The 139,277-nt window shown below is 35.8% G+C and overlaps 15 protein-coding genes across 28 annotated transcripts in view; 7 read left to right on the forward strand and 8 right to left on the reverse strand.

Moving 5' to 3' along the window:
• Positions 1 to 4,618: 4,618 nt before the first annotated feature.
• Positions 4,619 to 6,510, reverse strand: LOC113764139 (iron-sulfur assembly protein IscA-like 1, mitochondrial). The gene is made up of 3 exons (XM_027308204.1): positions 6,351 to 6,510; positions 5,284 to 5,401; positions 4,619 to 4,991 (listed from the first exon to the last, which is right to left on the reverse strand). The coding sequence occupies exons 1-3, from the start codon at positions 6,508 to 6,510 to the stop codon at positions 4,952 to 4,954; spliced, it is 318 nt and encodes a 105-aa protein (XP_027164005.1). The 3' UTR covers positions 4,619 to 4,951.
• A 7,454-nt stretch (positions 6,511 to 13,964) lies between these two features.
• LOC113761710 (poly(rC)-binding protein 4-like) lies at positions 13,965 to 20,034 on the forward strand. Its single transcript, XM_027304812.1, has 10 exons — positions 13,965 to 14,394; positions 15,909 to 16,010; positions 16,627 to 16,848; positions 17,286 to 17,344; positions 17,425 to 17,516; positions 17,627 to 17,739; positions 18,103 to 18,165; positions 18,597 to 18,673; positions 18,817 to 18,915; positions 19,678 to 20,034. Exons 1-10 carry the CDS (start codon positions 14,002 to 14,004, stop codon positions 19,784 to 19,786), a joined length of 1,329 nt encoding a protein of 442 aa, XP_027160613.1. The 5' UTR covers positions 13,965 to 14,001; the 3' UTR covers positions 19,787 to 20,034.
• Positions 20,035 to 20,436: 402 nt separating this feature from the next.
• LOC113764137 (protein AATF) lies at positions 20,437 to 27,066 on the reverse strand. 3 transcript variants are annotated; one of them, XM_027308202.1, is made up of 14 exons: positions 26,924 to 27,066; positions 26,251 to 26,373; positions 25,901 to 26,124; positions 24,917 to 24,989; positions 24,668 to 24,742; positions 24,472 to 24,582; positions 24,275 to 24,317; positions 23,679 to 23,775; positions 22,847 to 22,949; positions 22,670 to 22,765; positions 22,520 to 22,552; positions 21,445 to 21,544; positions 20,961 to 21,045; positions 20,437 to 20,837 (listed from the first exon to the last, which is right to left on the reverse strand). In XM_027308202.1, exons 2-14 carry the CDS (start codon positions 26,359 to 26,361, stop codon positions 20,717 to 20,719), a joined length of 1,272 nt encoding a protein of 423 aa, XP_027164003.1. In that variant the 5' UTR covers positions 26,362 to 26,373; positions 26,924 to 27,066; the 3' UTR covers positions 20,437 to 20,716. The 3 variants fall into 3 exon arrangements, with proteins under 3 accessions (XP_027164003.1, XP_027164002.1, XP_027164004.1); XM_027308201.1 differs by lacking the exon at positions 26,924 to 27,066 and adding an exon at positions 26,687 to 26,720; XM_027308203.1 differs by lacking the exon at positions 26,924 to 27,066 and adding an exon at positions 26,505 to 26,637.
• A 16,411-nt stretch (positions 27,067 to 43,477) lies between these two features.
• LOC113759926 (homeobox-leucine zipper protein HAT4) lies at positions 43,478 to 47,043 on the forward strand. 2 transcript variants are annotated; one of them, XM_027302504.1, is made up of 4 exons: positions 43,478 to 43,992; positions 44,472 to 44,752; positions 44,870 to 44,949; positions 46,155 to 47,043. In XM_027302504.1, the coding sequence occupies exons 1-4, from the start codon at positions 43,785 to 43,787 to the stop codon at positions 46,537 to 46,539; spliced, it is 954 nt and encodes a 317-aa protein (XP_027158305.1). In that variant the 5' UTR covers positions 43,478 to 43,784; the 3' UTR covers positions 46,540 to 47,043. The 2 variants fall into 2 exon arrangements, with proteins under 2 accessions (XP_027158305.1, XP_027158306.1); XM_027302505.1 differs by having other exon boundaries at positions 46,173 to 47,043.
• A 1,672-nt stretch (positions 47,044 to 48,715) lies between these two features.
• Positions 48,716 to 52,613, reverse strand: LOC113764126 (actin-related protein 2/3 complex subunit 5A). The gene is made up of 4 exons (XM_027308190.1): positions 52,426 to 52,613; positions 52,256 to 52,328; positions 52,011 to 52,111; positions 48,716 to 49,027 (listed from the first exon to the last, which is right to left on the reverse strand). Exons 1-4 carry the CDS (start codon positions 52,515 to 52,517, stop codon positions 48,892 to 48,894), a joined length of 402 nt encoding a protein of 133 aa, XP_027163991.1. The 5' UTR covers positions 52,518 to 52,613; the 3' UTR covers positions 48,716 to 48,891.
• Positions 52,614 to 55,031: 2,418 nt separating this feature from the next.
• Positions 55,032 to 57,284, forward strand: LOC113763189. The gene has a single exon (XM_027306932.1). It carries the CDS (start codon positions 55,205 to 55,207, stop codon positions 56,939 to 56,941), a length of 1,737 nt encoding a protein of 578 aa, XP_027162733.1. The 5' UTR covers positions 55,032 to 55,204; the 3' UTR covers positions 56,942 to 57,284.
• Positions 57,285 to 60,707: 3,423 nt separating this feature from the next.
• LOC113760925 (putative dual specificity protein phosphatase DSP8) lies at positions 60,708 to 64,639 on the forward strand. The gene is made up of 6 exons (XM_027303677.1): positions 60,708 to 61,619; positions 62,676 to 62,798; positions 63,157 to 63,250; positions 63,563 to 63,645; positions 63,757 to 63,846; positions 63,949 to 64,639. The coding sequence occupies exons 1-6, from the start codon at positions 61,410 to 61,412 to the stop codon at positions 64,321 to 64,323; spliced, it is 975 nt and encodes a 324-aa protein (XP_027159478.1). The 5' UTR covers positions 60,708 to 61,409; the 3' UTR covers positions 64,324 to 64,639.
• A 1,798-nt stretch (positions 64,640 to 66,437) lies between these two features.
• Positions 66,438 to 72,399, forward strand: LOC113760786 (peptidyl-prolyl cis-trans isomerase FKBP20-2, chloroplastic). 4 transcript variants are annotated; one of them, XM_027303504.1, is made up of 8 exons: positions 66,438 to 66,597; positions 67,685 to 67,781; positions 67,878 to 68,092; positions 68,232 to 68,341; positions 69,451 to 69,559; positions 69,648 to 69,724; positions 71,229 to 71,294; positions 72,162 to 72,399. In XM_027303504.1, the coding sequence occupies exons 1-7, from the start codon at positions 66,552 to 66,554 to the stop codon at positions 71,277 to 71,279; spliced, it is 705 nt and encodes a 234-aa protein (XP_027159305.1). In that variant the 5' UTR covers positions 66,438 to 66,551; the 3' UTR covers positions 71,280 to 71,294; positions 72,162 to 72,399. The 4 variants fall into 4 exon arrangements, with proteins under 4 accessions (XP_027159305.1, XP_027159304.1, XP_027159307.1 ...); XM_027303503.1 differs by lacking the exons at positions 71,229 to 71,294; positions 72,162 to 72,399 and adding an exon at positions 71,295 to 72,068; XM_027303506.1 differs by lacking the exons at positions 71,229 to 71,294; positions 72,162 to 72,399 and adding an exon at positions 71,295 to 72,068 and having other exon boundaries at positions 67,878 to 67,993.
• On the reverse strand, positions 72,234 to 79,968 carry LOC113760783 (cationic amino acid transporter 9, chloroplastic). Of its 2 annotated transcripts, XM_027303502.1 has the most exons (9): positions 79,661 to 79,968; positions 78,209 to 78,615; positions 77,077 to 77,253; positions 76,735 to 76,959; positions 76,476 to 76,652; positions 75,900 to 76,136; positions 74,962 to 75,051; positions 74,775 to 74,864; positions 72,234 to 72,822 (listed from the first exon to the last, which is right to left on the reverse strand). In XM_027303502.1, the coding sequence occupies exons 1-9, from the start codon at positions 79,905 to 79,907 to the stop codon at positions 72,799 to 72,801; spliced, it is 1,674 nt and encodes a 557-aa protein (XP_027159303.1). In that variant the 5' UTR covers positions 79,908 to 79,968; the 3' UTR covers positions 72,234 to 72,798. The 2 variants fall into 2 exon arrangements, with proteins under 2 accessions (XP_027159303.1, XP_027159302.1); XM_027303501.1 differs by lacking the exon at positions 72,234 to 72,822 and having other exon boundaries at positions 74,303 to 74,864.
• Positions 79,969 to 87,367: 7,399 nt separating this feature from the next.
• LOC113761042 (protein ARABIDILLO 1-like) lies at positions 87,368 to 104,394 on the forward strand. Its single transcript, XM_027303850.1, has 12 exons — positions 87,368 to 89,772; positions 89,954 to 90,112; positions 90,189 to 90,269; positions 90,405 to 90,536; positions 91,234 to 91,361; positions 92,625 to 92,712; positions 93,261 to 93,355; positions 94,232 to 94,295; positions 99,785 to 99,960; positions 101,904 to 102,125; positions 103,709 to 103,793; positions 103,913 to 104,394. Exons 1-12 carry the CDS (start codon positions 88,432 to 88,434, stop codon positions 104,090 to 104,092), a joined length of 2,751 nt encoding a protein of 916 aa, XP_027159651.1. The 5' UTR covers positions 87,368 to 88,431; the 3' UTR covers positions 104,093 to 104,394.
• A 1,501-nt stretch (positions 104,395 to 105,895) lies between these two features.
• LOC113761045 (palmitoyl-protein thioesterase 1) lies at positions 105,896 to 114,147 on the reverse strand. 2 transcript variants are annotated; one of them, XM_027303855.1, is made up of 12 exons: positions 113,866 to 114,147; positions 112,878 to 112,962; positions 111,879 to 111,930; positions 111,762 to 111,782; positions 111,627 to 111,680; positions 110,615 to 110,665; positions 109,059 to 109,121; positions 108,201 to 108,266; positions 107,847 to 107,885; positions 107,513 to 107,629; positions 107,312 to 107,404; positions 105,896 to 106,523 (listed from the first exon to the last, which is right to left on the reverse strand). In XM_027303855.1, the coding sequence occupies exons 1-12, from the start codon at positions 113,963 to 113,965 to the stop codon at positions 106,242 to 106,244; spliced, it is 1,023 nt and encodes a 340-aa protein (XP_027159656.1). In that variant the 5' UTR covers positions 113,966 to 114,147; the 3' UTR covers positions 105,896 to 106,241. The 2 variants fall into 2 exon arrangements, with proteins under 2 accessions (XP_027159656.1, XP_027159657.1); XM_027303856.1 differs by having other exon boundaries at positions 112,878 to 112,970; positions 113,867 to 113,950.
• A 2,216-nt stretch (positions 114,148 to 116,363) lies between these two features.
• LOC113761044 lies at positions 116,364 to 122,030 on the forward strand. Of its 3 annotated transcripts, none has more exons than XM_027303852.1 (6): positions 116,364 to 116,604; positions 118,132 to 118,576; positions 119,238 to 119,548; positions 119,639 to 119,695; positions 120,330 to 120,772; positions 121,368 to 122,030. In XM_027303852.1, exons 2-6 carry the CDS (start codon positions 118,194 to 118,196, stop codon positions 121,641 to 121,643), a joined length of 1,470 nt encoding a protein of 489 aa, XP_027159653.1. In that variant the 5' UTR covers positions 116,364 to 116,604; positions 118,132 to 118,193; the 3' UTR covers positions 121,644 to 122,030. The 3 variants fall into 3 exon arrangements, with proteins under 3 accessions (XP_027159653.1, XP_027159655.1, XP_027159654.1); XM_027303854.1 differs by having other exon boundaries at positions 120,342 to 120,772; XM_027303853.1 differs by lacking the exon at positions 116,364 to 116,604 and adding an exon at positions 116,723 to 116,796.
• Positions 122,031 to 122,353: 323 nt separating this feature from the next.
• LOC113761047 lies at positions 122,354 to 124,409 on the reverse strand. Of its 4 annotated transcripts, none has more exons than XM_027303860.1 (4): positions 124,176 to 124,409; positions 123,517 to 123,631; positions 122,891 to 122,951; positions 122,354 to 122,745 (listed from the first exon to the last, which is right to left on the reverse strand). In XM_027303860.1, exons 2-4 carry the CDS (start codon positions 123,612 to 123,614, stop codon positions 122,458 to 122,460), a joined length of 447 nt encoding a protein of 148 aa, XP_027159661.1. In that variant the 5' UTR covers positions 123,615 to 123,631; positions 124,176 to 124,409; the 3' UTR covers positions 122,354 to 122,457. The 4 variants fall into 4 exon arrangements, with proteins under 4 accessions (XP_027159661.1, XP_027159660.1, XP_027159659.1 ...); XM_027303859.1 differs by having other exon boundaries at positions 124,122 to 124,409; XM_027303858.1 differs by lacking the exon at positions 124,176 to 124,409 and adding an exon at positions 123,787 to 123,817.
• A 13-nt stretch (positions 124,410 to 124,422) lies between these two features.
• LOC113761043 (pentatricopeptide repeat-containing protein At2g44880) lies at positions 124,423 to 126,283 on the reverse strand. The gene has a single exon (XM_027303851.1). The coding sequence runs from the start codon at positions 126,225 to 126,227 to the stop codon at positions 124,446 to 124,448; it is 1,782 nt and encodes a 593-aa protein (XP_027159652.1). The 5' UTR covers positions 126,228 to 126,283; the 3' UTR covers positions 124,423 to 124,445.
• A 10,881-nt stretch (positions 126,284 to 137,164) lies between these two features.
• Positions 137,165 to 139,277, reverse strand: part of LOC113763307 (plasma membrane ATPase 1-like) — a 7,689-nt gene continuing 5,576 nt past the window's right edge. The window contains exons 17-20 of the mRNA XM_027307075.1: positions 138,880 to 139,092; positions 137,769 to 137,951; positions 137,453 to 137,634; positions 137,165 to 137,261 (exon numbers count right to left, since the gene is read on the reverse strand). Coding sequence (XP_027162876.1) covers positions 137,165 to 137,261; positions 137,453 to 137,634; positions 137,769 to 137,951; positions 138,880 to 139,092 — 675 coding nt within the window. The remainder of the gene's footprint in view (positions 137,262 to 137,452; positions 137,635 to 137,768; positions 137,952 to 138,879; positions 139,093 to 139,277) is intronic.

Below are 139,277 nucleotides of genomic sequence, written 5' to 3' on the forward strand. Positions count from 1 at the left end.
ATATTTTTATACCAAAATTTTTACATTTATTAAAACTTTTATATAAAAGCTCCATAGATAATATTTAGATATGTTGATTACTTTTAGATCACATAAGCATCTTCATACTGATATAGCTCAAGTCACTTGTCAATTAAACAATTTGGAATGACTTTTCAAGTTGTTTATTTCTAAAGTATACGGTTTAAATCAATGTTCGCCACTAAATTCATTTTTTCCAAAGTTGTACTAATCATATAATACTTATATAAATTGCGATACAATCACATAAAATTATTCTACCAAAAATAATGATTGAGTAGCTATTTTGATTGGCAAAGAAAGTAAGGTGAAACTAGTATTGGATTAACATCTTAGAAATATACTTAACACAAACACCAATGACAATATTACTAAAATCAACTTGCTCGTCTGCAAATATTCTCCATAACAGATACTAATCACATAAGGTCCATGCATTATTTTGTCTCTTCAAATACTTCATTGAAGCAAATTGTGCAATAGTAACTAACACTTTTAGTTAACTTGCAATGATATTTTACATAATAAGATCATTTCAATTAAAATTTAATAATATACTAAAAAAGATACAAAAAAGACGTAGGTAAACCTTTTGAGCATTCTCTTTAACTTTGCAGCGATCAGCACTTATGGATTGTAACCATAAACCAAGTGTAAATTGCTGAAAAATAAATATCAAAATTAAAGATGAATGTTAGATGTGTATATTAGAAATAATACCCAATAATAGTAATAAAATGAGTGTATTAAACACATGTGTATCCATTACATTTACTAGCCTTTGAGCATTTCTTCTCCGTTTCTTTGGCTTTTTAGTTGGTATCCTTCCTGTTATAGCAAAAAGATCCTGTGCAATTTCTTCAGGAGTAAGTTGAAGCGAGAACTCAGGTAGCTTAATTTCTGACTCTTGCTCCTGCTCTGGTTCCTGCTCTTTACCTTTCTTTTTCTTCTGATTATCACGCCTCTTATTCGCACTTTTTTGCTTACTTTTTGCTACTTTTTTGAACTGTTTTTCTATGTTTTCTTCTACATATTTACCATGATTTGCAAAAGAAGGTCCCACAGTTTTTTCCAAATTCAAAGTTTGAGGTTTTTGTGGATGAAAACTCCAAAGGTTGGCATTTACTTTTGGATCTTTTCTTGGTACTCATTCTTATTTTTTGTCATCTTTCCCTACTTGATATATTTTTTTTTTGTACTACTTCCATAAGTCTTCAGTGGCTTTTCTTGTTTGTTGATTTGCTCCTTGCCTTTTATTTTATCTGATACCAATAAACTGTTCTTAAGACTTTCAATCATTTTCTCGAGACCAAACTGCTCTTCAAAATTCAAAATTCCCACTAGATGTTTCTTGCACAAAAGAACTAGATTGGGAAATATTAAGAGGATAAGAATGGGAAAAAGATGTTACTTTAGTTGTAGAAGTAGGTGGCAAGATCTTAGACCGCATAGGAGATGAGGTTCTTTGTCAAGAAAAGTTTGAGATGTCGATGTCCTAACAAAGTAGAGGCAAAATTGCTGATGGTACTGAAATTAGGATTAGCTAATGATGATCCACTGAGAGAACTAAATATGGGTTTTGATAAATTTCCATGTAACCAATCAAGAATATAGGATTTATGTAAAGTTGATTGATGTGGAGTAGCATCACAAGCTGATACAGAATGCTGTTTTGATAAGGATGAAGATGATGACCCTGATAAGTGGCGTCCACGAATGGCATTATTGGTAGTCTGATTCTTGCTTGTCCATTTGACATCAGACGAAAGATCAAAATTATGTATTGATCGTTTAGATCTAGATGATGATGAAGGTGATGGTGATGACATGTTGAAAACCTTGAACACAATTTAATAAAAGTTAAAAAGCTGAAAGAAAGGAATAACATATGAAATTAATACTTGTGTACATATCAGTGCATAAAGTGTTACCAAATTTATAAGTTGGAATTGTCTAAATCAAATGCTGAGTATATATAATTTAACATAACAAAGTAATTTAACAGACTGGTGATAAAACTATGTAGCATAAAGAAAACTTGACAAAATATATGCATTTTAAATTAATCTAATATGCTAAGTCACATGGATATGTACTAATATATGCATGTGTATATATTATATTTCAAGAAATATAGATGAAAAAAATTTACGTATTTTTCAATTATTAATTTATGAAATCATGATTTTTCTTCTCAATCACTTACAAAAGGTTATATAGATCAAATTAAAACACCTGAAAAAACATTATAAAAACACACAACACTAAATTAAATACTCAAACAAACATGCAAAAGATTTTTCTTTCATAATTTTTTAATTAACATATCAAATTGATTTAAACAAAGAATGATTCAGTGCATGTGATATTGACAAGCATATGAATATAATTTGAAAATTTGTATATTACCAGTGATGAGAATAAAGGCCCCTTTGGCAAGTGAGTTTTTTTTGTGTTTGTCTAAAACTTTACTGTAACTTACTGTAGAAGTTTTAAAAAAAAAAATTAATTGTGTTTTTTTTTATAAATATTTTGGAATGTATAGTTTAAAATTTTTGAAAAGTTTTTTGAGGCTACTGTAGCTAAAGTTTTTAAAAAACTTGTAGCAGACAAACTTGGCAAAAAACTTGTCTTCCAAACAAGGCCTTAGATTGTCACTTTACTGGATAGAAATACTAAGTTGTCCTTCTTTGATCCTTAAAAATGTTCCAAAATAACCTGTAGGACATATAAATTTCAAAGAAAAGTTTGAAATAAATTTCATAAATTATGAATAAATAAAGCTTTATTTATTCTTTTTCTTGTTTTTTATTTTAGTTTATTTCATATAAAGTGATTAAAAGATATTTTCCATCTTTTAATTTAACTGAAAAGAGAAAAATGCCATATAGTCATAAATAACAAAATTGAAGAGAGAGAGAGTGATGAAAAAAGAAAGAAATAAAAGGCATCATTAACAAAGGTATGAAAACTTGTATCAATGGAGACGCATAAACTTTTCTATGTCTATATAAAAGAGAGAGAGAGAGAGAGAGAGAGGGTGTCTGTCTGCATTGATAGAGTGTGTGCGCATGTGTGACAAACAAAAAGATGAAGAATATATAGTGAAAAACAAAGAAAATTAAACAAAAAATAACTTATAAAATGAAATATCATGAAAGCTTTCTCTATTATGGGTATTGCATGATTTTGTATGTGTATGAAAGAGATAAAAAAAAAAAAAAAAAGAGAGTGATTGTATGTATGTTTTTCATATTTACCTGGATATTTGAATATCTTCAAAGAACACTTGAAGCATAAAAGAGCACTTAAAAGAACAAAAACACTTGAAGCATAAAAGAACGCTTAAAAGAACAAGAACGCTTGAAGTATAAAAGAACATTTAAAAGAGCAAAAGCTGGAGAGTAATCAAATTGAAGGTTGTGAGTCTTTAAAACCCAAGAAGGAACAGATTATAAAGAGATGTGAGTAAAAAGAAGACAAAATAGGGTGGTTGGAGTTAAATGGTCATTTTACTCTAAAGTTCAATATGTGTCAAAAAGTCCGACTCACTTTGACGTGGTTATACTAAGAGGATACATTCTGGCGTGTTTATACCATGAGGATCCACCTCTAAAATCATGTGCTTTTTTAAACTACTATTTGATCTTTTGAGTTCCCTATACCACTTTTTCTTTTCACGTTACAAATTCATCCATCCATCCATGTTTGTACTTAAAAATAGTTTGGATTGTTTCTAGACTTGCTAAAATAACAAAAAAAAAGAGTCAATATGTATGTGTATTTGTGTATATATATGTCCGTATACAAGTAAAATACATGTGTTGGGTATATTCATAAAGGACATATTACTTGATAACTTCTCACAATTTTACATGATTTTTTAATTTATTGTACAAAATTTTAATGTGTTAAATTTAATTAGTTTTCTTTTTATGTCTACCTAAATTTTAGTATAGACAATATTTTTCATAAACAAATTCCAATGCAAGATTCCAATTTTGTTATAAAAATTTCTTAATAATGACATGATACATAAAACAGATATAAGAACTATGAGATCACGTCTAAAATGTAACATGACAAAATCAAACAAAACTTTATTGTATATAAATTCCATTCAGTAATATTAGTTTATCAACAATAGTTATAAAAATCTAGGGATAATTTCAGAAACCTCCCCTGAGGTTTCTGACAGTTTCACTCCCCTCCCCTGTGGTTTCTGAAATTCCACAAACCTCCCCTAAAACTAAATAGGCAAGGCCAAAATAGACCCAATTTAAAAATACAAACAATAAAAAATTAGTAGCTGGAGAGAGAAACAAGTGTATACCACAAATGCCCTCATTACCTTGGGTTAGAGAGCTAATCAATTGTGAAGAAAAAGGTGGGAATTTAAGAAGAATGAAACTTGAGGGGGTGTAAGTGAGGCCAATCAACAGACAAGCACACAACGTCAATAGTGAACAAAATGGAAGGCAACGGCTCTTTCTGCAGCCAGTTCTAACGTCTATATGCAACGGCCAATTCAGAAGGCTATTTATCAGAGTAAAATGCAGCAGCAAGAGATGCAACTGAAGTGCAACAAGTATTAATTTGTGAGATGCAACTGAAGTGCTTGGTGTTGGATGCAACTGAAGTGCTTGGTGTTAGATGAATTGCAACAGCAACAAACACACGCACAAATGGCCAGTTCAAGCAGCAGAGGTGAATTCCAGAATTTTGACGAACAGTTATTCAAGTCAGTGCTCTGTTTCTTTATAGGCATAGTTTCCTCTTCATGTATTGCTGCCAATAATTTTGCAATGCCTAATGGATTTTTGCATACATGCATTCAGGGAATCCATTCTGATTTTTACGTCCCTGAACTAACACCTCTTTTGGTGGCTTCTTCCCTGCTCATGGTCATGAACGATTCTCCACAGCCACACTACCCTTTAGAATTTGGATTGATAAATATGAACTCTGACCTGATCATACCAAACAAAGATGTTTGAGATTTTAGCAGGCAGCACAAAAAGGTTAACTGTTCCACTATATATGAGGAAATGAGAAATAACATCACCCCGCCATGGAACAAAGTTAACTTCGAGGCTAACCTCTAAATCATAGTCATTATCTGAAGTTGGAGTAGTTCAAAGGAAGATAACATCACATTTCAAGAAACAATGCTACAATGAAAAGTATAGAGCAAAATTTGTGTTATAACTGCAGAGATGCTTCTGAAATTGAGTTAAGCATTAATAGAAAAGAATTTCATACCTCAGTTTGTCGTCGACAAAGTCCATCTTGGTTCCTATGACATGCATGAGGGCCTTCGGATCAACCAATATCTTAACACCCTTGTCCTCAACCAACTCATCAAACTTCTCTTTTTCATCTATACATTTAAGAAATTTGCGCATCAGGCAAATAAGTATCAACCAAATTATGGAAACAAAACAAAGGGAATGCCCATTGTCTTCTGGTTACATTGAATCCTATAACATCATTTATTATCTCCAACAGTTATTGCAGTGCACCAACTCTCATCAGGTGGGATTCCCGCAACACAGGCAAATCAATGGAAGAACACAAAGTACATGGATAAACAAAAGTCCAGCAATGTCGTTGAACAATCCTTTCCTGTTCATTTTCTTTTTATTTCCAAATTTTGGACAGGGGAATGGCGGTAAAGAAAAATAGTGAAAGTGGTGGGAAATTAGAAAGCGTGAGAAACTAACTGTTGTATGATGAGGACAAAAGACCCTTAACCATCCAAGTTTCTACTCAGATTGTGATTCCAAGCACTCACCTTAAGTTCATCAAATGCACGGAACAATATAATATCTAGCCAAATAACCTAGGTTTGACTAGGATTAAAATTTTCAAGATACAGGCAATTCGAAAATGTCACCAGCCTGAGGAGTCAACAAAAGAATCATCTTCTGGATTTAATCGCCGTAAAATAAATTAACCAATAAAAATCTTTATATTCGAACCTTTCAGTTAACGTTTTCACTAAAAGGGCAAAGGATAGAACCAGGCCAAGTAGAGCCCACTAGCAGAAATCCCTCTTGTTGTAAGCTTCAAACAAGAAATACTGATAAAAAAAAGACCTTAACCTATCCATTCCAGTCTACTCGGCATAAAGGGAAAAAAGTTTTGTTCTAAATCTACGACAGATGAAGCCATAACAAATAACTCTACCAGAGATTTTGGGAGGAAATTTAACAAACTTATCTTAATTGAAGCAAAAATTACATGCGGCAATTGGGGAAAAAAATGTACAATCTAAAAAAGAATTGAAGAGGGGCGGGGAGAGGGGGATTGATTTTGAGAAATGGAACCTGCGTAATTAAGGGTGTAAGATAAGCCATTGCAACCGCGAGCTTTGACGCCAAGCTTGAGAAATGAGCGCTGCCATTGTTCCAACAGCTGCCGTATTCTGGAAGCGGCGGTTTCGGTTAAGGTGAGAAATTGCTTTCTCAGGGCCGAAGCCGGACCCATCTTCTCCACACCCCTCTCTTTAACGTCCAACAATTTGGACACGACACGATTGACAGTAGCAAGATCATGGCGCCTAAGTTTGGCGCCATTTCACTACAGACCGTTTTCTATATTGGTAGTTAGGACTCCCAATTATGGTTAATTACATTAATTGTGTTTATAACTAGCTTAACTAATAGTTTTCAGATAATCATGAAATATTAGCAAAATGGTAAGGGTATTTAAGTCATTTTGGCACCAATGATGTAAGAAATGGGACCTCACCATCTGACAGGGGAGGTTTGTGTAATTTCAGAAATCACAGGGGAGGGGAGTGAAACTGTCAGAAACCTCAGGGGAGGTTTCTGAAATTATCCCAAAAATCTATTACCAAAAGAATTTACAACTCATAAAAAAGTATATTACTTTGTTTTGAAATTTAAAAAGTTGAATAGAATCTTATGAAATATACGGTAAATACTATAAATTTTATGCGTAGAGTAGGAAACTGATATTTTAATTGCAACCAATAAACAAAATTGACCATCTAACAATGTTTGAAACCCCAATAAGTTCCTAGAATGGTTGAAAATTACCCGAAATATTGTTTAAAAATTTTAGGAACTTCTAAGGAAATTTATCATGCACACTTTATATGGAGTCTTGTTTTGAAATTTAAAAAATTGAATAGAATCTTATGAAATATATATATAAAATAACATAAACTTTATGCTTAGAATTGAAAAATAATATTTTAATTATGACCAATAAACAAAATTGGCCATCTAACAATGTTTAAAAAACTAATAAGATTCCTAGAATCGTTGAACATTACCAATAGATAAACTTGTAGAGAATTCCAAAGAATCTTATTATGCGCTATTTGGAGCTTTGTTTCAAGATATATTATGTACACTTCTTGTGTCTTGATAGATAAAAGGTGTCTGGGTATATAGTAAAAACTCTAGAATAAATTAATATTATTATTATTGCTTATCTTAAACTATGTATTTTTCTGGCCAATTATGAGCACTCGATGATAGTGACAGATATTACCTAAAAGAGTTCAAGATTCAAATAGGTAATATGTGAGTAAATATTAAGTTAGAAATGTTGTTTACACAACATTTTGTTGACTCGTTATCTTTATCTAGCTGTAATTAATTTTTTGCATCAAACAATTTACAAAATTTTGAATTCTAACCTTTTGACCCCTTAAGTACATTGTATTAATACTCAAATTTATTGTATTAGCGCTCAAGTTTGTCCAAGTCATAAATTTAAGCCAATGTAGATATTCAACAATATATTTAAAGATATTTACCTTTAGAAGAAACAAAGTTTAAATCAAACAATATGAATATTCTTTAATGCATTCCAGTTCATCTTAAATTCTTTCTATGAACAAATTAGTTTAAACATCTTATTCTTATAGAGGAGTGATAACATTTGGGTATCTATGTGCTTGATTCATTTGAGTTTGAACATAATCTCTAATGTAAAGGTTTGAAATGTTATTACTTTTAGAAATTGACTGTAAAGATTTAAATATATACTAAATTGGTTGTGAAAACATGAAACCTATATAGATAGTTTATCATCTATTAAAGGTACTTAATGACTAGTTAGAAATTTACAAAATGTGACTAAATGTATTTAATGACAAGCTAGAAATATAGTACAGGTAGGAAAATATGGTTAATTTTTCTCGCCTTACACTAAATGCAGTTCCAATTTTTCTTTTTTGTCAATCAGATAACATATCATGTAAATATCTATTAAAACCATTTTATGTTCAAAAAGCTATTCTATAGAAAAAATAAAAATAAAAATCATCACATAATAAGTTTAAGTTTGATTTAAAAAATTGCATTTCATTTATAAATGGTTATAAGTGTATTACTTTTAGTTGTAGTAATTCATAGTTATGTAAATAAAGTTAATTATCATAATCAAGAATAATACTAAATCCACACCCCTTCATCCTTGATTTTTACTTTATACAAACTTTAATACTAATACTAATGGGAAAAGTCGTAAATACTTATTTTATAAGTCATTAACGCATATTAGATGTGAATGTAGAATGATAAAGTATGGATTTAGTCCTTTTCTTGATAATCAAGCTATTAATTACAACAAAATATATGAAATATCAAGTTAATCAGGACCATTCAGTTCTAATATTTCCTTGATATTAAATTCAAAGTCCTATTTAGGCATACTACATGAATCATTATGGCTAGATTTAGACATATCAATTGCCACATTTTTTAAAAAACACCAATTCTTGTTATAATAAATAGGCAAAAAAAATAATAAGTTAGTTAAACTTTCTTTTAAGGTCATTTATGTTATGATGTTTTAAAATTCCAACTAAAAAAATCTTCTTTTACTTTATCTCAATGCCCAAGAAAGTAGAACATCAAATCTTCTAATAGAAGCATTTATTTGAATACATTTTTGAGAATATGAATAATTAAATTGAAGACTTATTAATTAAATATATTTTTTACAATAAAGAATCTGTGCAGTGGTAAGAGATTAAAATTCTTTGAAAACTAAAGTCATTAGACATAGGATATAGTCTTAATAAATAAGTCCTTAAAACTTCAAGGAAGTGAAAGAAAAAAAAATTCTAAAACAATCCTCCAAATTAAGTGTACAATGTAAAATTTCTCAAATTTATGGCGACCACTTCATTATAAGACCTCCTATTGGTTCTTTGCTTTATGCATAAAAAATGAGATATCTGAAGATTTACAATTTTATGATATATTGCGTAAATAATCTAAAATATATCTCTCTCATGGTTCAATTATTAATACACTAAAGGTGTGACAAACAAGTACCCATTTTCTTCTTTCTTTATGTTGGACAATATGAATCACTAAATGGAAGGAAAGAGTTCAAGTATAAGAAAGTATGACATATCTTAATTATATGTATAAAATGTATTAATAAAATTGAAACCACATAGCACATTATATAACAAATTATCTATGAACTATAATAATACTTGTACATAAAGCGAAAATATATGAGAGAATAAATTGCAAAAATACATTATAAAATATGAATATATTGCAAATATTTTGTCTTGATAAGGTATCATATATAGCGAAACAAAATGTTATACAAACTTCAATATTGTAGGAAGTGATTTGCATGAAAATGTGTTATCTATGTATAAATAAATTGTTAAACATAAGAATACTCATATACTCATTGACTTATACATGTGAGATGTCTAAGTTACTCACATAGTATTTTTTTTTTTTCCTTTTGAAAATGACTCCTTTTGAGTATGCCGTCACTTTTTTAGCATATCAATATCTTTTTTTTTTTTTTTTTGTCATCACTGTGGGTATTCGGGTCTACACCCGACTAATCCCACAGCGCTTCAGTAGAGCGGGCCCGACCGATGTTGAAGAAGATAACAACTGGGTTGCTGTCCGGGATCGAACCCAGGTGGAACTCACCTCAGGAGGCTACTTCCACCAGCAGACCAACCCAGCGCGGGCTAGCATATCAATATCACTACACTACTATCATTCTACCACTATTCATACAGTCTACTACCACCACCACCATCAAACCATCACTCTACCAATTTTTATTATTGCCACCACAATTATCAATAACACAAGATCGCAAACCATTTCTATTGCCACCACCATCACTCTATTGCATTCTTACTACTACCACCATTAAGTACACGAAGCATCAAAACATGACTAGCGATATCATCACCTCTACTTTCATGCCTTCTGCTATCATCAATGACTCAACACAACCCATCATGACTTTACAAAAGTGTGAATAATTCATATCAGGTGGTAAGAATAATAAGAGACGGTAAAGGGGTAGGAGGGCGAAGATCCAAGAAAACCAATAGAAAAGAAGAGAAGTGGGAGACAAAGAGAAAGAGATAGATATAGTTGAAACCCAAAAACGAAGTTATTAGTTGAGTATGCTGCAATTAAATGGAGAATTGAATGAGTAAATTTAGATATTTATTTGTTTCCCATTAGTTTCACATTATATAATTCACATAGAATAGCTTTATTTTGATCATAATATGTTTCCGAATGGTAAATTTATGAATAAGAGAGGTACAAGTTATCTAAGGTTTAAGATTTCAAGTCTATAAAATTTTTCTCATTTAACATATATTTTTTTAGTGCCTATGGAGGGCATAAGACATTAGCTATTTCTGTATTAATAGTAATAAGACATCATTAGTTTTATGTGATTACAAAGAATTTTCATTTTAAGGTTCTTCATTTAAATAGATAAATAGACACATTTAAAACTCTTGTTAGTAATACATGGCCATAAGAATACTAGTAGATCTGTAAAATTTTATCTTGTAAGTTATATTATTTAGGATTTACTTTTTTTTTGAAGAAATATTTAGGATTTACTTGTTAACAAGTTTGAGATCTTAGTATCATAAATGACGCCTTGAGTTCACAGGTTAGTCCAATCATTTAGTCTTGCATGTTTTAGAGGTGATCTCTATCGAACGTGGCACTTAGTCTTGAACAGACACTTAGGTCTTATTTGATAATCCAACTTAACACTTAAACTTAATGGATTCAGATTTTAACATGTTCAAACATGTTTGATAACTAAAAATTAAATATCTAAATTAATTAAGTGGCACCGAATTTATTCACTTATCATTGAATATGATATATACCCAAATATATTAGATTTAATACTTAACAATTCAATAATTTAATGGATTTAGATTTTAAATTTCAGATTTCAGATTTTAGTTTTTAGACTTCAGTTTTATCAAACTCACCATTAGTCTCGAAGATTTTAGAGATGATCTCTGTTTGAATGTGGTACTTAGTCCCACACAACACCCACGCAAAAAGTTGCACTCTCTTGCGTAATTGAAACCACACAATATTTACTGTAATACTAATTGTAATGCCCCAAGTTCATGGGTTGGTCCAAATAACTTTTGCATGGAATTATAAAATTCAAAATTATTACCCCAAGTTACTAAGTTGCCCATAGGCCTAGATTCTTATACAATTCCTTTCCTTGCCATATTTTTGACGTGGGACTGAGGCCCTCATATCATACACAAAGTATTCTTATTCTTTAACCTAATTATAATATCTTGATAAACAAGTTTGATATTGGATTAATTTACATATGGATGGCAAAAGCAAGAAACTTAAAAACATGCAGATTATATATATATATATATACATAATAATAAGAGGATAACCATTCAAACAAATTTAAGAAGGACCTTTTCAAACCAAATCTACTAAAGTTTAAAAAATCCAAATGAATTTCACCATTTTTTTGCGCAAGCAATATTTATGACAAATAATTTTTCCCATTAAACAAACAGTCCAAAATTTTCTTAAACAACAATCAACGTCCAATCAACAATCAACAATTAACATGTATCAAATGTGAGGCTAAATTTAGATCCTATATTATTCAAGAATTTGCAATGAACAATTTAACCACATGTAGCCATGGATATTAGATTTTGCAAGTACAGTTAAAAGATGTAAGAAGGTTTCTATGATTATTCACTAGTATCATGCATTCCACAATCAATTTTTTAGATTCATGCAATAACACCTGAGAAAATATTGCAATAGAAAACTCATATTTTTTTTAATGTATCAGGTAAACATCAAAAACTGAAGAAAGAGAAAAAGAAAACTAACATACTTGTCCTTCAAATACCTATACTAAAATATGGAGCACAAGCATCCGAACCAACATTTTTTAATATTAAAATCTCAGATCTATTATTGCCAGAAAGCTCAAGAGGACTCCAATTATACTTGTAACACATTGGAAATGATTCTTCGCTTATTGCTCATTAAAATTCTCTTAAATATAAATCAATTATTGACTTAAATGAACATACCTCTCTAAAACAACCACACCAAAATACAAAACAAAATCATCCACACCAAGAGTCTTGAGTATTAAGAGTTTTTTTTTAACCAATCAACTTACAGCATTAAGAGCCTCCATTAAGGCACAACATTGACATTGACATTGCTACAAACTCTTTTTACTACCCCCTTGTCTTACTCTCGCAACCCTCCATCCTGTTCTCTTCTTTCTCGATTACCATTTCCTCGCCCCACTTCTCCCTTCCTTCTTCCCTGACTACCACCTCTTCTCTTCATTTCCCTTCCCCCTGTTTCTCTCATCTTTTCCTTGATTTGTTGTTTCATTCCTCTCCCATTTTTTTCCACTGTTCCCCCTTCTCCGCAGCCAAACATGACCCCTTCCCTCCTCCTCATCCCCCTCTTCTCCGATCTGCCCTCTTCTTTCTTTCTCCTCTTTTTCTCGCCACTTCCTCCTTCCTTGTGGCTAGACATAGCACTCTAATCATGGGGAAGTGGGAGAGCAATAGCAAAATATAAGAAGAGGGAATGAAGGAAAGATCAAGTAAAAGGAAGAAGGCGGAAGTGGGAAGAAGTCATGGTAATTGGGGGAGGAAAGAGGATGAGAAATGGGGGAAGAAGGGTGACAGGGAAGCGATAGGAGGGACGGAAATAGTAGGAGTGGTGGTGGTGGAGCAAGCAAAATCTATGGGTCTAGATTTTGTTTTCCTATAAAAATTTTACTCAAATTGGGACTTGAACTTGGTGGTGATGAAAATTGTCTGAAGATGGCAGTGATGGGTGGCAGAGATGGCCACTTTCTGGCAACTGGAGAACAAATTTGACCCTACTAATTTTAATTATCAATGTGTTGATGTGAACCATTTCTTTGCCCATTTGAAATGCCATAACATTGAAAAATAAAAATTAAAAAAAAGCAAGAAAAGTATACTACCAAACCATCAAGAAAAAGAATGATACAGATAAAAGTAAGGAAGAAAATGGAGGAAAATGGAAAGAAAAGGAATTAAAAAACTAAGAAAAGTTTTTGGTTTGGTCAACAATTGAAAGGAAAGGAACAAGAAAAATTTTTTTGTGAATATTTCTTCTACACAATTTTCAATTATATTTTTATTTCATATATATTGTATCTTCTATAATAAATTTTTTTCCAAAAACTCCCAAAAAAAAAAAACAATCCAAACAGGAAGTCTTTATGCTTTGCCAGTCATTTAGCCAATTTTTGAGCAGTTTCTTGTCTAGTTTAGTCAAGAGAGAGGAGTTCTGTAAATATTTCCAATCGATAAGGGGTCCTTTGACAGGGTTTACTGGCTAAATTTAATGAAACTTGCATTTTATGAGAGAGTAATTTTCCTGTTACCATTTTGAAAATTTTTCCAATCATATCACTCTTACTCCTTTCACAATGAACTAGTCACAAACCCCGCACACGCCACAATTTTTAACCCAAACAGCATTTGAATAAAATTACATCTTTGTCCTTGCATTCTTTTCTTTCCTATCATAAACTCCCTCATATATATTTGACAAAGAATATATTATTAGTAATTTTGGATGCTTAATGATCCTAGATATATTTTCAGGTCTGTAGACTTCGCCCCTACCCAGAATGGCTCAATCTCAATACCCGAACGAAACCCTTGTAAACCCAAACACTCCGGCACAACTTTCGGCTGCTTCGGTTCCGGCGACCTCTTCTACCACGGCGTCGCCTCCAGGGGCAGCTGCAGCTGCAGCCTCGGCTATGCCATCAGTGATCGAAGATCCGCCTCGGTCGAACACGTTGAAGCGTCCTCGAGAAGATGACAGTGAGGCGGAAGCCGCCGGTACATCCGTTGATGCTCCGGCACTGAAACGGCGGGTCAAGGTCACTCAGGACGTCCTTTACCGTATAGTGGTGCCGTCGAGGCAGATTGGGAAGGTTATTGGTAGAGTTGGGCATCGAATTCAGAAGATTCGTGAAGATACCAAAGCAAATATTAAAATAGCGGACGCTATAGCTGTGAGTGCTTAAATTTTGTTGCTTATTCTCTCTTAATTCTCTTAATTTTGTTTTGTAATGCTGAAAAAAAATTTTAAAAAAAGAGCAATCTTTGTCGTTGTTGTTTTATTAGGGCAATTTAGTGACTTGAAGTTAAACGTAGTAGCAGAACAGAAATGTCTTGTTAGTTTAGGAGTTTGGAATTTGATAATTTTGGTTTTGAGTAGATGATCAATAAGAAAAATCCTTTTAACCATTGATGTCCATAATCGGGCAAAAACGTTGCAAATTGCTTCAGGACGTGGATGTGGGGTTAGAAAGCCTACGTTTTGCAGAGTAGATTTAGTTGTAAAAGGCTGGGCTTTTAGAACGCATATTTTCATCTAATTTTCCTTTTTGGTAACCGATATGGAAACCTGGCCAATAGCTTATAAAGCATTTATCAAACGGAGTTTCATTCGTAAATTTGGAGTAATGAAGTAAAATAAAGAAAGATAGTAGAGCAAAGGTCAAATTTTCAAGCATGGCTGTATTGACCTGAGAGGATAATAGCTAGCCATGTGGGATGACTTGTTTGTTAATTACTATGTGAAAGTCACCTAAAGTTAAGACGCTGTTGCGTAGTTAACCTTGAGTTCAGGGAAAAGATGTTGTAAGCTGAAAATCATTAGACAATCCAACCTTTGCGCGAGTGCGCACATACACATATAATATACATATCACATCTGAACTTGAGCCCATGTAACATAGCCAATTTAGTATTAGGTACTGGATCTTGGCAAACATGTAATGTTTAGTTGAATTAGTAGGAACATGATCAGGAACTTTTCATGTTGAGAGCACCTGGATTTTTTTGGGTAAGAAAGTTTGTAATAAAAAACCTAGGATATTGCTGGGGAGTATTGAAATGATTTTTTGATAGTTGTGCATGGCTTTGGAGGGGATGTTAGATGATCGTAGCAATGTTGGTGTGAAACGATGGCAGATGGTGTAGGTTGGGAAGGATTGTCAGTGTCAGTTGATGAATTTGGCTGCTGACATAGTTTGTGGGAAATGTAGAGTTGCAGTAGCTGATATGGTAGGGGCAGTGTTTGTTGGTTGTGTTTGCATGGTGGCGTGGGAATATAACAATGATGATGTTGGTTTGACTGTTATTTGAGTCCGCTATAGTTTGTATTTTTCCTTTTTTTCATTTCTATATATATGCAGAAAATTTTCTGTCTCCTAATTTGAAGATATCTTGAGTGTTGTTTAATTGCGTTCTTTTGGCTTAAGTATATGGCAATCATCCCTCTTGTTGAATAATGAATTTCTGAGGTATTTTAATTTTCTCAAGGATTTAGATACTTTTAGAATTGGAAACCCTCAGCAGAAAAAGTTGTTTGTTTTTGCAGTTAGAGTTGTTGTTGGCAGACAAAGAGAAGTGCTGTATTTGTCTCATCATTGCTAATTGATATATTACATCGCATTTATCTGTTTATTAGTTTTTTCCTTCTCAGAGAATGGAACTTACTTCTAAATTTTGATGTTTGCAGCGGCATGAAGAAAGAGTAATCATCATAAGTTCAAAAGACAGTGACAACATATTTTGTGATGCTGAGATGGCCCTTCATCATATTGTCAATTTGATCCTTAAGGTGATGGCACTTACTTTTTTTTTCAAATGATATCAAGTGTCCATTGTGAACATCTGTCTCCTGAGAAATCCATTACCTCAGATATGTTGTGAATTTCTAAAAAGTTACTGGTTGTCACCAGAGGATTTTCTTTTAATCGGTCTGAGAATCCTTTCTCTATGGTCTGTGTTTGCCTATAGCAATTCCATTCATACCTGCTGTATACAACTTAGGAGCAAAAGTTAGTTGACTCTCCTTAAAAAACTAATTCCAAGAACTTTTAGATATCAATAGATGTAGGACAACTCTGCAACGTGACTTCTCAAACATGTGCAAGAAGCAGTAGAAAAGATTAGGATGCTTGAGAACACTAGATAATCTCTTTAGAAATCTGAAATACTTAATTGTTCTACTGCATTTTTTTTGGGTGCCACAGAGTTTTGGCATGTATATGCTTAATTTTCCCACTTCTTTTCTTTGGGCCACAGATTTTGACCTCTTGTGAGCTTTGTCAGCTTCTACGTGCTTGATTATGGGAATATGTTCAATATATTCTTATTTTTTTGGTTCTTGGTGTGGCAACTTGTTGGGTAAGAGAAGTTCATTGATGTGGTAATTTTGATTCTGCATCTGGTAGGATGATGATGTTAATGTTGAGCCACAGAAAGTAGCAGCTGGGCATGTTGCTGCTAATACAATTAGGCTCTTAATTGCTGGTACGCAAGCTGGTGGTTTGATTGGACTGAATGGTCAAAATATTGAGAAACTAAGGAACTCCTCTGGAGCTTCTATTACGGTTCTTGCTCAAAGTCAGTTACCTTTATGTGCATCTGCTCATGAGTCTGATCGAGTGGTGCAGGTAAAAACCAAGTTACTGTGTTGATTTAGTTGAAACTTGAAGTGTCATAATGTGAAATTAATCTTGCTAGAGTGCAAATGACATATTGTCTTCTTCTTCTCTTTGACATCTTTTTTTTCAGTTCAAAATGATGGTCACTAGTCAGACGAAAATCTGTTTTTGAACATAATGAGGGAAATGTAATTTTAGTTTCTTGGTTTGTTTTGAGGAAATAGAACTAATGATTGTTTGCCCATGGTGGCTTGTGGCTTCATTTGACTGCCTATATGAGATGATGTTGAGATGTCTAATTTTACCTGATCTGCAAACCAAGGGATATTTCTGCAGAAATTGTACGAGTCAATACAAAAAGCCAGAGTTTTAGGGAAAATGATTGCGCGTCATTTGCTTGTTTTCTGTTGAATTTTGAATTTTGCTCCATTACATGTCAAATGTAGGTTTCTGGAGACATTGATACAGTCCTGAAGGCTGTTGTGGAGATTGGATGTCAACTGAGGTATATTACAGCTTTGGTTAATTCCGATCAATTTATCGTCTCACTTTCTTACTTCATACTTATATGTAAAAATTGTGCAGGGATAATCCACCTAAACAAGTAATTTCCATCAATCCATCCTATACTCCCGGCTTCAATCGCCAACCTCATCAATACGTTGATCCAGCTTCAGGTTGCCTAATCTTTTTTGTATTTATATAAAAACTGCTGCATTCTGCTGCTGTATGCAATGTTAATATTTTTCTCATAACGGCATGATCTTTAGGACAACCACTCTTGCAGCTGAATATGTAAATCTGGAGATTATGGTTCCTGAATCAATGGTTGGAGGCTTAATTGGACGGTGTGGTTCCAACATTTCAAGAATCAGAACTGAGTCAGGAGCAACTATTAAGGTATGTTGGCTCTCTCTGTCATCTCTTTTCTTGTATGCAAGAGATCAACTCTTGATTATTGCTTGAATCTGCTGTATTTGTATCTTGAGGGCTGTCATTTATTTGCACTAGTACCTGAGTTTCATTACACCTTACAAATTAGTGATGTTCAAGCTTCCTGCACGTGGATTAATTTATTTTTTCAAGTGTAGGACTCCCACCTCTGTGGATTTGGTGAATTTGAACTCTATCTCCTCTTCAGATGTGTTAATGAAATGTTATGCGTGTGATACTTGTGATAGAATAGTTGTATACTTTGGGCTTTCGGACCATGTTCAAGTGTGGATCTGAAATCTCCTTCTGCTGTACTTTTTGCTTTGGCAGGTTTATGGTGCAAAGGGTGAACAAACTCAAAGGCAAATTCATTTGGGTGGTAGTGCTCAACAGGTGAACATTGCTCGTCTGTGATATAAGTTTCTGGTTTTTACAGTACTAAGAAAAACAACACCCACCATCCATTCTATGCTCCCTCTCTCCCCCCAAAAACCAAAAAACAAAAAAAAAAAAAGCATCAATAAGGGCTATTTGTGCTTTTTTTGTGGACTGATGTATGAGAATCCATCTTGAAACCTTGTGAAGCAGTGAAATAAATTACCCATGAGAATACGGAAATTTAGTTTGTTAACCCTCTATCAAAATCTATAAGTTGTTAAGCTGTACTAATTGCTGATCCATGTAATCTGATTGAGAGTTGATACCAATTACAGGGGTAGTTCAATGATGTTTATTTTTCTCTCAAAATTTTGTTGTATTTGAAATAGCGAATTTACTTGGATTGATTTAGAAGTCTCTCACTATCTAATTTCTACTCCTCACAGGTTAGCCTAGCAAAGCAGAGAATTGATGAATATGTTTATTCCCAGTTGATGCTACAATCCGGTGTACAGCCATCAATGTAATTTTTATTTTTATTTCGTATAGTCTTCACTTTATCATTTATTTGGGGCCTTCTGGACCTGCAATTGAAATTGGAATCTCTCTTAGATTGACCGTACATCTAACAAGGATGTATGTTTTGTGTTGTCTTGTGTGATGCAGACCTGCTGTGTCCAACACATTGTTCCAAGCAAATAGTTATCTCCAAGCAAATACTTTATTGCAAGGTTATGGACACAATAGTGGACTTTATATAAGCAGGTTAATGTCCTAAAACTCTATGCTAGGACTTGCATGCGCATGCTTTTTGTTCCTTTATGTGTGTGATTTTTTTGTGTGGGCAAGTTTGTAGCTTAACAAGCATAAGCACTTGTGTTCACTTTGTATGGAACTGCAGGCAGGTACCTTGTATTGCAGTGAATATCTATGCTTGTAGACCTAACAATCTCTAATTGTCAAAATTTGTCGTGTCTTGGTGGCAATTGTTGTCACTGTAGGATCTAGGGAAGGCAGATGACTGTTGGTTCTATTGTCAATATTCAATATTACTATACACATGGGTAGAGTTTGAAAGAAAAATTTTGTTAACAATACCTTTTGGATTTATGATTTCTGTGAGGCTTATATGAGAGTTTTTCAGATATGATTTCGCCAATCTTTCCTAGCAAGCTAGTTTTCTGTACCTGTGCATGATGCTAGCTTTCGATTGCTTTGGGGCAAGCTTTTTTTGGCTTAATTATAAAAATTAAATTCATTGCCAATTGTCTCCTAAAATTTTTTTATGCTTATTTTCAGGACAACTATGTGTAATTCTTTTCCTGAATTAGAAAGGAACTAAGCATATCTTCTGATGATTCAATTTAGAACATTCATGAAAGCTTTCCATGTGTTGAGAAGTTAAAGCTAAATCTTCCTATCCTCAATTTCTGTTTTCATACAGAGATTCCAGATCTATATTGTCTTGAACTTACTACCTGTGCTTTTGGAAACTAGAAAATGCTCACTCGCTCTATGGTTTTGCAGTAATCCTGGAACGGCTATGATGCCATCTCACGCTCCAGTATATCCATCAACCACTGCAGACCAGGCGGCTGCTTACTATGGACAGTCATTCCAGGCACCGCCAATATAAGTTCAAAGTGGCGGCGGCGTTAAGTTAGGGACGAGATAACCAGTGTACAAACTTGTGGACTATTGTAGTGTGAACTTATTCGTTATACTGTAATTTTGTAATCTTGTGGTTTGTCTCAAAAGACACGCTTATTAGTGTTTTTTTTTTTTTATCTTTTTGATTATTTTCTGCCCAACCCAGAGTTGTCCTTTGGAGATAATAAAAGTTTCTAGTGAATTTTAAAGGTGCATTTTTGTAGTGCCTTCTCATATGCTGCATGTTAAATTTGTCTGGTATGAGTTAAGCAGTGTTTGTTTTCACCTCTGCCCTCTCAATTTGTATTGTCCCTTCTCTATTCCTTTTGATTACTTTTGATGGGATATGGAACCTGGTTGGTCGTGCGCATTCACTAGGTAACTGGGTCGGTGAAGTGGATAGAATTGATCTCTTTTGAGGGGAAAAGTGATGGGGTTGCTAGATTCATTAGGTGATAGGGAACCTGGTTGGCAAAAGCATTGAGATCATACGGATTTAGTTCATATGCTTATGTGACGCTTAATTTCTGGAAGTCACATTGCCTTTGAGGTCGATACCGGATAACAAAGCCCAACGGTAAAACTTATTCATTGGTTTAATAATATATATATCTATATATATTTTATAGATGCTACTGAAATCCAAATATCCTGATACTGGCATTCAGATCTTCAAAACAAGTAGTAGTTCATACAGAAATTTAATTGTTACATAATATCATTCTGAATTTTGGGCTAGTCCTCATCTCCTTGACACGTTGCAGCTTGCCAAGGGAGAAAGACCTATAACCCAGGCTAAATTTGATCTCAAGGAAGAATTTTTTTTGTAAAAGAAATTTATATAATGACTTCCATTGTACAGTCAATGATGTACCAGCAATCTACAGAATATAAAAACTATACCCTACAAATAAGCCTATATTGCAGGCCTCTGAGTTTTTAGCCCAAACAAGTTCTCAAACAATTTAGGGGCCATGGGGGGAATGTCCGCTGGTAGGGGAGCCATAAAATTGACAAGCTTTTCATGGACGTGATACCTGCACATAGATATCTGAAACTTTATCCAAATGAAAAACTACTACATTTGGCGCTCATCAAGGTGAAACAGAATAAATAATACATGCTGGCAACTCAACAAGCTAACCAGCTGGGTAACTTACCGAATCTTACGACTTTTTGAGGCGTGTCGATCAACAATTTTCCTTTTCTTAGCCTGTAGCCTTCTTACAGCATAAAATGCCGCCTCTGTTTCATGATAAAATACATTACCTCAGCTGGCATTTATATATTAGGTTACTAAACAAGAAGTTTCAAAAGGTAAAAGAAAAGCGTTCTCAAAACTTTTAGGGGCAATTTGTCTATGCTTGGCAAACCAGTACTAGACATAGGAGTCCAACAGGCAAGTGTTGGGCTATCTCGAAAATGTATCGATTTCTAGAGATTCACAACTTTGAATAACCAAATGTAATATTTTCTATTGGAGTAAAACATTTCCCACACAGATAACAGTAACTATCTTGACATGCCCTTCACAAAATGCAGAACAAGGATAACAAGCGTACAAAGACAATTATTGAAAAAAAAAAAATACACGATAAAAAGAATCCTTCTGTTTGCTGATATACGATATACTAGAAAGTTTACCTGATGAATTTGGGTCCACTGTCTCAAAGAACTCCTTCAACAGTTGCTGATAGAAGTCAGAGTCATCCAGCAATTCAGGGTCACCACCTGTGCTTATAACCTGATGAGAGTTAAAAGATTAGACCTAACAAAATGCAGTATCATACGTGCTTTGGATTACCCTATATAGCACTCTAGGCATCTGTGAGGGAACAGGAACATCAATTATTGCAGACTAGCAGAGTAAGGTGGAACTATGCAGCGCTCTACACCAGCAAAAAATAAATGAGCAATTGCTGTAACATTAGCTTTTGACATCGCATATCAAGCAATAAATTCTGCAACCCCATGATGCTTCCAAACATATGTTTGGGTCACATTCGTTAACGTCAAGGAATAATAGTCCAAACAATTTGAGATATCACGAAGAGAAGTGATAAAAGGTTTAAACGGTTTACAAAAGCAGGTAACTTGAATTTTAAGCACGTATCCAGCGGTTTTCAACAACCTGATTCCACTGAAAAACCATTTTGTATATACAGCAGAATGAACTTATACCAACAAATTTCTTCATTATTTGGGTAAATTACACATAAATCCCATGGTTTCACCATTGTCACATGACCCCCTAACATTTCAAAATATCCATTTCACCCCATATACTTCCATGTAAAGTGAAAACTTGACGGAAAATAGCATCTATAATGTCGTTAGTTGAAATACCAGTATTTCCCTTAAGTATTAAATCGAACAACGGTCGGACCACCTTGCACAAAACTATGGGACAATATATGGATAAATGCTAAAACCATAAGGGGGTAAAGTAGACATTCATGCAAACTATAAGGGGGTTAAGTGAATATTATGATTCAGTCATACATTTTTGGACTGCATTTGGTTCAATATCTGTAACCTGTGGTGCTTTCTGTCCATTTTCCACTTACATAAAACTACAAGGGGTTATATGGCTACTTTGGGGTAGCATTATGCAAAACCACGGGGTTACATGTAATTTATCTTCATTATTTTAATCAAACAAGTTGAAGCTTAATCCTAGAATAACCACAGAAACCAAGTCATCAGAGCCAGGTGATACCTCTGGCTGATTATGAACAGTAGAACCCAGAACCTGTAAGAGACGAGCAAAGAACTAGTTTATAATTCCAACATACTATATTGCAAAGCAGATAAAGAGGGAATTCCAGATTCAGAAGCTAATCATTGCAATTGGGAAACCAAATATTACATTTCCAAATTGAGCAACTGCCGATCTATCCTGTTGCATTCCCTTGATCATTTTACTTGGATCCCTCATATACAGAGCCACTTGTTCACTAATGTTCTGCAAAAATCAACATGATCACTCTAACTGGCTATGCTTTTAGCTGCATCACGGCACATTATACAAGAACTTGGACTAAACCTGGTTGAACGCGTGTAACCTCCCTTTGAAAGAGGCAGCTCCACTTGTCACCTGGGTCTTCCTCTGCCATTTATCTATCGATTTGTTCCTAAAAGAAGCCATCCTGCATTATCGAACACAAGTAAGATATCAATTGACACCAATGGTGCAACTTATGAGTAAAAATGCTCAAGTCTAAAACAATAGTACAATTATTTACACGGAGAAGAATATATGTGTGCAGAAAATACAAGCAACCATATGCACTTCATAGTTTGGAGAACGGAAATAATTGCCAATATTGCAGGAATTACATGGATCAACAAAATTACATTACATCAAATTGCGGAAAAGAAGAAGCATCTCCATCAACAGATCAATAATTCCATGCCATTTAAGTAAATTAAGTAATGTGTCAGATCCATCTTTCTCCTCAGACTTCAAAAGAAAGTAGAGTTGCATTTAATATCACCATGCGTATGCACAAAATGATGATAAATAGATCCCAATAAAAGGGGAAAATTTTTGCTACTCCCTAATAATCTACCCGGAAGTTAGCTTGTTTGAAAAAAAAAAAAAAAAAAAACTTCCAAAAGCAGCTATCAAATGATACAAGCTTCAATTTTTTGCAGTTATTAGGGCCTGAATTTCTTTTGCTTGATGAAGAATATAATCTGGACTTAAAGACTCCCATGCCATTATTGTACACTTGCAGGCTATAAACATTTTTTACAGGGGTAATCTTGTAGGTCTGGTTTACCTAAAGAACACATAGATTTCTCTCTCAAAGTGAATATGCTAATAATATGTGTATGAAACCAAGTGAGGAGGCCTTCTATATTAGTTAAAGTACCTCAGCTGCATCTCAGAGATCCGCAACCATTCTTCATCACCTTCCCCATTTGAGTTTCCTGAAGCTTCTAGATAATTAGAATTCTTAGCAGAGCCGGCTGTGGAGGAGAAAATTTTAGCCATCAAATATGCATATATCAGGATCCATTCAAGAAAATAAATTAGATCAAACAAATCAATAAACAGACTCAAACCAAAGTACACGCTGAATGGGCTTACTATGTTGTGCTTATAATGGAATACATGAACTTTTCTGAGCAAGGGGTGGAACCATGTACAATCAGAAGAAACTTCATTACCCAGATCCGAAAACTGGAACAGTAAGAGTTGCCAAAAACCATATATTTTATTAACCTTGGGCAACTGGACAACATACCTAGTGGGCAGGCAAAGAAAACTCACATTGTGCTTCAGAAATACAGTATTAGCATCTTACATACCAAAAAGGTGCTAAAAAGTACCAGATTAAACACCAAAAGTGACTAACTTATTCCCCATTACTGACTAAGGTCCGATATTGAACAGCCAAAGAAAAAAAAAGGAAAACCTCACATAGTCCCACATTGGCATAAATCACTGGAAAATAACTTATTGTACCTTCTGCAGACTGAGCAATAGTAGGATTCTTGTCTAGCAGTACCTGTTTAAAACACATGGACTATTTGGTCAGAACAAGGAATTGATAATTTCAAAGAAATCCAGTGCTGTTGCGTCTCATTAACATTGCTATACCAAAAAGCTTTGTCGGAGTTGCTACGTTCAGAAGTGAGAAAATTTTTTTACCATACTGTTACCTCCTGTAACTCGAGAATAGAGTCTAATGTTTTTTGCGATGAAGTGATTAGATCCGAATATGCTTCATTAACCCCAGTTTCCAAGCTACAAAAAGAGGACTTGATTGGCTCCTACATCATAGAGGAATTCTTCATTAGTGCATGTATTTCCACACATGAAGAGATACAAGGGCGTATAATTCAAGTTAAACTAAACCTGTGGAAGCCTGTTGGAATATGAAAATGCCTTTTGCAACAAAAATCTAAACTCCAGAGTCTTGTCCCAAAGAGCCTTCACAGAAAGAAGACATGTAAATTGCAGACAATTATAATAACTTAAAAATAAACACAATCTATGAAAGCTATATGAAAGTGAGGTTACAAGAAAATGACATTCACTTAAATCAAAGGGTGAAAAGATAAGATTGCTTGATGGCTATAACATACAAGCAAAACAACTTCATACCTTCTGATTTTTCACTGCACGACCTATTAGAAGATCCTCATCCTTATGGCGCTTTAGGTTCTTTAAAACATCTCTGTGCAATTAATAGAAAAAGAACTGAATACAGTTAAAAGGTAAATAGATTAACAGGAAGCTGTAAGCAATAAAAACTTTTATTAACATCCTTTTTTTAAATTGGCTAATTTTTTCACAAGTAAAATGGCTGACTTTCTTTAAGCATGTAACAAGATTGAAAAATATTGTGTTTGGATGGGAATTATTTGCCAAAAAATTATTTTCTTGCATCGCAAACACATTTTCCAACACACCTTTTTATTTTCCCAATGACCTTTTTATCTCACATACATCACATTGCAAAAAGTGCTACAGCAATTATTCCAAATACTAATATTTCAAATAATCTCCAATCCAAACACGCATTGTTTCTCTTCAAAAGTGCCATTTAGCAATGCTTAGAAGCACAATACACACATGATCAGCAGCATACACACACGGATAAATCCAGTATGGCAACATCTAGTCAGCAGTTAGCAGCTCAAAAATAAAAATGGCATGTCAAATACATTAAAAATTGTTAACGAATAAATCCGTACATTAGCTACGTAGCACTAACTGCTAGATGAATCTTCACAAGATGGAAAGACTTGCGTATATCATGAATGAGAACAAACCTGTATGCTTAGTTATTTCTAAAAGCCTTCCTTGCTTACCATTCCATTTAATCCCTAAATTCATAACTTCAAAAGTGTTCACGAGTTCAACAACTAACAAATCCTGGATTGACAATAAAACCACAAGTTCATTTAAGGTTTTAAATATTGACGTGCAGCTCAAAAATATACAAACTTAGCAAAACTGAGACCAATCCAATTCCAATATATCCACACAGACACATGGGGTGCATTTTCCACTCATAATTATGTAAACAATACACAGGCACGTAAGCATAAAAGATGCTTTGTTTGAAAATAAAGAGGATCTTACTGCTCCGCATGTTGAAGCTCCATATATTCTTTCTCTAGCTGTGCCATCTCCTCATCCTTTTGTTCATTGATTCCCTCTTTCCCCTCTTCTTCTTCTTCTTCATCATCATCATCATCATCCTCTTCATCTCCATCTCCATCTTCATCATCTTCATCATCTTCATCATGACTCTCTTCTTTTCCTTCCCAACCATTCTCATCGCTATCATAGTCATCACTATGGCCCTAAATATAACAGAGAGTCAATCATTCAACCATAAAAGAACAATAAAGCAAAATCTCATCCCCCTAAGAATCCACATAAGAAACTAACAAAAAGAAAAAAAAGGCAAGAAATCAAATGAAACTAACATCAGGTAACACATCATTCTTCATGGTGTCCCTGTCTTCATCAAATTCAGATCCACTATGACTCTCACTCTCTTCTTCTGTTGTTCGCCGTCTCTTCAAATGCTTCCCCATCTCCTTAAAATCCTAAATGCCCAAACACCAAACCACAAAAAAAAAACAACAAACATTAGTTTTGTGGATGCGACATGATTAAAAGCAGGTCAAGCAAAGGCGCGGAAAAAAAAAGTGATAAATTAATATGATTTTGTTCTCACTTCATAAAATTCACTACGAAGTACCTGCCCAATTTCTCTTTTGCATTTGATGCAAAGGTGACAAGGCCTAATCTAATTATTTAAAACAAGGGGGAAAAACACACACACTCTTCACCAGGAATAACGCCTGAATATAAAGGAAAATAAGTATTCAAAGACGAGTGCTTTGAATTAAAACGGACCATTTTTGGACAATCTCAAGAGAACCAAAACCTGATCGTGACTAGTAACCTTAATTTGACCTAGAAAGTAGATAGTCTGGACATTTTAGCAAAGCCCTTTTTATTTTTCTATATATTTTAAACCAAAATAATTGGAAACTGGCAGCTTAATCCCCTCCCCCCCACCCCACCCCAGCCTCCTTTGGTTAAAGAGGGGGTGCTGATCATAGGACAGCTTACTGAAGCTGCCGGGAATACCTGGGAACGAAGGGCGTTGATGAAGACTGGGAAGAAGTTAATCTGTTTAGAGCTCTGCGTAGCAGAAAAGAAGCTGGATAAGGCTGAGACAGGTGGCCGGCAGTGGACGGAGACTGTGGAGGTTTAGGGCTTAAGGAATTTTGGAAAAAAAAAAAAAAAAAAGGGCATAAAAGAATTTATGGAATAAATGAATCCATAAATAAAACAAACTCACAAACGGACGAGTGAAACTGCTTGTCCAACTTTAAGCCCATCTGATGACTTAGGCCCATAAATCCCATAGTCATGAAAGAATTAAATTAACGGGCAGCAAAGAAACGTGGGCCTACTGTGTCGGCTTTGAGGCCTCGTGAATTTAAGGCTTATTTTACCTTTGAAGACCTTGAGCAAATGAAAGTGGCACTTATACTTAGGGCCGGTTTGGAACCTGAGTTTTTTTGAAATTTGTCTAAAATTTTACTGTAGAGTACTGTAGAAGTTTTTGAACAAATTTTGCAGAAGGTTTTGTAAGATGAAAAACTTTTTTTTCCTTTTCTTTTTTTTCTTTCTTTCTTTTTTTTTTTCTTTCCTATCTTCTTCTTCCTTCCCCCTTCCCCTTCCCCGTCACCTCTGCCTCCCAGCAGCAACTCCACCAATGCCACCTCCCGCCACCCCTCTCCTCCCTTTCCCCTTCTCCTCCCCTCTGCCCTTCCCCCGCCACTGCCCTCTGCCTACCATCCCTTTCCTCCCCCCTCTGCCCACCACCCCCCTCTGCATCCCTTTCCTCCCCTCTCCCCCGCCACCCTCCTCTGCCCGCCATCCCCTCTGCCCCTTCCCCCTCCCCTGTTCCACCAGAGCACCTTCCCCGTTCAAAAATGGATCCGGCGCCGACGATAGTATCCCCGGATTTTGACCCATTTCAAAACTAGTTCCTTCAAGAATTTCCATCAAATCTTCAGCAAAATCAGAACCAACCCATTGCTGTCTCTCTCTTTCCTTTTCCGACGGGCTAGCTTTATCCACCGAAGCTAAACGGGCTGCCGGAGAAAGGTCGCCTGCGGCAGTTGGGGTGTTGCCTGGACGAGGAGAACGGCCGGTGAGACGTTGGACCAAGTTCATGCAGCCAGGCGCATCTCCGCAGGATGGTGGAGGAAACGGTGGTGGTGGTGGGTTGGGATGGGGGTGGAAGAACAAAAAAAGGGAAGGGAATTTTTGTGTGTGTGTTTTGGATATTGTGAAGTGTGTAGGTAAAAATTTTTGAGAAGTTTTTTGGGGTTCCTGTAGCAAAAATTGTTAAAAAACTAATAGGTAAAAAACTTGTCCAAAAACCTGGCTTCCAAACAGGGCCTTAATTAGGATCCACGACGGAATTAGAAACCTATTTAATTTAATTTAATTGTATAAACTCTCCAAATATTTTATGATAAAAAATCTTTCCTTCAATTATCTTACAAGGAATAAGGGTTTTTCCTCTGTGCTCAGGACATTCTTGCAGCCAATAATTGGTTATTGTTGCATTATTTGCACACACAGGTAGTAGCAAGCGCGTTCTGATTAAAGATTATTTGAAACATTTTCATATGTAGTATCACACTTTTTTGTGATGTCATATATGTACTGTATGTATAAAGATGGTGAAAAACTTGTTTTGCAAATGGTCTGCATGCAGTATTGCTTCGATAATTGTTCAATAACCATTTTTGGGCTCAAACCAAAAATTCTTCAACTCATTCCATTTCTCTGATTTGGTGCAAATGTAATTGCCGTTTAGTCCCTTCCAGCTCTTGGTCTTTGGGTTGGCTTTGGAATATAGCCCAAGTTTGGACGGGGGTTTAGTCGGAAACCCTCTTAGTGTGCACCAAATTTTAGCTAGAAGTTCTAAACTATTCGGCCTACCAACTCTTTACGTCGCATGTGTTAGTAGGGGTGCAAACAAATCACTTAATCTGAGTAGTTTGCGAAATCAAGCTCGAATCTAATATATGAAATTTGAAAGTTACGTATATGTGTGTGTATATATATATATTAGTATGAAATATCTATTTTGTTTCTTGTTTAAAATTATATAAATATAAATTTATATTTCTTAAACTCTGTTAGGGTTGATTACGTTCAATTGAACTTGAATTACATTCGTGTTGCACGAGTTCGAGTTCAAACTCAAGGCGAAACAAATTTGAGCTTGAATTTGAATTCGACTTTCAAATGCTCGATCTTGAGATCAAATCTAAATTTTTTAAGTCGAGTCGATCTCACTACTCGAATTCGATTCAACTCGATTCCATCTCCATGTGGCACTAATCTCAAGTCCAAAATGAAAACTCTAGTACCAGAAGGTGGCTCAAATTTTTTTTTTGAAGAATAAATAAAGAAATGGACAAAAATATTCTAGTACCAAAGATTCGAGAATTAATATTTCTATATACTAACAATGTATACATTTTCACTAATTTGAATTTGAATTTCAAATCCAAATTTTGCAGGCCTATCATACATCCAATCGCGATAGTGTGTAAATTGTCAATTTATATAATATTAACTCAAGTCTTTAACTCTTTAGTTGTGCTCAAGCTTAAGTCATATGGACAACACTACCAAAAGTTGAGGCAGCCGAATCATACGTGTATTTCCGAAATTGTAACTTTGTCAAGTGCGATATTGAAATCACATGATCATACAAGTGGGTCACATCTTTTAACAAAAATGCATGATTAGTTGAGCATTAACAACACAATTTTTAATAATACCCGTACGTGCAACAAAAATGAATGTGTTTATCCTATTATAAAGCTGTTTCCTAAGCAGCAATGCTTAATTTTAATCAAATCGAATGCATGATGATTGCACGTGCACCTCCTTTAGAATCTCCTCATTTGACGGCCTGCATTGCTGGAACTCCATCGATGTTCGTAGAGCTGCGTGGTGACTGCTACGGGGTTTCGCTACACCTCCAACCGAATGATTGGACTAAAAAAAAAATTAAAAAAAGAATAAAAGGAGCTGAAGATTGAAGAATGGATCTAAAAGCTTGACCCTGGGATGCGCACGTGTGACCGGAGGAACATGACACGTCTATCTTGCTGTTGCCGGGTCAGCACGTGCAATCCACCTTGCAATCTTGATATCAATGCACGCGTCACATGAACAGGGAATGTTGGAGGACGTTTCCTTTTTCTTTTTTTTTTCCTTTTGAAACATCATCCGACGTGTAACGTCAGCTCAACTCAATCCAGTTTAAACCGTTAATCCCACTTTACAATTGTAATGTACAAAAATAAGGTCATGTTTGTACTGTATTTTCTGAATTTTTTTATAGAAAAATTACTGTAACGATTTAATATATTTGAGGTAAAAAAAAGGGATTGAAAAATATATTTACAAAAAACGTAACAAATTTTCTTTTCCAAACAAGGAAGATTGAGTGGACTAAAGCGACGGATTGCTAATCTGTCATGCGAGTTATTCATACCGTGTGTTCGAATTCCTCTCTTTTTGTTTTTGTTGATGACTTTTAATTTTTTCAAATTTTGCAAATCTTTTTCTCTTATTTAAACATAAACTACTAAGAAAAAGAAAATATAAAAAAAATCCCTTTTATTCTTCACACCCAATATTACATCCGAGATCATTAGGTAGGAATTCAAAAATGAAGAGAGAAACAAAAAATATCACTACTGTGTAAACGAAGAGCTTGAGAGTAAGCATTACACAATCTCCAAAATAAATTTTTGACAAAAAAAAAAAACAGAGAATAGATCCTCCATTTTTCTAACAAGAATGTTGGAGGATCGTTTCCTTTTTTTTCTTTTAATTATTGTTTTCGATAACATGTAAAATCAACTCTGACCAATTTAGACCATTAATCGTACTTTGCAATTGTATCAAGTAATCAAGTGTGCAACATCTTCATGTAATCTAGACCGTCAATTGTAGTCTGCAGTTGTAAGCAGGAACCAAGTCGGTGAAGAAGAGTCTCTCCATTCAGCCGCATTCGTCAAGCAAATGGTTGGTGATTAGACTCTTTAGGATCTGATGTATTACTAAGCTTCTCAAATAGATGGTAACTAGACTTTACAAATCATAACATTTGCAATCCAACAAGAGCTATATGTTCGTCAGGAAGTTGAGTTGACAGAGTAGCTTTTCATGTAAAGATGGACTTGAAAAAAATCTTGCATTGGCAAATGGTCTTTTCTCGATTACTGTTCAAGAAATGATCCTCTCCATTATTGTTTCACATGCAATGCTTTCTTCGAACAGTTGATGGGCGGGTAAGGTGCTTCAATAGAAGCGACACTTAAAAGTTTATCGTCTCAAGAGTTGTATAAACAATAATGTACCCCTTTTACTTGTTTTACATAGATAATTACTATTCAGTTTGACTAACGGGTGTTCATAGAGCACAAATTAAGATATATTTTAAATATTATATTTTTAAAAATACAAGATTAATTAAAAAATAATTAAATATAAAAAAAGGATAAACAAAATTAAATAGAAAAAATATATAGATACAAGAGAAGATAATAATTATTAATATGTGTGTATATATATGATAGATTAGACTAATACTAAGTATGTTAATGAATATTTTAAGGACATTCGTTAGAAAAATTTATAATTATGTTAGGGTTAGTTTTTGTACGGAATGAACTTGGTTTAGAAAGCGACCATCTTTAATTTGTGACAGCAAAAGAAACAAAAATATTCCACCACATTGTGATTCTTGAAGATATGCAAAATATTCCTTTTTTTTTTTTTGTCGACACGATAGAATTCCTATAACCTAAACTAACCTATTCTAGAGGGGAAGGGGAGGGGACTCGATGTGAGTAGAAACTCCATCGAAACTGGTCAAAGAAGACCGTCACATATTGTGACAAATTTTGTGGGAGGTAAGGTTCGAACCCTTGACCGGGATGACCACTGGACGAAAGGCCTAATGGCATATGCAAAATATTCCATCCATCTGAATATTTGTGTAGGGTTCAGAATTCTGAGGATGAAAATTGAACCCAATCCAAAAAAGCCAAAATGGAACCAAACAAAATACTACTAGTTGGGAGATTGGGGCGATTATCACGTGACCTTCACATGGAGACGCTCTAGCAAAGCCATGATGTTTCTTTCTTTCTTTCGGTGTACGGGGAATTAATGGGTGATGTGACCCTTCGATTACATAACAACATCAATCAATCAATTATTATTTGTGGGTCGCTGCCACGTGCGCGATGATATTGTTGCACACGGCCATCATCATCCCAATCATTGGAATATCAATCCCCCCATCACTGATAACAAAATTCATCCTGAAAATTTGATGCTGATATTAATTTATAAGCACTCCTAAAGGTCTTTTTAATCTTTCTTTGAGGTCTTTCTCTGGTTGTTAGGGAGGTGATCTAAAAGAAATACACAGACATTTTCTACTACTCATATTTCATTGGAACGGCTTATTACTATAAGCTTTTAGAAGCGGGTTTGTTTGGATTGTAAGTTATTTGGGATTATTTGGGATATTTTTACTATAGCACTTTTTGTGATGTGATATATGTGAGATAAAAAGGAAATTGGGAAGATAAAAAGGTGTATTGAAAATTGTAATGATGATGTAAGCAAATAAAATTGGGTAAATAATGCTCAATCCAAACAAACCCTCGTAGATTGGATAGTGTTGTGGAAAGATCTTGGTGAAGAAAGAGAATTTCATGGTCTAGGAGTCTGTCATTAGAAACGCTAGAGTATTATTTTAAATAATTATTTGAAATAATTACTGTAATACTTTTTGTGATGTGATGTATGTGAGATAAAAAGATGACTGAAAATATAAAAAAGTGAATTGAAAAATATGTTTACGATGCAAACGAAAAATTTTTTTAGAAAAATTATCTATCCTAACATAGCCGGTACTAGTTACTATTGCATTGATTTTTGACGTAGTACTTTTTTTTTTGTCAGCAACGATACATTTGTATAACCTATTTTATCCTAATCTAGGGGGAGGGGGAGTCTAAGGAGGCTGTGATGGGGGGCTAGTAGGTATACAGACCCAACTAGCCCAATGAGGGATTTAAGCCCCTCCCTGGTGGCCACTGAGCCATTGGCCCAGTGGTTATTTTTTACGTAGTACTTGATTTTGCCATTTTAAGTTGGCGACCATATTTAATAGATCAACCTACTTAATAACTTTTATTACTTTTATTAGGTTTTGTCATTCATGACAAGTTTCAATTAAAATGTCTTTTATCTTTCCCATCACAAGAGTCAGTAGTCGAGGAAGACGTTAATGATATTCGATAGCTACCTTTGAAGAAGATCCACTGACCACTGTCACTAGCTAATTAGTAGTAAATTTGCATATCTACAAGATATAAAAGTACCAAGCGTGGGTAATGTTTCAATTGCAATTGATTGTGGACCGGTTATTGGTGTAATATTGGCCAATTCAAGGGCATTTTCGTTATGTTAATGGTTTATGAGTTGTACATTTGTTGGTGATTGCATGGTGTTACATTAGATCGGTTATTGGTGTAATATTGGCCAATTCAAGGAACTAATCATTCCTAATTAGAATTAGAAAATATATGATATAAAATCAAATAATATTATATATATATAAGTATAAAAAAGAATTCAAAATGTCATTTGAATTCAAAAATGAAAATTTTAACTAATTTAACTATACTAAAACTATTTACTATCGAATAGTAGATGATAATTAGAATTTAATCGACTGATAAAAAATCAAAATTCTATATCGCTACATTAATCATTGTGCTTTATAATATTCAATAATTTATTTAAAATTATATTTTATTCTTTTCTAGATCCATATCGATTATGAATAGATAAGAAGTAATAGTTACTAACTAAGATTCTAATAGTTTATGGAATTTCTATCCATATAAAATGGATATTATATGAGCCCAAAAAAATAGGATAACTCATAAAAGAAATTATAACATATCAAAGGAACAATAAAAAATAAAACAAAATAATCTTTACCAAATTATCAGCAAAAACATATCACTAAAAACTTCTGCCCATAGTAAAACTATTTACTATCTAATATTAGGTGATAATTCGAATTTAATCGAGTGATAAAAAAATCAAAATTCTATATTGCTATATTAATTGATGTGCTCTATAATATTCAATAATTTATTTGAAATTCTATTTTATTCTTTTCTAGATCCATATTGATTATGAATAGATAAGAAGTAATAGTTACTATCTAAGATTCTAATAGTTTATAGAATTCCTATCCATATAAAATGGATATTATATGAGGCCAAACAAATAGGATAACTCATAAAAGAAATTATAACATATCAAAGGAACAATAAAAAATAAAACAAAATAATCCTTACCAAATTATCAGCAAAAACATATCGTTGATAACCTATTAACGCCACGGCGAACAAGACTCTTCTCAACAAGAACAACCTGGACAACCCAACCGCGAAACCCATCATTCAATTGATTGATAGATACTAAATTCTGTTCCATAACAATAAACCACAAAGCAAAAAAAAAAAAAACCAAAACTAATTTCTCCAAACCAAACAGCCCACGCTTGCAAAAACAAAAACTAATTAATATCCATTTAGGCATAACAAGCCTAATACAATTAATTATCTCTCTTGTAAGTATATTTACTCCAAATTCAATGACAGATATATCATTATTATAGACAATTATTCGCACGCACATGCACATGAATTTCCATTTGGAAACCATTACGTGGGTTGCATTATAAATAGAACCCTAAAATTATACATGCCAAGCTTAAACCTGGGCATTGGCGTGGCACCCAAAAACTAGTATTTACAAGTACGTGGGAGATTTTGGGATCCCTTTTAAGGATTATAGTTTCAAGTTAAAATCATCGTTCGATAATCGATAGTGAAAAAAGTATTTTAAATTCTTAGATTGTATTAATTTTCATCATTTAAAATTTGAATAACGATCGTCCTTAAAAAGAAACTGAGCGAGTAGTTCCCTCAGGAGATCAGAGAAGTATTTCAAATAGGGTTTTTTTAACACACCTGACATACATCTAACCTACCATATATCTACACATACTAACATTATTATTCTCCATTGTATTTATATATTTTTTCATAATTATTATCATCTCTTATATTTATATAATTTTCCTATTTAATCTTATCTACTCTCTTTTATATTTATTTACTTTTTAATTAATCTTATTTTAAAAAATATAACACTTGATCTTAATATGGCACTCGTTAGACAACTGTTCCAAATATGAATGTAATGCTGAACAAAAAAAATGTTGAGAAAACCTTAGGTCTAATGGTTCAGATAGAAATTTCAAAATTTAGAGATCTTGTGTTCTAATTTTTTTCCCTTTATCGCTTCTTAAATCCCATTTTTCTCATTTTTAAATTTTTTTAAAAACATATCTTGGCATTATGTGAAGGGCAATTTGAATCATAAGAACAAGCATTTTGAATATTGTTACGGAACATGTCAAGGAGTAGCGAAAATCATGAAAACGCCAAGCATTTAAATAAAAAGGTATTTGCATGTACATTAGAAGGGAGATCCACTAATCCAAATAACCTTTTATGGTTGTAGAACTAGTAGGACTCAACACTTTCTATATGATACTAGAGTTTCATCTGGCAAGAGCGGTAGAATACAATAATGTGTGTAGATTTTCTTCAAAATGCATTGGAAAAATAAAGAGAAGAATAAAACGATTAAGTAAATGATGTAAATATGCTCCCGTCGTTGACAGGAAAGGATAGAAATAGGAAGGAAGTTTGATGATCGTCAAAAAAGAAAAAAAAAAAAAAGGAAAGGTAATAGGAAGGGGAGACTAATGATTGGAGAAGATTGGATGTAGGTGGAGAGGAGACAAGATGAGACAAAACAAGTCGGGAATGGGACCAAGCGTGTCCCGTCACGCCTATCGAAAATCTATTTTCAACATATTGAAACGGTGCCTCAGCCTGAGCCCGGGCTGTGGGCACGCACAGGGCAGTAAAGTCCACACTCACGTGAACGCTGCCTGGTTTTCCTCATCTTTACTCAACTCAAAACCCTACTTCCCACGTGAACCCCCAGCCCCATCCCCAGCCCCACCCCAATCCCCTCTTCTCCTCCATTCATTCCAGATTCCTCATTCCTCCCTCAACTCCCCATGCTTTTAAAAAAAAAACTGGATCTTCATCCTTCTCCTCCTCTTGCTTCGGCTTCCAATTCCATAAGAATGTGCAACCCTTCATCTACTCTGACAAAAAATGTCAAGCTCCAATCGTAATTGGCTTCATTAGGTACCAAAAAGACAAAAATAAAAAAAAAAGTGGCAAAATTTTACAAAATATTATCCACAGTCGACTTTAACAAATAATTACCTAGATGAATATATATGATCCGTCCTTTCGCTAATTAAGTCGTGTTGTTGCTAATTAATAACAAAAAAATATATGGTCCTGCTTTCTACTTTCCTTTGAATCTAAAATGTTAATGCTTGAGCTAAAGTTGGAGGCACTCCCACCATGCTAATTCTATAGCAACTGAAAATGAAAATCATTGCCAAATGCATGTCTCAGATTGCAAATTGAACACGCCTGCATGGTTATCGACTCTAAGTCTTAAGCCTACACGGATGCATGCGAAAGCCTCCATGGCATAGTCGTCAAATTTTTTTTTTTATCGTAATAATAACTGTTGTATAACCTATTCTAAATAGTTACTTAGATAACTAAGTTACTTTTGTGTTTGTTTCCTTCTTTGAAGAATCATCGTACAATTTCCCAGATTGAGGTGGTGCCTCGTGAGTGTCTTGAGTTGTGAGCTACTGAGCTACGTGCTAATGTTTGTTTCCTTTCTTAATTTCTTCCTTTTTTCTCCCACATTACTCCAATATATATAAACCCCCAAAACCCTACATCCCCAAAAAGGGGAAAAAAAAAAAAGAGGTGTGAAATAAATCATATGGCTGTCACCTGCAAGCTGGTATACTAGGTAGTACGGATTTGGATGGCAGAATGATTCAAGAATTCGTCTGAATAGTTGAATACAACTATATTTACAGGAACAAAGAAGAAAAATAAGCTTAAGATCTCTCGGGAAGACACGATGATCAATGGCGCCATACGTGGGAACATTCGATCGTTAACAGGTGTCTATGCCAATTTGCCGATTAGTATATCTGTGCTATTCAGTTATCATCCGAAGCTGATGATACATAATATAGTATAGTAATCTCTTGTCCCATGGGATGAGATATTTTTTTCCTTTATCAATATACCATCCCCTCAAGTTAGTACATTTTAAGAAGCTTAATTGATTAATTGCTAATTAATTTAGGACCTGAGCATGAAACCAAAGTCATTATGATACAACAAATCAACAGTACTAAAAGTTACAGTCGCACAGAGATTGGGTGCCATTTTGATTGTGAGTTTTCGTGGAAAAATATTTAAAATGTTCTTTTACATTTCTCAGATGCCTGTTTATTTCGAAACAAGACCTTAAAATTTGAGAATGTGACAATAAAACCAAAAAGAAAGCAAACCCATATTCTTATTCTTATATTATATAAGAATGAATTGTGGTCAAATAGGGTTTGAATTTTAACCGTATGAATATGATTTTTTGAGAATATGAAATGTTGTGTAATTTTTTTAAAACTTTTGGTATAAATAAGGGTAGCATGTGTTTAGTTATATTTACCGAAATGTCCTCATTTTGATACATTTAAAATTTTGATTTATGGAGACATCTAGATATTTCTGTAATATTGAATTATTTTGCAATCGTTTTTGCATCGAGTACAACTCATATAAACTTATGTGTTGGTGTAATTATTGAAATGGTGTTATAGACACGTTTAATTGAAGTATGGCTTTTATTGTGTAATTAACACAAAGACATATCAACACATTGTGCAATTAACACGTTACTATAACTAGACGTTAGAGGGTATTCCTTTGCTTGAAACAACTTATATCTCTTCTTGACGATTTTCAACTGACATCTTTAGGAGTTTTTTGAGAATTATAAAATTATAAAAGTATTGATAAAATAAAGTGTACAAGTATGTGATACAATTAAAGTATACTATTATTAATTTTGTCATAATTGATGACTATTTTTTTTCAAAATATATATTATTTATTTAATAAAAAATTCTCCTTAGTCATGGACACCAAACGTCCGGGCCATATGCGGCCAGTCTCCCGCTAGTATTAGTGTATGGTTTGACTTGCGAAAGATAAAAAGGGGAAGTAAAGGAGTAAATTACTTTAGAAAAAGGAAAAGGTGAAAGGAGGAAAAAGAAAGCAAGAGCTGCCAACATCAACGCGTGTACCGTAGAGCCCGACTTAGCGAGTGTGAATGGGATAAACTGGATCAAAATTATGGGAAATGATTCAAAGAAAGAGTATCCAATGATTGTACAGAGAAGTGTGTCGGGTCAACACTCGACAGAGTGACACGCACGAGGGGTAGGAGTTTGGGTCCGACGTGCTGCCACGTGGGCATGCATTTGCATGCTTGCGCACGTGAAGCTCTGCAGCTTTCCTGCTTGACCTTCTCTCTTCTTTGTCCCTCTCTTACATCCTTTTCACTCAGAACCAGCTCTGCCCCTTTGGTATAGCTGGTTTTGAGTCTTTTGACCTGTTTTTCACCAAAAAATAAAAAATATATATATATATTTGTTTTTTCACTTCAAATACGTTTTTCAACTATATTTTTAATTTATACATTTTCCAATTATGAATTTTATAGTGAAAGTTCTTAAAAACATCTCAAAAAAGGACCATCAAAATGCAGTTGTAAATTTTCTCAGCTATATGACAAATTTGAGCAATGCTACATACATATGGATGACAATTTTTAGAATAGTTTGTACAAAAATATTGCCTTCATTTGTTTGCATTACGTTTCAAACATTCTAAACTTTTATCATTTTCTCCGATCATCTTTTTATCTCGAATACTTTTCCCTATAAAATTGCTAGAACATCCAAAAACCATCACCTGAATGGAACCAAGATCTTCAGATGGGTTATTTTTTTTAAAAAACATTTAATACATTTTTCTAGCTATTTTCTTATCTTAATGCACTCTTTACAATCAAGTCATAAGTAGACCATTCTTCTGTTTTCTTTCTTTTGTAAATGCATCCAAGAAACGGTAATGTAAAATGATTTTGTCATACATTGTAGAAGTTTTTTAGGTAAAAAGGTGGTTGTAAAAAATTTTTTTTTTTTAGAAAATTCACAAACCAAATGGATCATGAACCTACATGCAACTTCTCGCTTTAACTGACGAGCCAAATAAATAGCTAATTGAGATTTTTATTAACGACCATGAATTATAGTCACATATATTGGCAGGCGGAGGGAGTTACGATTGACCACCAAACAACTTTCTTGAACGTAAGCTTGACAGATACATTATAGAAAAATAGAGATAAAGATATTTTATGATGCATTCAACATAGATTATTTATTTACATAATTCAACTATTATTTTAATTTTTTTTCAGTAGGGAAGTAGGACTTAAGAGGCGGAATCGAATAACGGGATTTGAAATTAGAACCTTTAATTCTGGGGGGTCTCAAAAGTGGTCCAAAATTTTGAGTTATTTTGAAAAAGGAAGTTTTGAGAATTGGAAGGATAATTTTAGATTATTTACCCTTGATCATCTTTAGTTTGATGGTCCTAAAGTCACTTTAAGCCACCGTTTCATTTTCGACGGTGACTTTAAAATTTCTATTTTGAGAAAAATAAATAATTTGGTCTAATTTGGAATGTACCAATAAACACTGGATTATATAGATGAAAAAAATCCTGTTAAACACCATTTAAATGTAAGGGCAACTTTCATCAGAGTCTAGCTGGAATTAAACTCAAATAGTTTGATATTTTTACCTATAAATTTTAATTTTACACTAATCGAACCAAAATTAAATTAAATTTAAAAGCTTATCAAAATATAAAATATTATTTAATTTAACTTGAATAGTTAACAAATTAAATTCGAAAAACTCTTACCCAATCAAAATCGATTTGATATAAAGTAGTATGATTTATCTTTTAAGCCTTGCTCGCTAGGTGTTCCTCCCGTCTTTTCCCCAAGGAGAAAAATTGGGCTATGTGACTTCTTGGGCAATGAATTACTTTCTTTTTTTTTTTTTTTTTTTTTTTTTTGGGCAATGAATTACAGAACGGCACTATTTTGTTCAACACAATTATGGGCTCTTCAATTCCTCGCTTTGATGTAGTTCATGGACATTAGTGCAGACCCTACGTGTCTCACGCGCATTTCACATCGCTGGGCCCACTTTTTGTGGTACTCCATAGAGCCCCTGTTTCTGTTTAGCTTATTATTTTCACAAGCTTTGGAGCGGCGCGTGGATTGAAGATCGTGCAGATTTGCCTGATGCCTCTCACGGGAGAATCAACTCAGCCAGCGGTCAACGATAGAAAAAGCTGCTTTGCAACGAGAAGTTACCTGTAGAGACTTGAGAGATTTCCCCAGAAAATGAGAAAAGTAAAAAGACAATTAAAAGGTTCAAAAAAGAAAAAGAAAAAAGAAAAAACGACAAAGAAGAGAAGTTTTCTAAGGCAACAAAGGACAAAGAAGAAGTTACATTTTACGTACTTTTATTACCTCAAAACAACAAAAAAAACTGTAAGATTCAAGTTTCCGACCACAATAAGTAAACAAAAGGAGCAATTGCCTTTTGAGTTGAATTAAGAATTAGGTTTTGAGGGTGCTCACCTCGGCAGTACCTTGTTGCCGAGGTGACCTCGTTTCGTCTCCTACACGAACACAGCCATTCCCCGATCCGGACCCTGAGCTCGGCTCGGTCCATGGTCTCCTACTTGGATGACCTCTGCACCCCTGGCTACCACCTCGGCTAGACGCTGATGATGTCAACACCCCTGACAACGCCCAGGACCAGTGCTTTATCTGAAAAGCACTGGGTGATCTTAATGACTACTGCGCATGACCCCCGTCATCCAGCCCAGGCGGCTACAGTGTCAGAGTCAGGCCTCCTGGCAGGGAACAGAGCCGTAATGTCAGGACGTGGGTCCCACTAGCATGAACCCTCCGTCCTGACCTCCACTCCCACTCTATAAATACCCCTCCTGTACATTTCGCAAGTAAGCATACTGTTCATTTGACAATACTACTGCTTTTCTCTCGTTCTCATACTAACTTGATCGTCGGAGTGATCCCAGGGGAGAAGTCCCGCCATTCACTTCGGACACGAGGATACACCTCACTTCATCTCAGAGGATCTGATTCTGGTCGGTTCAATTACCCACCAAAAATCACCTCTTCAGGTTTAAAATTTTTTCCTCTCTATTGTTGGAAAAAAAAAAAGAGGAAAAAATAAAAGTAAACGAAGGAATATATGATGTAATATATATTAAAAAAAATTAAAAAAACCAATAATGATGATTTGGTTACTTTATATTCACAATCACATGAGTATTTTTACCTGCAATAAGAACCTTCAAATGATCAGATTTTAGAGGGAGACAGGTACTAAAAATTGAAGTTATTTTCATTCTTTAGATGGATTATTTCAACACCAAGTAAATTTCAATATGGTAAATTCAGCAATAGATTAACCATTTGCATCACTATTTACATGATCTTATAATTATGCCTTATTTTCATGCTTTTTTAAAAAAAAATTTTAGTGTAAGTGGAATAGTTTGAAACCGAAACTCTCATTTACATCCCGTCTGTATCACCTAACCCATCTGTCCCCCCAATTTCATGCTTATTGACGATTAAATCAGTTTTTCTCATACATAAGCTTCCGCTGGCATTAGGGGAAAAAAAAAAAGAGCTCCCGTTGGGTCTGCAAAACCCAGACAAAAATGGACTATAGATCTTGAAGATGATAAAATTGAAATTTTGGAAAATGCTATGGTTTTTATCAATACTTAAAAAATATAGCCTTATAGATTGAGCGCCTATCCATAAAAAAAAAAAAGAAGATAAAGAAGACATGTCCAAAAATTCACGTTGCCATTACAATCAAAAGTTTCATTTGTGGACATAAGAACCATTTTGTTTTGGTTTTCTTTCTCACTCCCATGGATTTGCAGTTTGTGCTTTTATCATGCTAACTATTAAACTTTAATGGAGTTGAATTTCTAGGTTAATTTAATATCAGAAATAGTTTCTAACAACTTGAAAAAAATTAAATTAAACTTGAAATGACTAATAAAAGTTTCATAATTTGGGATTTCCCTTTTATCAATACTCGTTACAAAAACATTAACTATTTTAATCCCTAATTGTGGTCGGCTAATTGTAGTTCGTTTTATGATTTATTTATGATCACATCTACCAATATTAATCCCTTATCTTTATCAAAAGTGACATAAACTTTGAAGAAAACTAATGGATTAAGTCACACGTGTATGATCGAAACAACAAATAGATGATCCAATTTGGCGTCATTATGAAGATTTTAAATGTTGTGACAGTGGGTCTGTTTGGATAAAGTAGTATTATTTGAAATAATTATTGTATCACTTTTTATGCGCGATTGATAGGCTCGAGATCGGGCGGTTTCGATTTTCCAAGAGGCCAAGTATGGCCACGCAATAGATCGACAGATGTCATAGACTTTTTCCCTGTATTTTTCACTTATTATTAATAAAGTTTTATTTTTATTTTTTAAAAAATATAATATATATAAGATAAAAAGGTGATTGAAAATATAAAAAAAAATTTAAAAATATATTTACGATATAAGCGAAATATTATTTAAAAAAATAAGATATTCAAACAAATCTAGTATAAAAATATGTAACTAACAGAAGTACCCAAGGGTGTTTTTTTTGGGTTTGTTTTTATTTCGTATAAAACTAGTAAAATCTCTGAGTCACAACCGTCTGCATAATATGCATTAAAGATACGCTCATTGGTACTGCACACATGTTGCAATTGAGAAACAAAGAAGATTGAAACCAGTTTATAGTTTGTACGCTAAAAAGAAAATCCCATTCGGTCAACAAAAAGTAACCCCCAGAGTATCATGTTGAAATCTCATCTCATCAACACTTGCAACAGTATCGAGAGAGAGAGAGAAGAGAGAAGAGAGTTACAGCCGGCAGATATTAATTAACAGACAGACACCCATAATGCCAAAGTCGAATACAGAACAATTGTAAATTTTTTTCAGTTTTTGTTTTTTGTGAGAGACAGTAGTAGTAATTGTAGAAGTTACTACTAGTACGAAAAGGTTTTGACCAAGACCCCCAGCATGGTCATCCACCGTTACAGAAGAAGGAAAAGAAGTTGATCAAAGAAAAAGGGAAAGAAAGAAAGAAAGAAAGAAGGAAAGAGAGGAAGAAAGAAAGAAAGAAAGAGAGAGAGAAAGAAAAGAAGCCGTCCATTCCATGCAGAGGGGCAAATTGCCAAAGTGCAAAAACAACAAAAGCGAGAACAAAGCCAATCCCTTTGTCATCATTGAACCAATAGCCATCCTCTGACACAAGTCATCATTGAACATCTGCAGCTATATTACCATTACACACTCTCTCCCTCCCTCACTCTCCCGCCCCCCTCCTGTCACACATCTGCATCATCACACTAGCAAGTAGGTATAGGAGCACTAGTATTCATATGTAGCTTCTGACCTATTGTTTTGCCTCATCTGTAATTGCACTCTGTCCATTGGGAAAAAGAAAAAGCTGTAACCCTTCTGCTCTGATACAAAAGTAAGACCAGCCCATATCTCTTCTTTCTGTCCCCTCCTTTGTTCCTTTGGGAGTTCTCTAATTAAGACCCCCTCTAAAGCGTCAAAGTTCTTCTAAGGAGTTGACACTTGAAAGGCAGAAAAAGCAGAGAAAGTAGAAACAGAAAAATGGGTGAGAAAGATGATGGTTTGAGGTTGAGTTTGAGCTTGGGATGTGGAGATGATGAAAAGCGGGAGAAGATAAGTCAATCTCCTCAACCTTTCCCGTTGAAACTCATGAGGTCTACTTTGCCTTTCGTGCAACAACAGAACCAGCAGCAGCTGCTGCTGCTGCAAAAGTCCTCCTTTCTTGCTGATGCGTTTCCATCATCTTCTGGTAGGTTTCCTCTTTCCAAAATTGTATCTTTCCTTTTTCAGTTACTTGTGTAAGATTTTGGTCATGTCCGTTTATTTTTTCCTCTTGATCTTTGACCAAATCTGAGCATGTTTGATGTTTTATTGCAAAGTAACACGTTCATTCTTCTTTTTTTTTGTTGACAATTTCAAGAAATTGTTACCAGTTTACGCTAACACGGTAAAAGAACAAAAATTGAAATGTTTGTTTAATGAAATGGCTGTGTTATTCTAGCATATTTTAAACTGTGAAAGGCTCATAATGATTGTTCTGTTACATCATTTGGTAAATTCGTTAAAGCTTCCATTTTTGTTTGAGAGAGACTGAAAATGAAAACAAGGCAACTGTTAGCTCAAACTGATCTCTGTTTCCGTGCTGTAAAACTGTTTTTTCCTTTTCATTTTTTCCCTCCCATCTTCTTTGATAATAATGAGTTTCTGTTTCTTGATTTGTATTTATAGAAAGAAATGCTGCTGAGCCCAGATCATCTCTTCGAGGAATTGATGTAAATCGACCAGCAACAGTGATAGACTGTGATGAAGAAGTCATGGTGTCATCACCAAACAGTACGGTGTCAAGCGTGAGTGGGAAGAGAAGCGAGAGGGAAGAAAATGAGGCAGAAAGGGGTTCAAGTTCTCTGGAGGATGACGGTGGCGACGCGGCGAGAAAGAAGTTGAGGCTATCCAAGGAACAAGCAGCTCTTCTTGAAGAGACCTTTAAGGAGCACAACACTCTAAATCCGGTTAGTGGCAGTTTTGGTAAATTTTTGGTGATTTGGAGGTTTTTTTCTCGATAGGAGTTGTTGTGTTTTGTACTCATGCTGAGTTGGTGTTTTGTACTATGTTTACTTGTTGTGCAGAAGCAAAAATTGGCTTTAGCCAAACAGCTAAACCTGAGGCCTAGACAGGTGGAGGTCTGGTTTCAGAATAGAAGGGCAAGGTGAGTCAGTACTTGTGTGTCTCTGGTTTCAGTAACATTTAACCAGCGTGGTGATATATTTAGCACAAATATATCTGTATTGAACTTTCTTTGAAGAAGAACCAAATACTGACTTTACCGATAACAGGATGCTGAATCTTGAGCCATAGACAACCAGATTTATGTTTCAAAGCAGAAGGGAAGTCTATCCATATGGCATTATCCATGCTATTATAAGAACAATTTATAGTAATCTTAGGTGCTTTTTGAATGGCAACTTAGAATAGAGTACCACATATCATACCATTGGATATAGTATTCGCTGAAACAAAACAGCTCAGTCTAAAGCTAAAGATGTACATGACTTATTAGAAATACAAGAGCAAGCTGGGCTTTCCCCTGATGCAAGTCTACTCTTGGTATCATTTGGCAAAGACATTACTCGCTTGGAAATCCTTTTAGTGAAATCAACTTAGGGTACAACATATACATGTTTCGGAAAACTTCTGAGAGAATCCACTATCCATTGAATCAACTGTTTTCGTAGGAGGAGGCAAGGTGAAAATTTTAGCTAATTGTTGCTAAGTTGTTATTGATACTTTGGAAAGGGTATTATTTGCCAGCAAATGTTTGAGACACACATGCCTTGCTCAGTTTCTACAAGATGTTATAGCAACTCTTTAAAGATGGAGCTATGTGGCATTTGTTGATCTTTTAACAGATTTAATGAAGTGCAAAGGATTGTAATTTACTTGAGTTGGTCGTTTACTAGGATTTCCAAATAGTAATGGTTGGCGAGGACAGACTAGTAGCAAAGAAGTAAATTTCATGACCTTTTTTCTTTTAATCTCAATTTCAGATATAAAAATTACTCATTGGATCGATTTTGTGTAAAACCAGACTGGTCATTGCATTCTCAAACTTGAGTTGTATGGGGGTAACAGACTTGTTGCACTTCCATCAAAATGGCTTATTCAGCACTTAAATTCGTAAATTGCCAAAAAGCTTAGATATTCTGTTATCTATTATTTCTTTGTGTTGCGTTAGCCTAAAACTTATGGATGATGGATTAGGAAAGGAAGTAGACATTTAATTTTCATATCAAAGTAACAGGTAGTTGGTGGCCATTTTCAATGGAAGTCTAGAGTCTAAATGCTAGCCATAGATGTCACTGTGGTTCAGCATTGTTGATCTTTCTATGACCAACCTTTTTGAAGTATGAATAGAACGTTTTCATGCTGCAGGACAAAGTTGAAGCAAACAGAAGTTGACTGTGAGTACTTGAAACGTTGTTGTGAAAATCTGACAGAGGAAAACAGGAGATTGCAGAAGGAGGTGAACGAACTCAGAGCACTCAAGCTTTCTCCACAGTTCTATATGAACATGAATCCCCCGACCACCCTTACTATGTGCCCTCAGTGTGAGAGAGTGGCCGTCTCAGCATCTTCATCGTCCTCAGCTGCAGCATCAACATCACTAGCTGCGACAAGCACTGGCATCCCTCGTCAACAGAACCCACTGACCGCTGCAAAGCAACATTCAATGCCAAAGAATCCTTGGGCTGCAATCTTCCCCAATCAATCGCATGGTGTCCGCCAGCCCCGGTCATAAATTTCCTTAAAAAGTTCATCATGTTCGTGGAAAGATGGATAGCAGGATAGGTGTAGCAAGAAAATGGCAGGAGCAGCGGAAGAAGTTCAGCTTTTGCTTCGAGAAGATAGATTCGTAAAGGGTAACAGGTGGTCCATCTGTGGGGAGAGCTTTGTCCATAAAACGGAGAGTAGATCAGTTGGGATAAAAAGAAGAGAATCCGAGTATCTTCGTTTTTGTTTATCAAATGACAAATGATTAAATTTAGATCCAAGTGTGGTTAATGTCGGAAATGAAGGGAACATTGTTGTTCTAGTGTTTTATTAGTTTCCAATGTAAGATATTGTTAGTCATGATGACCTGCGTACTTCTCTTGTATAGATTAATTCCAGGGAAATATAGTTAGGCTGTGGTATAAACAATACACTAACGTCAATCAAAAGTCATCATCAAGGATTATGGTGGGCCATTATTTGTTTAGTAGATAGGAGATAAAGAAACGACTCGCTATCATTGTATTGTTTAGTGATAAATGATTGATATTAGTGTATCACCTAATATATCATATGATGTATTCAATTTCTTTTCGTCATTTCAACTTTCTTGAATCTTCTACTAGTCTACTTCCAAAAACAGAGCATATGTTTGTTTGTTGATAAATGATTGATACTAATTCACCATCTAACACACCACATGATGCATTCAGTTCCTTTTCGCGCTCCAGCAAGTCCAACAGATTATATTGTAAGCAAATATTCAGAGAGAGGCAAAAGTGGTAGAAAGTTGTAACCTTTGGAGACGTTTCAGTTGATATATTGGTAAAGGTCAATTCAGAAAAGGGCAAATGAATAGCGGGCCCAAATAGCATAGGAAACCATTTCCTTTAGCACAGTTTGACGTGCAAGCTAAAAGAAAGGATTGAAATTTAAGGACAAGAAGCACACGCACCTCGTAACTATTTCTTGAAGTGTAGCAATCACACTTTTTCTTTTTGCGAATAATCCATGGATGTAGAAAGATCGTTCTTCTATGCACTCACCAACTTGCCTTTGATAAATTAGCCACCAAGAAAGGATTTAAAATCCCTTTTAAGCTGTACTTTGACCTTTGAATGTTCAAATTCCCGTACCTCCAGTTAAAAAAATCCACAGAAAGTGTAACAGTATAAATTTCTTGTCTATATAAGTCGTGTACATCTTTAACCTGGGTTGGATGTGGGTTCTTTAATCTGGGTTTAAGGTCCATAGGAGTCTCGTCCTGTCACTAATTGGCTGGATGTGAATTTCTTGTGGGTTTCCCTTAGATTACTCTTAACTGGGTTCTTTAGCCGTTAACCTCCTGAGTGTTTCTAATCTAATTGGGTGTGTGTGTTTCTATCTCTTGACAGAAAAAAACCATTCGTTGGTGAGGGTGTGCTCGGGGGGGAGGGGCATCCCTCCCACATCGGTTGGATGTGGATTCTTTAACCTGAGTTTAAGGTCCATAGGAGCCTCGTCCTGTCATCAATTGGCTGGACGTAGGTTTTTTGTGGGTCCCCCTTAGATTACTCTTAACTGGGTCCTTTAGCCGTTAACTTCTTGAGTGTTTCTAATCTAATTGGATGTGTGTGTTTCAATCTCTTGACAGCAAAATCCACTCTTAAGAACTTCAAACTTTACACACACAGCGACAGCAACCAAGAATAAGTCCAACATGATAATAATAAAGATTAGCCCTTGCTAGGTTGTCTTGGTTGTCAGGTAGCTAGAAAGTATCGGAATAGTATGTCTAGCTTCATTCTCAGACAAGTACAGATTAGAGGCTCGGCCAAAAATCCTGCAGTTATCTCTTAGGGAGCGAATTTGCCCGGTACCATAATAACATACGCTAGTTATGCAGCTGTCGTCAATGTTTTCTTGGAGAACTTCTCATGCTTTTGACAGTGTCCTCCATATTATTTAATGTATGTGTCTTAGTAATGGCTGCTGGCGCATGGATAAAGAGTTAAAGAGGAGCGCGGATAAAGAGTCCATCCAACAGGAAACCAGCACTAAACAAATCTCAAACCACCACTCCAAGTTTCAGGCTTTCAGCTCTCCACGGTTGAGTCGGTTCAGCCCCTTAATCCGTGGTTGTAAATGTAGGGATCGACCCTCATGCAAGACCCGCTCCCCAAAACCCCGACTAATTAGGCAGCGAAGAAAGAAGCTTCACAGTCGAAAATGCAAGACCTTAAGCAGGAGCGTTTCTTTATCATGTTTTCTTTTGTTTGAGGCGGTACAAGATGGTGAAATCAATAACTCTCATCATTCATAAGTAACAGTGCTGGCTCTACTATACAAATGATTACCATTCAATCATCTAAATAATGAGCAAGAAGAGATTATCAGTTAATCAAACAGTATTTACAGTATCTGCAAGAGAACGCAGTATGCAACCCAAGCCAGCTTTTTCTGTCAACTTCTCATGAATCCTCAAACACTGGTCGCATGTTGGACGGTCACCAGTGGACAAGCCTCTGTAAAGATACCTGAAAATAATAGTGCAGTCAATGATTGTCAAAACGATAGCAAAAATTTACAAGTGCCACACCACTGGGGAGATGGACAAAGCACCAACTAGGCAAAAGGATTTCCCTGCTTACATTTGTTCTCTCTACCATCTTTAACTGGTAAGATGTTTCCAAAGGTTTCTTGATAGTATTTTGAGAACTGGTTAAGGATCCCTTTACATGTCCTGGTAGCTTAAGACATATTCCTAGTTCACAAAACCAAAAAGCCATAGTATTTTTCTTTTTTTTTAAAAAGCCACAGTATTCGTTACATGTGAACAACTTAATTCTAATTTGAAAGGAGACCACAGAAGAGACCCGACGTACAACCTGGAGTCCAACTGTAACCTAAAAGCTTATGCCTTGGGTTTCAAACTCAGGCACTAAGCAGTCCATTTGATTTTCTCAAACTACAGTGTAACAATTCCAACCAGCCAATAGACCTAACACGGGTAGACCCTCCTATTGAAAACAATCCCCCTCCCCTCTCAAGTTCAAGTTAGCAGTCAATGCAAGCCTACTTCTTCTTCATCTAACACAAATAGATCCCCAACCTCTTCATCAGACCAATACAAATGGACCCGTGGTCAATGGTCCTACGCCAAAGAGGACAAATGATCTAAACCAAGGAAAGATAACTGCTAACCCATAACCCAATATCATAAACACAGCTCTGGCATTAGCTTGTCAAGAACAGACTTCTGAAAATTTGCCAGATCTTCTTTATTTTATTTTTTCTAAAAGAATTTGACAAAGTCACTTGACAGCCCACGCAGAAATATGGAGAAGAATATAAAAGAAAGTGAGTGGTTAGGTCAATCAAAAGGTGAAGGAGGAAAAAAATCTTCGGTCCTAGGAAGAAAAATACAAAGCTTAAAAGAAATCTCCAAAAGCTGAGTCAACAGTAGGTCAGACAGCATTACCTACTAAGAAAGGAGAGTAGTAACAAAAATTACGAAAACCTGAGATATAAAAATAGCTGCGTTTGACCCAATTTGAGCTTACTCTATTTTTCATGTAGATTGAAGCCTTCTCTAAGGCCAATCTTATAGTTGAAACTCAGCTGAAACTTGTAGGTTATAGGAATTCAATTGCAGCTGAAATTTGACAACAGAAATCCAGGGTCGGAAGCTTGTAAAATTCATTCCAAATAAGTGGGCTAGGATGGCAAGCCACCTTCACCTCTTACACAACTCCTCAGCTAACAAATCTCCAACTTGGCTTGCATGCAACATACAAAACAATGATAGACTGTTCTACAAGCCTTTTGCCTAATCTTGAGCAACTTCTGCCAAAACCTCATAGGAGACATATAATACGATACTTGAATGAGCTTTCTCATCTATGTCAACAAGTTCCTTACCAATCATTTAAGTTGATAATTTCTCCATTGTCGACAAAGCCTTCCATCCAAATTCAGTCGGGATTGCTTCCATTTTGAACTATCATAGTCTCAATTTGGCACTTAGGTTAAACTACTGAATAGGACTTTGTTATTGTCATAGCGGTTGCTGGTACTTAACCTAGGTTTCATGGTTCTGATAGCAGTTGCCATTCCAGCAATCCCATCAGCAGCAACATTAGCCTCAGCAAATTCATTATTTTATAATCTTTCTTCTCTATACATTCTCTTCATTTCCAACTTAAAAGGAATTAGATTTAATACGCCCTCTTCTTGTGACATAATTGCAAAACCAATTCTTATATACAGATTTTGATTCAGGTTTTTATTTTTTATTTTCTCAACCTCTTTTTCCACTACCCCCTAAAAAATGAGCTGTTCAACTGATATTAACTCGTTTCACCAATACCATCCCTTTTCTAGCTAAAGGCTTGTGGAGAAGACACAGCAAGTATTCCATCTTTTTTTTTTCTTCAAAAATCAGATACAAGCCAAGGTGGAGAATTGTCAGGTGAAGAGCTGTGTTGGTCAGTGGCAGGTGGAGTTCCATTCTATACCATGACTCTTGCAGATCTTCCTCAAACTTTGCCGCAAATGATTTGATATTCTGAACGAATTTTAGTCAAGGTCAGCTATAAATAGCGCCTTATGAAGGCCTCAATCTACACAAAAAACATAGAAAGTTCAAACTGGTACAAGTTCACACTTCAATATTTTTGAGTTTTCTCATGTTTTGCTCTCTTTTTTTTTGGCTTTTGGAGAATTTTTCCAAGCTTTATGTTCTTCTTCATAGTAGTGATGTTTCATCCTTCACCCATGGACATAGGTCTCATTGACTGAATAACAAAAATCTTATTGCCTCACTCTCTTTTCCATACTTTTTTATTGTCCATTCAGTTTGTCAATTATCCGAACTTTGTTGCTAACAAAATTACTTGCACATAGAACATGAAGGTGAAGAGATTGGTAACCAAAACCAATCACCAACGGAAAAAAGATGTCCAACTAAACTCTGAATAGAGTAACCAGCTAACTGAAACTCTGCCTCATATAACAAGTGATAGATAATATTCCAAGGGTAATTTCGTCCAATGCTGAGAATCCACAATCGATATGCAACACTTAGTAATCATGTGGAGAACATATATAGTTTCCGACATCAGTAGCCAAAGAGGTCATCCTATTGAATATTAACATCTTGTTTTGAGGTTGAATTTGGTATTAACACCATTTGTAACAAGGTGTGAATCTTCTACAAGTTCAGCAAGCATTATTTATCAAGTCTTCTGGTACTTGAAATGGTATATTAACAAAGATACATATGAAATACTCTCCAAGCGCTAGACTTTCCAGATTCAGAAAACTTATCACGTCCATCATGAAAAATTGATCGTGAAGTTCCAATTACACTTCGAATCAGTTAAACATGATACCACGTCCTAAATCAACATCAAAGGTACACAAAGAAAAAACAGCAAGGTTGAATCTTTTGTATAAATTGCAGTAACAAGGAAGTTAGGGTCAGAGAGTTTTTCATAAAGGGAAAGAAAAGGTGATTACTTCATGAGAATATCATAATACTCGGGATCCAAGGCAAAGAACAAGCTTTCAACATCTTTGATTGCCATTATTGCCCTGTGCACCACTATCCAGTTCGCAGACTACAAATTCAACAAAGCTCATTCATGAAATACGACTCAATATCAGATCAAGAAAAATGAAAAAAAATCCGAAAAATACAGTCAAATAAAGAAAATTCCCAAGAGAATACAGCTGAAGATAGAACTGGAATCGTGATTACTGACCTTACACCTCTCATCTTTGGTCTTCGGAGGGGACCCTTCAAGAGCTGTCTTGAGTGCTTCCACTGGTTTATTCCTACCAATCAGAAAAATAAGAACAAAAAAAAATGTTGGTTTAGAAAGATCAAATTTTTAGTATTTGTGAGGATAAATGAAAAGGGGGGGATTGATACTGCTTGAGTAAGCTCTCGATTTTGCGGGACTTGTGCTCGATTCTGGCGATGATGGCTTCAGCATTATCCGCTTCCACATGCTCAGACGCCATGTTTTAAATCCCCTTGGATCTCTCTCAGTCAGACACAGACTGTGAGAAAGGAGAGAGTGAAATTCAAGGAAAGTGGGATCGGGCCTCGAAAGAGGATTGATATATTAGTTTTCACCGCATAAATTAATGGGAAAATCGTCCAAAACATCCATCATATTTTGTAAAATAACTTTTTTCGTCCCTTACTTTTAAAAGTATAATTTTATGTCCCTTACATATTCACATCAGTCAAATTTAGTCCCTAACTAGATTTTCGATCATTTTTTTGCTGGATTCCATCACGTGCAAGGCACGTGATCATTTTTGAGGGGTAAATTTGTCAAATTATATTTTGCATAATTTAATTTATTGTCCCTCACATTTCATAAAATAAATTTTTTCATCCCTTACATTTTATAAAATGATTTTTTTCATCCCTCATATTTCATAATATGAATTTCTCCATCTCTCACATTTCAAAAAATGAATAATTGTTAATATGGCTATAGCTTGTTATAGGTAGGACATTAACAATTGTTTATGTAATTGGGCTCGGCATATTGGCTATCTTCTCTTTTTGTATGATTGTGACTAATATTTACCAATAGAACCTTAATTTGCATATTCTTATTGTATTTTGATAGAAAATAACTTTATTGGCCAACTGGACAATGAATGCAAAATTTTTTACTAGCTAATATCAAATGAAATCAAATGATCGCATATAATATATGTTATTTATATTGTTAAGTGAAATCAAATAGACACATACATGTGTTTATGCTATTCGTATTATTAAGCGAAATCAAATAAACATATGCATGTGTTTAAAAAAAATGTATTCACACACATAATTAGTGAGGAATGACAAATTTATTTTTTGAAATGTGAGGGATGGAGAAAATCATATTGTGAAATATGAGGGATGAAAAAAGTCATTTTATAAAATGTGAGGGACGAAAAATTTTATTTTATGAAATGTGGGGGACTATAGATTAGATTATGTAAAATATAATTTGACAAATTTACCCATAAAAAATGATCACGTGCCTTGCTGGTGATGGAATCCGGCAAAAAAATGATCGGAAACCTAGTTTAGGGACTAAATTTGACCGATGTGAATATGTAAGGGACGTAAAATTATATTTTTAAAAGTGAGGGACGAAAAAAGTCATTTTACAAAATGTGAGGGACGTTTTGGACGAATTTCCCTAAATTAATTGTCAAGAAAAGTGATGGACGAAAATAATAATATTTTTATGGAATAAATTAAATTTTAAAAAAAGTGAGGAACAAAAGAATATTTTTATGAAATGTACGAGATGAAATTAATCATTTTTTCTTACAACAAAGGTTAACCTTTTGCTAAAAATGAATGCACACAACCAATCGTGCACTGCCCACATTTCGTGAGCTTGAATGGTGAACCTGAATATTAGTAGTATTAGTTTTTTTTTTAATCTCAAAACGAAACAATTCATTTTGTGAAATGTCAAAGACGAAAAAATTTATTTTGTGAAATATAAGAGATTATAGATTGGATTATGTAAATTTTAATTTGATAATTTTACTCTTAAAAAATGATCACGTGTACGTGATGGATTCCGACAAAAACTAGTCGAAAACTTAAGTACGAATCAAATTTAACCAATGTAAATTTGTATGGGACGTAAAAGTACACTTTTAAAAGTGAGGGATGAAAAAAGTCATTTGTAAAATATGAAAGACGTTTTGAACGATTTTTCCTTTTCTTTTTTCTTCTTTTTGTGACAAAATTAAAAAGGTTAGAATAGTATTAAACGGGTCGTGAACCCATAATTCATAATTGTATAAAGATGCTTCCCACTTATTGTCTCACATTCACGAGAAGAAGAATTGAATTGGATGGTAAGACGAGAGAGATTGTACATAAGATATCTTCAATTCAAAATCTTCCACTTATCTTAAAATAAAAAGAAACAAAAAAGCTAATATGCTGCACCGACCATATGCTGAAAAGTTTCTCAGCTGAGTCGGTCATAGAATTAGTGTGCTTCCAACATGATTCCAATTTGCATGCACCTGTTAAGCAATGCACTCCTCATTGAATGAAATAACACAACCTGTTATCTGAGTCAAAAACTTTATCAAACAACAATTTTATTGTGAAAATTCGATGCTTTTGCTACGCTAGTTTTTCCATTTTTCTGTCTATTGGTCACTAATATGTGCTGTGCTCTCCCAGTGATTTTGTAGTCTGGAGCAGTAGAAAGAAATTTCCATATAACAAGACAACAGCACCAATTAGTCAATTACTACTGTGGAAAGAATTGGTCCTTCCTCCTGCCAACAAACGAATGTACTAATATGCATGCAGTTTTTTCTTCAAAAATATGACAGTAGTGAATGGCGTACTACATCTTATCTTAGCCAATTAAATACCAGCTGCATCATGTGCCTTCGAAAGTCGTAACAGCATATTTATTTATGGCAAAAGAAGAAATTCAATCGGCGGAGACAAACGGTAAAGTAATGACCCACTTTTTGAATTCTGACTGCCCTCTGTTCATGACTCACAACCCTTTTCTACGTTTTCCCTCACTCATCAGAACTCACACAAGGCACACTCCCCTTTTAGTGCCTTACCTTTACCATTTCTTGATTACCCAAATGTTCCTTTCTTGTTCTTCACCTAACCGCACAGGTTCTTTCTTCCCCTGTCCTCAACAATGGCAGCTTCTCCAGCCTTATTCAGGAATCCCCATTGCCGAGTTCCGCATCAAAAACCTGCAAGTAAGTCTTACTCAGACTTGTTCTGTAAGTCCCTGATCGTTATTCTTGTTCTTCTTGTTATACCCTTGTTTCCTGCACAAGCTCCTGATTTTATTAGCCAATCTATATTGAGTAAGTTCTGGGAACTTTTTCACCTTCTGGTTATTGGGATTGCTGTTTCTTATGGCTTGTTCTGTAGAAAATGTACCAATATTGAGGTCGATAATCAGCCTAGAAATGATTATAGTCCTCATGCATATTTCCCCGGGGTAATGAATGTATCTTCATTTTTTGAGGATGGGTGTGAAGATATGTGCAACTCCGATGAGACAAAGAGTACCCAAAATTGGGATTTTATGTACTTGAAAAATGAATCAATGAGTAAAGCAAGGCCTTCAGTAGATGATGGTAAAAAGATTAGATCTTTGAAGTTTGGAAACGGCGTTAAGTACATTTATGAGCCTGATAAGGAAAACGTTGGCCATATTTGGAATTCTCAGTATTTTCAAGGGGAAAATTTGGTGGTTGTGGCTGATGGGAACTATGCTTCTGATGAACATAAACCCTTAGGTCTTCCTGTCAGGAGCCTTAGGTCAAGTATTGGTGATGCTGAGAAAACTGAGTTTGGCCCGAGTAATGCATCATCTACGAGTTTGAAGGATTCTTTCGGTGATTATACTAAGGGTAAGGTTCAGAAATTCAGAAGTCCGGTTACTATTAATTTGGAGGAGGAGTTTGATGAAGTCGCTGGACCTTCCACCATCCGCTGGCAGTCAAGATCTGATAGGATGGAAATGAGAGAAGAAGTTGGTAATGTTCAACCCCCATGCCATTGTAGGAATCACTCTGGTGGGAATTTTGAGATTGAGAATGTTAAGTCAAGGTCAGTCAGGCATCCGTTATCTTCAGGAACCAGTTCTGTTTCGCCCCAGCCGTCAAACTGGAAAACTGAAAATGTGGAGCCAAAAAAAGATCTCAAGGCTTTCTTGGACATGTTTTCACGGACAACTGTAGCATCTGTGGATGATGGTGCATCAGTTCCTACTAAGGCCAGGGGATTTAGCATTGGATCCTCCAGGGAGCTGGACATGCCGACTTCTAAAGGCTACTTTAATGATTCTAATATAAGTGCAATGCAAGATATGTTGGACAGAGGGAAGAAAGGTAGGGACTCTATGAAATCAGATGCTAAACCTTCAAACTTAGCTAAGGTTCTACAGAGGGGAAGATCCGTTAGAACAATCAGATCTAGTTTATCTGCTTCTGATGAACTGAAAACGAAGGAGAAGAATTCGAGTCAAATAGATGACAATGTTGCACCGAGGAGTGACCAACCTGAAGCACCCATCTTGGCAAAGAAAGTGAGAGGAGGAGAAACAAAAGATCCCCCAGTCCACACCCAAAAGCACAATTCCAGGAAGGTGCATCCTGTGCCAAAGGAGACATTCTCTGAGTTTCTGAGTGATGAAAAACAGGACACTGCTGATAGTGCTTTGCCACTTGAAAGTGACTTGCAGTTGGAGGGTGAGCCTGAAGATTGTGAAGAAAGTTCAGATGATAAGGAATCAGAAACAGACCTAGTAGATAACTCAGGAGCTGAAGGAAGTGAGGTTGATAGGAAAGCTGATGAATTTATAGCCAAGTTTAGGGAGCAAATGAGGCTTCAGAAGATTGCATCAGTCACAAAGGCATAGCTGTGGAGCCTAGTAGCAAAGGCTTTGCAACACAAGTGGAGGAATTAAGATTATGGATATTTGTAGGCTTCGTTCGTCAAATCATGAGTAGCTGCGGCAATTTAATGTGACCTGTGGTGCCCAGATTGGGTTCGCCTGGTGGTTTGCACCTTAATCACACTTTGGTGCACATCAGATGGCAGTTAAACAGATATACGGAAATTGGTAGTTAGTAGTCTGGGTAAGCTGTAGTCTTGCGCTGACACTGAATAGCAGGAAGCTGTCTTTTTTCAGCTCATTTTCCATCTACTTGTTATTACCCTGTAGTTAAAGCATAGTGGCAAACCTCATATTTGATCGATAACCATTGATTTCGTTTCTCGGACTATTTTTGTTGCCCACATGATGCCACTATATCACCAAATTTCCCAGCTTCTAAGGTGGTATGAAAAGTAAATGTTCTGGGCCAGTGTAAAAGATACACACAGAATCCAGTTTGATTGCATCTATATGAGAATTTGATAGCTAGCTCACCAAACTTATATGACTATCATTGCTGAGAAAGGTCAAATCGTGCTTTTCCATTTGGTTCCAAATTTTTGATCTCCTTGTAAATGCATAATGTTTTCTACGATCATATTTGGCCAAGTGATAAATTGGGTTTTGAGCTGACATTGCGTGTAAGAATTTAGTGTTGCGCCGTAGCAATCATAATATTGGATGAATGGCTACTGAAAATCTAATTTCAGTCACGGCTAATTTTCTTATGCATTATCATTTTATAAGTGCATTCTACCAAAGTATAGGCAAGCTTGTCTTGAGAAAAGCTGTGCAATTGGTTTATTCAAAGTATCTAATTCCTGGGTTCATGCAAGAAAAAGGTTTTGGCTTCTTTTGGGGTATATGCATTCTAACATGCTAAACCAATTACAAGGAGGCAAGCAGTGAGAGGATATTTGGCATCTCATGTTTGATATAAGCAAGAAAATTTCTTCCACCAAACAAAAACTAGCAGCAAAACATCCTCGACCTTGATCACCTGTCACCAACAATAAACTCATAATCTTGCAAATTCCTCGTTTGGGTTACTAGAACAGCTGTTAAAACATGAGCTGGCTGAATTGGAGGAGATTTCTGCATCATTTAGTGATCAAATGAAACATCCGACACTACAAGTTGTCTGTAAGAATCTCAAATACAAAGACGTTTTATGCATCATAATGCTTACAAGCATCTTGCATGGAGATGTTCATTGTTTCTGCCTATGCTGAATATGGCCGCATTTATTCGTTGCATTGTTTGGTTATGTTATTTGTCTTTTTTGCTTTTTTCAGAAGGGCGGTTGGGAGTGTCGTGTAGCACTGCATCCCTCTTACAATATGGTGTTCCTTTGTCATCCCGTCTCTTTTTATCCATTTTTCCGAAGTTCCCTGCAACAAATGAACACCTTCAACTACTTAGTTCATTTTCGTGTTTCCAATTCCGTGAAGCGTATGAAACGAGGTCTTTTCCATCTTAGTTTGGTAGAATTAGATTTGTCCTTGTATTGAGAAGAGAGTTGTCCTAATGAATTCTTATTGAGAAGAGACCTAAGTCCTTCCTTGGATTGTAGGTGGGGGTTCAAATCTCACCTGCAGCGAAAAAATTTTAAGAGTGGTGCCAAAGCATCTCTTTGGTCTAATAAGATCTGTGTACCTGCTAGTCCCTGACACAAGTCTATTTAAGTTCCCCCTTCCCTCTAATCTAGGATAGAATAGGTTATACGACAGTTATCGTCTTAAAAAAAAAAAATAATGAATTCTTTTATTTGCTTGTTCTTCTACCACTGGAGTTCGTTGACATTTGAGAGAAATGTGCTGGAAATGAGAAATTCAACAGGGGCTAAGTGAACCCTTTTCTGTTTTCATTTGATTGGTTCATTATGCATCGCAGGATAGTAGATGAGAAGTGTCTGTTAATTTCGTTGATTCAGCCCTTTGTCTGCTGTGTGTTTTGTCACCCCTTTTCTTAGATAGGAAGTTGAAAAGATACAACCACAATGGAACCAAAGTTTTGCAGAAGATGACTAAAAGACCGATCCAAATCAGATGCCATCTGCAGATTTACCATTATATAAAGCTTAAGCACGATTATGGTGTAAGAGTAATTGGTTTTGGGGGTGTTTTTTAAATATTTTATTGTAACAATGTAGGTGAAAAATTTTTACCGTAAATGAGGTTGCTTTTTAGATTATTTTTTTTTGTATTTTTAATATTTTTGAGATTATTTTTATTTGTGCATTTAGCATGATATTATATATGAAAAACTTGTTTTTTCAAAAATTAACCAATCCAAACGCGAAAAAAATTTACAGTCACTATCGGTGAGGTTGAGAGGGTATTCTAAGCCATAAATTCCAATCACTTTGCCTGCTCTTTTGATCCACATAACGTATTGATGGTCAAGAGTGTGAAATGTGTCAGGATCAGTCTGTCGTGATTAGCCACGCTTAAAGATCACTTGCATGTAGATAAGGCAGTTATTCTTGGCCCTTCTCATTTACCACTAAAATATTTACAGTTGGGTAAAATTTAATTCGTAATAATCCTCACAATAAATAATATGATATTTAATGGGATGCTACAATATTTAATTTAGACATACACATCGGGTGTTCCTTATATTACTTAGCCCAAAAAAAAAAAAAAAAAACTGAGAGCCAAATCAGCGAAAATTATCAGCAATGTTATTGGTCAATACTTCAAAAGAATTCTTTGAATGATTGTTTAGAATTTCATCAGCTAGTGCATCATCCACCCATCTAGAAGTTGTTCAATTCCATCGAATCCCCCTATTGATCTTTTTAGATTCAAACCCTTTTAGTGTAAAGGAGAAATAGGAATATGAAAAAAAAAACTTTTTTAATTCAACCATCTTATGTCTAAATAACCAATGTCTGCGTTTATGCTCCCTCCAAGGAAAAAGAAATCTCCTAAAAGTCTTACAAACTTCTAATAAATACTAAAAGAAAGCATCTCACATTCAATACCCTCTCTATCGCTGAAATTTTGACATTGTTCTCGGTTTGTTTGAATTCGCGTCAAAAACAAGTTTTTCAAATATAATATTATACAAATAAAAATAATTTAAAAAATATTTCATTCATATAATATATCAAATATATAAAAAAATTTCATAAATACTGCGACAGTAAAATTTTTCAAAAACATCCACAAAAACAGCTAATCCAAACGGATCTGATTAAGACAAGGGAGAATATAAATATATGACTTTTCTCTAAAACTTTACATGGCTTGAATCCAAATTAAACACCGGATCACTTAAAAATATGAACATAACGGAATGGATAGGATAACTTTAAAAATCAGAGCTTTTCATGCCTCAAATCGAATTAAATACCTTATCACAATGTAGAGGATAGGATAATTAATTATTGTTTAGGCCAAATTGATGATGTTGACAACTTTATACATATTTAACGGTTCTATTTAGCCATCAGGTGCTGATGTAGCAGCTACAATTAGATCGGCCTTCGGTCAGCCCCCACTACTGAAAATCCGATGGGACTCCGCCGGTATCAGGAGATACCAGGCCATTACCCGGTTTCAGATGCAGGGTGTTTTTTTTTTTTTTTTTTTTTACCCCAATATAATAATCTGGTGATTGCCTTATTGGGTTTTTTTAAAAAATAAATAAAATAAAATTTCTGGCTCGAAGCTCTCTGTAGCGTTGGTCTCGTTTTCTGAAGTTGGTTGAGAGATAAGGAAAGGTGGAGAGAGATTCCATTTCTTCTATTTACTTCTACCCCATTCTGGACTGACGCCAACCAATGGCTCCATACTCTTTTTCTCTCTCACACACTCACGCGCTTTTTGCAACCAAAATTACGTTACAATTACTTTACTTTACATGACAAACCCCAGGACGAACTAATCTTCCTTTCCAGCTGCCTTCTTCACGCTTTAGCTCAACCATTTGAATCGATCCTTTCTTTGCATTGGCTTTTCCTTGCTCTTTAGGCAATGCTATATACTTTTCAGCCCATTCCCTTCAATTTCAGGCTTTCTTGGCTAATTAAATTAACCTCTGCTTTCCTTGGTGGGTTCTTGATATTATTTTGTTGATCGAGGTTCATTACATTCTTGAATCGAATCTATTTTCCATTATTTTGAGGTGGAGTTGATGCAGAAATAAGAAGGTTTTTGGCGTTTCTTGAAGATTTTGTTGGGCTTTGATTTTGAGGTTTTGGAAGATTTTGGACGGCGGATATTTGATGGTTTTTGGTGTAAAGTTGGTAACTTTTCTTGTTTGAACTCAATCTTGATTTGAATTTTTCCTTTATGGATTTCTTTGGTTATTAGTTTAAGTTATTGATTCTTGAGAGGCCAGGCCTAAAAGGCTCTTGTTATCTTTCAATCTTGTGAGTAATTTGGGTGATTAATTATTTAAAGTGTAGAGTGTCTAGCTTGTTCTAATTGTACTTGGAAAGATGCATATTGAGGAACTGAAGGAGGGGGAATCTGATAGAGAGGAGGGACAAGGTTGTGGTAATTATAGAGAAGGTAGGATTGTTGTTTTGGATGCAAAAAGGGCTTTGGTTGGGGCAGGTGCTCGTGCTCTCTTTTATCCAACCTTGTTGTACAATGTTGTGAGAAATAAGATTGAATCCGAGTTCCACTGGTGGGACAAAGTTGATGAGGTACGCACATATTGGCAAAACACTCAATTATTTACATGTTTTAGTTGTTTCTAGTTTCAAAATCTGGTTTGCAAAAACTTGTTTAAAGGACTTAAGTTGATAATCAGGTATGCTTGTTAGTCTGTTTGTAATGGATGATGTATTCATACGCTTGCTAACAAATTAGGCCAAAGGTAGGATCAATTTTGTATGTGTCCTAATAACGATGTTGTTGGAATGATGCTAGTGTGATTAATTCTTTTAAGGCCTTGACTTTCAGAAGTATTATTTTGATTTTTGGATATGGTTGGCTTTATTTACAATTTGCATGTGGGCTGCAGTTTTCCAGGTTTTACTAAAACACAGTCAAATTCCGCAGCTTGACCTCTTCCTAGTACTCTTTTTTTCATTTAATAAAGGCTTTTATGGTTCATATTATATGTGATCTTTCTTTTTTCCTCTGTATAGACATAGCTCAGCATTACATCTTTCTGCTGGATACTTTGAAATTTTAATTAACTACAGTGATATTGATTTGACATGGACATAGACTTTCTTATTCTGTAAAATTCAGTGAGATGTTTCTGCCTTGGTAAGCACAACTGAAATTGCATTTGGATAGCTTTGAGTGAGCTTGTGCTGAACTTCAATTGTTCACCTCCTCAGAAACAGAAGAAGAATAAATAAATATAAATAACCACCTTGTAATTTGTGTGCACAGCTTGAGATTAATTTGGAGAAGTCATATTTCAAGGCTTCTCTCTTGAGACCATTATGCGAAAAAAACACGTGTAGAGCTCTTTTCCTGGATACTTGGACACAGGAAAAGTAGATAGGCAGTGATTTTGTGTTCCTGTCCTTGAATGATGGGTAGGTATGGATAGATTCTCAGAAGATTACTGTAGTTTGCTGACCTCAAATATGGTTGAAGTATCTCTTGGCCCAGAATGAGATGATGACAACATTCTTAGTTTCATAAGTTAGGTTCTTTAGAATGAAAAATATGTTAAATGTGAAATTGTTATCTTATTTGACATTGTCGTTATGACCGCAGTTCTCATTTCCTTGTATCATCAGTTTATTTTGTTAGGAGCTGTTCCATTTCCTGCTGATGTTCCTCGCTTGAAAGAACTAGGTGTCTGTGGAGTGGTTACCTTGAACGAACCATATGAAACATTGGTCCCAACATCGTTATATCATGTAAGCTTAAACTATTTCGCAGCTCTTGCATGAATTTCTTACCTTTTCCATTTTTCTGATTGTGAAAAAAAGGAAGGAAGAGATGGTCACCATAGTTTATAAGTAATCAAAGTTGTGGGTGTTACAAAGAATGCTCACGTGCCATACTAGGTCTCTATGCATAAATTTGGCCCTTTCTTCCTTTGTGCTGATAAATGACGACACAGTTTAGCTTGGTTATTCAACTTATGTATATAAGAGTTAATCTGCATTCAGTTTTGATTTACCACTTCCCACTACTCTAAACTGTGTTGGTTCAAGATCACTGCTTTAATTACCTTATCATCTATGATGATGAAAGACTTGCTTTTTGCTGTAGGACCATGATATTGACCACTTGGTAATTCCTACAAGAGATTATCTCTTTGCTCCAACAAATGATGACATTTGCCAAGCTGTGGACTTCATCCATGGTAAGTATGTTTTTACTGTTGTTTGAAGATTTTCTGAAGTTAACCATTCAGCCTCAAATTCTCGAATTTGATGTTGTTTAAGCAGTGGAAGATGTATGCTGCATCATTCTTTCCTGTTCTTCCTTTCAAAAACTTAGAATGAACGTTCTAGATTTTAACATTTAGGTGGAAGAAGCTGCTTAAAATAGTTGACATAAGTTGGTCTTTAGTTTTCAGTTTTTTCTTCTTCTGGCAGTTTTTGAACTTTCAATTGTCATATTAAATTTTAATCGCATATTCTGTTCCTCATTATCTCCCATCTCTGATGTGAAGGAAATGCATCTCGTGGGAAAACCACCTATGTTCACTGTAAGGCAGGGCGGGGCCGTAGCACAACCATTGTCCTTTGTTACATGGTAGGCACTAGATTTTCAGATCTCATAAATTATTTACTTACTTTTGATGAGATTTTCTTCCCTCCACCGTCCTTCCTTTACTTCTTGCTGATAATGATTCTCTCTCTACAGGTTAAACATAAGGACATGACACCTAAACTTGCATATGAACATGTGAGGTCCATTAGGCCAAGGGTGCTATTGGCCTCTTCTCAGCGGCAGGTATCACCAACTGATTATGCCATGGTGGTATTTGAGATACTTGCAAATGTCTTTTTCCTTTTAAACTTATAGTATTATGTTTGGTTTAATGTCAAACTGCAGGCTGTTGAGAATTTCTACATCCATCTGAAGAGAACTGAAAATGACATCTCAGTGGTTGATAGATCACCAATATCTATTTTAGGTTTCCCAGCAACACTTGACCCTTCAGCTTTTGATGATGGATCTGTTGTTTTAGTGACGAAATCCGACCTTGATGGATATGATGAAAGTCACGAGTCAGGTGTAGTGGGTAAGAGTATTATGGCTGAGTCAAACCTAGCATGTAGATTTCAGTTTGTTAGTCAGGCAGCTGTTGCCAGGCTTTCGTGTCTGTGGGTTCGTTCTCAAACAGGTGAGAAAGTGTCAAAGAAGCTGGGAAGCTCCATGACAAGCAGTCAGCTACAGAGTATTGGTGTTGACATCCATGTTTATTAAGAATGTCATGTGCCAGTCAGAGAAGTTGAAATTGTTTTTTGCCTCTATTTTCTGGCCTTAGGTGGCAAAAATAAAATGGTTAATAGTAACAGGTTTCCCATCGGCCTTTTTCTTTCTTGTAAGTTTCCGAGTCCGGAAAACTATGTAAAATCTGTTTCTATATGAGATGGTATTGGTTTGAAAATTTGAGGCTTTGCTTTGAACAGTATAGACATGAAATTTTGTATCTTAGGAGAGTGTACATGGAATTGTAGATTGGCTTCCAACTTGAAGTTAATTCTAGCCATCTGCTATGGATGGATTTGACATTGAGTAACCCAAGACGATGTATTAAAGACTCGGAGCTTTTTTTTTTTTTTTTTCAGTTGGGGGTGTCCGGGCCTACATCCGACTAGTCCCCCAACCCCGAGGAGAGTGGGCCCCACCGATCCTCAGGAAATTACGCAGGATTGCTGAGCTCGGGATCGAACCCAGGCCGTCTCACCCTAATGAGGGCTACATGATCACCCGAGCAACCTGTCGGGGGCATTAAAGACTCGGAGCTTGCTCTTCAGGTTTATGGGCTTTCCTGTTTGGAGGCAGGGCATTCCAGCAGCCTGCTGGCAATCACAACTGAGTCTGTTGGCAAGCTGATTCCGACCTGTCTGAGTTTCCAAATTTTGATATTTTTGCCTCTTTAAAACATTTTTGAAACTGTTGATATACACTTCCATTATGATGTATCTTCATCATCAGCCCCCGGTGGCATCGTATTCCCCAGATTGTGTTTTGTTATCGTTTGGTTTCCTTGGTTTGCATGTACAAGTAGATGACACCATTCCCACCAATCAGAAGCGTACGCTTCCTGGATTGTAAAGGGTCCGGAAAGTGAGCAATTTGTAGACATGGAAAGGGAATATTTTGCACCTCCAGCATATTCTAAGCGTATCTTCATACCGCTTTCCCATTTTTTCCTCTCCACTTTGCACATTTTTCTTGTAGAACTCATAGGTTAGGTAATGCAGTTTATATAGCCTAGCATATGATTCCACAACTTGGTTGGTTATACTACAGGGGAAGGGATTTTTGGATAGTTACACCTGCAGTTGTATGCAACAGTTATTATTGTCGATGGAATTTTTTCCAATTGCCCATGTCCAAATTGGCTCCATTACTTCTCAGTCTGATTCAAAAAGATTAGTCGTCAAAATAGGAAATCCAAAATAGGTTAGCGATAATTGTAACATTTTCTGTCTATCTTGTATCTACTGAAAATCTAGGAGGATAAACAAGAGCATTTGTTTCCACCCTGAATGGACACTTGTTGAGGTTGACCACCAAAATGTCTTTTTAGTTCTTAAATGCATAAGATGCGTATAAATGTTAATTTAGTATTTTTCTTTTTCATTTATTTTAAAGAGGATTAACAGTGATTCCACACATACCTTTTGATGAATCATCGAATTCATGATCCGTTGCTTACAGGCGAGGTATCTTATCAATTAAGTTGTGCTTCATTATCTAAATGTCAATTTAGTGGAATTTAGCTCTAACAACAATAGTGGTAGCGTGGACAAGTTTGCTTCAATGTTTACAGGGCGGAGTATCTTATCAATTAAGTTGCGCTTCATTATCTAAATGTCAATTTAGTGGAATTTAGCTCTAACAGCAATAGTGGTCGCTTGGACAAGTTTGCTTCAATTTATTAAGGATTAATCTTATATAAACCGTCAATGTATACACTATCACCATTCGATATATGACACATGTGCAAAATTTGAATTTAAAATTTAAAATTTGCTCATATGTCATACATTCAACCGTGATAGTGTATATACTGACAATATATATATATATATATATATATATTACTCATTTATTAATAAAAGAACAAGGAAATAGAGTCCATTTAATAAAAAGAAAATGTAATTTGCATTCTATTTTTTGTTATTTGTATTTATACTACTTATTTTACCATATAGTTTAATGAATGAAAACTATATGATTAAAATGTTAGTAAGAGAGTAATTAACAAAAATGGAAGTGCAATTATTTCTTCCTTGTAAAACAAAAATTTCTTGGCTTATGACCTACCGACCCGCTGATGATAAAATAAACTGCTTTTAGTATTTCTGAGCTCAAAGCAGTTATCTTCAACTGAACTCTCCGTCGTCCTGCGAAAACAAGAGGTCAAAGCAGTTATGCCGGGCAGAGTCTGAAGGCTTCAATTTCGTGACTTGAACAAAGCCATGCTGCTGCTCTGTTCTCCTCTTCGTGCAAAGCTCTCTTTTTCTGGCAAGTCTCTTTTTTCCCTCTCTCTTTCCCTTGTGTAACAAATTCACAGACAGACAGACAGAGACATATTGACATGTACTATGTGACCCGAAATTTAGATTATCAAATCTTTGAACTGTTCAAGAAATTGGAGTAGAGAAAACCCATAAATTATGCCTTAAGTCCTCATGAATATCTTGTTTGTTGCACATTTTAATGCTTCTATAGTATTTGCCACTCAGGACGGAAATTACACCTCAATTAAATACTCACAGCTGTTTTTGTAATTACAGCATTTATGCAGCTTTTGGGAAAATTGAGCTGAAATAGGAGTGCTTTTATACGAAATGTAGCCATCTTTTACTATATTCTTATGTACCTGTACAAGATTAATTGACTTAATTTTCATGAACGATAACCATCCTTGACTTAATTTATCCAGCTCAGAGGTTTGAGGGAAGGACCAGCGCAAGGCTTTTTAGTTTTTATTGTCATGTAGTTTAGTACCTCTTAAGAAGTTTTTCTTGTCTTGGATAATAAATGTCTGACACTGCTTGAGGTCTAAATGTCCTAAATTTTTTTCCTTTTCTCGTTTTTGGTACCTTAACTTCGGGAATATCAGCTATTGTGGTATCAATTTCCTGTAAAAATGGTGAAATGGAATAGGGGTAAAGGGTTCCCATAATCCTTTCATGAGTTGGTATCATAGTCTTCAAGCTCAATTTTATCTGGTCAAATTTTTTGGCATAGCTTTTCGGTTGAGTTTTTCTTGTTGCCTATATGTTTAACTCCGTGCCATCTGCTCCTAAAATGGTCTTGGAATTAATTTCTACATGTTTCACATAATCTATGCCGATTATATGCTAAGAATTTGTCTTGATAATGTCAAAGCAGACAACTTTAAGCAGTAATGCTGAAATTTGCCATTTATTGAATGTTTCCTATGAGGAGACTACCCATATATTGAAGATGACACTCATATGAACTTTATACTTTTAACTGAGAAATGTAACTGGCAGTAGATAATATTTTTCCCTGTTTTCATTTTTTATCACGGAGTCATCAGCTTTTCTTGTTATGACCAGTAAAAGTTTTTAATTTGTTTCAGAGACTACTCTTTTTACTTGCCAAGCTCGAGGAGTATTTTCCACCCAGAAAATGTTCAGAGTGCAGTGCCAGGTTGGTAGCTACCTGCAAGCTCATCGGTAGGTCTAGTAGTTCTCAGCATTAAGTTTGGAATTCTGATGAACTTCATGCATTAGTTGATTTTGTTGCTTATGATATTGTTTTCGCATGGGTAGAGAAGAGAACAGAAATGTCTTGTGTTCAGAGGAGAACTTGAGGAGGAGAAATCTTCTACTTGTTCTAGTTACTTCAAGCATACCTCTGGCTTTTCCATCTTATGGAAAGACAAAAGGTAAAAACCCATATGATGAAAAACGTTTGTTAGAGCAAAACAGGCGCATACAAAAAGAAAATAATGCACCTGAAGACTTCCCAAATTTTGTCAGAGAAGGTTTGTACTTTAATTCAGTTTTCCTTCTTGTTCTTCTTTTTTCTCCCATGGATGATGGGTTTCAAAAGTTGTATACTAGTTGTTTAGGTAGTTTCACAATGTTGCAAAGTAGTTAATTTTGTTGCTCAATCTGGTACAGGATTTACTGTAAAAGTTGTGGCATCAGAGAATTATGTAAAGCGTGACTCAGGTCTTGTAGTGTGGGATATTGCTGTTGGTAAAGGTGATTCTCCAAAGGCTGGTCAGCAGGTTTTCCTTTTGTTTTACTTTTACCTAAAAGAGCTGGTTTGATTTTGCATGAATATGAGCGGACTCTGAAAAAGAAACAGCTAGTGAACCAGCATTCTGCTTCAGTTTTATTTAGTTTTTCTACTTCCATGTTTGAAAGTATGAACTTCCCCACATGCTGATGGAGTTTGACAATTCTAGTAGAAAAAACTTGCTTTGACGTATTTGAAATTTCATGCTGAGTTTGACAATTCTAAGAGGGAAAAGAATGTGCCTTGACTTATTGAAACTCATGTTTGAAAATTGAACTCTTCACTAAGCTGATAGAGTTTGACAATCCTACAAAGAAAAGAACTAGTTTTGACTTATTTGAACTTCACTTAGGATGGAGAAACTTTTTATTTGTTCTCCTTTGGAAGACTTGAGCTTATTCTTGTGATGCTTGAGTTAATTGGTACGTTGCTTAAAGTTTTTATTACCACCAGTTATAGACGTCAGTCTGCCAATTTCTTTGTGAGCTTTTCCCTACTTGTCATTCTGATAACCTGTGCTGAATGTATTCTCAATGGGCATAAATTGTAACCTAGAACACAACCTCCTCCCCCCCCCCCTTCTTCAACACACCTTCTGTCAGTTTCCAACATGTTCTGAACGGGTATAAATTGTAACATAGAACACCCTCTCCCCCACTCCCCCAACACACCTCCTGTCAGTTTCCAACATGTGATTTCTTAGCATATGAACAAGTGATTATTTTGATCTGCAAGGGAATAAAAGGCAATCTCTACCTTAAAAGCTGGCATCCTTAATTTAGGGAAAGATTTGAAAAATGGTACACCTCAGAAGTTGAATAAAGTGTTCTATGCTATGATTTTTATGTTAGATGAGTGGAAATGTTGGGCACATTATTGGTGCTCTCTGTCTGTTTGTGTGTGTGTTTTTCAGCTTCGTTTTAATATGTAGTGAAAGGTGCACAAATTTGAATGTCAAAATGAAGTTGGAAAATATTAGGAAAACAAAAATAAGGAAATCGATATATCTATTAAGGCTACATTAACAATGTCTAATAACATCTATGTGAAAATCTGAAAGGTACTTAAACTGAGGTCCCCTCTCCCTGTTTGTGGCAGGTGACGTTTCACTATGTCGGTTATAATGAGTCAGGCCGTCGCATTGACAGTTCCTATGTACAGGGTACTCCGGCAAAAATCCGAATGGGTACTAATGCATTAGTTCCAGGTGAAAATGAAGATAATTATATTTTCTTTTTTCTTGTTTTCTGAAGTATGAATGAGCTAGGAGCTAAAATGGAGAAAACCTGACACAGGTTTTGAGGAAGGAATCCGGGACATGAAACCAGGTGGAAAAAGGAGAATTGTAATTCCCCCAGAACTAGGACCGCCAGTAAGTGTCAGTTATGCAGTTGACATTTTATTTTGTTGGTTGAATCCTTTTCCTCTTCCTTCTTTTTTTCAGTTCACAATGTTTTTTAGTTGTTCATTGTTCTTATGTGTAAAGGTGAACAGTTGGGATGTAGGATTTGGCTCCACCTTTTAATGCTGACGAAGTGTGAGATGCTTCCTTAGTTTCTTCACCTTTTAGTGTACTGTTTGGATGGTTTTTTTTTTTATTTTGGTGTTTGTCTAAAACTTTATTGTAGCTCACTTTAAAATTTTTACAAAAACCTTTTGTGTATTTAGAAGTATTTGGAGGGTAGTTATAAAATTCCGTCACCTTCCATGCACTGTTCACCGGGCCATGACAGCCACCAGCAACCACCCGCCACCCTCTCTTCTTTCTCTTCTTCTCCCCACCACCGCAACCACGTCCTCCTCCTCTTTCTTTCCGCTGCCACCCCCCTTTCTCTCCTCTCTTCCCTAGCCCCCCACTGACAAGAAAGTGGGGGAGCAAGGAGGGAGGGGGAATGGAGGAGGAAGAGAGGCGGTGGCTGCAAAAAGGGAGAGGAGGAGGTGGTGGTGGTGGAAGTGAGGGGGAGAGTAGTGGCGGGCAGCGGTGGTGGAGAGGTGGGTGGCAACAGTGGCAGCAGTGGTGGGCGGAGGTGAAATGGTAAGGGAGGGTGGTAGTGGAAGAAGGAAAGAGGTGTGTGTTTTTGGTATTTTGGGGTGTGTTTTTGGGGTTTTTGTTTATTAAACTTGGGGTGTTTTAATAAGTTAGCGACAGTTTTTAATAAAAAACAAGCAAAAAACCAGCCTACCAAACGCCATTAGCAATATCTGAGGAATTGCTTCACTTGGTAGTCTTTCCCTTGTTCCTCTAGCATCTGTATATGCTAGTAAAGGAACAATCTGAAAAAAAGAGTTCCAATGGGTGTAAAGTGTCCTTTAAGACTTTCATTAAAATGTGGACATTTCAGTTAATAAATCTCTTTAATGCCATTAGAAAGTTCATCAGTCCCAAGTAGAAACCTTTTTAGAGCCCTAGATAGCAAACACCATGTGGCTTCAGTTTGCATTCACATTATGTTGAACTGTTAATGATCTTGGAGGTTTTCGTTTGTTTGTAACTAGCTTAAATTGCTCTTACTTCCATAGCAATTCAAATGCCAAGTTCTGCAAGAAAATATTTGCTAAAAAACTTCTGCTTTGTCATGAATTTCTATGTGCGTGTTGAAAATTACTTGTCACCTTTACACAAGCTTTAGTGGCAAAATGAGTTAGGTTGACTTTCATCAATTTTAATTACAACGTAGTGGTGCTATGCATTGTACTCTGTTCTCATTGCTCACAGAATGTTCTGTGGATGCCTGTGCAGCCATTTGACACTAAACATATTTTTATTTTTTTAATTGGAAAATTTTTAGGTTAAATGGGTTCCTTAATTCTGAGTAATTAGCAGAAAAAGATTGTTTTGTTTTGATTCTCATTCTACTCATTCTTTTCTGTCTCAGAAATTCTGTTCCAACATTATTGTTTCTACCGATGATGATGTTATTACTTGATACTCGTTTACACAGGTAGGACCTTCCACCTTTTTCAGCTCAAAACAATTTGAGGTTTTTGATGTGGAACTGGTTAGCATTCAAGATTGCACAAGGAGGACAATTGGTTTTTACTCCGATTTTGTTTGTAATTGAATGATGAAGCTTTTCCTTCAAATGTCGGTGGTATGTTTCCTTTGGACATTGCACAACCGATAAGAAAAAGAGGTTCCTGACACCGTGGGTATAAAAGGTGGCATGTGGGCAAACATTAGACAGCACGATAGGGTGCTTAAGACCTGTTCGTATGCCATACCGGACCCATTTTTCAAGGTTTAGCTTTAGCTTGTCCCTAGCTACCCCTGTCAGCTTATAGTAGCCTATATTCCTTGTTTTACCATGTGTGTAGACATAACCAATTCATGCATCCACCTATATAATGGACACACCTGAACAAACACACACGTATACATCCGCATCCACCTCCATCCCGACGCTCACATTATGTGCTTTATGACCCAATAAGCATAGTGCAATTAACCTTGTTGCTTGATTAGCCACTGAACTACATTGAGCAGGTGCTTTCTCAGTCCTTTTTTTGATTTCTTTTGCTTCGTTCTTTTTGGGACTTGGAATTTGGAAATGTGAAAGTGAGGTTGCCAAGCTCCGGCTGCAGGCATTCAGCTACACACATTTCCTGGGAGCATGATGGACTTTGAAGTTGAATGATTTAGTTACCTGTATCATCCTCCATGCAATACTCTCCATATATTGAAATGGCCCCAGGACATGGCTGCTGCTTCTTCATCCTTTTTTAGAGTTTCTTTGTTCATGTCAGTATAATCATAGTGTTCTGTGTGGGTTTGTCCTTCTGGATGTTAACTGTGGCCTTGGCGTTCTCAGAGTATGGGTAACCAGCTTCAGTGCACTTTATAGAGATGTGCAATAACAATTTGAGCAAGGCAGCCACGCGGAGGGACAAGCAACCAAATTCAGCTATCCAAAACATGTGATTTTAACATATGCATTGCAGCAATAATTCCTTTTCAGACAGAGGGCATCTCAAATTATTCGGTGTGAATTCTATCACCATTGACAGTTTTTATAGTTTCAGAAACCCAGCAAGCATTCGCAGACTACATCCAACAAGGGAGTGGACAAGATTGACTGTAGATCATATCATAGTTATATTCGCAACACGTACAAGTATTTACAAAACCTGTTGAAAATGACATGGGACTTCACTTGTCCATCCATTACAGACAATGCAAATAACATTTGACTCCATTAGCTTAATTAGCATACTGGCAAGCGAAAGGGAAAGGATGATCAACAGAGGCAGTCAGGAGCATGAAATTTTCCAGAGTAGCTCGAGTACGGCATACACTGCACAGCCTTGGATCCTTGGGCATTGAAGGTAGGACTGCCAAAATGACAGATCTCTTTGGCTCCTCTGTTGGACCATAAAAGCATCCCTCCCTTTGAGCTAGTAGAGTACGTAGAAGTGTGGTCAGTGCTTTTAAAGGAGATCAAGAAGCCTTTAAACGAGTGAAACTCCCTGTACCTGCAAAAAGAAAAATTAAATATTAAGTGTACTTTAAGTGAATAAACATGATAAAGATCAAAGATTTAAACCAGTGATATATGGAATTAGCATATTTTTCATCCTAGAAATTTCTTAATATGAGAATGATTGCAGTATATCGAAACGTGGGCCGATAACTAACAAGAGCCGCTCATTTGAAAGTTATCCTATAATTTTTGGAGTGTATTAGCCTTATCAGCCCATCAAGGTTAAAGTTTATGAATGTCATTGTAGTTTTGGTATTGTGTTTCTTCTCGTCCCTCCCTTCACATTAAGCAAGCAACAGATATGTTTGTGCACAAAGGATGGCTCGTGGCCCAATAGAACTCTTTCGAGCTTCATAACTCCCATATGTTATATTACCAAGTAACCAAGTTCTCATACCTAATCTTTTCACATGATTTTCACGAATGAATAATGTTCCATTCTCATTTGTCCATAGAATAGGTAAGAGAGTAGCTCATAAATTTGCTGTTACACTTGTGCATGATGTTAGCTGGGAATTAGATCCCCCCCTGTGGCTTAAAGAATGTGCACAGGAAGATAGGAGAGCAATGGCTCTATTTTGTAACTGGTCTTGGACTGTCAAGCTTTAAATGGAATGAAATTGCAGATTGACCAAAAAAAAAAATGAAGAAGAAGATTTTCATGAATGAGGGTTAACCCAGCTTGTGAACGGATTCCTTGATGATGCCGCGTAAAGCTGCAACATGGTCTTACAGGAAGCTAGACAACTAAGAGCACAGTAAGAATATCATAGATAGTTGATGCAAACAAATCATACTATGAAGAAGGATTATTTAGGCGGGAAGACGCCAATGATATTTGAAGTTTTCAAGCTTCAAGCTTTAAGAGGAATGAGAATCATAATTTGACCCAGTATTTTTTTCTCACAAGATGCTATAAAAAGTGCATTAGTGCTATCAGCCTAACATGATTCACCATTTACAAGCAATGAATAAAGGCGAAGGGAAGGATGTTCCTAGAATCTTATTAGCAGAGCAGAAAATTCCGTCTGCTATGCATTCCGGCTTAAGCTAGAAAATCAAGAACACATTGTTTTCTCACAGTGAATAAGAAGATGGAAAACTACCACGCAAGCAAGTAAACAATACTTCACCTTCTGCACAAAAGATAAATAGCAAAGACTTTATCACCTTAGCTTCACTCTTAGATGGGTAAATCTTCTTGTGCAGAACCTTATCACAGAAGAAAGACATGGATTTCCAGGCTAGGCTTTATGTTTTCTTAGACTTCACAAGTACAATATATAGAGTCCAATCATTAGTTGCTTTCTTCTTCAAAAGGATAGGCACAGATAATGAATTAACATATGGCTGACCATCTTGACTGTTCAAATGTCTTTGCTTATTATTCTCTACCAAGAGAAAGACTGAGGGATGGACCAATTATGAAAGCAAAATAGAAGATATGCCTGCAGATATGTTGTTCTTAAGAATTCACAAGCAAAGCATCCAAGCCCCAAAAGTACATTTCCTGTAGTAGTACTACAAAATGTATGACCACCAAGTTGGTTGAATCATGTCACTGAAATCAACAGTTACCCCTTAGTACTGCACAGACATTAATGTATCTGCAAAATTAACAATACAAGATAGTATGGACAGCATAGTTCTACATGGAATAAAATCCGTTTATCAAAATCGCAGTAGTTTACAGGAAAATCATGTGATTACAAGAAGAAACCTAGCTTATGTACTTTTCATCCAACACCTCCTCGTGTATGCAACAAATTCTGTTCTGAAGGATGAAAGCAATGTCGCTATGTGGTACAACAGGAACTCTTCAGGATATACAGGCAAACATTACAAGAGATAACTATACATCTAAAATAATTTAACTGCTACAGAGAGCTATTTAGCTTCTTCTGCAGGGGCCCTATGATAGACAATTGATGTATCTGAACTTACAGGATTAGCATGATACTGCCCATAGAATGCATAAATACCAACCATAATGATGCTCAGAACAACAAATCTGACCCAGGCTTCATAATGTAACTGCAAAGAAATTGGAAGGGAAATTAACTTATGGTACCAAGAAATTATCATACTTATAGTTTAAGTGTTCGATATAATAAAATAATGGCATGCAAACCTGGGCAAACAGAAAAATGTTGAGAAAAATGCATATAGCTGGCATAATAGGAACTCCAGGACAAGAAAAACCAGGTGGATCTGTGTAAATCTGCACCATTCGGGGGTAAAAGAAAGGTGAGTGGAAAAATACATCATACAGACAATAGATAAATAAGAAGAAGATGAGCTGATATGCATTGATAATTTTATAGCCCACCGGCTATGGTCTTTCATGAACAAAAGTACTCAAGATCAACCAAAATGAATCACTTTTGACACTATGCTGGCACGAGATTGACATAACCCCAGAACACAACAGTAAACTCAGATGTCGGTTAAAAATTGAGGCAGCGCTCAAGTAGGTGACCTCACTGGTACTCCGAAAGACGTTCTTACTTGAGTATATCAAGCATTAGCTATAACTAACCAACCTTAAATTACTTGCGCCTTTTAAACCTGGATCTGAGGTCAAACTGGTCTAATGACTAGGTCATGGTCATATTGAACCAGAGGCAACAAAGGACTATCAAAAAGGAAAATGAATTGTTACTCATTTTGACCGGTCCATTGGCAGACTGAGGTTTCACACTAAGTGGACCGCATGTAAAATGTGTTCAGGTTGCTCCTGCCTGGACCTAACAGCAATGAAGTCAATCCCCTAAAAGAAATAAATAACATGACTTTCTTGTCTGATATGGGTAAAAATCACAGGCAAATTAACAAGGTTTTAGTAATCATAAGAGGTCCGGAACAGGCTAGCTCTAAGTAGCCTAACTGTTCTAGATAGAAATCATTCTATTCCTAGAAGCATTACAAGCAGACAAGTCATGGTTATCACTATTTTCAGTGCTCATAAATCACTCTTGACATAAACAACTATCCTTGCATGATTTCTTTAATAAAATTATAAGATATTGGACAATTTGATTTGTGGTCAATTTGCTATCAATTTCTTACCTGCCAGAAGTGAAGAGCAAGAGCAGCAAGGATTGCGATAACTGCAGCTACAATGACAAAAATAAATGAAGCACCAAAACGGAAAATGCAACCACTAGCAAAACCACAACAGGCTATTGTTACGAGGCAAATGATTCCTTCTCCTCTCTTTGAAATCCACCTAGTAGAAAACCTACTTGTATTCTTATCCTTCCAGCGGAGAGTTATCACACACGCTGAAACAACAGAATAGCCCGTCTGAAACAAACCAGTAGAATTGTATCAGTTGCACATGATAAAGTTCTAAAATACCAGAGACACACTGAAAACATTATCTAATCATGCAAAAGATACACTCCCAAAAAATGAACTTTATGCATCTACTAACATAGCCATCACATCATTTATGCCTTTGACTTTGATGTCAATTCCTTTTGTTTCAGTCTACAGTGTCATGTGCTTTATTATTATTCACATGCTTTATATTACATAAAAGCACTAAAGTAATAGATTCCCAGAATATGCAGCCAGCTTTATAAGAAAAGGCAGTTTATGAAGCTCAATAAATACACACAGGCGAACTGTGCAATAACTTACCAGTGAACCAACAGAGAGAATATGTGAGAGTACATGTACATTTAAGAGCCCAGCCAACACCATAGCAATAATACCAGCCCAGATTTGCGAATAAATGGGGGTATGCCGAGTTGGATGCACTTTAGCAAAAATTGATGGAAGCAAGCCATCCCTTCCAATCCCAAGATACAGTCGTGACTAATACAAAACATTTATCTATAATTAGTTATTATGCATATAACATGAGTAACGTAGTTGCATATAAGTGATTGCCATTTACCTGAACGTAAAGCCCAACCAGAAGGGTTGTAGTCAGTCCAGCAACAGCACCAAAGCTGATTAGGACAGCTACAAAATTTAGGCCCTTGGATTTAAAAGCTTCAGCCAAAGGAGCATCTTCTCCAAGAAATTGGTAAGGGACCATTCCAGTAATCACCAAGCAAACACCAACATATAATACAACACAGACGAGAAGGCTCCCCATTATGCCTAATGGTAAGTCCCGCTAAACATGATATTCAAAAAGTAGAGATATATTACTAGAAAGCTATTAAAATAAAACCTACATCAGCTTTGGCTAAAGCAGAACAAAAAGAGTCAATTGGATTCTATATACACAAACCTGTGGTCTCCTAGATTCTTCAGCAGAATTAGCAACTGCGTCAAATCCAACATATGCAAAGAATACAACAGTTGCTCCAGTCAGTATTGTTCCAAAACCATTTGGAGCAAAAGGCGTCCAATTTGAAACATCCACCTTAAAAGCTCCAACAATGATGACAACAAAAACAATGGCTACCTGCAATAAATTCACCTTTAATGAACCAAAGGAATCTTAACTTTCACATAATTGAAATCATCAATTAACATAAGCTAAAGTGCTCATCCAATTGCCTCCTCATTCAACTCCTCCCAGGGTTGGATACCAATGCAAAAATGGAAAACAGCACTTAAAGCTATCATGACATAAACATAGGAAGGGATTGCTCAGTCACATGCCAGTATCAATATCATAATTGAAAGTTAAATCCAGCATGTGCAAAAGCATGCTTGCAACCACCTCTTCAATGTCAAAATATGCACACCATAAGCTAGAAGCTAGAGACTAGAAGCAGATATAACACTCTTGGTGCATGTAGCAAGACCAACCGCGCTATTATACAACACAGTTTTATAAAGACAAAGTCTATATATCTATCTTTTGCCTTGAGTTTTTTATCAATTCAAGAAGAACCCAGAAATTCAAATATTTAAGTCCCAAGGTGAAAATATAAATTCTGGTTAGTCATGATTGATATCATCACTAACTGGATATTTATCTAAAGTTTCAGTCCCACACTCTCCTCAAGTTTCACGCACCCCTCAATTATCATCATAGAAATGTTAACCTTCTCAAAATCTCAGCTTGTAGTTAACTAATAGTGAAGTTACTGATATTGAATGTACTTAGATCGAGGAACTTTGGGGCTTTTTTCCATTTAAAGTGCAGACGTTATATGGAACACCACATACATGAACTTCACCTTCGAAGTATCAAGTTCAAGGTAAAAAATTTTGTAATCCACAGGTATTCATTTTGAAGAGAAAAAATATCAGCTATGGCAGTGACACCATTCCACAATAAAGACATTAGGGAGGTATGTTTTGGTTACTCAATTATATAAATCTAATTGTAGAAAGAAAATTACTGACCCTATATTGCTCGTTTCTATTGTTTAAAACAAGAAGATGAAGAAGAAGTTTTAAGGGATAACCTTTGTGACCGTCATGACAGAGTTTACAATAGAAGATTCTCCTACGCCCCAGCATAGGACTATAGTCAGAAGTACTAGCAGAATCGGAGCTAGCACATTTATAGATAATACTCCAGAAATATCTTGACCATGCCCCACCCAGGCAGGGATATTATCTCTGAGAGATGGAATGAGCTCAAGTAATGAAACTACATAACCTGCCAAGCTACGGGCTATACTGGCTGCACCAATGTGGTAGTCAAGCATCAATTGACCAAACACGAGAAATGCAGTCAGCTCATTGAAAGCTGTGTAGGTGTATAAGTAAGCTCCTCCAACAACTGCAGGAAATCGAGAAGCTAGCTCAGCATAACAGAGTGCATTAAGCACACAAGATGCTCCAGCAATAATGAAGCTAATTGTGACCCCTGTGAGAAAGAAGTGAAAAACAGCCATCAATAAGCTAATTGTGACCCCTGTACTCATCAGTTAAGTCAGCTCCAATCAAGCAGTGAGATCTGCTACATCAAATATAAAGCCTGTTATGATAGGACATAGACACCACTACAAAAGCCCAAGTGTTATAACAAAACTCAGAATTGAAGTCCACCACCCATCATGCAAAACGATCCCACAGCAAAACTAGGTGAAGCTATTAATCAGATTGTGTTAAAGCTATAAATCTTCTTAACCACATAATTGGCTCAACTATATCCAATTCACATTAAAATTAGCTCGTCAGGGACTTCATTTCAATGCTTGAACTTCATGCTAAGGGCCACAGTTGTAAGGTAATTAAGCTCCACTTATTGTCAAAACCTTTATACTTTTATGAATTAAAAAGGTCCAAAGAAATCTTTCAAATAAAAAACAGACGTATTGAAAGATAGCCTTTTCATGCCAACGATATAAATAAGGCCTTTTAACTATAAAAGCATGAAAATAAGCCAAAATTTGAAGTGCAGCTCCATTTCTTGATTCGAAGCATGTATGAGGACCAAAGTAAATCACTCACAAATGACTTGAGCCCAATTTAACCTGCCAACGCCCTTTAAAATTACATGTGAAGAAAAAATGCAAACAGTGCGGAAACATAACCTCGCAAATGACGTCAAAGCGCTATATATACTCATGTACTAGTACTCACTAGCAAATTGCCAGATTTACGAAACGCTATTGTATTCAAATCTAGTTCGACTTTTTCAGGAGATTAAGATCGCGTTTTAACTTGACTTGATTATTATGTGTCAGCCGAAAGCAAACTTTATCGTGCTTAGCTCCTATCCCTCACTAGCTTCATTAATTTATATGTAACTTTCAGGCTTTATGCTTATCCAACTGATCTTGGACTAATATCTTTTTGGTATTTGCTTCGACTTTCATGGCCAACATCAATACAAAAATACCTATAAATTTGAGGAAGGCGAGACAACTAAGTAGAGTAGTGTACGGTATAATTGAATTCGAACTGACCGGGGCCAGCGTCGCGAGCAACTGTGCCGGTGATGACGAAGATGCCGGCACCAATGGAGGCGCCAATGCCTAGGAGAATCAGGTCAAAGAGGCTGAGACGACGGATGAGGCCTTGGCCAGAGTTTGTACGAACGGAAGTCTCCGACGACGGCGGAGCCAGAGGTTTGGCTCTGAGAGCCGATGAGCAGAAGTGACCCAAGCATGACATCGGCGATGAGGAAGATGATGAAAGATCATTGCTGCTCATATTCTGAATGAATAATCCCAAGTTTGTTGGGAAGATTCAGAGAACAGCAAAATGAGAGGGACCTTTGCCACTTTTGCATCAAATTTGTATATTTATAGTACGTTACGTGAGAGAAAAAAGATTTCTTTTTTTTTCCCCCTTTACTTTTTGACCACAAATGAGTAAAATTAGAAAAAAAAATGAAAAACAGGTTGTCGGCGATTTTTGCCACGCTTTTGTCGCAAACTATTTTGACTTGGGTGCTGTGATTCCATGGCCCATCCCATGATTTGTTCAGGATGCACCCAGTCCTTTTTATTTGTACCATTCCATTGTAATTAGGGATAATTTCAGAAACCTCCTAACAATTTCACTAGTCTCCTTTGAAGTTTGTAAAATTATACAAACCTCCCTTGAGGTTAAGATTTTGATAACAAAGTTGTCCAATTAAAAAAATAATATTAAAAAAATACTTTAAGGAGAGAGATGAAACTTTATTTCATAAATTACAAAAATCATAACAAACATTATGTTAAAAGAGATGTTTAGTCTATTTTGTTGAATTTTGTAATCATTAGTGTAGTTTTGTTTCTTATCTGTGTTGTCTAATTTATTAAATCTGAACTTTTTGAGTGGTTAAATGTGTGTATTAATTGTTTTTAACTTTTAATTATTTTTATTTTATTTTTACTAATACGACTTGTGTACATGTATAAGGGGTATTTATGAAATAAAAGTTTCATCTCTCTCCTTAAACTACTTTTTTAATGTTACTTTTTTTAATTAGACTAAATTTGATGTCAAAATCTTAACCTCATAGGAGGTTTGTGTAATTTTACAAATTTTAGAGGAGGCTAGTGAAATTATTAGAAACCTCATGAGAGATTTCTGAAATTATCCCTTGTAATTATTAGGGCACGATCAATGGGTTCATTTCAATGGTGTATTTTTTAGGTTTTTGTATAAAATTTTAATGTATAATTTGTAAAAAAAAATCCCGTTTTAATGGTATATATTTTTGAGTGTTTGTGTAAAATTTAGGGCCTGTTTGGAACCTGAGTTTTTTGGGAGTTTGTCTAAAACTTTACTGTAGTGCACTGTAGAAGTTTTTGAAAAAATTTTGTTGAAGTTTTTATAAGGTGAAAATTTTTTTTGTAAGGTGCAAAATTTTGTAGAAATTTTTGTAGGGTGAAAAACCTTTTTTTCCTTTTCTTTTTTTTTTCTTTTTCTTTCTTTTTCTTTTCTTTCTTTCCTTTTTCTTTTCTTTCCTCTCTTCTCCTTCTTCTTCTTCTTTTTTTCTCTTCTTTCCTCCCCGTTACCTCCCAGCAGCAGTCACGCCCGCCACCCCTCTCCTCCCTTTCCCCTTCTCCTCCCGCCACCGTGACCTCCTTCCCCCCCGGCCACCTCCTGTGCCCCTTCCCCCTCTGCCAACGCGACCCCCTCCCTCCCGCCACCCCCTATGCCCCTTTCCCCTCTGCCACCGCGACCCCCTCCCCCGCCAGCCCCCTGCCCTTTCCTCTGCCAGCATGACCCCCGCCACCCCTGCCTTTTCCCAGCTTCTCCCGCCACCTCCTGCCTTTTCCCCAGCTTCTCCCCGCCACCCTCTGCCTTTTTCCCAGCTTCTCCCGCCACTCTCCCTCCCCACCCATCCCCTGTCCTTTCCCCAGCTTCTCCCGCCACCTCCCCTGCGCAACTCCCCTACCACCCCCTGCCCTTTCCCCAGCGCGACCCCCTCCTCCCGCCACCCCGCGGATGGCGCTAAAATAGTCCCCAGGTTTCCGGCAAAAAGCATCGAGGAATTTACGGAACTTGGAACGCTTCATCGAGGAGGATTTGCTCTTCTGCATCCAATTGAATAAGAAAACCATCACATTGAATTTGATGTCAAAATCCTCCATTCTGGACTTTTTTGCTTTTTCTGGGCTATGATTTTTCTTGTTCGGTTCATGGGGTTCTATGTTCATTTTTTGTGTTTGAAAATGAAGGATTTAAAAACCGTCTGAAAGGGGGGAGGGGGAAGGGGGCAGGGGAAGAGGGGAGGGAGGGAAAGAAAAAAAAAAACTTTGTGTATGGCCGGAACTGGCCGCCGGAATAGTAACCGGTGCCGGAAGTGGTGGTGGAGGTGGTGGCCGGCGGCGGAGGATGTGGTGGGTTGGGTGGGGGAGGAAAAAAAAAAAGTTTGAAGGGAAAGTTTTTTTGTGTATTTTTTGAAGTGTGTAGGTAAAAAGTTTTGAGAAGTTTTTTAGGGTTCCTGTAGCAAAAGTTGTTAAAAAACTAGTAGGTAAAAAACTTGGGCAAAAAACTCACTTCCAAACAAGCCCTTAGTGTAACTTACTGATTATGGATATGATATATACAAGGGTTAATCACATTTTATCCCTTTAAAGAATACTCATTTTTCAGTTCACCCCCTAACCTGTAATTTTGCTCACTTAACCCCCTTTAGGACAAAATTGCCCTTGCATTATTTTGACTTTTCATTTACCTTGTTTTCCTTTCTTTTATTTCTTTTTCTCTTTCTTCTTTATTTAATTCTTCCTCTTTCTCACAAAAATCTCCACCTTAATGATTGAAATTAAAAAAGAGGAATTGTAGAGATCTATCTTCTCCTTAAATGATTAAAAAAATATTCAAATCACTTTCCTAAAATACAATTTTTTAGTCTTTCAATTCTTTTAATTTTGGATTTTTCTCTTCATTTCTAGTTTCTCATTTTATTCTCAAGAAAATATCATAAGATGAAATTATTTTCCTTTCTTTTATTTATTTTTCTCTTTCTTCTCTCTTTCATCCTTCCCAATAGAAATTTCATTTCAACGAAAATTTTTGTTTTGAGTTTGTAATTGCATATTTCTGGGTGAAGGTTTAAAAGACATTAAAAACTAATTTTGATTTTTTGTATGATGCCACGTGTCACAAATTTCAATTGATGATTATTAATCAAGTCACAATTTCATCTTAAGATATTTTCTTGGAAATAAAATGAGAAACTAAAAAGGAAAGAGGAAAACCTAAAATTGAAAGATTGAAAGACTAAAAAAATTGTATTTTAGGAAAGTGATTTGAATATTTTTTTAATCATTTAAGGAGAAAATAGATCTCTACAATTCCTCTTTTTTAATTTCAATTATTAAGGTGAAGATTTTTGTGGGAAAGAGGAAGAATTAAATAAAGAAGAAAGAGAAAAAGAAATAAAAGAAAGGAAAACAAGGTAAATGAAAAGTCAAAATAATGCAATAGCAATTTTGTCCTAAAAGGGGTTAAGTGAGCAAAATTAAAGGTTAGGGGGTAAACTGAAAAATGAGGTATTCTTTAAAGGGATAAAATGTGATTAACCCTATATACAAATACACCAAATACAAGTGAATTTTAGGCCAAGGAACCTATAATGGAAAGTTGGTTTTATTTTCTATTGGTGGAATAAGCAAAACTTATATGTTCTGTTTAGTACAACTTGTGTTAATAATGAGACGTGTTTATGGCACCAATGTTTTTATCCAAATGTCACGTGATAGTGAACAATTTATCAATTTACTTACAGATTATGAAAATTTCAGTTTTAGAAATCCACTTAAAAATGAATATTCATGGGTGGGTTAAGTCTACATAGCTTCATGTTAAATTTACACATTTTTGCATTCATTACACATGAGTAGACTTTACTCTTAGAAATTTGATCAATGGTTTTTATAGTTTCATATTAAATTTACACCCATTTGCGTTCATTAGACATGAATGGACTTTCAGAAATTTGATCAATGGTTTTCATAGTATTGGTACGTAACCTTTGGCGTAATGAAAAAAGGGAACACTAAAAACGTAATCTTAAAAGAAAAAGGTCCACACCTTATAAGGATGACAGTGGGTTGGATACCTTCAAAAATTTCTCTTACCAAACCCTAATTCACATCTCGAAGAATTTTACCAAACCTTATAGGGTTTTAATTCTCATTACCAAACTCTCTCACTAGTGGATTCGGATTACTTATCAGATACCCCTTATCCACTAAGTTTAACAGTCCAAAAAAGGAAAACTAACATTTATCAAACTAAAATCAATACATACATCATATTAAATTGACACACTATATTGAGTTTTAAAGTATTGTAAACCCATAGAACTTTTGCATGGAAAAAAATCAATTTTTAATGAAGAGTTAAATCAACATTCTTCATATGTGTGTGTGTCTACGTGTCTCTGTGTGTGTATTGAGTATTGGGGTTTTAGAATTTTTTTTACCAAACCCTATTAGGTTACCTGCTGGTAATTTCTCATCAAGACCAAATCCTAATGAAAAACCCATTGGTTGTGTAAATCAGGTTAATCATTGAGTTGGATACCCACAGGTTTTGGGTTTTACCTTACCCGTTACCGTCCCTAATACCCTAGTTTCCATTTTTTAAAATTTTATTTCCTTTTTCTTGTTCGTCTTGTTCAAAAATTCTTAAGTTGCTGTAAATTTGTTCTCTACTCATCCATCGAACCGTCAATTGTGACATCTGAATTAGATTTTAATAAGTCCATATTCGACTTATCTAATTAGTAACAATTTTGGGTTTCATGACATAAGTTTCAAGTTAATAAATGTGAAACTTATATTTGGCTCACAAAGCATTCGAATTTTGAGTCTAATTCGGATTTAGCCGAAATTCACTTATTACTCCTTAATTTTTTTAATATAATTACGATAACTATTAAGTTGTAAAGCTAGTTTAACATCCACAACACTAAAACTATACATGAACTAGTAGCAGTCTATTTCAATAATAATTATATCTAATTCATTCAAAGTACTTAAAAATAGTAATAAAATATGATTTTCAAAGGTTGGAACTTCTCCATAGCCTTTCTCAATTTATTCTTACTAATATTTGTCCACTCCCTTTATTAACAGTGCCCATTTTTTAATAGAACGACAACATGTGAATCTAAATAGAAGCAAACAAATTGATTTGTCTCATGAGTCATATAAGAACCTACAGGAAAGAAGAAAATATACCAAGCAATGATGGTGATAATTTCAAGTAAAGATTAAACTAGTAAAGTGTACAAAATACATGATTTGTCATTGAAACCACCAACGTATGCTTTGTGAAGGTGGAGATTGGAGATTATAGAGACCAATCATGGAGGTGGAGCAGAGATTGGAAAGGCAGAGGCTGCTGTGACTGTGGGTGAGGAGGGAAACCATAGGGATTAAAGCTTTCGTAGTTTTTTGGTCTGTAAGTTCTGGTATTTTTTTATATGTAATATTTTTTATGTATATTAATATATTTTGACATATAAGTATTAGTATTGACCAATTATATATTTATTTGGATACAATTTTTTATAACAAAGTATAAATGTATTACATAGATAATTATATAAATAGGTACAGGTTAAAGGATCATGCCTATATCGAGTTTGAGTTTAATAAAACCCAACGTTGACTCATAGTAATTTGAGCATAATATTTAAATCCAAACTCAGCTCAATCTAATGAAAAGTTACGCTCATTAGGTTTTTCATCGAGTTGAGTGGGTCGAGTTCATACTGGTCCGATTCCATTAACAGTTCTATTCGTCCATGACTTTCTACCTTTATTTCATTGAACTTTTTTATTGGCACTAATTTACAAATAGCTAAAAGGCACACAATAATACAAAGAAGTTGATGTGATTGCAAAAGTTCCATTTTGGATAATGCTAAGACTTTACTTTACACAATTGAAATGTCTAAACATTACTATTTGTAAGATTATAATGGACCTAATGTGAGATAAGAAATAAATACTTCAATCTGGAAATAATGTCAAATATCAATTATTGTTTTGTTTCAATACTCACAATTCAAAGTGACTTGATGTGTAGTTTGCAGGTGTAAAATTTTAATTTTCACAAATAAAAGTTAAACCAACCATAGATAACTAAAATACATTGGATACATATCTTTAATGTTAATAAAAAAAATAAATAAAAGCGGGAGATATTGCCACTTAAAATGTCTAGATTATCCTTCCTAAAGTTTGACTAATTTCTACCAGCCTTACAATGTCCTTCTCTCGTTTTTTCTTTTGATCTCTCTCAAGCCTCACTGCTCCCAACCCAACTTGCAGTATATATGAACAATGAAACCACCCGCCCTACCCTCATGGCCATTCTTGCGTTTCAATTGAGAAATAAAATGGAAAATATTGCAACAATTATGAGTATAAACATCAGAGTCAAGAATCTTGAGGCTTATAAGCATATCCTTGATATCAAGAATCTGGGAAAAACTTAACCTTTGTTTGCTAAAAATGTCCATCAATGATGTCGTTGATTAAAACAGGAAGAGGAAGCCATATGTGACCTCACCACTCACTAAGGGCTTCCAACATAACTGAACTCTTATGTGCAAACATCAAAAGTCAATGACCCAGACTAGGATGTTCAGTGGATGAAAGGGAGTAAAAAGAAGGGCATGGGATGTATTGCCTCTGTGAATCATGGTGGCCTTGTTTTTTTTTTTTTTTTGTCAGAATATCAATTCCTAAGACTTAAGCTAATCCCACAAGCCCAATCAAAAGGCAATTGCTGACTTATGGAACTTAAATCCTAGACACTCACCCCCTCACAAAAACGATGTGGGACTCAGGGAAAGGGAACAGGGAGCTTCTACTAAGCACTAACTAGCACCCACTCACTCTGTTTTTAACCATGGTGGCCGTGTTGGATAACAATTTAGTGAGGCGGATTTGTGGGAGAGAGCAAAATAGAACTGGTTGGGAAGCAGAGGTACTGATGATCATTGCTGGGTTACATGCATCAACAGAAAATAGGAAACAATACTAGGGGAGATGGCAAAGTTGGAAGTGAATTGGATTGACCTTCATAGGGGTAATTTAGGCATCTATAGGGATATAGCGTGTTCAGATAATCAAAATTTTTCAAATAATATTTCACTTGTATCGTAAACACATTTTTCAATCCATGTTTTTTATATTTTCAATCACCTTTTTATTTCACATACATCACATCATAAAAATTATTACCGTAATTATTTTAAATAATATTTCAAATAATAATCTATCCAAACACTTTCTGCTCTGACAATGTTGCATCATGTAAAAAGTTAAATATGGCAAGTAAATGTGTCTTATGCTCCCAATTTGTATTGATGCAAATACATGTATTTCCTCCTGCCTCTTCAAAACATGAAACTATTGATAGTTCCTTTTATGTCAAAAAACAAAACTTTACATCCAAGATTTTTTATAATCATATGTATTATTTTGACAACAAACACCATACATTGGCCACATTTTTGTTTAATCAGCCATATATGGACAAATTGAATGCTTTAACATTCCTGCCATATTTATATGCATAAATTATATAAATACATACATGAAAAAAAAATGCTCAGATACTCCGTATATAAACCCATTTTAATTCCCCACTCTTTCCTCAGTCGTATAAACAAAGTGAAAACAATCTAAATTTTATGCCCATTTTTTTTGCTCCATAAACCGCCTACAATCATCCATCAATCTGTGGTCTCTACTCGAATTATCATATGTCCCCTGAAATATTGTAGTAATCCCTTCTGAAATCTCAAGCAGCCCACCTCATCTAGTTCCCCTTACCCCCTCTCTCTCTCCCGTCTGTATAATTGTAGTGGAATATTGGTACATTTTTGGTTCCAACGATTCAGTAGCAGCAAAATTAAAAATAGGGAGAGAGAGAGGGAGAGGAGAGGAATTGAGGTTTGGGTGCTTTTGGGTTTTGGCCTATAAAGCTTTTATCTCATCCCTCTTTCATGCCTACCTGAATTCTCTCCGACCCTTCTTCAGCTTTGTCCTCTTAACCCCTTTCATTCTTCTTTTCTCAATCCGGTTTTTGGGATGCAATTCAGCTGAAAGGCAATAGATTTGATAACAAGCGCAGAGGCAAATAGCTCAGGTTTCAGGGCAAAAAAAAGTTATTAACTTTACTCGGTTAAATGTATATGCGATTGGATATCATCCTTTTTCTTACTTGAAATTTTGCTTCTTTCCTTTAGTCGCATCGTGGGTTTTCTCTTTGGTGCAAATGTTTAAATTGGGTTCTGCTCAGCTGTCTCATTTAAGTCATCAGTGGTTTGAGAATTAGGGTTTTTGATGTTAGAGTTGATTGTTTTACTGGTGTGGGAATTTGGATGTTATGATTTGAGTTAAATGGTATCTTGGTTTTGCTTTGTATGATCATTGGATTGTGGAATTAGCATTTTGTGTTGAAAAGGCGATTGCTTCTTTGTTTGGGTGTGGACCATCTGTGCTTTTGGAAATTGAGTACGTTCAGGTGAAAAGATTATCAATTCTATAGTTCATTTTGCTCCTCATTTCAACGGCTTTGTGATTCAAGTCTGTTTAGATCAAATATATCCCAGCTTGTCATTGCTGCTTTTGGTGATTACGGATTTAAATGCAAAGGCTCTGAGTTCTAAAACATTTGTCAGTTGCTGGTTTTAAGTGAAGGGATTGGAAACGTACGTTGATATATCACTGGTTTGGTAACCTTGGATTTTGTTGACTGATTGACTATGAGTCGGAAGGTGAGGAGGAGGTTGACCAGGAGGGGAAAAGAGAAAGTGGATTACCCAGATATTGAAGAATCTTTCGTTTTGGATGATAAGGGTGTGGTTGATTGGACTAAGCTGCCAGATGATACAGTGATACAGTTGTTTTCATGTCTTAATTACCGTGATCGGGCGAGCTTGTCATCGACATGTCGGACATGGAGAACCCTGGGGTCCTTGCCGTGCTTGTGGCAGGTACTCGATCTCAGGCCGCATAAATGTGATGCTGCGGCAGCTACTTCTCTTGCCTCTCGATGTCGAGATCTGCAGAAACTCCGGTTCCGTGGTGCTGAATCTGCTGATGCAATTATTAATCTTCAAGCTAGAAGTTTGAGCGAGATTAGTGGTGATTATTGCAGGAAAATTAGTGATGCTACACTCTCGGTTATTGCTGCTCGACATGAGAAGCTTGAGAGTCTCCAACTTGGGCCAGATTTCTGCGAAAGAATAAGCAGTGATGCAGTAAAAGCAGTGGCCCTATGCTGTAGTCATCTGCGGAAACTTAGGCTCTCAGGTATTCGTGAAGTTGAGGGAGATGCCATTAATGCTTTGGCCAGGAATTGTCCAAATTTAATAGACGTTGGCTTTATTGACTGTCTTAGTATTGATGAGATAGCACTGGGAAATGTTTTATCAGTTCGTTTCCTATCGGTTGCTGGGACAACTAGTGTGAAGTGGTCAATGGTTTTACAGCATTGGAACAAATTGCCTAACTTAGGAGGTTTAGATGTTTCTAGGACAGATATAATTCCTAATGCTGTTTCAAGATTATTTTCATCTTCACAAAGCTTGAAAGTCTTGTGTGCCTTAAATTGTCCAGCCCTTGAGGAAGATGCTAGCTTTGTTTCCAACACCAATCATAGAGGTAAACTGCTACTTGCACTTTTCACAGATATTTTCAAAGGAGTAGCTTCCCTATTTGCCGATACTACTAAACAAGAGAGGAACACTTTCTTAAATTGGCAAAACACAACCACCAAGGACAAGAAATTGGATGAGATCATGAATTGGCTGGAATGGATCCTGTCACATTCACTTCTACGTATTGCTGAGAGCAATCCACAAGGTTTAGATAATTTCTGGCTTAGCCAAGGTGCATATCTGCTGCTTAGTTTGATGCAGAGCACTCAAGAGGAAGTTCAAGAAAGGGCAGCGACTGGCCTTGCAACTTTTGTAGTCATTGATGATGAGAATGCTAGTATAGATGGTGGAAGAGCTGAAACAGTTATGCGAGATGGTGGCATTCGTCTCCTCCTAAACCTTGCAAAGTCATGGCGGGAGGGGCTTCAATCAGAAGCTGCAAAGGTGAAATTTATACTTATGGTGCTAAGGCTTCTTGAGAGCAGCTATATTATGTCTTTATATGTTGAAACATTTCTTCTATTTCCCACCTTAGACAATCATTTATCCTTCAAATCATCTATATTGCTTCATTATGGGCTTTTCAAGGTTTAAATTCGTACTATTGTGTTTGGTCTTTCGATAGGCTATAGCAAACTTATCAGTCAACACCAACGTTGCAAAAGCTGTGGCCGAGGAAGGAGGTATTGATATTCTAGCAAATTTGGCTAGGTCTATGAACAGGTTGGTTGCTGAAGAGGCTGCAGGAGGACTGTGGAACCTATCAGTTGGGGAAGAGCATAAGGTTGTATGTGTCATGTATTAGTCTGGTTGTTTCATGTTTGAAATTTCATGTTTACTCAATAAATGTCACATTACAGGGTGCCATTGCCCAAGCTGGTGGTGTAAAAGCTCTAGTCGATCTTATATTCAAATGGTCCAATGGGGGTGAGGGAGTATTGGTATGTCAATTACTGTTTCATACATCTCAAGATGCTCATGCTTTCATGCGCATTCTCACACTTGCAATAGTAGTCCATGAGTGAATTTAGTTATCATTGCTTTTTAATTATATCATGAGGTGGACTTGTTTTCAGGAGCGTGCTGCTGGTGCATTGGCGAATTTGGCTGCAGATGACAAGTGCAGCATGGAGGTTGCTTCAGTAGGAGGGGTACATGCTTTGGTAACTCTAGCTCGAACTTGCAAAGTTGATGGTGTGCAAGAGCAGGTATCTTGATTTTCATGTATTGAAGCATTATGTTGTTCATTTGAGGATGATTTGCTATTATCTTTTCTGTGATCATGTGACACCAGTTCCAACGGAAAATCATGTAAAAAACCCATGGCAATAAAAAAAGTTCAGATGCTTGTGTTTAGTGGTTCATTCCTGGTTAATTCCGTGCTACAGTATGCAAAAATATAGGATCCCAAGTTAGGGTATCCTACTTTTTAGTACTGACATTGAAGTTCTCCAATTTTTATTGTAAGCATACATAATCTTGTGGTTGGTAGTTTCCTTATCTTATTACAGAAGTAACTGGCAAGAACTAGATGCTTGATAGTTAACATTGTCAAGGATTGCTACATAATTTAGTCTTTCTATATCATCTATCTGTGTGCATTTGTCCGAAATTGAATTATTCTGCTTTCTGAGAGTAAAATGTTACTAATTGTCCGCCACAATCTTAGTTTACCTGACCTCTGTACTTGTATCACAGGTCTAGAACATAATTCTTCATCAGATACTCAAATATGTAAAATTAAGAAATCTAATTGAGTTCATTAAATTTGGATCTGGTAACGCAGACTTCATGTGTGCATCAGTCTTCAGTTTAGAATTATGTCTGGAAAGGTGTGTATGTGTATAGAAGGATTCAATGTTCACTTTCATATTGATTAACATTCATCCACTTTGCTATTGTCAGGCAGCCCGTGCCTTGGCAAATTTGGCTGCACATGGAGATAGCAACAGTAATAATGCAGCTGTTGGACAAGAGGCGGGAGCTCTTGAAGCACTTGTACAACTTACTCAGTCTCCTCATGATGGTGTCAGGTGGTGCATTCTAGAATATTAAATTAAGATTTTAATTGCTGTCCGGTAGCTTGGAGTAGCTTTTGATGTATTTCTCCTTTTAAATAAGGGTTTTTTTTTTATACACTCATTCGGTATAACTAGCTTATAGGTCTGGCATTAACATTCCCTCCTTACTCTGGTAATAAGCTTAGATTGTTCATCTGTTGGTAAATCTTCTACAGTGGATAACAGCAAACTTGACTAATTTTGAAGTTAAAAGAGAGGAGAAATCAACCTTTGAACTTGAAATGGTTAGCTTCAGTTAATAATTGGACAGATGGCTGTTTTTCCCGTATTGGATGTCCTGGTTCTGCCTCGCACTCACAAGAGGTCTAAAACAATAGAAATTTAAACATTTATTCAGGTCAAAATCTCCAGAACACCGAAGTTAAGTGTGTTGATCAAAATGTCATTGGTCAAAAATGAGTAGAAGAGATTTGCATGGTTAAAATCTCTTCAAACTTCGGTGTAATGCATTTGATAGTTGCATAATGCATTTGATAGTTGATACCTGACTGAGTATTATCTTTTTCTTGTTGATTGTTTGTTTCGGAAAATTTGCCTTGATGTGCATGGAAGATTACTCATTGAATGACCACCATGCTCATTTTGGCTTAAGAAATTCCAGATCGGAAACCTGGTCTTATCACTTATTCTCCTCCCTGTACTCCTGATAGAGTGGGAAAGAGCCGTTATTTTCATGTGATTTGTACCCTATAGATTATCTGGTGCAACAAATTGGTTCATATATTTCCACATTTAGTATTTTAGGACTTCCATGTAAAGCTGTAAAAGCTAAATTGAGTTGCTTCACTATTAACCATTGAGCACTTGCATTTAAGAGCAAAGCAGAATAGTTTATAGGAGAAGCTTTTCTTTCTCCCCTTTTAATTTCTTTTTTTTCCCTAGTTATTGGTTTGCTAATCTGTATTTAATAGCTCTCTAATGCTGGATATGAAAAATATTAGTGACAAAAATTCTCATTTTAGTCCTTTTGCACTGTGTACTGGTTTGTTCTGGCTTCTGCTTTCATTGTTATGCATCCTGCTGCTGTAGTTATACGCAGACTGACAATTAATTCTGTGGCCTTAGAGCTTGAGAGTCAAACTCACCTTTATTAAACTGTCTCACAGAAAGAGGGAGAGTGAGCAAAGTCTTATGCTATCAATTCATTTTTTTCCTTCCTGTTATAATGAGCCCGCACTATTGTCTAATGGTTGTTGCTTATCTGCTACAATATAGGCAAGAAGCCGCTGGGGCGCTGTGGAACTTATCTTTTGATGATCGGAATCGAGAAGCAATTGCTGCTGCTGGAGGAGTTGAAGCCTTGGTAAGACTTGTTCCTACTTGAGCCTAGACCTTTGTAGCTTAAGACGCTTAAAAGTACATTGATAAAGATTTGTTCAATTAATATGAGTAGTTACTTAGATGGAGCAATTAATCATGTGGAGTCAAAAAAACACTGCCTGGGGAAATTTAGTTTTTATTTTTTTTAAACAAATCTGTTAAAATGAGTGTGTTTTTTGGGAAAAGGTAATGTGCTTACCTATTAATATCCAACCTTAACAAGGGAAATTACTACTTGTTCAAACATATCTTTGTTTATCTTGTGATCTTCTCTGTGAACTAAATCTAGCATCTTTTGTAAATGATTTTCTACCTTTATCAAATAATGTTCCTCACTACGTTTGCTAATAGGAAGAGAATGAATCTCCAATGGTGGTTGTGCAATATTGGATTCTATTGAATTCTTTTGATGTAGGGTGGGCTTTCCAATTTTATAAGTATTGGAAGGTGAAGAAAGATAGTCAAACTTGATTGTTTAGTTGTATTACCTGGAGGTTTCTTGCAAATCAGTAAAGCTTATATTGTGTTCAGGTTGCTCTTGCAAATTCATGTTCAAATTCTTCTCCTGGTCTCCAAGAGAGAGCTGCTGGAGCTTTATGGGGACTGTCTGTTTCAGAAGCAAATAGGTAAGGATGTAAATTATTCCTTACAATCTCTCTCTCTGCACACACACACTCTAACTGTAAATTTTTGTATATATAGATACACCTCTCTGATGTTTCTCCTCCCAATCTCTCTTCCTGCACGTTGCGTCTCCATTTTGGTGTGTGTGTATATATTTGTTTGATTTTCTATTTTATGGTTCTAAGTTATGGCTGTTGCTCCAAATGCCCATATTTTTACTTTGTTATGTGCTGTTGTTGACTTGATCCATTGTGGTCTCTTCTATGCAAGAGGGATTTCCTTAGGTTCTTTTAATTTGTCAGAATATAAGTGGATGTTTATGGCAGAGATGAGTTTGGGACAATGTTACTATTATTTCACAGAGAAGTTTCGATTTTTCATATGAGTATTTTTTTAAAAATAAAAGATAAGGTTGCTGGGCCTAAAATACTGGTAAACCTTCAATATAGCAGAGATATCTAAGAAGTTGAAAGTGGGGAAAAAGGAACAAAGTGTCTAAATTTACAGCTGTGATTATCTGTAAAAGGCATGTAGGTCTTAACAAAATTGGGGGGTTCTTCTGAGTTTTAGACTAGGTGCCATGATACTGCTGGAAAAAAGGGGTTTAAAGGTTGTTGTAATGCGCTCGATAGGCAAGACTGTTAAAAGTGGACTTCAAGTATTTCCGTGGTTTATATTGGACTTTTGGCATGAATATGGTCATTATGGTAAGGCATGAGAAACAGGTCCACGAAATAACGCAAAGACAGAGGAGTTTTATCTAATGCTCCTTTTTGCTTTCTCTCATGCTCCTAATTTGTAGTGCTTTCATGCCTCTCCTGCCTCTTTTTTTCTGTGCTACTTCCTATTTAAAGTGTCAATTGTTGCTTGTGTATCAGCATTGCTATTGGACGAGATGGTGGTGTGGCACCCCTGATAGCATTTGCACGATCTGATGCTGAGGTAAATTTACATTTGCAGCAATTTGATTTCTTAAAATTACTCTACAGTCATTATTTTCTTCTGTAAAGCATTCTCTTTACTCGTGGTAATTACAATTTGCTTGTGTTTGTTAGGTAGTTGGTAAGATGATACTTAGGTGCATATTGAACTTATCCCTTGATTCATAGTTGGTGGCTCTGTTTTATTCTCCTCCGTGCACCTCTTCCTCTGATATTCCCCTGCTACTCTCCCAGAGCCACCCCCCTCCCCTGCCCAAAAAAAAAAAGATAAAAATAAAAGACAGAAGCATGACAGCAGGTTGTCATGTATTCCTTTCGGACATAGGTACTTAGCTAACAATAAAAGGGACAACTACGTAATTGCAGCTTTTGGTTCTTGTTAGCTGAAAGTCCTTTTGAAGTTCTGAGGCTCATTGTTGAGAAAAAGATTGCCTGGTGAAGGAATTTAGTAAGAAGCATTAGTTTGTGTATTGTCATGTCTAATGCCCTTCTCCATGTCTTGAGAAAGTTTAGAGTGGGAATATTTTGAATGCAGTAAAGCCAGAAACCATGATAGGTTATCTAGTGTATAATTTGTATGCATAGTAGAAAAGTTTGGTAAGTCAGTGTTGTGATTGCAGGATCAATATAGTTAACATATAGAATCCCATTTTCCAAGTTTATCGTCAGCCGCATTAGTGGTCTCATTAGTCTTTGTTGACTATTTTAGTTTCATAATTGCTATTCTTTTCTGAAGATAAAGTGCTAAAAGCTTTTACTGATGATTCTTGAACACTTCTATTGGACATAGAGTGCAGCACTGGATAGACGTGAGCTCTGCTGATAGTAGAAATTTTGAAGCTACAACCGTCTTTTTATGTGTACAGGAAGAAAGTAGATCAGTTTGGCTTCGAAATCTGAAATCTAGTCAGAATCTAACATAAGAGAAGGATCGGTACTCTGGTAATATCATATTGTCTGCTGTATCCATACTCTAGTGTATCCAGGGTGAGATTACGAGAGACATATAAGGAGAATGTAAGGTTTGAAAAACATTTGCTATTCTATAACAAATCAAGTAACTTAGAGATGATAAATATTTATTGCTGTTTTGGCATCATAAGCCTTGAGTGGTTTTAAGGTTTCTCAATTTCTTTGCATGCATTCATTCTTTTAGTTTTTGTTTTGTGAAGAAGTTCTTGGCTCATGCACTTTTTGGAACTCCTTAATTAAGATTTAATGGCCGTCCCAGATCAGCTTTGTGAGTGAGACTGATGCTTGCGTCCAATTGTTTTATGCTCTTCAGTGGTGAGAATGTCCTTGAACTAATAGGATCTAGCTTTATCTTTCTGATTTTGAGGCAAATATTGAAGAAATTCTGCAATGCAAAGGTAACAAGGAGAAGCATATAAAGAGCTCAAAGAAGACTTTGCTATTCTTAGTTGCAGTGTTAGTCATTTAATGTAACTTATGGAGAATGGTCTAAGTAGAAAGAATATTTATGATGAGGATAGAAGATGGAACACCAGCAGTTTTAGGGGAAGCTGCAAGTTATTACAGTTTAGCAGTTTAACAAAATTTTGTTGGAACTTGTTTTCAAATCTGAACGAGAGTGGATCCTGGAGGCATAGACATGGCAGAAGCTGGAAATTTTCAACTGGTACTATGATGTGGAAATAAGGCATCACTTGAACATGATGGTTATTGTGGTAATCCAATTCCTACCTCTCTCATTGGATTGATAGATGTCTGAAGATTATTAGTTGTATTTAATGCTTAAAAGTAAGATAGTTATCTTCAATTAAACAAAGTTGAGCTGATTGATTTGCTTATGGTGCCATAGAAACTAGGTGTAGGTATGCCAAAAGAAGCAGCCACCGTCAGAAACAGGGGAAGCAATGATGAAAGAAACCTTCTTGTACCAGATTATGATCATGCGCAACTCTTGAAGATGTTAGACTCTAAGCAAAGTAGTAATAGGTGTATTAGTGCAGAAAGGGGTTTTATGAACTAAGAGACCATAAATAATAGGGGGATTGCCACACAACTTATAGAACATTACAAGCCTGGCCAAATAATGGAGATAGAATACAATAATGCAAACTAGTATGTAGTGTCAGTGGATCAAACTGCCCAAAATAGTATCTATGGATTGTGTTGGGAATGCTAAATGTTGAGTTCATCTGTTGATGAGTACAATGGCATGTAAACGAGGAAGTTTTTGCAGCAAAGTAGTGTTTATCGCACAACTACTCCCGCCCAAGAAAGACGATTCAATGAATTAGTCTCAAAGCGGCTGACTGAATATGTGATAAGGGGAAATAACAGACTACCACAAACATGTATTGTGAGTTTGGAGGTCATTGACATCACACTTTTGGAACTAATTTCACTGAAGCTCTGTTACGTAGTGTTAACTTAAATCAGAAGTTTTAAGAGTTGAAAGAGGCAAATGCTGATGGAGGTGTTGATTCTTGTCATGCATGATTGAAGATATGGTCTTGTATTGAGATTGTTGGTCATAAAAGAGACAGGCGAAGCTTAATGATTCCCCGATACTTCCTTCTTAAGTTCCTTCAAATTGCTAAGACCTATGGTTGTTAATGATACCAAGAACATAAATTATGCCTCATATGTAGTTACTTGACCAATTCAGGTTGCAGGTGGGAAAGCATTCTTGTTCTTGTTGCAGTGCCTGGGTAGTGGGTAAATAACATCTCAGTTTGTGCTAATATCATCATTTCGTGACTTGCATCTATGTTTTTTGAAGAATCTCAACTTATTTGGAAGTTTTACTAAAGAAAGTTGGTCATACATTGTATGGGTCATCATGGTTGCATGATCAAAAGGCCAACATGATGGAGAATTGAGCAGCACAACTTTCAAGCACTAGGGGTTTACAAAAACAATTTTTGTGACCAAAAAAATAGTACCTAGCTCCATGAAGATAGTCAATGACAGAAGTTCCCCCACAACAACTTGTTGATGGTAGAATCTAGAATAAACTCTAAAGATGCTAGGAAACTGTTATGAAGTACAAGTCTTTTGAAGAATCTAAACAATTACAGTGATAAGGGAGGAAATAAGTCATCAAGTTGGTGAACAATAAAACAACATGTTGCGCTCAAGTACTATGAAAGATTAATTTTGATAGTGGTGGGGTTTCCTGCAAGATGATACTATTATTCTCTCTTTTCACTACCTTTAGTGTGAGAAATATTTCTTTTATGGTTTTTGGTTCTTCATTTGAAGCAATTGCCATGTATCCTTGTCCTCAACTCATTTCAAAAGTCATAGTGTTTTCTCTAACAGAGAGAAATGATATGGTAAAAAAAAGCAGGCTTAAAGAAGCCCTGTATGTTGTTTAAGTAATCTTGGTAGTTTGATGACTATGCAGGCTTGGATACTAAGTAGACCCTGCCTTCTCTAAAGTTGGCAGTCTTCTCTGTCTACTTGACCATTCTTGATGGACTTCCTCTTTCCTGGACCCTCCTCCCTCATCTACACTGCAACCAGCAACTAAAATTTTTTTCCCTCCTGTTATTAATTATGTTTCATATCAAATATCTACTAGGATTCCAAGTTGTGGAGGCATATAAATTGGCCTTTTTAACATTTAACATTTAATGCTTTGAGAGAAGTTGAAGTTGAAGTTAAATGGACTCTCTTGCAGTCTTAGGATAATCTATGGTGAACGGTTCCATTAGTTCATTTAATTCCTTTTTTAGTCACAAGATCATGGAATCTGGATCATATGCATTCCAGAATTCATGCCAAAGGGCTTTCCTGCATCAATTCCCTTTTCTACTTTGAAGAAGGAGAAGAAAGAGAAACCTTTACCTAGTGAAATGCTTCTGTACTTCCTGTGCAGCTCGTAGTTTTAATTCTATGTGTTACAGAAAGGTGGATTCAATTTGTCTTGGAACTAGGGCTGGCAATTTTAATCACACCATGACAATGTCACAGGAACATAATGCGGATAAAATACACCCAAACAAGACACGAGAAAATATGGGTCATAAGTGGGTCAGACCTTGTTATGACACGACCAAAATTGTGTAGGTTATGTGGCATCACACAGGCCAACAAGATTTTCCTGCTAAAACATAATGTGTCACCTATTGATTGACAAACTTAAACCACAACCTAGGGCACAACATATTTTCACCTTCACTCTTAAATAAGTTTCACATCTTCTAGAATTTTCATTTAACTGGGAGGGCACTTGAGGAATTGTTGATATCTCTACTTTTTGTTGCTATGAAATTGTCTATTGGGACTTTTCTGAGTAATTTGTTTGAGATACGAAAAACGTTTATTTGGCACTGAATGAGTTTATTTCAAAATGTCAGCAGTAAATTTAATTGACCAAACTTATCATTTGATTTCAAAGTAAATAGTAGGACTATGCTGACTTTCAAATTTCTTCTTGCACAACACTTTTTATGTGGAATTTGTTTGCTACCTTTTATCTTGTGAGAATTATACAATTAACTTGAGTTTCTTTAGTGGAATTTTCAGTAGAGTTGATGACATCATAAGCTTTTACTGTTAAATTATTCTCAATCAAATGATACTTTGGCTGAATTTGAGTTGGTATTCTGGATTGGGGCATATTATTCTGTTTGGTGTATTCAACATTGGGTTTAATTGAATAATATGGAGCTCTGTAATGTATTTTAAATGGGGCATATTTGAACTGTATGTTGCTCTGCATTGTTAATAATAATATTGCTTGTAGATTTTATTTTATATTCTTATTCAGAGTGGACAAATCTTAAATTGCTGAACTTTACTGCTTCTAGTTCCGTACAAATCTATTGCTTGTCGATATCTATTCAACTGTTAATTTTGTCTTTAAAATTTTTTAATAGAATTGTTTAATTTGTTTGCGCTTGATTTAAAAGAACTAGTAGAAATAACCACATTGTGGGTTGTCTATCAGGTCAAACTTAAAAGTGCAAATATCATGTAAAAAGTTAATGGGCCAACTCTGGAAACACGCACAATTGGAGACGTTAATTAATAGGGGGTTCACACAACATAACATGTGACGATAAGAAATTGTGTCGTGTATGGTTTTTATGTTTTTTTGACATGAAATACAATTACAACACTAGTTTGACATGACTCAACAAATCTACACCCCTACTTGGGAAATTGTAGGCTTGGCATACTATCTAGCCCTTTTCATAATTTAAAATGTGGGACTGCTAACTGGATTGCCCCATTTATGAGGATATAAATGTTGGTAAAGAGTCAATAATGCTATACAGGTCTATAATATTTGACAAGGTTTTAATGGTAACTCTTAAACGTTGTGGTAACCATACCATACATAAAGAACTGGCGCGTCATCTTTTGGGTTTGGACTTACGAATCTAAGTATTTACCACAGTGTCTCAGAGAATCTCATGTGCATTGCTAAATATGTTCCAAGGTCATGTTTCGTTAAAAATATTCTGCATGCTGTACATCAGATTGTATTTAAAGCGTATGTTTGCATTTCAGGATGTCCATGAAACTGCTGCTGGAGCTCTTTGGAATCTGGCTTTTAACCCGGGTAATGCCCTTCGTATAGTGGAGGAAGGGGGTGTTCCTGCATTAGTTCATCTTTGTTCTTCATCTGTGTCCAAAATGGCGCGCTTCATGGCTGCATTGGCCTTGGCATACATGTTTGATGGAAGGTATTAGCTGACCAATCTTTTGTCATATTTCAATCCTTTGACTATTAGGTTTGCTTTTAGAATAACTTGTTGAAAATAAAATAGTGAACTTGTTTAGAAGTTTGTGTGTCTTGTAGGCAACATTAGGTAATGTTGTTACATCAATTATGGTTGTGATATCGAATTATGAGCATTCAATATTTGAGTTGGTGGATTATAGTAAAGTGCCGTATAGTATGATACTGATACATTCAAGTACTACTTCCTAAATGTTTTGAGTTGTCATACGTACTAGGCATATGTTATACCCTTGGGGTCCATCATAGATCTGAACCACAATAGAAAATGCCAGTGACAAGTTCTCTTAGGAAAATTGAGCTATAAGTGGCAGGTGTAAGTAAGACTGGGTCTTGTGTTGTGATAACCTACTTGGCCTGATCAATTGGTGGTTGTTTCATGTCATTCTCCTTTTTTCTGCATTTGAAGTATTTGAGACGAACAGCTTTTGGTCAACCCAACCCCATGTCTATAAAACAGCTTGGGATTAGGATTGTCAGATATTTATGTGATAGAACTACCTTTTTATATTCTATGATATGCATTACGTCCATGGTCCAAAAGTTTTCAGTGTGAGTGAAGATTTTTACTTCCAATACACGTATTGTTTAGCAGATGGACAGCAGTTTTAGAAAGTCTCTTGACTTGGTAAGATGCTATCTTAAGTCCAGTGCAGTAACTGCTTTCTGAACAACAACTGGAGATAATCAGTTATGAATGGTGGAAATGCAAAAGCCAGGGTACATAATTTCTGCAGGAAATATGAAATACCTCATAAGTAAATATAAAAGTTTCAAGCTTCTAAAAATTGAAGGATTAAGTTATGCTCAAGCTCCTAGGCCAAAAAAATACGGTATATTTAGATTTTTGATATGTCATATTGATGCTAGACATTGAAAAGCAGACCGTCCTATTGAATTTAACTTTTCCCTGTAATTTAGACTGTCCTATTGAAAAGCAGCTTATTTTTGTTTTTGTATTAGATAAGTAATCTAAAAGTGATATCCTTGACCTCCAAAGCATGGCCATATGGATGGCCAAATGATTTTACCATCTGAGTTCCTACCACCATAATCGTTACTCTCCTTATAGGTGATTCTGTAATCTAGCGTATGTGGAATTGTACCATTTATGGCCAGGAATCTCATTGTAGAAAAGATTATCTTAAAATCCTATCCCTGAACTGAGCTTGTTAATCTGTAGTCTTGACCAACTCATCTATAATTTGCAAAAACTTTAGCTGCCTGTAAAAGTTTTGTCAAAAGTTGTGTTCTGAGCATTAAATGTGGTTTTTTGAATCTAGGAAACTGGTTTTGATAGCTATAAGTGCCATAGCTGCATTTTTTGTTTAAAATTGTAATAGCCCTATTCCTGTGCCCGACTGTCAAACCCCTCCTTCCAACTGGGGTTGAGGGGGAAGGGAATTTTGACTTTATTCAGGTTTTAGGCTGTTGATAATGCTATTTTAATTAATATTTGATGTGATGTAAGACTATGAGATGCGGGGTTCATAACGTTAGCTTGATATCTAAGTGACTAGATTATGCATCTGAAAAAGGTTATTTTAGCGCACAGAGATGTATACTCTAGAAAGGGTGTCTTGGTTATGAACCTAATACCTTGTGTTAAATTGCTAATTGTCTGCCCTGAAGTTCAAACTTGCAAACTTGAGGTAGTTTGCCAAAGCATTTTATCATGTCCACCAAATAATATGGCCAAAATACCTACATCAGCTCTCTGTGAACGTATTTCCCCCACTTCTAGTTTTCTTGTCCTACATTCTTTTTTTTTTTTGGGTTACCATTATCTCTAGTCCTCCCTGTCCCCATTCCCCCAACCCATGGTGGCAGTCTTCACTAATTTTGGTTGACATAAGATGCTCAAAATTGTTTGCATATTTTATTCAGAATGGATGAAGTTGCACTGGTAGGGACTTCATCGGAAAGTACATCAAAGACTGTTAGCTTAGATGGAGCAAGAAGAATGGCTCTGAAGCACATTGAAGCTTTCATTCTTACATTTTCTGACCAACAAGCATTTTCTGCTGCTGCTGTGTCATCAGCTCCAGCTGCATTGTCACAAGTAACAGAATCTGCTCGAATTCTTGAAGCGGGTCATCTGCGATGCAGGTTTGCCTCTCCCTCACTACTCTCTCTGTCCATCTGAGGTTATACTCCCTTTTTTCCTGCTGATTATTCAGCTATTGATCATTTTCTGCTTTCTTGGCAATGGTTAACAAGTATAGTTGGCTAGTTTTGATGTGTCAAGGAAATCAGAAGAGGACTATATGGTACTTGTTACTGTATATTTGGTACTCAATTTGACTAGTTGCTTGTCTACTTTGTGCAAGTCAATCTTGAAAAAGTTTTCTTTGTGAGAATTTGTGGTGATAACAAAAGCATTGATAACTCTAATCCACTGTACCTCCCTTTCTATATCTGGTATTCAAAGGAACTGTTGGTATAGTCATGATAAGGTGTCAAATAATCTTAAGAAGCTTGAATAGTACTTGATTTTTTTGCCAGCTGAAGTTACATTGCTGACTCTGTTGTTGATGTAGAAAATCCTGAAAATCCTTTCCAATTAGGTTTAACTCAACTCATTGAATACATAACATGTCGTCCCAAAGGAATTCCAGGTTCCACCTGTAGATTGAATCTGGAAAGAAAGCTTTATAACATATGCTTATAGTGCAATATCAGAACTATATAAGTACCAAAGCTGGTATTTCATGACTTCAAAACTTATGCATAGCACCTTATGGCTGGTTGTCAACTCTAATAGCTATTACCATCATGCTGTATTTTGAATTATATATCCAATCTGATGTTATCAATTGAAATAAGCTGCAACAGTTGTTTAGTTATAGTTATATGTGACCTAGATTGAGCCAAGTGGTTCCTGGCTTACACATCTCACAGGCATTTGCTCCACGTCTGAGATATGAATTTGAATGTAATATCTGCTTTTAGATCCTCATGTTATCTTACTACCTCAGCTTGGACCTGGTTGCTTCTCCTGGTGAAGTAAATTATTATGTATTGGGTGAAAGTGCACAGCGGCTGTCTCCTGTAGCTATTTTTTTGAAGCAAGGAAGGAAATAGGGAAATTATGGTTTTTCCCTTATTTTTTTTATTATACATGTTAGGTTCTAGCTTCTTTGTGGCATGTACGTATGACAGCGTAAATTTATGTCTAAGAAAATAAACAATGAATATGCTTTAAATAGCTTTTCTGCATTTTCGATTGTAATTATACATTTATATGATGTCCCGTGGGTTTTTTCTTGGGGTGTGCTAGGGTGAATCAGAGTATGAGGAATGTGTAGTGCCTGCACTAGTTACTTTTTGAGATGATGGAAACAGTCTAGAGAGTTAAATATTTGCCTTTTTCTAGTTTTATACTTGCGAATTCATCCATCCGTCTTACCCTGTCCTGCGGAAAACAAATTGGGAAAAAAAATTTGATGCAGCTAACTGTGTCTGCCTTGTGATATGGTGTATTGAAATGGAGATTCAGTTAGATGTTGGTACTGAGTGGGGGAAAAAATGGTTTAGCTGGACTAAGTTATCGATCTTGTGCATTCTTGATTAGATGTGGAATATATGTATTGATGTGAGCAATTCATGTTTATTTGTGAATCTTTGATCCTCATTTGAGGTTCGTGTGCTTTTCTTATCTTGACTTGTTTCATGTATGTAATTTTCCCTAGTGGAGCTGAAATTGGGCGATTTGTTGTTATGCTACGAAATCCCTCGTCTGTTCTCAAGGCATGTGCTGCTTTTGCCCTTCTACAGGTACACTCACTCTCTCTCTCTCTCTCTCATGCGCGCGCAGGCAATCCACACATTCTATTCTCTTTCTGTGAATAGTTATTGCCGAGATAGTCTCCATTTATGTCAATTTCTTCTTCTAGTTCACAATCCCTGGTGGTAGGCATGCTGCGCATCATGTGAGCCTCTTGCAAAATGCTGGAGCACCTAGAGTTCTCCGTGCTGCAGCTGCTGCAGCTACTGCACCTCTTGAAGCTAAAATCTTTGCAAGAATTGTACTTCGAAACCTTGAGCACCATCAAACAGATCCCTCGTTCTTATAAGCCTAGTAGTAATACTCCAATCTTTGTGCAGGCTTATTAGCTTTAGTCGATGATTGTCTTCAATCTTTTACCTTGAGTTGGCTGTGAAAAGGAATATTTTCAGTAGTTCTGCTAATAGGGTTGTATTATATATTTTTTTCCCCATATCTTTCAGTGATTTCTTTACAGCATAAACATAATATAGGTATTCTTCATAAGGGATTGGTGCAAAAGGCCAGTGCCTTGAAATTTTGTGTTTTATATGAATCTTGATAACATGTTTGATATGTATATGTTAGTGACTTTTTGGGACTCCTTGACTTTTTTTCTACATCTTGCTACTCTTGGTGAAATAGATCAACTCCATTGTGAAATTCATGATTGCTACTGTTGACTGTGTTACTTCAAAACCTCTTGGTATGATGCTTGCGAACTATCAGAATGACTTCCTTCCGCATGTATTTTACTACTATAAAATATGACAATAAGGTAGTGCAATGATCTTCTTCTTGGTTCATTGTTTTGCTATTTTGAGGGGCCAGTGCCAGGGTCAATCTGACTGACAACTTTACAGCCAGAGAGTTTGCAGTAGGGCGATTGATGGTGTGAGTGATAGTGGTGCTTTACAACTGGTGAAAATGGTTGAGAGCTATAGCCTCTTAGCCGTCTTCTTGATCATTTTTTCATGATTGATAATATAGCTTTCGGCTTGCAGGGGAGTCTGGCTGATGTCTTCTTGTCTTTGGGTGAGACTTTATAGATCATCCCCGTGACAGGCAGAAATTGCAAGTTCGCACATTTTTCACCCAGTTATGACTATCCTGGAAATAGGATTTTATACAATCATTTACTCCAAATGCTGCTTGACTGCAGTTTAAATATCCAAAAAAAGTGCATTTCAAGTGCCAAGTTTGGAATTCTACAGGAGGTGAATGTACTTGGGGTCTAACAGCATTCTTAGACGCACCCTGATTCAGACTTTTCTTTGTGGAATTTTTAGCCAAAGTCTGAGCCCACAAATGCAAATTATGCAAGAAGCAAGCAAAGTTTTCTACCTTTTGAGTTTTCTAATTGAGTGGGTGTGTGTGTTTCTTTCAGTTGCTGAAAAAGCAAAAAGTTTTCTACCTTTTGGGTCCTTCAGCGACCAAAGTAAACTAAAAGGATAGACTGGTTCCTGGGTAGCTTGCTTTGTTTCTTTTGTATAGGAGTCGCATCCGGTATTTCTCATCTCAGTGCATAGTAAAATTGACATGCCAAAACATGTGTGTCTCTTGCCTCTCTTTATTTGTGCAAGTAGTAATTTAAGCTAGTGTTAAGGGCAAAACCCAATGTGTGTGCATGGTGTGCAATTTAAAAACAAATTATTTTTATTTAAACCTTTTACTATTGGAAAAGATTTTGATGTTTTAACAAATTTTTCTATAAGATTACACTTTTTAGAAGGAAATTAATTACACTAATGATGTTAGTTATTGTGAGAAAGAAGGGGAAGAGGAGGATAGGAGGAAAAAGAGGAAGAGGAGAGTAAAAGTGAATTCTAAAAGTAACAGCAAATTGTTCACACCAAACCATCTATTCTTGCTTTATTATCGTAGAGATATCTTAGTTCTGTAGTTAATATATGATGTTAATAAACAAAAAAAATAAAAAAATAAAAGCGGCACCATATCCCAACTTAACGGTGGTCAAATTTTCACAAAATTCATTACTATGATCAGCCAGACCTTGTATGTATAACTTCAGTCCAGTAATGGGAAGCAAACTATTGAGAATATGTTATCCCTTGTTGCAAATAAAAGAGAACAAAAATGTAGAGGTACCAGATTAATGCAAAGCATTTCGCATGGAAAATGCAATGATATTATTTGACATCCACCAGATGGAACTCTCCCATAGTTTTTTCTCGAGAAGTGGTAATACAAATCAATGGCTAACAAATTTGTTTTTCTTGCTTGTACAAGTGTAGAATTTTTTTTTTTTTTTGGGTAAGACAAGTGTAGAATTAATGAAATGGATTGTGAGACTCTGTTAAACAACGTACTGCAGCAAACCAATCTTTTTGGATGGACGATACTTTGAGTGAATTGAGATGGAAGGATAGTCGCTTATTCTTGTTACTTCTTTTTCTCTTCTCCGAAACACCAATTGAAATGTATCCAGCAGTCTCAACTCAATTTATTAGTTGCAGTCGAATATTATCTTGCTCTAGCCCATCAATTTGTTGGTAAATATGCTGGAAAGATTTTAGTTGTAGGATGGATGATTCATCTGTAGTTGGGGGTTGAGCTGTGGGAGGCTGTGCAGTGCCATTGTCCACCAAGTATGGTACTATATACTTCTTCATGTCACCAACAGAAATTTCCAGGTGACTCCCTGAAACATTCACAAACTTAACCTTTCCAGCTTCATCCAAGGTTCTCAAACCAATCCAGTCTTCTTTGTAGAGTGCTGTCTGCATATAAAAGCAAGTTTGGTTAGAATAGGTGACAATGACAAAGATGCATTTCTCATCTCTCGGTGCTTTTCTTGAGGAAAGTTATAATGCAAAACCAAAAGAAGCAATAGAGCTTATGAGGGATAAAAATGACCTGCATATCTCTTTTATTGACAGACTTTATCACACAAAAGTGGTGAACTCAACTCTTTTCTCTTTTGTATAACCTAGAAAGCAGAACTCTGGTGCTTTGTAATTGGGAAAAAATGCATCAAGTCATGCTGAAAACCAATTTCTTTGTTTTGGATTCTCATTGTTGTAGAGATAACAAGAAAAATGGTTGCATCGCCAAGCATAAGTTCGAAGTCAACCATGATATGGAGTAATTTATATCTAGATATTTTCCCGTAGAACTCCATCTTACTATTTGCCACTGAACTTGAGTAATTATCTGGTAGAACTGTTGCCTGTTTTCAAGCAAACTCAGTACTGTATTGTTTCCTCTATGTAATGAATACATCCCAAGGGAAAAGGTCTGTACCTCGCACCAGCCTAAGTACTTCCCCCATCATATCTAGGACAAGAAAATATCACCTCTACTGCAGTGAGGAATACTGGATTTAAGATATTAATTACCAGCTTTAGTTTTTCCTGATCTCAGCTCCTATGAACAAATAAGGTTCTCGTAACAGTAATAGCATATGCTTTTTATTTGTCGAAGAAGTAAACGTATCTCGCCAGGAGAAGTCAGAAAGAAATGTAGTCGTTGAAATAATTTTGAAAACTTAACATGTTATGAAAATCACCTCTTGTGCAGGCAAAACAGTGCACCAAGAACCATCTGGGTAGTATCCAAACAAAGAGGTTTCCTTTGGCACCAAAACTTCATCTTGCTCAAACTAATGAGACATGAAAAATGAAGAAATAGAAGCAGGAGACTCTTCAGTGACATCAGAAATTGGATGTTCAAGGTAGACTCAAACAAAAATGAAGCTTCCCCAACTTACCATGATAAGCACCAAATTCTCCAAGCTAGCAAATCTTTGCTCGTAAGTAGCATTCTTATGAAATTCATTATTGAGTTTGGGAAGAAACTTGCATCCTTTTCTGTAACCGTCAATATCCTGGAAAGGGGAAAAGTAGAGAAGAGAGATGGAACATATGATTTGGTGTCTACTTGGTATCATTTTACTGGAGATATTGTCAATATGAGAGAAGAAAAACCATGTCAATGCACGATGACTGTGTTTGTCTACACTTTATGTTAACACATACAAAGATAGCTAATGCAGCATTATCACAGATCTTGAAATCTTAAGAGACAATTCTGATGTAACTTACAGTTGGGATTTTTATGTAACCAGCTGGTGCTAGATGGTCCTGCAATTATGTCAAAGCTGACAATTCAAATGGTTGTAAGCTCCCAACAGAGAGAATAGAAATAAAGAAGGAAATAGAACATAGACAGAAATGGGAACCAACTATAATGTTTGTCAAAGGAATTTAAGGAACTGACAGAAAAGAATGTCAATAAAATCATACTTAGCTAACAGGCTGACTATTTACCCTCTTAAATAGACATTTGCTAAAGAATATAAAATCAGCCCTTCTTAGAGAGCAAAACTTTTCGTATTTTCATTTCTAGAGGACATCTATAAATCTAAAGTCGAACAATGCATGATAGGGAATTCAAACCTGGACATAGTCACTGTACACAGCCAACTGGATTAGAAAATCAACAAGAACGCATACGATGCTGGACTGCAAAGACAGAAATTGGTCAAACCAAACTATTATCGCCTTTTTTAAGTTTTTGGGAAGTGAACTGTGCTAGAAAATCTGAATATGAATTTAATTTCCATGCATAAGTACATGTGCACTTTAACTTTGCTGTACGTTTCCAGATATCCATTGGATAAAAAACTTCATGACCTAGCAATTTACCAAATCTTCATACATGAAGACAAGGTATCCAAATAAATTCTGATTGTGATTCACAATATGACTAAATTGTGTTTAATGAGGCATGCATAACTAATATGTGTTTGTAGTACCTATTTTTGTTTGAAGTTTTTATTTCATTCCTTCCGGGTATGTCAATGTTACTCATAATTTCTCCTTGAAATTGTTCCTTCTCAAAAGTTAACTGAGAGAATGCTAAAATCAGCATGATTGTTAAGTCTTTGTTCATCCATGTTCTTACACATAGTTGTTTTGCCTAAATGTCCTCATATCCTTCATTTTCTTCCTGATTTTTATGCTTTCTCAACTCTTCTCCTCATTCAGCACCTCAAAAAGGTGAAACATTTTCTGTGTATTTGACAGAAGCTTTATGTAGATGCTCAACAAATGTGAGCAACCCAACAGGAGATGGCCATTAAAGATCATCAGTCACATGACCACATCCAAAAGCCAAAAGCAATCTCAAGGCAAGTGAAATAATGCTGCATGGCACTTGTAATTTGTCAAGCATGTTAAAAATGAATCTCAAAAAATTTCCTAATCAGAAGCAAGAGACTATGTAAGACAAGTAGAAAAGTAATATGCACATACTCCACATAAAGGAACAGAAGCTATCCCAGCATGAGGACCTGCCAGAGATATAAAGTTCTTCACCTGTTTCAAATAACAAGAAGAAAGGCTTAACATTGATTTTTAATTTACAAATAGATATGAAGATAATGCCACAAAAAACAGCCAAAGTTTCCTCTGGATGCAAAAATCTTGTCTTGCATTTGATGCAGTAACAATAGTCTCTAATTAAAGTCATGTTTCAGGTAGATCAACCTAGTTCCTGTAATAGGCAGGCTGTGTCCAAATCCTCATTACTTTTCAATTATGTTTTCCCTATGCAAAAGCTTGAACCATGCATTCCCCACCACCCTTTCATTGGTAGCCCATGCAAGTGGAAAATTCCGAAAAAGGAGTTATAAATACCCAGTGATGTTATATCTGTGTAATGAACTAAACAAACGCTCCAAGTCCTGCAGAGATTTGGTAGGCCTCTCAGAGCAAAATTTAGTAATAGTTAGGACTGAAGCAGGCAAAACTTTGATAATCAGAGAGCAGAAAACAAATTTTACTGTTAAATGTCTTGTATCTTTAGCCTGTCCTTTTTTTTTAAAAAATGCAAAAAGAACTTGATATCCTACTTCTGAAGTCTCCATTTGTTTGTGCCAAAGGACATCTTTAGCCTCTCTAGATATATATAGACATCTTTAACCTCTCTCTCTCTCTCTCTCTCTCTCTATACACACGCACACATACACACACACACACACACACATATATATATAAAATGTTAAATAAATGTTAAGTTATACAAAAAGGTCCGGACATTCTACTCCTGAAATCTTCATTGAATTGTGAAAATGGTGCGTTCTAAACATCACATAGTTCACTGTGATTACAAAAGGTTCACTTCAAAAAATCTTGTCTCCCTCCATTTTTGCCTTGTTAATAAATTTATCTGGATATTGTTCTGCAACTTCAGATAGTGTTTGATGTCCTAAAATTTTCAGGCTCCATGAAAAACACTTAACTTTGTTCTGACAGCTGCTTTGATTTTCATTTCCTCAGCTGAAAATTTCTTCATAGTGCATATCCAAAGTGCAGAACACTGTAGTAACTACTCCTTTGTCATGATATTGCAGATGGTTGGAATCCAAATGTCGGTTTTCAACTTATAATATCTAGTCCTAACAGGTACTCAAAGACAAATGGTGCTCAACTACTTGAAAAGATCAGATGCTAGCTTCTTGGTGAAACAAAATTGGAGAATAGTAGAATTTCCTAAGTGAAGAAGCCCTCCTGTGTGTCCAAAACTTGAGCTTAAGCTAAATTACTGCATATAAACATCCACCCATCATGTATGTGTGTGTCTGTGCACATATAAGGTTACCAGTTCTAAGCAAGCACACCTACTAAACCCTGCTAGAATAATTAGAAGAAAGGAGATGAGCTGGCTAAGGAGATAATTTTACCAGAACATAATCAATTTAGATATAGTTTCAAGATGAGGATTTCATGAGAAATGCATCCATCAACGAATCAAACCTATTAATAACAAGGTAGTTTTATAGTTCTGAAAATTTCAGAATGATTCTTACAGGAGGTCCTTCATCACAGAATTCAATGACCCCTCTGCCTACCATGTTTCCCTAGAAGGAGAAATGAGAAATGTCATTAACCATCATAATAAAGATGTGAGAAAATTAATCAACAAAATTTCACCAGAAAATAATGTATTTGTATTAAGCTTGGATGTGTCGTTTCCTTTATCACTCATGACCTCTTTAATCTGATATGTTGAACGTAATTAATTTTTAAATTTTGAGGCTCAGACTTGAATTATTCAAACTATTAAAGCATAAAAGAGAAGTCCATGAATTTGTCCGCTGGCATAAGATCATTAGGCACTTAATAGATGTCCATTATTGTCTCCCTTGCTTTACTTTTGACAGGAAATCTAAAAGTCAATTAAGGAATCAAAAGGAGAACCCTGATATGATGAACTTTAGTAGGTAAAAATCACTACAATAAAACGTTAAAGTAGCCAGGCGATTCTTATGGCCGTCAAATGGCAGCAGCAATGGAAAAAAAAAGCCATCCTCGCTAGTGTCATCATCGTCATGGATAAGAGTAAAACCGATGCATGGTAGAAAACAAGGATACCAAGAAGAAAAAACTGCAGGGCAAGAATTAAAAAGGGGAAGTAAGATGTGGATGATTACAAAACTAGTAGTAGTACTAATAATGCTAGGCTTTAGTAACTGTTTATCAAAAGTAAATCAGTTGTTAATTTGAAAATCAGGAGAAAACACTGGAGAAGGAGAGGGAAGAGTGGAGAAAGTTTGGGAAAAAAAGAACTTTTGTAGAGAAAGAAGAAACCAACTTCTAAGGACATTTACAAATCGATTCCTCAGTTCAAGAACACCAATAAAGGCAACAATATTTCGATGATACCCAATAAAAATATCAATATTTGGGTGAATAATCTGAAACTATTATTGCTGAAGAATTTTCTGCCAGAAGACCTGGAATGTGTTTATGATGCAAAAACTCCAAACTGACAATGCCAGAGTAAAAATTTTATTTGCCACCAGACTAAGCATCTCTTACCTGGGAAAGTCCAACGATATTGTAACCATCCCTAAGCTCACTTATTTTCTTCACCTATAGTTTGAAGAAATCATGAACTTAGGAAAAGCCAATTGCCAGATCAAGGAAGCAAAAACTTTACTATGCCTTTAATACCTTCTCACAAGCAATGGATATCTGGAAATAGAATATCAAAAAGAAGGTTAATATAGAATTCTCTCATTTTTTACATGCATATACAAAAAACAGCTGTTAGGCTACTTATTGCTAGACCTGTTTAGGGAATGGCATAAACCAGGAATCCCACGCTCCATTACCAATTTCACTGCACAAGTATAGAATTAAGAACTTGCATTCAGTAATCAGCATGAGCATGATAATCAAATAATTTAGCACATATATGTAGTTCAGGATTTCCACTCCAATTGTCTAAGACGAGCGTTATTCTGTTTCTATTAAAATCATAGACAAGCGTCTAACACCTCTGCTATAGAGTAAGAACATTGCAACCAAACTCATTTCAGTTTCTATTAAAAATTAGGAGAGCATTGACGCTATAATAGGCTATAATATCAGTCCGCCAGCAGTTGTTTTGACAAGAATGTACAGTTTGAGAATTTGTCTGCCATTATCTCATAGACCAGCGATGTAATTTGGTCTCCACTGGGGGAATATTACAGTTTTTTAAGCTCTCCAAGAAGAGATTACTGAGTTACATTTGGGGGTCTAGAGTACCCAATAACAACATGTGAAAGTTGCTTATTGTATTAGTGCAACCTTTTGCTGGATATATGGGTTTCTGATGACTGCAGAACAAGGAAAAAGAAACAGAAAATGAGAATATGGTGAGAAATACTACAGATTAGGTGATGCTTGCTCTTTAAAGCTCACCCCTCAGATATTGAGAACTATGAAAGGGCCATGCTTATTCTTTCTTCAATTATATATTGTAACCATAGGATAGGCAAAATACACCATCCAACTAAAAGTTCCACAGAAAAGTGAATTTATTAGGTGCTAGTGACTGACTAAACAAGGAATATGTTTTTTGTGATTTTACAACTTTAAAAGACTAAACTTGGATCTCAGTTTAGAGTTCCAAGTTGTAGTGTACAAATTGTTGGAATGACTCAAAATCAATCTGCTTTTGACATGCCTCTGATCAACCTTTGGTAACTATGTGTACTGGAATTGAGAGAAATACATGGAACAAGACTAAGAGCAATTACAAGTCTGAAAACTTCACAAAAGTATAGTGCGATAAGGACATACACACAATGTCCTTGAGTTCCGGACCAGTTAGCCAGAATTTCAGTGAAACGCTCTACCCCTTTATGACGGCATGCATCCTCAATTCCTGCGATCGTACACATAAACAAAGGTGAGCACAATTGAACTGGAGGTAAGATGTATGAGCTTATGCCCAGGTCACAAATTTAGTTTCAAAGGACAAATGCATGAAAATCAGAACTTTCTATCCAACGGAGGAGCAGGAATCCAAATGACCAGGAAGTGGCATACATATGCCAAACAGAATACTAAGAATTGATCGTGTCTCGAAGCAGGATTCTGCTCTTCTCAATAGTTAATTAGTTAAACAACAATAAAGATGCTCTGCTAAAATGCAGAGGAGATTCAGAGTTAAATAAATACGATTGCCTTCTTAATCCTTGTATTACAACTACGTACTATTCAGAACTACATATTTTACAAAAGGTATGAGCTTTTCAAGTTAAGTTCCGGAACACCTACGTATGTTTCAGTAGCACTATATTTCTACACCTGAGCAAAAAGTTTCTAATGTGGAATTTGCCAATCAGAAAATGAAAATTCAGCAAGAAGAGCCCAGTAAATTCAGATTCACGAAACAAACTTTCATCCTGAAATATTCCACCGGTACTAAAAATGCAGCAGATACACAACCAAAACTTGCATCATAGAGCATTATTATATAAAGCAAAGACTAGGTGGTTCTAAAGCCTAAATACAAGAAGTTGTTGTCAACACAAAGAAGATGAAAAGATTAACTGAAAAAAAAAAGTAAATAAATTACATACAAAATCATATATGACCAAAAAAAGGCAGCTCAAAAGCTCCTCCCACTTAATCAAGCTTCATAGCAGAAAAGACGGGAAAAAATCTTATGGCTGAATAATCAATATAGCTAAAAAAAAAGAGACAAATATAGCTAATAGTTAGCCACCTCCTGAAAATACAGCATGTTGAAACATTTCACAGATGATATCAAGAAAAGAATTACCATGAAAGACAACAAAAGGGATGCAATATGGGGTCGTTGGCATCAAAGTCAAAGTGACAAAGAACATGCAGACGGTAGAAAATGATGAACTTAGAGCCATTGATTTCGCAGGAACAAAATTTGAACGTCCTAGTGGATAACGGCAGTGGCACTAAGTTTCAGCACCGCTTTTACGAGTCAACCAAAAAGTTTTTTCAAAGCGGTCCAAGAGAATAGAGGGTGTAGATGGATGACTTTTCTCAGTGCAGGCATGTGAGCCAACTGCACAAGAAAGGTAGCAGAAACGTGTAAAGAAAAAAGAATGGCAGAGAAAAGGATTGGTTGGTGAAGCATAGTTAAGGCCTTCGCCTTGGAGGAGCCAACGAACATTCAAGTTCAGCAACAACAACGGCATGGGAAATTATGATGGTGTACGTCACAGAGTAGGCCAGGGCTTTTCGGTTCATTTATAGTTGACATGTTGTTTTTTTTTGTCTAGATCGAGGTGCTAAAACAATAGTGAGTCAGACAGAAACAGCGCACTATTATGATCTCTGTGTGTGTGTGTGTGTGTTTTTTTTTTTTTTTTTTTGGAGTGGAGGATCAATTCTAAACTAGAAGATGCTGTATCTTTAACTTTCATCTATTTTTCTACTTTTGAACAGATGAATTTTTTCCATCATTGAACGAACAAAGTAAATAATTGAATTCTCTAACTTTTGATGTGTCAGGACTCATGAATCAATGATCTGTAGTAACTTATTGCGCATGATTTGATTCATTCTTCGTTTGAAATATTTTTACATATGTCGTGAATAAATTGCATGAGAAAAAAGAAAAAAAAAATCACATCTACTTTAGATTTTAGAAGGCAAGAAGAAAGAAAAAACAGCAACAATAGGAGATAAACAGATGAACTTTAAGGAAAGGATCAATTAAATTGCAATTTCACATAAAATTTCATATTTAAATTTGTTTAGATTTTCCTTGATTTTAGTGAAACGTGTTAACTCTAAATCTGTCCCATGAGGGTGTGCATGAAACAGAAGGTAAAAAGGAGGTAGAGGATGAGGTGCCGCGACTCCAAGTTGCCATCAAGCTTTGTTATGGGGCAAGACTACAAACGTAAGCTTCCTGCAGCTTTCTATTTTTAGTTTCTCCAACAAACCAAGCATGCAAATGTAGGACTAGGACAGATCTGGAGCTTTTGTTTTTTTTTCTTCATATGTTGTTCCAAGGTTTCACTTCTCTGTTTTTATTTTTTATTTTTTTATATACGATTAAGGGTTTGGAACTGAACTTTCATCGATGAATTTTAAACTACATTTGGTTCAAGAAACAAATGAGAAAGAAGAAAATTCAAGGGTTGTGTCGTAGCATCCTCTTAGTCTAGTAAGGTCTGTATACCTATTAATCCTTAATACAAAATCTCTCTAGACTCCTCCTCCCGAATAATCTAGGATAGATACGTTATACAATAGTTATCGTTTCCGAAAAAAAAAAGAAGAAAATAGGATATTTGCCCCCTTTTGTGATTGGGATGAACTATGAAGACTAACAAAAGTCTTGTAAGAAGTGAATAAGGCAAAAGAATGAGAAGATTGAGAAGATAATATAGGAGAAATATCTATCCATCTATCTATCTAAAATTTTGAATTGATTTTGCACTTTTAGCTTGTTTATTTATTATTGAGATAGTTGTGTCAAGATCAATAATTCTATTAGCAAGTTCATCCCTCGTGTCCAACCAGAGCTTGGTGAAGTAAATGGTGTCCTTTTCTTTCTTTTTCTTCAATTGTGATGATCATTACGGTCCAAATACTTCCACATCTTCAATCAAGATGCATAAATAAGCAATCATGTTGTCGTTTTGATTATGGCATCTTCCAAATTCTGTTGTCTTTTAATTGTGCTCAAACTCTATCATTGATATCGTATTGGATGATTTTTTTTTTTTTTTTTTGGGGTTATTGGATCCTATTTGGACACAAACAATAAACTACAGGTGCATTACTTTTAGTTTAGAGAAGGACCACGGCTAGGAATAATTGCAAAAGTATATAATTGCAAAAGGAATAAACTACCGTTTGATTTTCGTTAATATTTATTTCTATTTTTGCCTCAATTTTAACTGGATGAATTTTGGGACTGCAGATGTAACTTTGGACAATGACATTTAGACAATTACAGTAATTGACAAAAAAAAAAAAATCAGTCACAAAAATAGCTTGCGTTGAATGTGCAATTTTTGAATAAGATTATGCAGTTTCATGCTAAGTTTTAAATAAAAGTTAGAGGGAAAAATGTAACTTTTTTGATGTAAATTTAATACGAGGTAAGTTTTTTGATGTCTTTAATTCTCTACTCGAAGGGGTTTAATCAGATATTTTAGAAATTGAGGGATTCCATCGTGATTTAGTTATCCCTGAGGGATGTGATTGTAAATCCAAAGAACACTATATGGAAATAAGAAAAATAAAGGAAAGCGGAAGTCGGCAAAATTAAGGTACTAGCGTCCAGTTGCCTACAGCTCGACCAATTGACATCGGGGACGCCAGAATCATCGTCCAAACAACACCACAATTACCTCTGCCTCACGCTTTCATTATTCTCTGTCCTACTAAAAATTTCTAAATCTCCCCCAAAAAAAGGAGAGAGAGAGAGAGAGAGAGGATCTTTCAGTCTCATGACTCCATAACCACTATTCACTTGCTCAAGCTAGTTTTGCCGGTGGTGAATTCTCATATACTCTCAACACAGGTATCAGTAATTCAATTTTCTTGAAGTTCCTTTTGTTGGTTTTTTAGATTTCAGGTTATGTGAAATTTCCAGTTGAGTGTCGTGGAAACTTGATTTGTGTGGGAAAATATTGTGGGGTCAGAATTCATTGGTTCTGTTCTGGAGGGTTTTGACGTGGAGGATTTGGTTACTAATTGCTCAAGAATGTTGACAGTTGAGTAAAGATTCAATTTTTTCTTATTCTATTTTTGTGGTTTTGGGATTTTGGGGTTTATGCTAAAATTTGATTCGTTTTGCTCTGACTGTATCCCCTGCTGCCAATACCCCTGCCAGGACAAATTAATTCTTGAATTTTGGGCAGGTAAAGATTTCTTGGATTTTAATGCTTGCTTCCCTTGACTGGAAAAGAACTTAGAAAATGCAAAAAAAATATAAAAAAGAAGAAAAGGATTTTCTTGCCAGTGAGGGCTCAGAAGGCTTGGTAGTTCGTTCAATTAAAGGATTGCTGTTCAAGTAATTAGAGTCAACATATTGTTATAAAGTTGCTTAATTTATCTAATTTATCATTTCTTTTGCTGTGTATTTTATTATCCTACACAGTAAAGACTGGTGTTTAGTTTTAGATGAGACTTTAGCTTATCTTGTGTAGGTGAGTTACCAGTACAGTGTTCCTCTTGCCTGTTATTCTTTTGATTTTATGAGGACATTGCTGTTGACAATACTTTGTGGTATGACATTTTGTGGGAAGTTGAAAGGCTGAGGCCTTGTGTAGTTTTCTGCATTCTGTGGATATGCAACAATCTTTTGGATTGCAATCAGTAGATCTTGAGTTCGTGTTTGGTTTTGGTTTAGTTTTAAAATAGTTTGGTTTTGGATTATTAGGGTGCCTCTTTCTGAATTTTTTAGCCATGAGTGGATTGAAGTATAAGGAACTCTATATCTGTAGTTGTTTGCCTAGCCATTGATGATGATTAACTGAGGTATTTGTTGTAGAGCTAATTTCATAAGATATAAGTACTATTTCTAGCAAATGGCACCTAAAAAGGCATGATCAATCTGTTGCCAGCCATGTAGTGAGAATTTGATAATTCCACAAACACCCCAATGTTTTATATGCAGTTTTAAAATGTTCAATCTTTTATTCTCATTATTCCTAATTTACTTACAAATGAACTTTTTCTGGACGCATTACTGGAGAGAACTATTTGTTTGCTCAAGTAAGTTAGATTCTTGGCATCATTTTGTCTCACTGTTTAGGTGCTTAAAAATATTTAGAACAGTGTGCATTCTTCTTCTTCTTCTTCCTCTTCCTTCTTCTGCTTCTTTTTTTCTTTTATTTTATTTATGTAATTATTATTTATTTTTTGCATGATTTTCAAATAACTGGTTTCGTTTAGGAGTCATGGGGGTGTATAGTGATGTTTTAACTGGCCGGCGTTCTACACATACTAGTTCAACATATACAAAAGTTTTTACACTTTAATCAAGAGTTGTTTCTGTCCTTGCTCACCTGATAAGTCTATTTTGAATAATTTGATTGTGCTGTAGGTGATCTGAGTGAATTGTTTAGTGATAATCTGGAAGGCACCCTGATTGTGTTGTATAATGCCATGGGTCCAGAGTTAGAGCTCAAGGCAAGATCAGATGGTGTTACATCCTCATGGGGGAAGGAGAATCGAGTGCTTTCTATAGATTCTAAAGATGAGTACGTGAAGTCTGAAAGCAACTGTGATGACTGTGCCTTGGAAATGAGTAACTGTAATAAGGATGTGGAAGTTAACATCACAGGACTTGCAACTTCTGATGGCAATGGGCTGGTTGAAGCTGAAGGCCAAGATGCAACAGACAGTTTCAGTTTGAGTTCTTTTGATGACACAGATTCTGACTCTGAAGGTGCTGTAGACACTAGTGATGCTGAAGTAGGATCAGGCTTACATGGTTACAGTTCCTCCTCCCTGGCAGTTGATCGACTAAATGACATATTCCGGACGAGGTATTAGTCATTTGTTAGAGCTTTCCTGTCTTTTATGTTGCGGATGATTGATACTAAGAAAGTCAAAGTCTTGCTTCAAGAAGCTAAATTCATAGAAATCTCTTTTTTGGCTGTAAAATCTAACAATAATGAAATTAGTTGTTTAGAATTCATTAGCATAGTTCAGTGACTAGATGCAAGTAAAGTTATATTACTCATTTGAATGTCTCCATCTTCATTCTATGCGTCCATAGAAAATACCATCAGAAAGGCATCCAGTGCATATGATGGGGCTTGTGTTGGTTTTGGAGGTAGGATGGAATTGTAGCATATCAGTTGATGCTTGGGTGGACTATAAACTCAATCTTGTCCATCCCCTTTCCCTTTGCCAACTTATTTACGAGATACTTTTCATGATAGGAGTTTGATGAGCTGAAATGTGAAACCATTTGTCTCTGTCTCTCTGTCTGAAAAATAAATTTCAATAACAGAAAAAAAAAATAGTGTACAGATTGTTTTACAACTATGCATTAATTCCTTGACTGCTTTGTCCCTCTCATCTTAGTGTGAAGAATAAGACTTTGTTCATTCATTGTATTGTTTCACAATTGCACTGCACACCTACTGGGTACTCGTTCCATATGTATTCTTATTCAGTTTTTGCATGTTAATGATCTTCCAGGAAGAAAAGATTGACATCACACTGGAGGACATTTATACAACCCCTTATGTGGCGATGTAAATGGGTTGAATTACAAGTCAAGATGTTAAGATCTCAAGCTCTAAAGTATGACAGGGAAGTTGTTAATCATGATCAAAGAAAGCATTATCTATTGGAGAATTTGCCATTGGAAGGTTGTGGTGTAAAGTCACCTCCGTATTCTACTGATGGTCCAACAGATAAAGTTATGAGGAGAAAGAAAAGAAGAAGGCTTGAAGACACAACGGATGTAACATCATATATGTCACATCATAATCTGTTTTCTTATTTTGGTACTAATGTTTACCTGTTTTATTGAATTGATATGAATTTTTACTGCTATTTGTCTGTTGGCCATGAACTTGTCAATTGTTATTTCACAGAAAATAGGATTCACACTGCTGATGGTGCTCATGTGGATGAAGATTGGGCCAGTCGAGGTAAGACTTGACTTGTTTACAGTGTCCTCTACTGATGAGTGTGTGCTTTGACTCACGTCAGATGAATGATTAGCCAAAACACTGAGTATTCTTGTTAAGGTCATCATTTATGTTTTCAAATGTTTTAAGTTTTTTACTTTTCCTCCATACTGTTTAAGATAAGATCACTTTGGCTTGTTTATCCCAAACGTTTCTCTTGTGAGTTTTTTCTCAAGCCTAGTCTGGTGACTTGTTATCCTGGATGGCTTTACTGGAATAATCAACTGGTGTGGCAGAATTTATCCACATGATTTCTTATTTCTTGGCTACAATTTTTCTCCTTTTACTTTTTCAATCAGTTTGTCAACCTATTGCATCCAATGTAGCTGTGCTCAAGTGATGTATTGTATCTCTGTAACGGAACTAAACTAAAGTACTCTTGCTTGCAAATGAATTAGTAAACAAAAAATTCCTTGAGCCGTTACTTAATAGATCATTGGATAACTCAAAATTTTACATTCACAAACAGAGTCTTAGTTTTGCTACTGGAATTTTAGGTGAAAAATTTCCAATCATCAGTGTAAAATTAGTAATGTATGATCCATGAATATCAGTTTGGTAGTTTTCCAAGTTTTTAACTGAGCTTTGTTGGTAGTTAACTCTGCAGACAAGATCAGTGGCAATGATGAATCTAAAGTCAGTGATGAAAGGTTGTGGCTTGAATTGGGGTTTGGTGATAATTCTTCAGAGGAATTATTGAGGAAGATCTGGCTTTTAGAGTCACAACTTAGCAAGCTGAAGTTTAGACTTGACAAGGTAATGAATGAAAATGCTGGAAAGTTTTCTTCTGCGGATAACTTGGGCTTGGTTGTACCATCTAATTTGACCAGCTCTGCTCGATCTCTTGCTTTTACTCCAAATAATGGGGACAGAATGCCAGTAGGATCTTCTAATATTGCATCTCAGCTTTTGTCACACTATAATATGGGTAATGTGATTATGCCTGAAGGTGCAATCTCAAGTCTTGGAGAAGTGTCCTATATCCCTGATGTAACTGAAGGCATGGATCAGTCTCATCTCGGGTGTGCATTTATAAAGGTATTTATCTCATCTTAGGTGTACAAGCAATTTTTGTCTTACATTTTAAGCTGTTATTCATTTCCAGGATGCTTTTCGGGGTCAACTTTTTGTCGTAAAAGAATTTGACTCATTCTGTTAAAAGAATATTGGTGGGCATAAAATTACTCGTGGCCAAATTACTTCACATTTATTAGTACTTTGGTGACTTTAATTCTACAGATCATGCATTTTTGAGTTAATGCCTCTGCTCATTTTACTGTTTCTTTCTTTGCAATATAATGTGTGGCTTGTTTTTCTTGATTTCCCCCTACAGATGCATGGGCACTATTCTTGTAATTCCCCTTTTTGAAGTGCTGTGTTGAGTGTGCTCTGTGTGTATCATTCTATTCAAATGCTTTTTGTTTTCCTTCTTTCTGGAAACCATAATGTTGGAATAGTTGTTGTAACTTGTGGTTAAATGGGAAGTATGATTTCATAATTGTCCTGAAATCCTGTCTACTTGTAGCAGTATGACATCATAATAGTCCCAAAATCCTGTCTACTTCTAGCATTTGTGTATGTATGTCAGTGTGTATCCTTTTTCTTGATATATTTGTGTACATTTTTCTTTCAGAATGAAGATGAAATATTGATATATGATGAGAGGTTGAAACAAGATAGAAACAATTTTGATGAAGTCCATATGCAGCCTATGGAAAAGCCCCAGGTAGCAAAGGACGAGCCGCATAGCACTGTCACTACAGTTATTGCTGGACCTGACCAGCAAACAGATAATCAACCACCTCCAAAAGTACGGTCCATTGCCAAGCTTACTGCCACCAAGAGCAGGAGGAAAAAGGGGAGACGGAAGGCTTCCTCTGGGAGGTGGAGCCGCAGATCCTCCAGTTAGCTCTCACATTACTACTCTTTTCAATTGCTAAACCAGGTGGGAGGACGAGGAGTTTAAAAGTCCTGGCAAGTAGTGTACTCTACTGAGGAACTTGTATATGGAATTCTATTATCGCACTATATTTTCCTAGTATTTCTTTTTTTTTTTTTTGTAGAGAACCTGTACATACCTGTTCTTGGAACTAGTTCTGTATACGTGGAATTTTCTATTTTGCATAAGATGTGATTGAGTAGAAATTAATAAGATAGATGTCCTCAGCGTAATATTTGACAACTTTATTAACCTATACGGTGAATTGCACTCTTTTTAGGATCAAATTGGTGCTTGTAATTCTATCTCAACTGTTACCTTCTTAGTTTAGTGCAGTAACAGTTGCAGTTCCAGCCATTTCTTTACCAGATTATGTAGGATTCCCAGGTTTCTTGTGAGCGTTCACCGTCAGAAAAGCAATGACCTAAAATTTTATTCACCAGCTTTTATGCCTTTTAGGGATTATCTCCAGTAGAGCTTGTGTTTGGTGTAGCTTGTAACATGCAGTATAGAGTTTATTTGTTAGATAGAAGTGGCAGCATAGCATTAACTAGGTCTTGTACTACAACAACCAGCTGTATGAAATTTAGACATCTCTCTTTTAAGGGACTTTTCACCTGGGCAGCTCATAACGAGCAAGATTATTTATTAACCAGCGGTGGATAACTTGGAACCTCGGATACATCGACCAATTCAAATATCCTTGTAATTAATCACATTGTGAGTTAAAGGATCATGAGAGAATGAAAATTGTATACCTATTGACGGGGATGTGGTTATGTGTTCAAGATGCTACTTGTCCTAAAAACATTTTCCTGGATAGTTTCACGGAAATAAGGGCAAGCACTGTGGCTGATGGCACAAAAACGACATCAGGAATTGCCTTGATCAATTTCAGTTGGGGCACGGTCTCGCCTGCGCGTTTGGCTACCATTGCTGCTGGAGGTGTTACAAGCCCGGTAATGATGGTGGAGTCATCTAACTTGCTAAGATTCAGCTTGTTCTGCATTAATTCCATGAACAGCCTTTTCTTATTTGAATCGTCGGCTGAACTCCATTCTTTGAAATAGGCCTATTCAAAAAATCCATGGTTACCAGGAATTCTCAATGCGAGTGTCTGAATGAGTGTGTGCTTGAGAGAGGGAGGGAGAGAGAGATCTTTGAAACAGGCCTACTTAAGAAATGCATGGTCACCAGGAAGAGAGAGAGAAAGAGACCTCAACATCTTTCAGAGGAGGAACATCATAGTGTTTACCAGGTAATGCCGCATTGATGGTGCTGAAAATCAAATCGCAGAAGTTGGTCAATCTTGTGAATCTCTGTTTCCTCTAGTACATATTTAAGATCTATTTCCTCGGATCTTTTGTTTTAAACAAGTAGAAGGCAAGGAGCTAAAATTAGCTTTGGGGGTATTAAAGTCACTTTATCCATTCAAGCTCCTAGTCTTAACTACATTCTAATGTAATATAACAAGATTTTGCACACATATATCTCCAGTCTATTTTTTGGCTGTGCGTCCAAGAATTCCGTAATAAGAAGAGGTTTACACATTTTACTTTGGATGATGACAGATGAAAAATGAAACAGACTTCAACAATTTGTCAATTCGCATTAAAAAAAAAAATCTGCATTTCCAGTCTCAAGTTAAAGCCAACAAGCCACCACCTTTCAATTGGACGAAAACAAGATGTATGAGGCTAAATTTTCACAATCCAGATTCCAAGTTCCTTATCAAGGAAAGTACAAAAGCATACGGCAAATTCTATCAGAGGAATGAAACTAAAACTATTTATTCAACAGCAGCAGCAAAAGCACGTGAACAGAATTAAATGGTAATTCCTACCTGAAGATGTCAAGAATTGCCATGTGGAAATCCTCAAAGCTGTTCACATCTTTCTCTATAAACTGCCTATGAAGGGTCCCCATCAGCAAGCTCAACATCTGTGCTGTTGGCAAACCTATCAAAGCAAATAAAGATCTTGAGGTAAGAATCATCGTGTGAAAAGGATCAATTACATTTTTGCAGGACAGAGAATAAAGAGTCAAACTTATTTCAGAGCTAAAGGTGCAAAACAAATAGAGCAAATGAAAGAAGAGTGAAATTATCATCCACCCTTTCCCATGAAGCTCGTGACTGCACCCATTTTGTAGGAATGAACATGATCCAGTTTAGGAGGTATGAGGCATTATATACTAAAAAGAAAAGTTGCTAAGAAGTTTGGCATGGCTAGTTAGCCTAAGAGGTCAGTGCAAGCAAGGAATCTATTACTTGGTTTTAGTAAAAAAATAAGAAACATGATTCCTGGCCTCTATCTAGCTATGGCGTTAAATTAAGACTAAGGAATCTCATATCATAGAATTGCAAATGCTGGCTTGCATTCAGATTACACGCATCCTGAACCTCAATTGAACAACCTAAGGACAGTTGGGGAAAAGAAAAATGGAAACCTTTTTACACATCCTCTCCATACATGGTTCAGTTATGATTCTCCATAGTTTCACCTGGCAATGATGGTCAAGTAAGTTATTGGCATAAGCCATCCTCTTCCACACACCATTCAACAATTTTTGAGCCCTAATTGAAGGAGAAACAAACAAAAGAAAGCTCAATGACCAATGTATATCTTCACGCTTCTTATGGTTATTTAATGGTAGATGATTCTTTTGATATTCAACGAATAATTGTAGGTCCTCTGTAAGGAGTTCTCAGATTAAGATGCAACTCGATCATCAAGCTTGTCCTTTGCTCAAGCTTCAATCAGTTTAAGTTGTTCAGAACCAATAAGTACTCTCTGCCTTCATGTGCAACTGCAAATGCTCCATGGCTAAGTGTATGACAGCTGACTCTGGGTGCAGTTTATCCCCAGCAACAAACTCACAAACCTTGCCATTGATCTCGATGACACTACAACCTACCTCCTTCTTTGCCCCCTTTTTGCTCATCAAACCTTTGATCTCTTCTACATCATTCCATCTTCTCTCACAGGCATAAAGATTTCTTAGCATAATATAGTTCCCATCATTCCAAGGTTCCATATCAATTGCCTTTCTTATTACTCTCTCAGCCCTCGAAATATCTTTAGCATAGTAACAAGCAAATAGAAAAGAACTTAAAATTATTCCATTAGCCTCGTAAGGCATGCGGTCAATCAAGCTTTCAGCTTCATCCAGACATCCTGCCCTTCCCAACAGATCTACAAGACAGCCATAATGCTCAACTCTCGGGGTAAGCCCCAATCCTTCCATTGCTTTAAACCATCTCCTTCCTTCCCTCACTAAACCCCCATGGTTGCAAGCTGATAAAACTCCAAGCATGGTAACATCATTTGGCTTGAACCCTTTACCCTTCATCTCCAAAAATACCTCTAGAGCTTCTTCAGCACGCCCATTCACTGCCAACCCATTAATCAAAGCATTCCATATAGATGTTTCTTTTAACTGTATGGCATCAAAAACACATCTAGCTTTCTCAATTTCTCCACACTTTGCATACATATCAACCAAGGCAGTGCAAAGATTTGATGATCTATCCAATTTTTTCCTCCTAGCAAAATGGTAAACCCAGCTCCCCAATTCAAGAGCACCGAGATCAGCAATAGCTGGAAGAATACTCACAAGAGTAACATCATCTGGTTCAATCATCCTCTCCATTTGCAATGCATGAAACAACCTCAAAGCCTCATGGGGTTGCTTATTTTGGCAATATCCCCCAATCATTGCATTCCAAGAAAACAAATTCCTCTCTGGCATCGCGTCAAAAAACAACCTAGCTTCATCAACATCACCAATACTACAGTAACCATCAATCATACTAGTCCAAGACACTACATTCCTCTCCGGCATTGTCTCGAACAAACTCCTAGCCAAACCCATCTCCCTCATCTTTACATAAGCATCAATCATCACATTATAGGCGGCCACATCTTTCTCCGGCATAAAATAAAAAAGTCCCAAAGCCGCAGCCATATCACCATCTTTCACGTACCCATCAATGAGAGCAGTCCAAGAAACGGAACTTCTCTCAGTCATTTCATCGAACATCTTTCTCGCAAAACCCATTTCTCCAAACTTCCCATACATATCAACCAATGAAGTCCCAACATACAAATTAGATACAAACCCACTTTTCATAGCGTGATTATGAATTCCCAAGCCTTCCCAGACCGCCAAATTTAGCCCACAACACTTAGCAAGGCTGGAAAATGTGTAGTTGTCTGGCTTAAACGCTTCATTTTTTAGCAAATATGTATACAGACGTGTAGCTTCACTATACTGACGCGCAGCTAAATGGGATTTAATCATTGTATTGCAAAGAAAAGTGTCGTTCTTTCGATGGCAGAAGTCGAATATACGGCGGGCATGGTGGATACCAGATGCGGGGACGACGGTGGCAAAGGTGGTTATAAGTTTAGTGAGGAGGTTAACGTTGGTTTGGAGGGCGTTTTGGATCATGAAAGCGTGGACCTGGAGAAGTGTTGCCTTGGTGTTCCTTCGCTGGAGGAGAAAGAGGCACTTCTTCTCTGCTGGACTCCATACCCATTCCCTTTGGTTCATGGAGCTGGAGCTTTCATCGCCCTCTCCAAAAAGCGTAGGACGATAATTCCATTGGAACTGCGCCTTTTAATTTCTTATTTTTTTTCCTAGTTATTGGTTTGCTAATCTGTATTTAATGGCTCTCTAATGCTGGATATGAAAAATGTTATAGTGTGTGTGTGTGCATATATTTGTCTGATTTTCTATTTTATTTGGTTATAAGTTATGGCTGTTGCTCCAAATGTCCATATATTTTTTATTTTGTTACGTGCTATTATTGACTTGATCCATTGTTCTATGCAAGAGGGATTTCCTTGGGTTCTTTTACTTTGTCAGAATATAAGCGGATGTTTATGGCAGAGATGAGTATTTTTTTTTTCTCAAAAATAAAACACAAGGTTGCTGGGCGTAAAATAATACTGGTAAACCTTCAATATAGCGGAGATATCTAAGACGTTGAAAGGGGGGGGAAAAAGAACAAGGTGTCCAAATTTACAACTGCAATTATCTGTAAAAGGCATGTAGGTCTTAACGAAATTGGGGGGTTCCTCTGAGTTTTAGACTAATAGGTGTCATGATATTGCTGGAAAAAAGGGGGTTTAAAGTTTGTTGTAATGCGCTCAATAGGCAAGATTGTAAAAAAGTGGACTTAAAAAGTATTTCCGTGGTTTATATTGGACTTTTGGCATGAATATGGTCATTATGGCAAGGCATAATAAGAAACAGGACCCGCGAAATAATGCAAAGACGGAGGAGTTTTATCTAATGCTCCTAATTTGTAGTGCTTTCATGCCTCTTTTTTTTTTTTTTTCCTGTGCTACTTCCTATTTGAAGTGTCATTTGTTGCTTGTGTATCAGCATTGCTATTGGACGAGAAGGTGGTGTGGCACCCCTGATAGCATTTGCACGATCTGATGCTGAGGTAAATTTGCATTTTTGCTGCAATTTGAAGTCCTAAAATTACTCTACAGTCATTATTTTCTTCTGTAAAGCACTCTCTTTACTCGTGGTAATTACAATTTGCTTGTGTTTGTTAGGTAGTTGGTAAGATGATACTTAGGTGCATATTGAACTTATCCTTTGATTCATAGTTGGTGGCTCTGTTTGATTATCCTCCATGCACCTCTTTCCTCTGATATTCCCTGCTACTCTCCTCCCAGAGCCATCCCTCTCCCCTGCCAAAATAAATAAACAAATAAAGATAAAAGAGAGAAGCATGACAGCAGGTTATCTTGTATTCCTTGCAGAAATAGTACTTAGCTAACAGTCAAATGGACAACTACGTAATTGCAGCTTTTGGTTCTTGTTATCTGCAAGTCCTTTGGAAGTTCTGAGGTTCGTTGTTGAGAAAAAGACTGCCTGCTGAAGGAATTCAGTGAGAAGCATTAGTTTGTGCATTGTCACCTCTCATGCCCTTCTCCATGTGTTGAGAAAGTTTAGAGTGGGAATATTTTGAATGCAGTAAAGCCAGAAACCATGATAGGTTATCTAGTGTATAATCTGTACACACGGTAGATATTTAAAAAATGGGAAAATACCGGTTTTCATCCCCAAACTTTAGGCACTAGACACATTTCGTCCCTCATCTTTTGGGCATGACACATTTGGTGTCTGAATTAACAAATTTTGATCAAATGTCATCCTCAAACGGTAATTTAACCAACATTTAACGGACCGTTAAGTAAATGTGGCTAACCGAAGCAAAATCAAGTGGGAAATGACGTTGTGTTCATTTCCTCTGCAAATTTCCAAGACTAAGCTCCTACTGCAAATTTCTCTGAGAGTAAACCCCCTCTTCCAATTATAAATATATAATTATAATTATATAATACATATAAATATTACTTATACTAATATTTTATATAATTATAATGTATATTAGATATTAAATTTAATCATTATATAACCTTATATTCATAATAATAAATATAATTATAATTATATAATTTATTGATATTATATACACATATATATTATAAGGGATAATTTCATAAACCTCCCCTAAATTAGCTTATGGAAAAATGGGAAAATGGATAATTTATGGAGAAAAGTCATAAAGAACTGGTGTTTTATTGGAGAACTGGTTTATTTTTATTTTATCTGATAAATAAATTTGTTTATGAAAAAATGGGTACTCTGTTCTTATAATAGAGGAAAACCATAAAGAGCTAAAGTTTTATTGGAAAACGAGTTTATTTTTATTTTATTCGATAAATAAATTTATTTATGAAAAAATGGGTACTCTGTTCTTATAATAGAGGAAAGCCCTAAAGAGCTAGTCTTTTATGGGAAAGCGATACTTTACAGAAAGTGACCGCGATTTGGTTTATGAAATTATCCGAAAAAACAATTTAGAATGAATTTGTTTATTTAATTAAATAATTATTATATATATTTACATAATGCATTATATAATTATACTAATATATTTTATGAGTATAAAGTATATTATATATTAATTATAATTTTTAGTATATTTATCATAATAAATATAAATATAATTATATAATATATTATTACTATATACACATATATATTAAAATATATGCACATATAATATACATTTATAAATATATATAAATATATTATTAGGGTATATACCCTAATAACTATAATATATTTAGGGTAATAACTATAATAACTATAATAACTATACCCTAATAACTCTAATATATTTAGGGTAATAACTATAATATATTTTTATATATATATATTTATAAATATATATTGTATGTGCATATATTTATAATATATATGTGTGTATAGTAATAATATATTATATAATTATATTTATATTTATTATTATAAATATTCTAATATATACTAAAAATTATAATTAATATATAATATACTTTATAATCATATAATATATTAGTATAATTAATATTTATATATAATATAGTTATAATTATATATTTTATAATAATATTAGTATAATTATATAATGCATTATATAAATATATATATAATAATTATTTAATTAAATAAACAAATTCATTCTAATTTTTTTTTGGATAATTTCATAAACCAAATCGCGGTCACTTTCTATAAAGTATCACTTTTCCATAAAAGACTAGCTCTTTAGGGTTTTCCTCCATTATAAGAACAGAGTACCCATTTTTTCATAAATAAATTTATTTATCGAATAAAATAAAAATAAACTCGTTTTCGAATAAAACTTCAGCTCTTTATGGCTTTCCTCTATTATAAGAACAGAGTACCCATTTTTTCATAAACAAATTTATTTATCGAATAAAATAAAAATAAACCAGTTCTCCAATAAAACACCAGCCCTTTACGACTTTTCTCCATAAATTATCCATTTTCCCATTTTTCCATAAGCTAATTTAGGGGAGGTTTCTGAAATTATCCCTTATAATATATATGTGTATATAATATTAATAAATTAGATAATTATAATTATATTTATTATTATGAATATAAATTTATATAATGATTAGATTTAATATCTAATATACATTATAATTATATAAAATATTAGTATAAGTAATATTTATATGTATTATATAATTATAATTATATATTTATAATTGGAAGAGGGGGTTTACTCTCAGAGAAATTTGCAGTAGGAGCTTAGTCTTGGAAATTTGCAGAGGAAGTTGTTGAAGTGAAAGAAAAAGGGAAAGTGAAGACAACGTCATTTTTCACCTGATTTTGCTTCAAATAGTCACATTTACTTAACGGTCCGTTAAAGGTTGGCTAAATTGCCGTCTGAGGATGACATTTGGTCAAAAATTGTTAATTCAGACACCAAATGTGTCAAGCCCGAAAGATGAGGGACGAAATGTGTCTTGTGCCCAAAGTTTGGGGATGAAAACCGGTATTTTCCCTTTAAAAAATTTTCACAAACTTTGCCTTTGAACTTTCTCAGACTTCTGTATGATTCCACGACACCACCGACCGGCTGGTGCTCAAGAGCTTCAAGAACCTCAGCCTCAACCTTGGCAAGATTCTTGTATTTTCCAATAAGGGAAAATCACCAATTTAGTCCCTAAACTTTATTTTTCTGTCGATTTAGTCCCTATACATTATTTATAGCCAATTTAATCCTTAAACTTATATTTCAGTTCCAATCAAGGAGTTTTGCGGCGGCGCCACCACATAATTTCCGTCAGTTTCCCAATCGAGCAACAAGAAGGGGTATTTTAGGAACTTCCATTCTAAAGCCTTAACCAAAATTAAAAAAATGTGCAATCTTGCCGTTTCTCATAACTCAAGATTCAATTCTTGACTTCACTTGGATGTTGTGAATTGGAGTTTCGAATCTAGTCAGCTCAATTCAATCCAATTGAGTTTCCATCAGATTCTGAATTGAGCTCAAACCAAATTCAATTGAGTTCTCAAAATCCAATGAGTCTGAATTTGGTCCTTGCTTTTCAAATGCGGCATAATCTCCCGAAAGAATTGGCGATGGAAATTATGCCGCAGAACCAAACGCAAATCTCCCGAAAGACCCAAAACCCAATTCAATGGAGAAATACCCACCCAAAATCCAAATCTCCCGCAAAACCCAATGCGCCGGAATTATGCGGTGGATTTTCAAAGCAAGGACCAATGCAGCAGAACCAAATGCAAAACCCTCAAGCCGATGATGGCCTCAGCTCATCCTTTGGAGTCACCTCTCATCCTCGTGAGGAGTCCATCGCCGCCGCCAATCCTTCCTTCACCGACGGAGTTGCCACCCGGGACATCCACATAGACCCCTTGACTTCTCTCGCCCTTTGAATCTTTCTTCCTGACTCTTACCATGATTCCGCTTTCATGTCCCAATCCATCAAATCAAGGGCTAAGGATATTCAACCATTCGATTATTTTGATCCCAGGTCCGATCCAAACCAACTTCTTCTCCGGCGGAACAGCTATGGCTCTGCCAATGGAGTCACTACCACGACGCCGACCGTGACCATCCGGAATCAGAATCATTGGAGAAATAGCTATGGTTGTAGTAGTGACGATGTCAATTTGAAATTGGATAGTGGGGGTTTACAGAGGATATAATCCTAGAAACAAATTGTCGAAAATTGCCCGTCATGGGGGTTTACTGAAGCAATTTCACGGTGGAGTGGGAGCAATGCTTTAGTGGCGAATGATTTGTTTTGCAGGCGGATTGCTTCAGTGGAGATTGCACATTTTTTTAATTTTGTAGGCGGAATGCTTCAGTGGAGTTTGCACCTTTTTTTAATTTTGGTTAAGGCTTTAGAATAGAAGTTCCTAAAATACCCCTTCTTGTTGTTCGATTGGGAAACTGACAGAAATTATGCGGTGGCGCCGCCGCGAAACTCCTTGATTGGAACCGAAATATAAGTTTAGGGATTAAATTGACTATAAATAATGTATAGGGACTAAATCGACAGAAAAATAAAGTTTAGGGACTAAATTGGCGATTTTCCCTTCCAATAATAGAGTCCAAAGTAAAAAACTTCTGCCCCCCGGTGAAATACATACATTTTTAGCAACAACTAATATGTTAGGCTCATGAATAAAAGATTATGTCCCACATTAGTTCAAGAGATGGAGAAAGATCCGAGACCTAATAGTTTAAGTTTTTGGATCAGAGTTGGATTCCTTACTTACATATTTGGCTCTTTGGTGGGTTCTCACGAGATGTTTCCCCTTATCAAATTGGTATCGGAGTTTCAGGTTGCGAGATTGGGTTACTCATGAGTAAATGGATTCTCCTAAGAGTTGGACCGGTGAAAATTCTCTACTTGATGGTGGACTGAAGTGCCAAAGTGCTAAGGAGTTTGGCTAGTGTTGGATCAGCTGCGCCAGCGGCGTATTTACACTGGGCAATTTCTATAACACTTATAAAAATTTGATATAATTTCAAGTGTGCCCCCGGAGTTTTGTGTATTTACTGGTTTATATGCTCTCAAAATTGCTTTTGATCTTACCTCTTGTTATTTGTTACAGCTACCGTAGAAAGGGTTTTTCAATTATAAATATAGTGAAGAATCGGTTACGAAATAGAATAGAAGACACTTGGATGAATGATTGTTTAGTTACTTATATTGAGAAAAGTATACTTCGTGAAGTTCAAAATGAAAAGGTTATAAACTGTTATCAAAATATGAAAACTCGTCATGAGCAATTGTAAATAGTTTAGTTTGCTTTTTAAAATAAAATTATTATTACATTAATAATTTTGAGTTTGTCTTTTTATGTTTTTCATGGAATATATGTATCATTTGTACTTGTTGGTGAATATTTTTTCCCTTAAAAAACTAGAAAAAGAGTATGTAAAAAATTTTAGAATTATTTTTGCCCTTACTGAAAATTTTTTCTAGCTCCGCCACTGAGCTGCGCCATGAGTTTGGCAAGGTCCAGTTGTTAGACTCATGATGTTTCCACCAGTCATAATGGCATTGTGTAATGAGAAGTCTATTCTCTAATCTAACAAAAAAATTGTAGAATAATAAAAACACTAGATCAAGTAACTCACACGAGTCACGGCAGCTGCAGGTGTAACAAATGATTCATCCATGACAGCCTTGTACGGGTAGACACTTTCCTCGTACAACCCATGTTCTTCCATCATTAAAAATGCATTTTTCAGATTGGATGATATGCGTCTCTTTTTTCTGTCCCTTCATCCCCGTCCTCTTGTTTCTCCTTCCCTCTAGACCTTTTCTTGGCTGGACGAACTTGTTTCTCCTCAAGCTCTTGTTTCTCCTTCCTTTTCATCTCTTGGTTGTTAGGGTCTGTTTGATAATATAAAAAAGTGCTGAAATTGAACCTTTTCAGACATTCGGATGTTTTGAGTGTTTGATAAATGAAAATTCATCTGCTAAACTTGTTAAGCAATGCCAAACCTGTGTGTATTTTTTTCAGCACAAGAATTTTAACTGAATGTTTAATTCTGATAAGAATCAATAGAATTACTTCAACTATCTTATCTTATTTACCAAATCTACTCTTGTTTGTTAATTATATTCAAAATTCTTATTTAATTAAACAATCTAATGTTCTCTATCTAATGGTTTTCTATTTCTCTTTTCTCCCTTTTTAATGACTTTTACATATTCTCCATACTTCTCATATAATATATTTCATCTTTTATATTAATTTGAATTTAAAAATAAATATTGTTATTTTCATATTCAACAATTTTAAGCTAATTAAATCATAGGTTCTATTTTTTTTTTAAATAAAAACATATAAGGGCAAAATTGTCAAATTAAATTTATTAAGCATTCAGTTATAAATATTTATCAAACAGTATAAATAAGTTTAGCATTAAAATTCAGACATTTATATATTTTTTTTCAGTGCTTAAAATTCAGTAAATTAATTGTTTCAGTATTCAGATTTCAAAATTCAGACTTCAGAATTCAGATTCAGTTTTATCAAACGGAACTTTAGCCTCTTTATTCTTGTTCTTGGTTGGACTACCATCCGAAAGGTCATACCTCTTATGCACCTCATCAATGAACTCTTGTTTTGACAAAGAGACGGGCCTCTCTCCTAAAAATAACATGCAGAGCTGATGTTGTATCGGTTGTTCTTTTATTTGGTGGAAGTAATTATTATTGATATACACAATGGAATTGGTGCATTTTTACAATTATTAGACTGTTACCAAATTTCAAAATTACAACAGTTATCCGGATGGAAATTAAAAGCAGCAATCTTGCGATCAAACCTACTTAACTGGTGGAAAAAACATCAATCTTGTAAGTAAAACCAAAGGGATTGATGTCAGCATCATCCATGGCCGGCCATTCTTTCAACTTTCAAGCTTTGATTCTAGTCTTAAGAGGAGCTGAAGGAAATGAAAACAACCTTGAGGAGAAAGCAGTAGAAATTGCAAAACTGACTGACGTGCAGTGCATTGCTAGAGGAAAGACTTTGGCAGCCGCCAATTTTTGTGGTAATTTCCTTTTGTCTTAGACTTTGGTAATTCATCAATGACAGCCTTGTACGGGTAGACACTTTCCTCGTACAACCCATGTTCTTCCATCATTAAAAATGCATTTTCCAGATTGGATGATATGTCTCCTTTTTTCCTTCCCTTCATCCTCATCCTCTTGTTTCTCCTTCCCTCTAGACTTTTTCTTGGCTGGACGAGCTTGTTCCTCCTCAAGCTCTTGTTTCTCCTTCCCTTTCATCTCTTTGTTATTAGCCTCTTTCTTCTTATTCTTGGGTGGACTACCATCCGAATGGTCATACCTCTTATGCACCTCATTAATGAACTCTTGTTTTGACAAAGAGACGGGTTCCCCCCCTCCCCAAAAAAATAACATGTAGAGTTGATGCTGCATCGGTTGTTATTGTATTTGGTGGAAGTAATTATTATTAATATAAACGAGGGATTAGTGCATTTTTTACAATTATTTCTCTGTTACCAAATTCCAAAATTATAACAGTTATTCGGATAGAAATTAAAAGCAGCAATCTTGCGATCAAACCTACTTAACTGGTGAAAAAAACATCAATCTTGTAAGTAAAACCAAAGGGATTGATGTCAGCATCATCCATGGCCGGCCATTCTTTCAACTTTCAGGCTTTGATTCTAGTCTTAAGAGGAGCTGGAGGAAATGAAAACAACCTTGAGGAGAAAGCAGCAGAAATTGCAAAACTGACTGACGTGCAGTGCATTGCTAGAGGAAAGACTTTGGCTGCCGCCAATTTTTGTGGTAATTTCCTTTTGTCTTAGATCTTATAAATTTGCAAAATCTAAAAAAGGGAATTATGTGATCCTAGTTACCAATCATAACTAAACAATTTTATCTATTCCGTGATCTTTAAGAACAACCATAGGATTGGTGTAAATATTATAGACTTCAAGCTCATTGAAGCAATTTGCTAGAAACTGGATGCTCATCTCATGAGCGGCGATGCAAAAAAATTAAAAAAACCTTTGCCGCTAATCAAACGTGCGGCGATGGTTTGAAGGAATTAAAAAAAAAGGAAACTGAAGTAATCCAAAATAAATGAAAATTAAAATTATTTTTACTTGAAGCCTCACATCGGAGTTGCGGCGATCCCTAATCAAGAACCCTCCATCAAACATCACCAATTTTGTGACGATTTTCAATTTTAGCAATATTCTGAGAAATTTGCCATTTATGCCCTTATGATATTTATAAGACTCTGATATGCAGAAAATACATATTAGATGAGCAAGCCGTCTCCCACTTTCTTTGGGATCTTAATTGATTTTTTCTTTTCTTCTTTTTTCAAAGGATGATAGTAAGGAAACATTGATAACCAGATACCATCACCATTAATTAACAGATTTATTTTTGTTTTATTGATTTGTTATACTGTGAAAGAAACTCGTCGACAACTTCGCAGTAGATGCTTTTCTTCATAAAATTTCTCCCCTGTATAGGGATGGCAACGCGGCACCCGTCCCGCAAGAGTAAAAATGGGGCGGGGGATGGGGCGGGGCAAAATATATCCCTCCATCTTAAAACGGGGCGGGGGACGGGGCAACATACATCCGCCCCATCCCCCGCTCCGTCCCCCGCGTACATTAAAAGAAAAAAAAAAAAATATATATATATATATATATATATATATATAAATATATACAACAATCCTAAATTTTTCTTCGAGGTGCAGGTTAGGCCATCCACCGTCGGCTCCTTTTTCTTCCTTTCTTCTTTGTGTGGGACTTGCATCTATCTTCTTCTATTGGTTTAAAAATATACCTGCAAACTAGTCTGGGCAGTAGATCACGGTTTCTTTCGAATCTGAGTTCAACCCGTCGCCATCATCTCCTCCTCCCTTAGTTGCACGGCTGCTGTCCACACTGCCTGGCAGCACATCGGCACATTGTTTCCACCACCAACGCAAACTGCCGCTCTCGCAACATATCCAGATCGTTGGTGTCTAGCCGCTCCAAGGCAGCGATCTCGCCGGCAAGCTGGTCCTCAGCAATTGGATCAAAAGCAACAGACTTTGAGACACATAAACAGAGGTCACCATTTTTCTTGACGGACTATATCTCACCTCTAGAGTCCAGATTGACTGCAACTCACGCTCCTGCTCCCAACCTGGGCACTACCGTCTCTGCTCCATTAGCCACTGATCTGGCAAGACAGCCTCCAGCGAGTAAAGGAAGCGTCGCAGACAAGCCTCCCCTTAACTACAAAGTGTCTGAAGGCACTTTGATAGACGAAGTCTTCCACTTCGATTTCTTTCCCCGCGGGGGACACGGGGTGGGGGCGAGGCCGGGGGCGGGGGATGGGGCGGGGGACGGGGGAAGTTATTTGTCCCCATCCCCCGCCCCATTGCCATCCCTACATGTTACCAAAACATTTTGGTACTATCAAGTCAGAGCTACAGGGCCCCTGTAGCTCTGACTTGATACTCACGTTAAAACCCATAGCTAGCTAGACAAACACATGCAAATCGCAATAACTCATCAGTTGCCGGCTTTCATAAAACCCCTCAAGGGAAGTTGCCAGAGCCCCCCCGGTTTTGGGAGGGGGGTTGTGGAGACCGATCGAGCTTATCAGTTATTTCAGAAGCTGGATTCATTGCATTAGGATTCATTGCTATCTTTTTTTTTTCCCCTCTTTTGCTCCAATGCCATATTGTAAACGTGTCGGAAGAAAATTGACGGAATTTAAGAAGCAGAGAGGGGATGAGAGGATTGAAACCCAAGACCTATGATTACCGAGCCCTCGACAATCTGAAATTCCGTAGACAAATTAAATGACTTCATCTTTGTCAACGTCTGGTTTTAGTGAGGATAATAATCTTACAAGTTCAAAACACCTTTGCATATTCAGAAATCGTTTGGTAGGCGTGATTAATTGGTCATCGCTAGCTGATGCGCCATCAGCAAGTTAAGCAAAAATCAGTGGTTAATGCTATTGTAAGAATCACGCCTTTGCTCTACCTTTTCTGCAGGAGCCCGTGGTTTCTTAGAACTAATAAAAATTACAGAATTAGAAACAATAAAGGATTAATAGTAGAAATGCAGATCAAAGAGTGTAGTTCTGGTTAATGGCATCAATTTCTATTCCCTTCAGCTTGACAAAAGACTCCACCTTGCCCTTAAGGGTGTGAAGCTCTCTCAACCTTCAAATTCAAGAAAGATGCTACATCAGACAAAGCACAGAAATTTTGCTTCTCATTGTGGAGGGAGGAGAAATAGAAGACAGTAAAAATGCTACACACGGGACATATTTGGGCAAGCTCTGAGCAAATCAGAGAGACTGAAAAGGCTACAACTTAAATTTGCATAAAAATGTTTTGGTAACATGGCTTACCTTGCAATCTCTGCACGCCTTCTGGCTTCTTCAGCCATGTTATTCATCTCCTGGAATGTGCTATTGCGATCTATAAGCTTCACTGGCTCAGGAGCATAGAGGCCATGTAGTGTCCGTTGCTCCGTGGCCCAAGCAGCCTCACGGGCTTCCCTTCCAAAGTTCTTTTGGGTGGAGAATGCAGTCTGGCCACAAGAAACATAATTGGGCAAACATAAATGTTGATGTATGGAGAAAATAATGAAAATTGAACCTGCAAACTGTTAATAGTATACTCTAGGACTTTTTGCAGAATGCTGTAGGATTTAGCTATACTTACCCTTTTTTCCACCACCAGACCCCAGGCTTTTCCACTGAGTGAATATCTAACCAAGAATTTAAGGGGATCAAGAAGCATGTAGGTGATGATATTGTATAACCAGATGACACCGGTCCAACCCCAGCCAATGCTTCTGATTCCAGCAAAACCCCAGGTTGCAGTGGCAGATATTACAGTTGCAATCTGCAAAGCGGACCGCCATTAACTCTATACTAAGAAAGGTACGAAATTTGATCCAACAAATATTTGGTAATCTTAAATATGGGTCACAAATTGATTGTTTCACTTTACTATTTAGAACTCTATTTGTCTCAGAACTCGGTGCGAAGTAGATGTAATGAGGTGACGGTTGTGCTTTAAGTAGAAAAGTTAGAAAAGTATCCTGCATCCATGGTCTTGCATTAAGAAAACTGGACTATGGAGTTCACTCGTGTAGACTAAAGGAACCAGTTTTTATCTTTTCGTCCATATGCAAATATGCGTTATTCATCTAGAGGATGAATCACTAAAATGCTGCACCTGGAGAGTGCAAGACAAAATGCAGACTGCTTCAATTGCATATGGGAAAGACAAAGGAGGATAAAAGAGGAAAAGAGAATAAAAATTGAACTTGAGCTTGAACTGTATGGGGAAACAGTTAAACCAAGATGCGAAGTATCCAGAGTGTAAGTCATACACAATATAGAGAATGTATATTTAGAAGGTAAATTATTGGATGCACCATTTTCATGCTTAGAACAGCTTCATGAATCTCATAGTTTTCTGAACTCAAAAACTAGTATTATGACTAGTTAGTGAACAATGACTTGGTTTTATGTGAATTATTCTATAAGTTTTGAAATAACATTGAGAAAATTGAAGATATAGTGACTAGTGAGTTAGGACTTTTGGACCAAATGACATTCATGACAGAAATGTTTATCTTCATCGCATAAGCACAGAAGACAGGATAATCAAGAATCTTAATCATTCTGCTAAATTATTCTTCTTCTCCATTTGGACTGAAAGCAATCTACAGCTTCTTTTGTAAGTCAATAGTTTTCGGTCTGAGTTGCTATTGACATTTTATCTTACGCAAAATAACATGCAAAGAGGTAGAAGAACATGTTACCAGCTGTGCAATAACAAAGGCTGTTACTAGGAGGAAACCAGGTCTCTCTTTGAATGACCAACTCCTCGAGCGAGTCACAAAAATTAGGGCCTGGCTGATGGTGCTGACTTGGAGATAAACTGCTGATGCCACCATTTGATTGAGGCGCTTAGCTACCTCATCGTTGGACATATCGAATTCGTGCTTGTTGAAATTCCTTACGTTAAAAACATTCTGGTAAAAAGAAAACCAAGGACAATCAACAAAAAATGGATGAATAGTAAAATGATATAACGGAATACGCTTACATTAGATAAATGCCAAGTAATCTGAGTTTATTAAGTTTCAGAAACATGGATAACATCTAGGGCTCTTAAGCCAGTATGCATAGTCTCTGAAAATTTTATGCAGCCTCCTTA

This window comes from Coffea eugenioides, chromosome 2 (assembly GCF_003713205.1).
Source record: "Coffea eugenioides isolate CCC68of chromosome 2, Ceug_1.0, whole genome shotgun sequence".
NCBI lineage: Eukaryota > Viridiplantae > Streptophyta > Magnoliopsida > Gentianales > Rubiaceae > Coffea > Coffea eugenioides.

What these genes read in the sequence shown, in the direction of transcription:
- LOC113764137 (XM_027308201.1), bottom strand. An exon ending in GAGCTTCAACATGCGGAGCA is followed by an intron (nt 24,990 to 25,900) that starts GTAAGATCCTCT and finishes TTAATTGCACAG; the next exon opens with AGATGTTTTAAAGAACCTAA. An exon ending in GGTTACACGCGTTCAACCAG is followed by an intron (nt 22,766 to 22,846) that starts GTTTAGTCCAAG and finishes TGATTTTTGCAG; the next exon opens with AACATTAGTGAACAAGTGGC.
- LOC113761043 (XM_027303851.1), bottom strand. Translation starts at nt 126,227, where the DNA reads ATGAACCAAAGGGAATGGGTATGGAGTCCAGCAGAGAAGAAGTGCCTC.
- LOC113761044 (XM_027303852.1), top strand. Translation starts at nt 118,194, where the DNA reads ATGGGTCCAGAGTTAGAGCTCAAGGCAAGATCAGATGGTGTTACATCC. An exon ending in AATGACATATTCCGGACGAG is followed by an intron (nt 118,577 to 119,237) that starts GTATTAGTCATT and finishes ATGATCTTCCAG; the next exon opens with GAAGAAAAGATTGACATCAC. An exon ending in TCGGGTGTGCATTTATAAAG is followed by an intron (nt 120,773 to 121,367) that starts GTATTTATCTCA and finishes TTTTTCTTTCAG; the next exon opens with AATGAAGATGAAATATTGAT.
- LOC113759926 (XM_027302504.1), top strand. Translation starts at nt 43,785, where the DNA reads ATGGGTGAGAAAGATGATGGTTTGAGGTTGAGTTTGAGCTTGGGATGT. An exon ending in TGCGTTTCCATCATCTTCTG is followed by an intron (nt 43,993 to 44,471) that starts GTAGGTTTCCTC and finishes TTGTATTTATAG; the next exon opens with AAAGAAATGCTGCTGAGCCC. An exon ending in AGCACAACACTCTAAATCCG is followed by an intron (nt 44,753 to 44,869) that starts GTTAGTGGCAGT and finishes CTTGTTGTGCAG; the next exon opens with AAGCAAAAATTGGCTTTAGC.
- LOC113761042 (XM_027303850.1), top strand. Translation starts at nt 88,432, where the DNA reads ATGAGTCGGAAGGTGAGGAGGAGGTTGACCAGGAGGGGAAAAGAGAAA. An exon ending in TCTCCTCATGATGGTGTCAG is followed by an intron (nt 91,362 to 92,624) that starts GTGGTGCATTCT and finishes GCTACAATATAG; the next exon opens with GCAAGAAGCCGCTGGGGCGC. An exon ending in TCTGTTTCAGAAGCAAATAG is followed by an intron (nt 93,356 to 94,231) that starts GTAAGGATGTAA and finishes CTTGTGTATCAG; the next exon opens with CATTGCTATTGGACGAGATG.
- LOC113764126 (XM_027308190.1), bottom strand. Translation starts at nt 52,517, where the DNA reads ATGGCGTCTGAGCATGTGGAAGCGGATAATGCTGAAGCCATCATCGCC. An exon ending in ATCGAGAGCTTACTCAAGCA is followed by an intron (nt 52,329 to 52,425) that starts GTATCAATCCCC and finishes TCTGATTGGTAG; the next exon opens with GAATAAACCAGTGGAAGCAC. An exon ending in TATTATGATATTCTCATGAA is followed by an intron (nt 49,028 to 52,010) that starts GTAATCACCTTT and finishes TATTATTTTCAG; the next exon opens with GTATCTTTACAGAGGCTTGT.
- LOC113760786 (XM_027303503.1), top strand. Translation starts at nt 66,552, where the DNA reads ATGCTGCTGCTCTGTTCTCCTCTTCGTGCAAAGCTCTCTTTTTCTG. An exon ending in CTCCAAAGGCTGGTCAGCAG is followed by an intron (nt 68,342 to 69,450) that starts GTTTTCCTTTTG and finishes TGTTTGTGGCAG; the next exon opens with GTGACGTTTCACTATGTCGG. An exon ending in TACTAATGCATTAGTTCCAG is followed by an intron (nt 69,560 to 69,647) that starts GTGAAAATGAAG and finishes AACCTGACACAG; the next exon opens with GTTTTGAGGAAGGAATCCGG.
- LOC113761710 (XM_027304812.1), top strand. Translation starts at nt 14,002, where the DNA reads ATGGCTCAATCTCAATACCCGAACGAAACCCTTGTAAACCCAAACACT. An exon ending in GAGATTGGATGTCAACTGAG is followed by an intron (nt 17,345 to 17,424) that starts GTATATTACAGC and finishes AAAATTGTGCAG; the next exon opens with GGATAATCCACCTAAACAAG. An exon ending in TGGGTGGTAGTGCTCAACAG is followed by an intron (nt 18,166 to 18,596) that starts GTGAACATTGCT and finishes TACTCCTCACAG; the next exon opens with GTTAGCCTAGCAAAGCAGAG.
- LOC113764139 (XM_027308204.1), bottom strand. Translation starts at nt 6,510, where the DNA reads ATGGGTCCGGCTTCGGCCCTGAGAAAGCAATTTCTCACCTTAACCGAA. An exon ending in TTACACCCTTAATTACGCAG is followed by an intron (nt 5,402 to 6,350) that starts GTTCCATTTCTC and finishes TTAAATGTATAG; the next exon opens with ATGAAAAAGAGAAGTTTGAT. An exon ending in TTTGTCGACGACAAACTGAG is followed by an intron (nt 4,992 to 5,283) that starts GTATGAAATTCT and finishes TGGTATGATCAG; the next exon opens with GTCAGAGTTCATATTTATCA.
- LOC113761047 (XM_027303857.1), bottom strand. Translation starts at nt 123,782, where the DNA reads ATGATAATTTCACTCTTCTTTCATTTGCTCTATTTGTTTTGCACCTTT. An exon ending in CACCTTTAGCTCTGAAATAA is followed by an intron (nt 123,632 to 123,721) that starts GTTTGACTCTTT and finishes TTGCTTTGATAG; the next exon opens with GTTTGCCAACAGCACAGATG. An exon ending in GCAATTCTTGACATCTTCAG is followed by an intron (nt 122,952 to 123,516) that starts GTAGGAATTACC and finishes TTTGATTTTCAG; the next exon opens with CACCATCAATGCGGCATTAC.
- LOC113763189 (XM_027306932.1), top strand. Translation starts at nt 55,205, where the DNA reads ATGGCAGCTTCTCCAGCCTTATTCAGGAATCCCCATTGCCGAGTTCCG.
- LOC113760925 (XM_027303677.1), top strand. Translation starts at nt 61,410, where the DNA reads ATGCATATTGAGGAACTGAAGGAGGGGGAATCTGATAGAGAGGAGGGA. An exon ending in GGTGGGACAAAGTTGATGAG is followed by an intron (nt 61,620 to 62,675) that starts GTACGCACATAT and finishes TTGTATCATCAG; the next exon opens with TTTATTTTGTTAGGAGCTGT. An exon ending in TCCCAACATCGTTATATCAT is followed by an intron (nt 62,799 to 63,156) that starts GTAAGCTTAAAC and finishes TTTTTGCTGTAG; the next exon opens with GACCATGATATTGACCACTT.
- LOC113761045 (XM_027303855.1), bottom strand. Translation starts at nt 113,965, where the DNA reads ATGGCTCTAAGTTCATCATTTTCTACCGTCTGCATGTTCTTTGTCACT. An exon ending in GGAACTCAAGGACATTGTGT is followed by an intron (nt 111,931 to 112,877) that starts GTATGTCCTTAT and finishes ATACTTGTGCAG; the next exon opens with TGAAATTGGTAATGGAGCGT. An exon ending in TATCCATTGCTTGTGAGAAG is followed by an intron (nt 111,681 to 111,761) that starts GTATTAAAGGCA and finishes TTCAAACTATAG; the next exon opens with GTGAAGAAAATAAGTGAGCT.
- LOC113760783 (XM_027303501.1), bottom strand. Translation starts at nt 79,907, where the DNA reads ATGAGCAGCAATGATCTTTCATCATCTTCCTCATCGCCGATGTCATGC. An exon ending in CTGTCATGACGGTCACAAAG is followed by an intron (nt 77,254 to 78,208) that starts GTTATCCCTTAA and finishes AATTTATTGCAG; the next exon opens with GTAGCCATTGTTTTTGTTGT. An exon ending in TTCTCTCTGTTGGTTCACTG is followed by an intron (nt 76,137 to 76,475) that starts GTAAGTTATTGC and finishes GGTTTGTTTCAG; the next exon opens with ACGGGCTATTCTGTTGTTTC.